Source organism: Suncus etruscus, chromosome 1, assembly GCF_024139225.1.
Source record: "Suncus etruscus isolate mSunEtr1 chromosome 1, mSunEtr1.pri.cur, whole genome shotgun sequence".
NCBI classification, from domain to species: domain Eukaryota; kingdom Metazoa; phylum Chordata; class Mammalia; order Eulipotyphla; family Soricidae; genus Suncus; species Suncus etruscus.
In genome coordinates this window covers 187052385-187162836 of record NC_064848.1, presented here as the reverse complement: position 1 = coordinate 187162836, position 110452 = coordinate 187052385, and the positions used below count along the sequence as shown (strand labels likewise).

The 110452-nt window shown below is 44.8% G+C and overlaps 1 protein-coding gene and 1 non-coding gene across 2 annotated transcripts; both read left to right on the top strand.

The window, feature by feature from the left end:
- Window positions 1-2383: 2383 nt before the first annotated feature.
- Window positions 2384-100963, top strand: IKZF3 (IKAROS family zinc finger 3). The gene is made up of 8 exons (XM_049766910.1): window positions 2384-2390; window positions 31704-31757; window positions 34751-34852; window positions 67106-67366; window positions 69841-70008; window positions 74917-75030; window positions 88890-89006; window positions 100263-100963. The coding sequence occupies exons 1-8, from the start codon at window positions 2384-2386 to the stop codon at window positions 100958-100960; spliced, it is 1521 nt and encodes a 506-aa protein (XP_049622867.1). The 3' UTR covers window positions 100961-100963.
- LOC126026568 (U6 spliceosomal RNA) lies at window positions 20783-20889 on the top strand. The gene has a single exon (XR_007501797.1). It is a non-coding gene; the product is annotated as a U6 spliceosomal RNA (small nuclear RNA).
- Window positions 100964-110452: the final 9489 nt, after the last annotated feature.

The following is a 110452-nucleotide window of genomic DNA, read 5'->3' as shown; positions in this document are numbered from 1 at the left end:
AATTTATTTTTGTAAACTAAAAATTTTATTTACAAGAGTTTGTAGCAATCTTTAATAATCAAATAACTCTTTATCCTTAAACCATCCCTGTTAAATTTTTACGGTTCCTCTTCTACTTTTGCTGGGCTATTTTTGCTTTTAGAAATGAACAAACAACAAATTTCCCCTTTCAATACTAAAATTAGACCTAGTGTGTAGTGTTGATTTGAAATTGATATTATCCTGTCGAACTCCAACCCACGCCTGTTTTAGGGATGTTTCCCTGGTGTATGATCTTAAAACAAAGCCAATGCAAATTGTTTTCTTATTTAAAAATTATGCATGCATAACATACATGACATACAGGTAAAATAGATTTTGTATGTATACACAATGTGCAATATATATAGATACTGTCTATATAAATATATATGTAAGCTCAAAATATATAAAGTTCATTTTCCATACTAAGTCATTATTTAAAATAAATGAAACTTTACAAAATTGCAATTTACACAAATTTGTATACATTCTGTACTTTCTTTTTTTGGAGTTGTGTGTGCGTGTGTTGGGGTCACATCCAGTGTTGCTAAAAGTTTACATTGTCCTTTGTACAAGGATCATTTCTTGTGGGGTTCAGGGAAGTTAGGGATTGAAACCATGTTGATTGTGTGCAAGACCAATGCTTTCCCCTCTGTATTCTCTCTATACCTTCACTATACTTCTGACAAGGTTGCCTTTTGGGCAGATATTCGTCTGTTGTCCAATTAAACAATCTAAGTGTCTTTACAAAGCTTCAGCTGAGCTGGAGAGATAGCATGGAGGTAAGGCTTTTGCCTTTCATGCAGAGGGATGGTGGTTCGAATCCCGGAATCCCATATGGTCCCCTGTGCCTGCCAGGGGCGATTTCTGAGCATAGAGCCAGGAGTAGCCCCTGAGCGCTGCCGGGTGTGACCCAAAAACAAAAACAAAACAAAACAAAAAAACAAGAACAAAATCAAAGCTTCAGCTGAACAGTGACCCCCTTGGATTGCCTCCTCTCAAAGTTGTGCTTTTCAAAATTGGTTCTGTGGTCACCTTTTTTTCCTCTACCCACAGGCATAAAGGCCTCTTTCACCTCCTTAAAACAGGAAAGATGTTGGAAAGATGCTGACGGCTGTGTCTCTGTGGACTAACATCTTGGAGTTAACTTTGCTATATTTACTATATTCTACTGAGCTCTCATTTCCTTTTTTACATTCTTGATACCTTATATATGTAATCCCACTGGATGTTTCAGCTCCGATTTGGAAGAAGGTAGGCTAGTAGGAAAGGAACACACATAAACAAGAGCGTGTCGTGGACGATGGCAAATCAATGGCACAGTTCCCAGAAGGAAATACAAGAGAGACCATAGCTTCCAAAAATTTGCAAAAATTGAGCTGATAGGGGTGAAGGGAGGACAACACTGGTTGTGGGAATGCCCCTCATTCATTGTCACTATGTGCCTTAAATATTTTGTTTTTGTTTTTTGGGCCACACCGGGCTATGCTCAAGGGTTACTCCTGGCTATCTGCTCAGAAATAGCTCCTGGCAGGCACGGGGGACCATGTGGGACGCCAGGATTCGAACCAACCACCTTAGGTCCTGGATCAGCTGCTTGCAAGGCAAACACCGCTGTGCTATCTCTCTGACCCCAATGTGCCTTAAATATTAATGTGAAAGATTTGTAATTCATTTTGGCCACAATAAAAAAAAAAAACCGAACTGATGAAAAAAATGTCCAAAAATGCTCTTTTAAAAGATGTGAGAACTTCCTGAAAACTTAAGGCTTTCTTTTATCAGGCGTGGGAAAAGGAAAAATAAAATAAAGAAAAGCAACCTTACTTCCCCCTAAATCCAGCAAACATAATACTTCGAAATTAAATGAGTTCCCATTGACTGTATTTTGCTCTATCATCCTCCAATCTAGACTAAATGTTCCAGCTCTGGCCCTGTGGAACCCCAGACTTCTTTGAACTTGAGTTTGCCAGAAAGCAATTCAGATCCCCCAGGCCACCCCCTCTTTCCGTGGTGCTAGAACTCTCTCATTCACTCTCCTCTCAAAACCAGAGCTTGGGAAACAGATGACTGATGCGCCATTTCCATCCTCTGGGGTTTTCGGGGTTGACATTCAGCAGGGGGGCCGGAGGCGCGGAACCCCGGGCGCGCTTCAAAGCGGCCGCCAGCCAGTGCCGCTGTAAGCCCGCGCAGCGCCGGGTGGCCCCGCTCCTGGCCCCGTTCGCTCTGCGCCGACGCGTGGCCCGATCCCGGGGAGTCCCCGCGCGGGGGATCTCCCGCCAGCTGCGCGCCGCGCGGGGCCACAGCTGGAGCACGTGGAGCGGCGGGCAGCAGAGCAGTGGCTTCAGCCCAGCCCGGCGGCGACATGGAAGGTAGGTAGGTGGGTGAGGCTCGGGCACGCGTCCTGGTTTTCTTTTGCAAGAAGGGATGCAATCTTTTTGCAAAGCTCTAACGGGGTGCTGCCTGAACCCCAGTTTTGCTTCTTTCTTTTCTTTTCTTTTCTTTTTTTTCTGTCCAAAGTAAGCAGGAGGCATTACTTAGTTAGCTCTCAATTTGCAGCCCCACTCCCCCCAAACTTGTTGGGAAAGTGCTGCCTTCTCTGCAGTTTTATTTCTGGGTGTGTGTGTGGGGGCGATGTCAGATGCAAGGGGTCCACTTGTCAATCTGTTAGAGGAAGAAGAGTTTCCTCCTCCTGGGCGATCTAAACTGGCTGCACCTGGGCTGAACTGGGGCAGAGCATCCTTTGGCATTCTCACTTTATCTGCCCAAGGCCTTAAGTGACTGTTGGAATTAGGCTAAAAACTGAGAAGCTTGTTTAGAATGAAAAGCAGTTTTCCCCCTTTACTTTCTTCTGATGGTAAATGATGCCATTCTGGGAGAGATGTACTTTGGGGAGGTTGGTGCTTTCGGGTTCCTTGGAACTTCATCTTCCTAGGACAGTTCTTTCCCTCTCAAAATCAAAGAGCAGACCCACATGAAGTGTTTCATAGGAATTAATTTTGAAAGTCATGAAGCTAAGCCCTCTCAAAATTTTTTCAGTATGTCTGTCCTTCCTGGCCATAGCAAGAATTTTTCTCTCTGTAATGTTTCTAAAAGTTTGAAAATGGCAGATATGTCTGAAGTCGGGAGAGGTGGTAACAGTGCTTGAGAAAAGTAATTGGTCCATTCATCCATCAATGCACCACTGATGTTTTGATAGATCAAGTGCATTTTCTTCATGGCAATGGAAGGATCTCTTATTGCCAATGAACTCTGGTCTTTGGCAGCTTTGGGACGGGACTAAATGCAGTTATTAAAAGTGAAGTTGTTAAATTGAATGGAATGGAATTTATTAAAATTAACCTCAGGATTCAAGATAGAAAAGGTAAAGTTTTGTTCCAAGTTATAATTTAAGGACAGTGTTGTGATTCAAATCTTCACTTTGAATATAGGTGTGCTTTCAATTATTTATTTATTTATTTATTTTTGGTGGGGTGTGCTGCACTCTGCACCTGGCCACTCAGGACTTTTGACTCGGCTTAGGAGACCAGATAGGTCTGCAGGATCAAACTGAGATCAACCATGGGTGAGGCAAATGCCTTAATTCCTGTACTATGTCTCCTACCCCTGTTTTTTAATTTCTTATTTTCTTGACCCCAATTAATTCTCTTCCTCTCACCCAACATAGAATGCCTAATAAAAAGTCTTGCAAATATGTATTTATTGTGTCTATGGGCAGTGTAAAACATATTACTGAATAATGCTTTTAGTATTTTCTTATGAAAAAGCATGCTTTTAATTTTTTAACTCATTAGGATTTAAAAGTATCACTAAATTTTTTGAATATTTAAAGTTTTTTTTTTTTTTTGCCACACACTGGCAGTGCTTAGGGGTTAGTCCTGACTCTGCACAGGATTTCACTCCTTGCTATGCTCAGGGACCATATGGGATGTTGAGAACTGAACTCGGGTCAACTGCACATGCAAGGCAAGTCTCTTACCTGCTGTACTACCTCCATCCCTAAAATTATTTTTGAAGTTATTTTTTTTGAAGTTATTTTTAAGACAGGAATGGGAAAAATTAAATTCTACAAAATGAACAACTCAATTTTTTGGATCTGTTTTTGGGACACACCAAACATGTTCAGGGTCACTCCTGGTAGGCTTAGGGGACCATAGAGAATGCTGGGAATCAAACCCAAGTTGGCCGTTTGCAAGGCAAACACCCTCCCCACTGTGCCCCAACAATTTAATTTTAATAAACTCTCATGGTTTATTTTTAATGCTTTAAATTTTTAAATTAATTTCTGAATTTGTGAAAGTAAATACACTATCTTTTCCCCAATCTTGACTGTATCACTTCTCAGGAATAACGAACAGAATCTTGTAAATCTGTGGGAATGGTAGTTTTTGCTAGAAATGTTAGCATTAGTGTAATTCTTGTTTTAGTGTGAAACCAAGTAGTTATTAACTTGATAGCATTATTTAGGAGTTTAGTGCTTAGATGAAGACTTTGAATAAGGGACAACATGTACCAATTAGCTCCTGGTGTACTGACGATAATTAAAAAGATGCAACACAGACTAGTTATGAGCTGAAAGTTTGAATGGCTAAATCATATTTATAGGTCCATAGAATTAGATGGTGTATGGTATATGCTAAATGAGAAAACATCAAAAATAAAGTGATATTTAGGGCCGGAGCAATAGAACAGTGGTAGGACATTTGTCTTGCATACTGCTGAGCTGACCTGGGACGGACCCAGGTTCAATTCTCAGTATCCCATCTGGTCCCCCGAGCCTTCCAAGAATGATTTCTTTTTTTTTTTTTTTTTTTTTTTTTTTGGGTTTTCGGGCCACACCCGGCGGTGCTCAGGGGTTACTCCTGGCTGTCTGCTCAGAAATAGCTCCTGGCAGGCACGGGGGGACCATATGGGACACCGGGATTCGAACCAACCACCTTTGGCCCTGGATCGGCTGCTTGTAAGGCAAACGCTGCTGTGCTATCTCTCCGGGCCCTCAAGAATGATTTCTGAGCACAGAGCCAGGAGTAACCCCTGAGCGCTGCTGGGTGTGGCCCACAAACAAACAAACAAACAAACAAAAAACATCCCGGGAAGGAGGGAGTTGGGGAGCATTGGTGGTGAAAATGTACTGGTGAAGGGAAGGGGGTATTCTTTTTTTATAACTAAAACCCAACTACAAACATGTTTGTAATCATGGTGCTTAAATTAAGATATCAAAAAAAAAACCCACCCCCCAAAAAAAATAAAGGGTTAATGATCTGAAATCAACTATATAAACATCAGGTCCTGAAGAAGTACTTGACAGAGTCAAATATCCAGTTCATGATAGCTACAGATTGATCTGTCTTGTGTTTGATATTTAGATGAATTTTAATATCTTTTTAAATATTTTGGTCTAAATTTAGGATAGAGCTTTGATTGAGAGGGTCAATCTCTCCTTTTTTTTTGGGAATGTAAGAAAAGAGGAAGCTTGATGGAATACCTTTATTTTTGATTGATTTGGGCATTATATTTAAATGCTGGTTTATTTTTACCGTGGTTTTCTTGACCTATCATTGACTTAGGATAATGTAGACTTTCGGGGGGCTTAGTTTCACATCTCCAAATGTGTATGATACTTTCCATTCTCATCAGCAAAATTCCAGTCCACCCCAAAACGACCTTTCTCTTTTCTCCCACTCACCCTCACCTTCCCCTCTGGTAACTGCCACTTCTTTTCACCACATCTGGGAATTAGTTTTGCTGTGTGTGTTGGCAGTTTACTTGCTTTAATTGTTCGCATCTACACATGAGTGAAACCAGATAGTAATTATCTTTCACTTCCTTACTTAGCATTATTTCTTTTCAAGTTCCATCCATTTTGTTCTCCCAGGCATGGTTTCCTCTTTTGAATGACAGAGTAATATTTTCCTTTTTTTGGTTTTTGTTTTTGGGCCACACCTGGTGGTACTCAAGGATTACTCCTGGTTCTTATTTTTTTTTGTTTGTTTGTTTTTGGTTTTTGGTCACACCGGGCAGTGCTCAGGGGTTACTCCTGGCTCTATGCTCAGAAATCGCTCCTGGCAGGCTCAGGGGACCATATGGGACACTGGGATTCGAACCACTGACCTGCATGAGAGGCAAATGCCTTACCTCCATGCTATCTCTCCAGCCCTTACTCGTGGTTCTGTATTCAGGAATTACTCTTGGTGGACTCTGGGAACAAAATAGGATACCGTTGCTTGAACCCAGGCTGTCCATGAGCATATCAAGCACCTTTTCAGCTGTGCTTTGGCTCCTGGCCCAGAATAGTATTCTGTTACATCTATGTATCAAGTTTCTTTATTCAGGCATCTGTCAATGATTCTGTGTTTTGTACTAATTCGGCTGTGAACCGGGGTTGCAAATATACTTTCAAAGTAGTATTTTCAGGGCCAGAGTGATAGCACAGTGGGTAGGATGTTTGTTTTGCATGCAGCTGACCTGGGTTCGATCCCCAGCATCCCTTATACTTCCCCGAGCCTACTAGGTGTAATTTCTGAATGCAGAGCCAGCAGTAACCCCTGAGCTCTGCCGGTGTGGCCCCAAAACCTAAAACAAAATAAAGTAGTTTATTGTTTAAGTTTAAGTTTAATGTGAATTGTAGGTCTTTATCTTTTTTTTTAATTTAGTTTGCAAACTTTTTTATTTGTTTGTTTGTTTCTGGGCCACAGCTGGAGGTGCTTAGGGATTATTCCTGGCTCTGCAATCAGAAGTTACTCCTGGCAGGCTTGGGGGACCATATGGGATTCTGGGGATCGAACCAAGGTCTGTTGCATGCAAAGCAAACACCCTACCCACTTTGCTATCACTCTAGCCCCATTGCAAACATTTTTAAATCTACTCATCTTTTCATTCACCAGTAAACATTATTGAAAATCTATGTGCAGAGATGTCAGATGAAATGATCTTTGAAGTAGTAATCTTGCTGTATAAAAAAAACAAGGTTAGAAACGATAACTTAAAAAAAAAAGAAACTATAACTTTTTTCTCTTTAAAATTTTATTTGAGGTTTCATGCATGTAACACTAATACCACACCCTTCACCAGTCTCCTTCCTTCCAGCATTAGCTCAGTTTCTTCCTCTCAGCCTCCTGTCCCCCCTCCACCTCTCCATCCATAATAAGCTTGGTTCTGTCTGTCGTCTGGTTCTCCTGTTCTCTTGCCCTTGACCATTTGTTGCTCCCTTCCTATATTTCTCTATATCCCCAATGTGAGGGAAATTGTTCTGTATCTATCTCTTTCCTAACTTCACTCACTGTGATAGTAATTATTACTTCTTTCTTTTTGCACAAAGTATTTTCTCTTCATATCTCTGGATGTTGCTAAATATTGAACTAATAACATCCCTTCTAACATATTCTCCTAGGTATGGCTGAGTAATGCAGCCGTTTCCAAATATCCATTTTATAGGTGTGCTTTTCTCCCCCCCCACCGCCCAGTGTTTGGGCCATACCCGACAGTGCTCAGGGGTTACTTCTGGTCCTGCCAGTAAATAGCTCCTGGCAGGCTCTGGGGACCATATGGAATGCTGGTAATAGAACCCAGGTTCACCCAGAGTCAGCCAGCTGCATACAAGGCAAATGACCTACTGCTGTGGATCACTCTGGTCCAGGTGTGTTTATCTCTCTCTCTCTCTCTCTTTTTTTTTTTTTTGGTTTTTGGGTCACACCTGGCAGCACTTAGGGGTTATCCTGGCTCCACGCTCAGAAATCGCTCCTGGCAGGCTCGGGGGACCATATGGGATGCTGGGATTCGAACTGCTGACCTTCTGCATAAAAGGCAAACACCTTACCTCCAAATTATCTCTCCGGCCCCTGTGTTTCTCTCTCTCTTTCTCTCTCTCTCTCTTTTTTTTTTTTTTTGGTTTTTCGGGCCACACCCGTTTGATGCTCAGGGGTTACTCCTGGCTAAGCACTCAGAAATTGCCCCTAGTTTGGGGGACCATATGGGACGCCGGGGGATCGAACCGCGGTCACGATCTTTCCTTGACTAGCGCTTGCAAGGCAGACACCTTACCTCTAGTGCCACCTCGCCGGCCCCATGTTTCTCTTTTTAACATAAAAACTTATTTTGAAAATATCAGAGAGATATTTTTCTAAATTGATTTATCACATAGTCTTCTGTTTTATCAGCAGGATACAAAATAGATGACTTTTTTGGGGGGAGTAGACACCTGGCAGTACTTCTTGCTCTCTGTACTCAGAAATCACTCTTAGCAAAGCTTAGGGGACCATATCTGGGCCAGGGATTGAATTGGGGTTGGATGCCTGCAAGCCTGCTGTTTGCTCTCTCTCTCTCTCTCTCTCTCTCTCTCTCTCTCTCTCTCTCTCTCTCTCTCTCTCTCTCTCTCTCTCTTTCCAGCCAAAAATAACTCGCTAACAGTGAGCCTTGGATCAGTGCTCTGACCACCTGCTAATATATTGGTGTATTGTAGGTTCTCATGGGAGATAGAGTCTAAATGGTCTTGCATGAATTATTCCTGTGAATCCTTGAGGTCAGTCTCTGCTTCTCACCTCGTGGTTTTTCGTTTTAATTAAATTATTAAATTTATTGAATCACCACGAAGTACAAAGTTACAAAGTTATTTATGACTGAGTTTCAGTCCTGCATTGTTCTAGCACCCACCTCTTTATCAGTGTCCACTTCCTCTCACCAATGTCCCCAGTTTCTTTTCTGCCCTCCACCAGCCTTCCTCTAAGGCAGACACTTTTTCTTTTCTTCCTGTTAGACGCTGTGTTTTGCACAGTGAAAGGGTATCATGCACTTCACTTTACCTTCTTTCAGCACCCAGTTCATGTCATGGTTTTTGCTGTAGCCATTGTTCATTTCTTGGCCCCTTTCTATGGTTGCATGTTTGTAAATCCCAGATGGTGGAATTTACTGTCCCTCTGTTAGGAATAGGAAGGATAACATGAGAAAAACTTTTTTTGTTTTGTTTTGTTTTGTTTTGTTTTTGGGTCACACCTGGCAGCGCTCAGGGGTTACTCCTGGCTCTATGCTCAGAATTCACTCCTGGCAGGCACAGGGGACCATATGGGATGCAGGGATTCGAACCACCGACCTACTGCATGAAAGGCAAACACCTTATCTCCATGCTATCTCCGGACCCAGGCAAAACTATTTTTTGTTTGTTTGTTTTTGGGCCACGCCTGGTGGTGCTCAGGGGTTACTCCTGGCTCTGTGTCCAGAAATTACTCCTGGTAGTCTCTGGGACCATATAGGAATGCCGGGGATTGAAGCCGGATTTGTCCCAGATGACCGCAAGGCAAATGCCCTACCACTGTGCTATCTCTTCAGACCTCCAGCGAGAGAAAAACTTAAGGGACCAAAGCCACTGGAACCCTAGGGGTCTTGATAGAACCTAGTTTGTGAAAGCCCCTATTTCTACTTTCATTCACCCAGTGTGCTGTGGATGCCTTAGCTCAGAGTTTCCTCTATTCTTCACTTCCTTTTCCCTCATCTTTCAGGGCTGTTCAGGCACCATCACCAGGCAGGCTGATGACTTTCTCCATATCTTGGGGGGATTAGCCTGACTTCTTTATGTCCTTACTTCACCTCTTTATTTCCTCGGCATATTTCTTCCAGGTTTATTGAAATGATGAATTATTCTTCCTTAGATTGTCATGCTTCTAAAGGGCAGGGTGTTTTATTTATATCTATATCTTTAGTGCCAGAAAGTTCCTGGTTTATAAAAGACCCCCAGAGGGACCCGGAGAGATAGCACAGTGGCGTTTGCCTTGCAAGCAGCCGATCCAGGACCTAAGGTGGTTGGTTCGAATCCCGGTGTCCCATATGGTCCCCCGTGCCTGCCAGGAGCTATTTCTGAGCAGACAGCCAGGAGTGACCCCTGAGCACCGCCGGGTGTGGCCCAAAAACCAAAACAAAACAAAACAAAAAAGACCCTCAGAGACTGTTGCTTTCAATTCAACACATAGCAGTGAGAAATAATATCATTCTTTTTAAAAGATTAAATATTTTAAAAAATTAAAGCATTGTGGTTTACAAAGTTATTCACAGTTAAGTTTTAGACAAACAATGTTTCAGTGTCGATCTCACCACCAGTGTCAACCTCCCTCCATCAATGTATCCAGAATCCATCCCAAGTCTCTCCCCACTCCTGCCCCAACCTTTTTAAGTTTGGTTGTTAAAGTTTATCCCATGATTTTATTGTTGACTCTGTGGTGTCGATGTTAGTTCTGCCTCTTCCTTCCTTCCTTCCTTCCTTCCTTCCTTCCTTCCTTCCTTCCTTCCTTCCTTCCTTCCTTCCTTCCTTCCTTCCTTCCTTCCTTCCTTCCTTCCTTCCTTCCTTCCTTCCTTCCTTCCTTCCTTCCTCCCTCCCTCCCTCCCTCCCTCCCTCCCTCCCTCCCTCTCTCTCTCTCTCTCTCTCTCTCTCTCTCTCTCTCTCTCTCTCTCTTTCTTTCTTTTGGTTTGGGCCACACCCTGCAGCACTAAGGGGTTACCCATGGTCCTGCACTCAGAAATCACTCCTGGCAGGCTCAGGGAACCATACGGGAAACTAGGGATTGAACCTAGGTTCGTTCCAGGTCAGCTGCATGCAAGGCAAAAGCCCTGTCGTTGTGCTGTCTCTCTGGCTCTGTTTTGCCCCCCCCCCCTTTTTTGTGTGTTTTGGGTCACACCCTGCCGCCTCAGGGGTTACTTCTGGCTCTATGCACATCTCTGCCAACACAGCAATCTACTTCTGTTTTTATAATTTATTTTTACTTAAACCATTGTGATTTACAAAGTTATTCATAGTTGAGTTTTTTTTTTTTTTGTTTTGTTTTGTTTTTGGGCCACACCCAGCGGTGCTCAGGGGTTACTCCTGGCTGTCTGCTCAGAAATAGCTCCTGGCAGGCACGGGGGACCATATGGAACACCGGGATTCGAACCAACCACCTTTGGTCCTGGATCGGCTGCTTGTAAGGCAAACGCCGCTGTGCTATCTCTCCGGTCCCCATAGTTGAGTTTTACACATATGTTTCAGCACCTATACCATCACCAGTGTTAACCTCCCTCCGCCATAGTTCCCAGAGTCCATTCCATGCCACCACATCATACCAGCCTACCATCATAACAGGAACATTTTTTTTTTTAAATTTGGGCCACACCTGGTGGCACTCAGGGGTTACTCCTGGCTCTTTACTCAGAAATCTCTCCTGGAAGGCTTGGAGGACCATATGAGATGCCGGGGATCCAACCTGGGGCTGTCCTGGATTGGCCACGTGCAAGGCAAAGACCCTACCCCTGTGCTATCACTCTGGATTCCAACAGGCACATTTTTTTTTATTAAAGCTATGATTATAAACATGATTATAGTTGGGTTACAGTCACATACAGAACACCCCCCTTCACCAGTGCAACATTCCCACACCCAATGCCCCCCTCCTTCCCATCCCCTGCCTGTATTCGAGACAGGCATTCTACTACAGTTATTTTTATTTATTTATTTATTTATTTTTGGTTTTTGGGCCACACCCAGCATTGCTCAGGGGTTACTCCTGGCTGTCTGCTCAGAAATAGCTCCTGGCAGGCACAGGGGACCATATGGGACACCGGGATTCGAACCAACCACCTTTGGTCCTGGATTGGCTGCTTGCAAGGCAAACACCGCTGTGCTATCTCTCTGGGCCCTACAGTTATTTTTTTTTTAAGTTCAGTAAGCTTTTTTGTTATTTCTTAAAGGATAAGTATTAAAAAAAATTACAGTAGTAAAAGTGTGATAATGGCAATTGCCGTTGTTTGCATTGGCCCAGCAAAATATGGGGAAAACAGAAAAAAAATCCTTGGCCTGGTGAGGTGGCGCTAGAGGTAAGGTGTCTGCCTTGCAAGTGCTAGCCAAGGAAGAACTGCGGTTCGATTCCCTGGCGTCCCATATGGTCCCCCCAAGCCAGGGGTGATTTCTGAGCGCTTAACCAGGTGTAACCCCTGAGCATCAAATGGGTGTGGCCCCAAAAAACAAAACCAACCAACCAAACAAACAAAAAAATCCTTGGCCCAACAGACACATTTTTAAATTTAGTTGTTAAATTTGGGTCAATGAAAAGTAAATTCTATTATATTTGTTATGATAGTTATAAGAAATTTTGAGCCCTACCTGACAGTGCTCAGAGAACTGTATAGTGCTAGGAATCCATTCTCTTGAGCTATCTCCCTGGCCCTCTTCTCATACTTATGATCTCATTAATAAAAGTTTGTGAGTAGGAGATTCATGCTAGCAATTCTCTGATTGAGTTTTTAAAATGTTTTTTCTCTTGGGCGGACACATCTGTCTCAGTGCTAAGGGATTGCTTCTGGTAGACTTGGTAGATTATATGGGGGTGGTGCTGGGGATTATCCTCTGCACACAGGGCAAATTCTACCTGCTGTCCTATTCCTCTGGTCCTAAAAATATTGAAATTAAAATCTCACATTTTAAGTTTTTATTTTTGAATTTAGAGGTCAGAGCAATAGCACAGTGAATAGGGTGTTTGCCTTGTATGTGGCCTAGATCGGTTTGATCCCAGCATCCTGTATGGTCCCCCTGGCTTGTCAGGAGTAATTTCTGAGTGCAGAGCCAATAGTCACCCCTGAGCATTGGATGTGGCAAAAAAAAAAAAAAAAGCCAAAAACAAAAAACCAAAAACCAACAACAACAACAACAAAAAAAAACAAAGAAACAACAACCCCCCCCAAAAAAAAAACCTCAAACCAACCCACCAAAAAACAACCAAACCAACCAACAACAACAAAAAAATGAGTTTAATTTTGGACTAAGAATTTATTAATTGGGGCTGGCGAGGTGGTGCTAGAGGTAAGGTGTCTGCCTTGCAAGCGCTAGCCAAGGAAGGACTGTGGAATCCCGGCATCTCATATGGTCCCCCCAAGCCAGGGGCAATTTCTGAGTGCTTAGCCAGGAGTAACCCCTGAGCATCAAACTGGTGTGGCCTCAAAAAACAACAACAACAAAAAGAATTAATTAATTATTGTGATGAGGCCCTATAACTTATCATAGGGACAAACAGTGAACAGTGCTGTCTAGTCTCAAAAATACAATTTTACAGGACCCAGAGACTTATACTGTGGTGGCACATGTTTTGCAAATAGCTGACAACTGGGCATGGCTCAAATCCAGGGGAAAAATATTCTCATTAACCGGCACATTGTAATAACTATCAAAAGGATGACCCTAAGGCCTTATGAATAGTTTTAAAATATGAATAGCAAACAATAGTTACATTTTATTTAATGTAGATTATTTGAGAAGTTATTTATCTACTATTATTATTACCAGATAGCCTATCAAACAACTTAATCACTAGAAATTCTGATACCATCTTTTCAGTCTAAATTGAAATATGCTTCTTGCATCCAAAGTTCAACTTTTGTTCCTTTTTTTTTTTTTTGGTCACACGCAATGGCGCTTAGTGCTTACTCCTGGCTCTGTGTTCAGGGATCATTCCTGGTGGTACTCAGGGGACTGTATTGAACCAGGGCTTGACTTCAGGCAAAACTCATGCCTCAATTCCTGTACTATCTCTCTGGCTCCCAAAATAAAACTTTTTAAGAGTTCAAGGTGGTGGGCCCGGAGAGATAGCACAGCGGCGTTTGCCTTGCAAACAGCTGATCCAGAACCAAAGGTGGTTGGGTCGAATCCGGTGTCCCATATGGTCCCCCGTGCCTGCCAGGAGCTATTTCTGAGCAGCCAGCCAGGAGTAACCCCTGAGCAATGCCGGGTGTGGCCCAAAACCCCCCCCCCCAAAAAAAAAAAGAGTTCAAGGTGGTACATATAAATCAAAATAATATGGCGCTGGTAACATCTTACACTAGTTGTGTTCCATCTAAGGAGATATGACAAATAGGTATTTAATTGTGGATATAAAACAGAATAAATGCATTTATAGAACAATACTCCTTGTCAAAAATGCAAAATTAATTTATCTCCTGACTTTTTCTTAACATCAATCAAATTGTCAGCATGACAAAGTGTACTTAATGTGTATTCTTAGAAATGAAGTTTTTGACACATGAGGTTATTTATGGGTTTAAAGGAAATATTTTTTTTTTTTTTTTTTTTAGTTTTTGGGTCACACCCGGCAGTGCTCAGGGATTACTCCTGGCTGTCTGCTCAGAAATAGCTCCTGGCAGGCACGGGGGACCATATGGGACACCGGGATTCGAACCAACCACCTTTGGTCCTGTATCGGCTGCTTGCAAGGCAAACACCGCTGTGCTATCTCTCCGGGCCCAGGAAATATTTTTTAAAAATAAGAAAAATATTTTTTCGATAGAATTACTAATACAATTCAAAGCTATAATTTTGGCACTTAACTCTTGATTATTTAAGTATTATTTACTTGGATTTTTGGAAATAAAATAGTTATATTTATAAAAATGTAAGGAATGTCAGAAAGTATGTACCATACCTTGTGATGTGAACAGCAGAGAATGTGCTCAATTGAGCACCTACTTGTTTAGTTATAAATTCATGATATCCCCTCAACTATTAAGTTTTGAAGTGGAGGTTTTTTTTTTTTATTTTTTTTTTATTACTGTAACAAATAGTACCCAGAAGTTCTGGGTACATTGTAGAACTGCCCTAATTTTGGGGGGGGGGGATGCATTACCCATTAGGGTGAACTGGGGCTAGAGAGATAGTACAGCTGATAGGACATTTGTTTTGCATGTGGCAGACCTGGGTTTGATCCTTGGCATCTCATATGGTCTCCTGAGCACTCCCAGGAGTGATTACTGAGCTCAGAGTCGGGACTAACTGTTGAGCACTACTGGCTATGTTAACCCCTCCCCCCAAGCCCCAACATTAATAAGTGAGCTGCATGTGTAGCTGGTGATTTATTTTTATTTTTATTATTTTTTTGGTTTTTGGGCCACACTAGGCGGTGCTCAGGGGTTACTCCTGGCTGTCTGCTCAGAAATAGCTCCTGGCAGGCACGAGGGACCATATGGGACACCAGGATTCGAACCAACCACCTTTGGTCCTGGATCGGCTGCTTGCAAGGCAAATGCCCTGTGCTATCTCTCTGGGCCCGTAGCTGGTGATTTAAAGTAAAATTTAAAAAAATTTTTTTTGGTCTTGGGCTTTAGTCACGCAAGGCAAGTATCCTACTGCTGAGCTACATTTCCAGTCTTTGGCTTATTTATTTGTTCTGTTTTTAATGGCAAAAGAAAGAGAAACAACCAGTCATATTGAAGCTAGTTAATGTTGCTGATTAATTTGACATAGGTTCTGTTAAAGGTTCAATAGAACAATTTGTGGCTTTAGTTAACTGAATCTAACAAGATTAATGCTTCCCTCTTTTTCTAGTCTGATATTTGTTTAATTGGTGAAAAATAATATTGAATCACCTAACTTTGGATTTCAATGTTTTGTTGCATTCTGAAGTTTATTTAAGCTCTTCAATTTCCATAATAAACTATTGCTTCACCCTACATGTTTTTTTTTTTTAACATTTTTTGGTTTTTGGGCCATACCTGGAGGCACTCAGGGGTTACTCCTGGCTCTCTGCTCAGAAATTGCTCCTGGCAGGCTCAGGGGACTATATGGGATGCTGGGATTCAAAGCACTGTTGGTCTTGGATCGGCCGCTTGCAAGGCAAATGCCCTACCACTGTGCTGTCTCTCTGGCATATTTTTATTCTTAAAGCTGAGAATGCATTTTCAGTGAAAGTTGTCATAATACTACCAGTTCATTTGCAAAGTGATTTTTATTTGAGCTGCCATTAGCTTATCAGAATATTTCCTGAAATTGTAGCCATAGAGACTTTGTGGACATAAAAAAAAAAGATCACACTGAGAAACTTATGAATTTTTTTAGGGTAGGATGTACATTAGAGTTAATGTGAAATAGTAACAGTCTGAAACCTGGATGAAACTAATTTTTATAATATTTAACACCTGATTATATGCTATCATCAGCCTTGATCTCTAGAGTTCAGAAATCACTTGCTGGTATTCATTAAGTGCTATATTACTACTTAAAGTATGAATAATTCTTTTTGTTTGGTTGGTTTTGTTTTGGGGCCACACTTGGCGTTGCCAGGGCTTACTTTTGGTTCTGCAATTAGGAATCATTCCTGACGGTGTTTGGGGGACCAAATGGAATGCCAAGAATCAAACTTAGGTCAGTGTGACCAAGGCAAGCAGCCTACTCAATGTAGCAACTCTTCAGCCCTAAGTTTGAACAGTTTTACAAATGTATGTCAGAAGCTAACTTGATTTTAGAATTCATTTGATGATCTGTATGCAAATCGACGCTCTAACCTCAAAGTATAATTGTTGTGACCAACTTTCTGAAACGATTATTTTATGAATATGATGAGTAATATTGTGGTTCTTTTCTTGTATTTCTTGCATTTTCTTGGTATTTCTTTTCTTGTGAATAATATTTACACATGTAAAAGAACACGTTGAAGCTGATATAAAGCTACTTTTTTGGGGGAGCCATATTTGGCAGTGCTCAGTGCTTATTCCACTCACTGTGCTTAGGGATCACTCCTGGTGGGGTTAGGGGAACCATGTTCAGTACTAGAGATTCATACCCTGGTCGGTTGGCTTGGCAAACGCTCTACACTCTACCCTACTCTAGCCCCTTCAGCTGTATCTGTCACTCACACAACTTTAGATTTCATGATTTTATTAAAAGAACCAAATTGTCTTTGTTGTTGGAAACCATGAGTAGTTGAACTGTTAATTCAACTTTTTGTTTGCTATGTAGTGATTAATGAACAATTTTATTTGAGAAAATGAAATACTTTTTAAAAAGTTTAAAAAGTACTGATATAGAAACAGATGCTTTCCGACTAAGTAGTCTGGAAGCAAGTTCTTCTTTTTTGGGGGGAGTTTTGGGCTGCATCCTGTGGTGCTCAGGGCGTACTTCTGGCTCTGCGGTCAGGCATCACTCCTGGTGGAACTCAGGGGACCATATGAGGTGCCTGAAATGGAACCTGAGTCGGTCACATGCAAAGCAATCACCCTATCTATCTCCTGTACTATGTCTTTGACTCCTAAGATTCAAGTTCTGTAGAAATTTTGACTGTCAGAAATTAGCCAAATGGTTCCTTGGGCTAAACTCCCTTTGCAGAGAAGCTTCCCTAACTTCACTTTGTCCCTGTGAATATAATGCTCTCTACTTTCCACCATGAATAAAAACATCCCATTGGTTTACAAGAAAGAGTGGTCTGCAATCTTTGTGTGCTAAAGGTCCAGGGGAGACAAAGCATTGGAATAATGCTGTACTATCACTCTGGCCTGAGAGCGGCCTTTTTAAATTCCTTTTGAGGAGTGTTGTCTGCATGATTTTCCTAAAATCATTAAAATTCTGCTCAAAAACCATGTAGATCATTCTTGGTGGGCATTTAAAGTTATCTCTATTTTTAAATATACCTGCCTGGTGGTATCCTCTACGTCTCCTGATGCTGCTCTGGACCACTTGTGACCTCATTGCATGATTTGCTTCTCCTGATTCCCCAATTTTCTTTTTTTTTTTTTTGACTCCCCAATTTTCTAATGCTACTTAAACGCACCAAATCTAAACTCGCCACATCTCTCAGACCCTATTCAATTTTTTCTGACTTCTGTTCCTGTTAATTGTCCCATTATTATTCCAGCTAAAATCCCCACTCACAAGTCTATTATGGTTTCTAATTTTCAGGACTATCGTTCATTAAAGAATCAGAATTTCTTACTTTTTTTTTGAAATGTAATTATAGCCTTTTTGAAATGTCAGATTTATTGATAGAAATAAAATTGTAGATTGTAGAGTGGGGGCCCGGAGAGATAGCACAGCGGCGTTTGCTTTGCAAGCAGCCAATCCAGGACCTAAGGTGGTTGGTTCGAATCCCGGTGTCCCTTTTGGTCCCCCGTGCCTGCCAGGAGCTATTTCTGAGCAGACAGCCAGGAGTAACCCCTGAGCAATGCCGGGTGTGTCTCAGAAACCAAAAAAAAAAAAAAAAAAAAAAAAAAAAGATTGTAGAGCGGAGGAATAGCACAGTGGCAGGGCATTTGCCTAGAGCGCGGCTGACCCAGGACAGGCTCGGGTTCGGTACCTGACATCTCACATGGTGCCCTGAGCCTGGCAGGAGTGATTTCTGAGTAAAGATCCAGGAGTAACCCCTGAGCACACTGGGTGTGGCCCCCCCAAATTGTAAGATTTTAAAAGTGATTGAATAGACATATACATTGGGAAAGAATTCCTCCCATTATAGTTGTTCAACACATCCATCACTTCACCTGTTTTAACTTTGTTAGTGTTGAGAACATTTAACATCTGTTTTCTTAGCAAATTTTGATTATATAAACAATGTTATCAACTATAGTCACAGTGTTTTACATTAGGTCTTCTGATTTATTCATGTAGAGCAGAAAATTTGTATCCTTTACTAGCCTGCTAACTTTACCCATTTGCCCCTTAACTGACCCCTACCCTGACCCCATGCAGCCTTTTCTGTACTGTGTGTGTATATATACATGTGTGTTTAAAATTCCACATATATTGGGGCCGGGAAGGTGGCGCTAGAGGTAAGGTGTCTGCCTTGCAAGCGCTAGCCAAGGAAGGACCGCGGTTCGATCCCCCGGGTCCCATATGGTCCCCCCAAGCCAGGGGCGATTTCTGAGCGCATAGCCAGGAGTAACCCCTGAGCGTCAAACGGGTGTGACCCAAAAACCAAAACAAAAAAAAATAAATAAAATTCCACATATAAGGACTAGAGCAATAGTACAATGGGTATACTTGCCTTCAAGTGCCAATCAAGATTTGATCTCCTATCCCACATAATCCCTCAAGCACTGCCAAGAGCGATTCCTGAGTTTAGAGCCAGGAGTAGCCCCTGAGTATTACAGGTATGGTCCAAAACCCCAAAATAAAGTAAAATAGAATTCCACAAACAATACTGTTGTTTTAATATAAATTAATGAGTCCTAGAGTTTGTGTGGGGATGGTGAGGCCTTTCTAGGCTAGACCTGGCTCCCGCAGCCCCTATGGCCTGGCAGGTCTCTGCTCTCATCCTGCAACCTTCAGACCTGCCAGGCCATAGGGGCTGCAGGAGCTGGGTTGAGCCCAGAAAGGCCTCATCATCCCCACACCAACACTAGGACTGTTTATTTATATTAAAGCAACACAAAACAATGCAGTAACTTAGTTTTAATTATGTTTTATGCCTGTCAAAATGTAACTAAAGGACAGTTAGGGAAAAAAAGAACAAATTTCAGTATAGATATGCAGCAATTTTCATGATTTTATTTAAAAACTTTTTAAATTTTTAATAATATCTTTATTTAAGCACCATGATCACAATCATGTTTGTAGTTGAATTTCAGTTATAAAAAAGAACACCCCCCAAATTAAAGAACATCCCCCTTCACCAGAGCAACTTTCCACCACCAGCGCCTCCTATTTCTCTCCACCTCCACCCCCTACCTGTATCCGAGACAGGCATTCTATTTCTCTCACTCACTACCATTGTCACGATAGTTGTTAGTGTAGTTGTTTCTCTAACTGCACTCACCACTCTTTGTGGTTGGTTTCATATGTTGACCGGTCCTTCCAGCTCTCATCTCTGTTGTATCTGGGTATTATTACAATAATGTCTTTTATTTTTCTTAAAACCCATAGATGAGTAAAATTATTCTGCGTCTCTCTCTCTCTCTCTCTCTCTCTCTCTCTCTCTCTCTCTCTCTCTCTCTCTCTCTGACTTATTTCACTCAGCATAATAGTTTCCATGTCCATCCATGTATAGAAAAATTTCATGACTTTATTTTCCTGACAGCTGTATAGTATTCCATTGTGTATATGTATACATATACACAATGTTTCTTTAGTCACTCATTTGTTGTTGGACATCTGTGTTGTTCCAGATTCTGGCTATTGTAGTGCTGCAATGAATATAGTGTGCAGAAGGCTTTTGTACTGTGTTTTTGTGTTCCTAGTGTATATACCTAGGGGGATTTTAATACAAATTGACTTCCTCTCCTCCATAGCTGGAATAGCAGTACAGCAAGTAGGGCATATTTGCTTTACACATCTCTAACCTGGGTTCATTTTCCAGCATCCCTTATAATTGCCTGAGCACTGCCAGGAGTAATTCCTGAGTGCAGAGTCAGGAATAACCCTTGAGCATCATCCGGTGTGGCCCACAAGTAAAAAGACCAAAAATAATAAAATAAAATTGTTTTTTCTCTCTTCTTTCCTTTGTTCACTCAATAGCCAAGAATTACACATGCAGTCGTGGGGCTCATGGGGAACTGCACATTTCAGTCGTTGTGTTGCAGAGTGCACACTCTGTCATGATATTGGGTTCACAGATAGCACATGGTCAGAACCAGGGGTGGAATTCACTGTCTGCCTGCAGTGCAGATCTTCTGCCACAGCCAGGGTCTTGCAATGACTGTTTATCCTTTTTGTTTGTTTGTTTGTTTTTGGGTCACACCTGGCAGCACTCAGGGGTTACTCCTGGCTCTATGCTCAGAAATCTCTCCTGGCAGGCTCGGGGGACCAGATGGGATGCCAGGATTCCAACCACCGTCCTTCTGCATGCAAGGCAAATGCCTTACCGCCATGCTGTCTCTCCGGCCCCAATGGCTGTTTATCTTAATGAGAATTCCTTGTTCAGTTCACAGCCAAGACTTTTGCTATTATCGATCTGTCTTGGCAACCTGTACTTTTAGATTGGCATTCTAGGTGTTTTACTAAATTCATCTAATTGTTTTCTCTAACTATTGTGCTTGTGTGTTTACACATTAAAATGGGGTGCTCACTTCGGCAGCACATATACTAAAATTGAAACATTACAGAGAAGATTAGCATGGCCCCTGCACAAGGATGACATGCAAATTCGTAAAGCGTTCCATAAAGATAAAAACAAAAGGAACAATTTAATGATCACTCTGGAAAAATATTATAGCTAAGGATTTCCCCTTTATGTTACAGTGAAGGTTTTACTCTTAAAACCTTCTCTGTGTTACTTCACAATGGTAAACTACTTTTTTTCCCCCAGAACTGAGGGTAGGGAAGGATTCTTGGTCTTTCTCTTTCTTTTTTCTTTTTCTTTTTCCTTTGAGGGGAAGAAGGAAGGAAGGAAGGAGGGAAGGAGGGAGGGGGGGAAAGAGGGAAGGAGGGAAGGAAGAAGGGAAGGAAGGAAGGAGGGAGGGAAAGAGGGAAAGAGGGAAGGAAGGAGGGAAGGAAGGAGGGAAGGAAGGAAGGAAGGAAGAAAGAAAGGAAGGAAGGAAGGAGGGAGGGAAAGAGGGAAGGAAGGAAGGAAGGAAGGAAGGAAGGAAGGAAGGAAGGAAGGAAGGAAGGAAGGAAGGAAGGAGGAAAGCAGACACAAAGTTTTTTTTGTTTTTTGTTTTTTTGGTTTTTTTTTTTTTTTTTTTTTTTTTGGTTTTTGGGCTACACCCGTTTAACGCTCAGGGGTTACTCCTGGCTATGTGCTCAGAAATCGCCCCTGGCTTGGGGGGACCATATGGGACGCCGGGGGATCGAACCGCGGTCCTTCCTTGGCTAGCGCTTGCAAGGCAGACACCTTACCTCCAGCGCCACCTGCCCGGCCCCTTTTTTTTTTTTTTTTTTTTTTTTTTTTTGGTTTTTGGGTCACACCCGGCAGCGCTCAGGGGTTACTCCTGGCTCTATGCTCAGAAATCATTCCTGGCAGGCTCAGGGGACCATATAGGATGCCGGGATTCGAACCACCGTCCTTCTGCATGCAAGGCGAACGCTCAACCTCCATGCTATCTCTCCGACCCCGGGAAGGATTTTTGGTCTTAATAAAGTTGAAAACCTCTCTAAGATGCTCTATAAGAAAGCAGCCTCAGCCTAAAATAGGAATATGTGCAAAAAAAAAAAAAAATCAGCCTTCATTTTACTAGACACAAAGTAGAGTCCAGTTTAGTTCACAGAATCCTTGAGTTTAGTTCACAGAATCCTTGAGAGTCAGACCTGGGCTAGTCCAAGTTTTTACCCTGCACTAGAAGGGCACTGTTCCAGATGTGACAGCATCTGGAACAGTGATAAAGGAAGGATCTCATATCTGACCTGCTGAATCAGATGCTGTATTTTTAACAAGGAGCCTAAGGGATGCTTGTGCATATTAAAGTTGTATAAACATTCCCACAATTTGGAAAGATGTGGGTGAAACTAATCATTACCCTCCAGGGCACATGTTGCCTCAGTTGTGGATCATCTTTATAGCTAGTTAGGCTGGTTTAAGTGTGGATCTTAAAAGCTAGTTAAATGAAGGGCCAGAGTGATAGTACAGTGGGTAGAGCATTTGCTTTGCACATGGCCAAGCTGGATTTGATTTCTGATCACATGGCCCCGAGTGTACCAGGAGTAAATCCTGAGTGTGCAGTCCATGATAAGCCCTGATCATTGCCGGATGTGGCCACAAAACCAAAGAAACAACAACCCCCCAAAAGATCGTTAAACGAAAGCTTTATGGCCTTTGAATTTGGTTCGCCTATAATGCAATATCTAGAATACCATACAACAGGGCCAGAGAGATAGTACAGCGGGTACCTGCCTTGCCCACAGCTGTGACCCAGATTCAATTTTTGGAATCACATATGATTCTCAGAGAAATGCCAGGAGTGATCCCTGAGCACAAAGTCATGAATAAATTCCGAGCACTGGTGGATATGCCATCCCCACATACAACAAAAAAACTACCATATAGTTCACAGTTAGAAGTCTTTCTTCATTTAAAATATATTGATTGAGTTGAGAGAGAGAGAGAGAAAGAGAGAGAGAGAGAAGAGAGGGAGAGAGAGAAGAGAGAGGGAGAGAGAGAAGAGAGAGAGAGGGAGAGAGAAGAGAGGGAGAGAGGGAGAGAGAGAGAGTAAAGAATTAAGGCACTTGCACACAGCCAACTCAGATTTAATCCCCAGTACTGCATATGGTCCCTTGAACTCTGCCAGGAATGATCCCTGAGCACCTCTAGGAGAGGCACAAATACCCTTCCCCCCCAAAAAATCTTGAAATCTCAATTTTTTTTTTTTTGTTTTTGGGTCACACCCAGCAGCACTCAGGGGTTACTCCTGGCTCTACGCTCAGAAATCGCTCCTGGCAGGCTCAGGGGACCATATGGGATGCTGGGATTCAAACCATCACCTTCTGCATGAAAGGTAAATGCCTTACCTCCATGCTATCTCTCTGGTCCCGAAAGTTTTTTATACTTTTTTTTTTTTTTTTTTTTGGTTTTTGGGTCATACCCGGCAGTGCTCAGGGGTTACTCCTGGCTGTCTGCTCAGAAATAGCTCCTGGCAGGCACGGGGGACCATATGGGACACCAGGATTCGAACCAACCACCTTTGGTCCTGGATCAGCTGCTTGCAAGGCAAACACCGCTGTGCTATCTCTCCGGGCCCTGAAATCTCAATTTTTGGTGACACTTGGAGAGTCAGAATTATCTTCCTCTGAAATATCTTCAAATTTAGTTCACTTATGCTATGCAAATAAGATCCTTACTGTGATAATTTCAAGCTTATGATGCCCACCCACTCGATGATTGATATAAACATAGGCTATATAAATTCTATAATAACTATAAAAAATCCTTGAAATACAACTTTTTTCAAAATTGAGGAGATACATTTCTCAGATTAGCTCAGTGTTTTGGAATGTGTGTCAATAGATTTTTTAATTGAGAAATAACATGCAGAGAAGAAAGAAAAAAAAAAGAGAAAAAAAAAACAAAAAAAAAAGAAAAAAAGAAAAAAGAAAAAAGAGAAATAACATGCAATAATGTTTTAACATGTATTCCTTAATTTTGACCTTCCAGGCTAGGTATGGAACATTTAAATCACCCCCAGAAGATTCCCTTCTCCTCATTTATCATTAGACACCACCACTTCCTTTGCTCCAAGTTAAACAGCTGACACTTTTATCTTAGATTAGTTTTCCTGTTTTTGAGTTCTGTACCAATGGAACCAAGATGTGTGTGACTGGCTCCTTTTGCTCAACTTACTTTTGAGGTCCATCTGTATTGTTACATTTATTAGTAGTTCATTATATTTTATTGGTAAGTAGTATTACTGCATTACTATGTGTTTATTTTCTAATGTTGCTGGCCATCTGTGAGTTTCTGCTTTTTGTCTACATTATAAATATTGTCTTTTAGGGGAACACTTCCAACCAATGCTCAGAAATTCCAGGGGCCACTTCCAGAATTCCTGGCTGGTGTTGGGGACAAAGCAGTGCGGTGCTATTCAGGCCCAGTGGTGCTGGGGGGACCATTTATTTCTGGTCCTGGGGATCAATAGCAGGCCTTGTGCTCTGGCCTCTTGAGCTGTCTTTTCTGGTGTGTCTCTATATTATGAGCATTTTTCTGTCTTTTGGTAGACATATAATGACTTATCTTGCATATATATCTAGGAGTAGAATTTTTTGTTCACTGGATAGAATATTTAGCTTTGGCACGTTAGAATCAGGTAATTTCTGACTAATGTCCTAAGTGTGTCAGTTGTTCAACACTTTGTCAGTGCTTAATAATTTTTTTTTTGTTTGTTTTTGGGTCACACCAGCCAGTGCTCAGGGGTTATTCCTGGGTCCAGGCTCAGAAATTGCTCCTGGCAGGCACGGGGGACCATATGGGACGCCGGGATTCGAACCGATGACCTCCTGCATGAAAGGCAAACGCTTTACCTCCATGCTATCTCTCCGGCCCCTAGTGCTTAATAATTTTAACTGTTCTGGTGCATGTATTTCATTGTGAATTTAATTTGCATTTATATAATGAGTAATGACATTGGAATCCTATTTTTTGTTTTTGTTTTTCTTTCTTACTTTTTTGTTTGTTTTTGTCATACCAGCATCGCTCAAAGATTACTACTGGCTCTCTGTTCAAAAATTACTTTTGGCAGGCTTGGGGGACCATATGGGATGCTGGGATGGCTGTATGCAAGGCAAATGCCCTATCCGCTATGCAATCACTCAGACCCTGTCATTGGGTATCTTTTAATATGTTAATTTCCCATATGCCTATTTTATTTCCTGAAGTTCCCTATAAGTTTCTCTATATATTTTAAAATTGGGTTGCTTACCTTTCTTTCTTTCTTTCTTTCTTTCTTTCTTTCTTTCTTTCTTTCTTTCTTTCTTTCTTTCTTTCTTTCTTTCTTTCTTTCTTTCTTTCTTTCTTTGTTTCTTTCTTTCTTTCTTTCTTTCTTTCTTTCTTTCTTTCTTTCTTTCTCTCTCTCTTCTTTCTTTCTTTCTCTCTCTCTCTCTCTTTCTTCTCTTCTCTTCTCTTCTCTTCTTTCTTTTCTTTCTTTCTTTCTTTCTTTCTTTCTTTCTTTCTTTCTTTCTTTCTTTCTTTCTTTCTTTCTTTCTTTCTTTCTTTCTTTCTTTCTTTCTTTCTTTCTTTCTTTCTTTCTTCTTTTTTCTTTTGTTCTTTCCTTCATCCTTCCTTCCTTCCTTTTTTCATTTCTTTCTTTCTTTTTTTTTGAGGGGTTGGGTTATATCTGATGGTACTCAAGGCTTACTTTGGCTCTGTTCAAGGGTTACTCCTAGCTGTGCTTAGGAGACCATATGTGGTGCCAAGGATTGAACTCAGGCGAGCAGCTTGCAAAGCAAACACGTTAACCTTAATTCTATTTTTCTTACTGAAAAAAAAATTTCTTTTTGGTTTTTGGACCAAACCCGGTGACACTCAGGGGTTATACCCGGCTATGCACTCAAAATCACTACTGGCTTTGGGGATCATGTAGAACACCAATACTCTGGACTCCTTACTGAATTTTTAGACATTAAATTTTTCTTCAGTGCTGGAGTGATAGCACAGTGGGTAAGGCATTTGCCTTGTACATGGCTGACCAGATTCAATCCTCAGCATCCCATATGGTCCCTGGTGCCTGCCAGGAGTAATCCCTGATTGTTGCCGGGTGTTGTCCCAAAATAAAATCAAACCAAAACTGTTTCAGAAATAATGAACTTCGTCAGGTGCATGTTGGAAATGTCTCCTAGTATTTGACTTGCTTATTTATTGTATTAATCACTTCACAAATATAAATCATAAATGTAACAAAGACCAATTGTGATTTTTTTTTTGAGGATTAGTGTACCCAAGTCCTGTTGAAGAGTTCACTCTGAGGCCATAAAATTATTCTGTTATATATATTTTAGAAATTTGATTACATGGAGAGATAGCACAATAGTAGGGCGTTTGCCTTGCTCGCAACTGATCCACGACGAACAGTGGTTCAAATCCCAGCATCCCATGTGGTCCCCCGAGCCTGCCAGGAGTGATTTCTGAGCGCAGAGTTAGGAGTAACCCCTGAGCGCTCCCTGGTGTGATAAAAACAGAAAGAAAGAAAGAAAGAAAGAAAGAAAGAAAGAAAGAAAGAAAGAAAGAAAGAAAGAAAGAAAGAAAGAAAGAAAGAAAGAAAGAAAGAAAGAAAGAAAGAAAGAAAGAAAGAAAGAAAGAAAGAAAGAAAGAAAGAAAGAAAGAAAGAAAGAAAGAAAAGAAAAGAAAAGAAAGGAAGAAGGAAGGAAGGAAGGAAGAAAGGAAGGAAGGAAGGAAGAAAAGAGAAATTTTATTACGTAATTTAGAAGTTTGATTAAAATTTAAGATTAAAAATTCTACTTCTCGGGCCGGAGAGATAGCATGGAGGTAAGGCATTTGCCTTTCAGGCAGAAGGTCCGTGGTTCAAATCCCGGCATCCCATATGGTCCCCCGTGCCTGCCAGGAGCCATTTCTGAGCATAGAGCCAGGAGTAACCCTTGAGCACTGCCAGGTGTGACCCAAAAACCAAAAAAAAAAAACAAAAACAAAAACAAAAATTCTACTTCTCTTCCTAATGCGTTGCTGACATTGTGCCTTTAGACAACACTGTGGTTTTTATTTATGTCTTGAACCTTGTCATAATTGGAAAAATCGTACATGCCCCTACACTCATGTATTTTCCAGAAATAGAGACTATAAAATCCTGTTTGCACTGCTGAGCTGAGTAGCTGATATCACTTTTATGGAGACCACAGACACACAAAACCAGGATCAAAGAGAACTGTCCCCAGATTTAGGGAGTAATAACGTATAAATGTTTTCAGAAAGCTGAACTAGACCTGAAATGGGGGCACTTCAGGAAATTTGACTTCAGAAACCTTTTGTTTTTTTTTAAAGAAACAAGATTTTTACTGGAATTCTCTAAACAGAGACAGTTTGACTTCAATAGGGGACACTGGAAGAAATTGAAGAGTCAGGTGGCATGTAGGTGATTGGTGAGCTGGCCAGGCAGACTTTTTTTAGGGGGGGCCACACCCAGTGATTCTTAGAGGTTATTCCTGGCCATGCACTCAGAAATTGCTCCTGGCTTGGGGGACATTATGGGATGCCGGGGATAGAACCCAAGTTTATTCTGCGTCAGCTATGTGCAAGGCAAATGCCCTACCACAGTGCTATCCCTCCAGCCCAGACGTTTTGGTTCGAAACATCTATTCCACTGGTTAGAGGTTTGATTCTGGTCCTCAGCTCGGTTCATGGATTCATGAGAGGATTTGGGGTGACAAGAGGTGCTGCTGAAGAGAAAAGGCAGCTTACCATCTTCGGAGGTAGGAGCTACCTTTCTAGTCCACATGTTCACATTTTAAAGCTAATACTGATTGCCAGTACATCAGAAAGATCCCTTAAGGGAAGTTTTGTGAGAGTATATATATATATATATATATATATATATATATTTGGTTTTTGGGCCACACCCGGTGACCCTCAAGGGTTACTCCTGGCTATGCGTTCAGAAGTCGCTCCTGGCTTGGGAGACCATACGGGACGCTGGGGATCGAACCGCTGTCCGTTCTAGGCTAGCGCTGGCAAGGCAGACACCTTACCTCTAGCGCCACCGCGCCAGCCCTAAGGGTACTTTTAGGGGCCAAGCAATAGTACAATGGGTAAGTCATTTGCCTTGCCTGTGGCCAAACCTGGGTTCAATCTGGCATCCCATATGGTACCCTGATCACAGCAAGCATAATTCCTGAGTGCAGAATTAGAATTAAGCTCTGAGCAGTGCCAGGTGTGGTCCAAACACAAAACCAAACTAAGCCAAACCAAACATTTTTAATAATACGCTTAGAAATAGTGAAGAACTTTCCAGTCTTCAGTTGGGAATTCCAATACCATCAATCCACTATCTGTGTCTTCCTCTCTGGTTTGGGGGTACCTTCTGAACTCAGTGATCAGTGGAATTTTCTTCCTTCCTTCCTTCCTTCCTTCCTTCCTTCCTTCCTTCCTTCCTTCCTTCCTTCCTTCCTTCCTTCCTTCCTTCCTTCCTTCCTTCCTCTCTTTCTTCCTTTCTCCCTCCCTCTCTTCCTTCCTCTTTTCCTTCCTTCCTTCCTCCCTCTCTCCCTCCCTCCCTCCTTTCCTTCCTCCTTCCTTCCTTCCTTCCATCCTTCCTTCCTCCCTCCCTCTCTTCCTCCCTCTTTTCCTTCCTTCCTCCCTCCCTCCTTTTCTTTCTCCCTCCCTCCCTTCCTCCCTCCCTCCCTCCCTCCCTCCCTTCCTTCCTTCCTCCCTCCCTCCCTCCCTTCCTTCCTTCCTTCCTTCCTTCCTTCCTTCCTTCCTTCCTTCCTTCCTTCCTTCCTTCCTTCCTTCCTTCCTTCCTTCCCTCCTCCTTTCCTTCCCTCCCTCCTCCTTTCCTTCCCTCCCTCCTTTTCTCCCGCTCTCCCTTCCTACCCATGAAGTGCTGGGGATAGAACTCAGGTTCCTATGCATGCAGGACACATGCCCCTGACCCTTGATCTTACTCCCCAGTACCGGATGTTGCATTTTTATAAAGTTTTATTTAACCTCAATTAAACAACAATCTTAAACTCAATCTGAGTTGTCCTGACTTTGAAACATTTTTTTTGTAGCCTGCCTATGTATGGTCTCTGACCCCTTACAATCATGAACACTAAGACAGTTAGAATCTCCATTTTCTCTTAGAAACTTGGTTAGTTCTGGTGTATTATTTACAGCACACAAAGGCCACTTGAAAAAGTCCTGAGAGCTGCTTAAATGTCATTGTCAGGGGACATTAAAAAGCCCAGGGGATGAGGACCTTTTTCTTTCAGGTCACCAAATAAAAAACTTTATTGTAACTAAGAGATATTTCCACATGAAGATTACTCATGTGAAACTATTGAACTAGTTTCTCTTTTTTTTCCTGCTAAAATTCCCTTGAGTGTGCAGTTATAAGTTTCACAGTTAGTTAAAAGGAATTAAAAAAAAATACTATCAGACTTACAGAGAAGTTGCAAGATAGCACAAAACCTTTTTTTTTTTTTTTTTTTTTTTGGAAAATTTGAGACTAGCTGCTGACTTCAAATCCAGCTATTCTTCACTCTTCAGTGCTTATTCCTGCCTCTGTGCATCCACAGAAAGCCTTCCTTGGGCCCGGAGAGATAACACAGTGGTGTTTGCCTTGCAAGCAGCCGATCAGGACCAAAGGTGGTTGGTTCGAATCCCGGTGTCCCAGATGGTCCCCTGTGCCTGCCAGGAGCTATTTCTGAGCAGACAGCCAGGAGTTACCCTGAGCACCGCCAGGTGTGGCCCAAAAACCAAAAAAAAAAAAAAAAAAGCCTTCCTTGGGACTGGGAGATGACTCACAGGGCTTTAATGAGGGATCCCCATGTCTCAACTTCAGTACCACATGGTCCCCTGGAGCACTGCCAGGAGTGGCCCTCACACAAAAATAACAGAATCCATCAGGAAATTAGCACTGATACATTAGTACCATTAAGCCCTGGATCTCAATTGGATTTCTCCAGTAGTTTCTATAATATCCTTCCCTATAGGAGGTTTTTTTTTTTTTTTTTTTTTTTTTTTTGTGGTTTTTGGGTCACACCCGGCAGTGCTCAGGGGTTATTCCTGGCTCCAGGCTCAGAAATTGCTCCTGGCAGGCACGGGAGGACCATATATGGGACGCCGGGATTCGAACCGATGACCTCCTGCATGAGAGGCAAACGCCTTACCTCCATGCTATCTCTCCGGCCCCTTATAGGAGGTTTTGGCCCAGATTCATCTGTACACCAGCTCCTTGGTCCTGTCTATTCCCTCTTGCAGCCTAGAGCAGGATTTCTGCCTGTCCTTACCTTGGTCTTTGCCTTAACACTAAGGAGAATGGCAGTTTCTCTGTCTCTTTTCCTTCCTTAGTGAAAAGCCTCCTGCACCTATGACAGGAATGTCACAGAGTGGTGTGGCACTGCCTGTTGTCAGTTGGCTCTTGCCTTTCATCGGTCCGTTATCAATGAAGACCTATTTACAGTGGGGACCATCATGTTCTTTACTCTGGAGCTGATGCTTTTATTTTATTTTATTATTTTATTTTATTTTATATATTTATTTTTTTATTTTATTTTATTTTATTTTATTTTATTTTATTTTTTGTGCTTGGGGTTTACTGCTAACTCTGTGCTCAGGAATCACTCCTGGTAGGGCTTGGAGAACTGTTATGTAGTTCTAAGGATCAAACAAGGGATAGTTACATCATGCAAGGCAAATGCCTTCCTGGCTGTACTCTTTCTGATCTGGAATGTAGCTAATCACCTTAAGCACACACCCTGTTTTAACACCCAGAGCACACACCCTGCTTTCCCTAATCCCCTTATCTTGTCTTCTCTAAACACAGAATCACACACCCTGTTTTATTTATTTATTTTATTTTTTTATTTTTTACACACCCTGTTTTAATCCACACTCATATTCTACCTGATTGGCTGACAGAAAGTCCACACCCTACTCTCCCCTAATATAAATATTCCATTTCCAACCTACAATAAATTGAGCTACTCTCCCAAAGTGGCTGGTGGGACCTTCTTTGTGTGTATTCTACTTGCCCAGGATCTGAGCTCACCAATGACTTCTACATAAAATACTTTGAACTGCTAGAACAGTCCCATTCACCTTCAGCTTTCCAATGTATTGATATATATATATAAAAAAAAGGGGGGGGTGGGCAGAGTTATAGCACAGCGGTAGGGAGTTTGTCTTGTATGCAGATGACCTGGAATGGATCTGGGTTCAATTCCAGATATCCCATATGGTCTTCCAAGCCTACCAGGAGCTATTTCTGAGCGCAGACCCAGGTGTGGCCAAAAACAAAACAAAACAAACAAACAAACAAAAAAAGCCAGCCACACATCCTTACCTCAGGCTTACTGCATGCAGTATGCTCAGGGATTATTACTGGACTTGGGGGACCATCTAACGTGCTGGGATTGAATCTAGATTGGCCATGTGCAAGACAAGCATTCTGCCCACTGTAGTATTATTTTGGGCCCCTTCTCTTAATTTCTTTAAAATACAATGCTGGGCTGAAGAGATAGCACAACTGGTAGGACATTTGCCTTGTACCTGGATTAGATTCTTGGATTCTTGGCATCCCTTTTGATTTCCCCCCACCTCCCACCCCCCCAAGCACTGCCAGGAGTGATTCTGGAGAGCAGAGCAAGGAGTAACCCCTGAGCACCACTGGGTATGACCCAAAAGCCAAAAATAAAATAAAACCAAAACAAAACAAAAAGAAAAGGATGCTGCCTAGAGAATCCATTTATTATTCCCTCTTAGTCACTTCCAGTGAGGACAGAGCGCCAGCCCACTCTGAAGGAAAGATCTGCTAAGACTTCCAAAATAGGGGCCTTCCTTAATTTGCAGCACACATCTTGAAAGAATTTCCTCTTAAGTAGCTAATATTTCTATTCTTTTCCTTTCCAGATATAAAGTCAAGTGTGGAACTGAAAAGCACTCAGGAGCCATCTGCGCCCCCAGGTAACATCAGAAATAGATTTCGACTAAAATTACCAAAGAATGGACTATTCTCATCAGCATCGAAACATGCTCTGGAAACAAGTTTTTAAAAATGTGCTTGTTGGGCTGGGGAAATAACTCAAAAGGTTGGAGCCTGTAGTTTGCAAGTAGGAGACAGGGTTTAATCCCTGGCACCACATGGTCCCCGGAGCACTGCTGGGGGTGACCCTGAACTCAGAGCTTGGAATAACCCCAGAACACCACCAGGTGTGGCCCAAACCTAAAACAAAAATTAAACATGGTTGTCTCTTCCTGGTACAGACATTACTCATTCGTTTAGGTTATATAAATACTTCGGCATCTTGGGGCCAGGCCAAAACCCACCTAATGTTTATCCCTGTTTGTTTGCTTTTTAAATATTTTTTTTTGAGCCTAGGAGACAGTATAGTGGGTAGAGCACTTGCCTTAGACATGACCAACCTAGGTTTGATCCAAAGCATCCCATATGGTCCCCGGAGTCCTGCCATGAATAAACCCTGAGTGTAGAGCCAGGAGTAAGTCCTGAAGTACTGCTGGGTATAGCCCCCCCTCCAAAAAAGTGTAAAAACAACAACAAAACACAGGAAATCCAGCATGAATGGGGCAGGGAAGTGCTCAGTGATAAAGCATTCCCCTTGTTTGTGTGGGCTCTGGGTTCAATCCCTAGCACCACAAAACAACGGTCATGGCTAGATCTGACTCACACCACAGTCTCCTAACTGATCCAGAATAAGCCATAAACACTGAAACTAATTTATTTCAAATATTAATCACTCTGGTAGTTCACTCACATGACTAATATAGTGATGAATATAAACTGCTTTTGAAACAAACAGAACTTCTCTCTTTGCTTTTCTTTAGGGTGAGGCCTCCCCAGCGGTGCTGGTGAGACTGGGGCTACACCTGATAGTGCTCGGCAGGCCCTACAGTGTCAGGGATAAGACCCAGAGCTCCATGCATGTCCGACATGCACTTCATTCCAGCCCTTTGACCTCCACGCCTGGCTGCCATATTTCCCCTACCAATTTAGTTGATATCAGGTCTTGTGCTGCATTATAAAACTTTATGACATTTTGTGCTCCGGTGAATTGGAACCTCCTATTTTATTTTTTGCTTTGTGGTTTGGGGGCCACACCTGGCAGTACTCAGGGCTTACTCCTGGCTCTGTGCTCAGGGATCATCCCTGATAGTGCTGAGGGGATTATATGTGGTGCTGGGAATTGAACATAGGTCAGCCATATATAATAAGACCAGTGTCTTAGCCCCTGTACTATACCTCTGGCTCTCAACAATTTTATCATTTATTTGTTTATTTGGGGACCACAGCCCGCAAGTTAGTCAGGGGTTATTCCTGGTTCTGCACTCAGGAATCACTGCTGGGGAGCTCAGGGGACCATATGGGATGCCAGGGATTGAACCAGAGTTGCCACATGCACAGCAAGTGCCTATCTCTCTAGCTCCTGGCTCCTGACCTATTTTAACGAGACCTGGGCTTTATAGTCACTGCTCAGACGTGTCAAGCCTTTCAGACTAAGGAAAAATGCACCATTTAGAACAGTGTTAGAGAGTTAGGAGTGTATACACATATATTATGAGATACAGAGGTGAAGAAATGCAACTTGTTTATAAACCAGAATATAAGTGTGTGTTAACCACATTTTCAGGCCCCTTAGTCACACATGTTATGCAATGTACTTCCCTCTAACTCCTGTGTTCCCGTAAGTGTCTTGCTTGGGCTGCAGTGGAAAGAAAGAGCTCTGTAGAGTTTTTAGTAACTTCTGCGTCAGCCCAGCATTAGGGTGTTAGGGTGGGGTCTTTGGCCCCCCCTTGCTGTGGCTGCAGGTGATAGGGGCTCAGTAAGCATGCCATTGACTATTAGGAAAAGGTTGGACAGGAAGTAGGTGAGCCCCTCTCCAGGTCATTTCATTTGTTAACAACTTCTTGTAAAGCTATAGGCTTAGATGTGAAATGACCCCAGATACATTGTTCCTTCTGAGGTACTTCTCAGGTCATTGGTATTTACTGTTCAAAGTTTATCTCCATCAAACTTGATTTCCCCACAGTTGCTGTTTATTTGGGTGAGCTTTCATTAGGCCTTTGCTCTTTCACCGAGGAACTTTGGCCACACTGTATGCATGTGGGCATGTCTTCTCTGTATCTGTGAATAGTGACTTTTCATCTCTGTAGATTAGTCAGCATTTAGTAAATGTTCTAAGAAGTAAAGGCTCTTGGAAGCCATTGTGTTCTTCACAGAATCACGTTTAAATGGATTTTTTTGTTTTTCAGTGCTGGGAATCAAACCCAGGTTTCATGCATGCAAGACAGGCACTTTTCCATTTCCCATTAAGCCATTTTTTTTATTTGAGGTTTTTAGAACTTTTTTTTTTTTATGTTTTGGGGTCACATACAACAAGACTCTAGTGCCTGCTCCCAACCTGTTCTCAGACATACTCTAGGGACCATGCTGAGCCTAGGATTGAACCCATGCCTTCCACATACAAAGCATATGAGCTGTGTCTCTGGTCCAAAAATGGATACAGAATGAGAAATAGGATGGTATACAGAACCTTGCAGACTTTCTCTCAAGAAAGCATCTTTTCCAAGTTGGGTTTTGCCAGGATCTCCAGACTCTATGCTTCTTTTCTGTGACTATTAAAACTTGCTCATAAATAGCAGGAGCAGATTATGAAATGTGATTCACACCAAACGAAAGAGGATTTCTGTCCAGATGGAGCTTGAGTGCATTTTCACTCAGGTGAAAGAAATATTCAGCAAAGCCTTGTTCTAGTAGAAAGTTGCATAAACCCTGGGCTGGGAAGTCAGCCTTAAGAGTTTTCCCATCTGGTGCCTCTGAGGTGGAGGTGCACACATCCTGACACCAAGGGAATGTATGAAGTCAGAACGGTGACGATTTAATACTTGGTATTCAAGTGGAGTATTTGGAGTGCTTACTTAAGATTCTTTTTATCTCCTAGAAGGTCCAGTGGTTTTGAATGACTACGATTTAACTAAACCTCATGAGATAGAAAATGTGGATAGTACGGAAGGCCCAGCTGATGAAGATGAAGCCATGGAAGGTAAGTGTGTCCTCAGAACAGATGGTTGAGACTTAATAATGACAATATAGCAGGAGCTCTCCAAGGAAAACTTGCTTCTGTTGGTTAAGTGGGAATAAGTCTGTTTTGGTTATTTTACAGATATTTACATTTAATGATCTGCTACAAGATCATATCATCAGTTTGAGAAGCCATAGTGCTTGTTCAGTGTCTATTGTACTAACTTCATTTAATTTTTTTTTGGGGGGGGGGATAGATGTGGCATTGCTCAGGGTTGCTGCTGGTTCTATGCTTAGGGTTCACTACTGATGGGCCTCAGGGGACCTTAGGGGATGCCAGGGATGGAACCGAGGGGGACTGTGCACAAAGCAAGAACCCTATCCGCTGTACTATCTGTTTGTGTGTGGATTTTTGACCACACCCACTGTGCTCAGGGACACTCCTGGTTTTGTGCCCAAGGGTTGTTCTCAGCAGTGATTATGAGACCTAGCAGGGCCATTCAAACCTCTAGCATGTAAACGCATGTTCACTAGCTCTTTGAGTTATCTTTTAAGTCCCTAAATATATACATATATAAAATATATAATTTATATATATTCATATAAATATATATTTATAAGTTATCATAATTTGAAAACATCACAGAAATAAAAAGAAAAGAGAGAAAAAAACACCTCTGTCCTGATCTATCCAAAGATAATTTCTGTTAGCACTTCAGAATGCTACCAGACATTCCTGAGAAATTTGAACAGGATGTTTGTATGAATATTGCACACATTTTATGCTGATATTTATGTGGATAAATCAGATCAATATCGCTTAATGTCACTCAGATCTTATTTTAGATGTCATTTCTCTAGAGACACTTTTCCTTAACAGCCAGTCACTATTTTAACACAGTACCCTATTTTAATTCTCTGCATGGCACTTACACAAAATTACCAGGGATAATTTGGGAGTTCATTTGTATATTTGTTTATTGTCTCTCTCCTACACCCTTCATTAGCCAGGCTCTCGAGCTGTCTTTTTCACTGCTTGGTGTTTGCAGCATTTCGAACATTACTTGGCTTGTTGTGGGTCTGCAATAAATACTCCTTGAATAAACAACTTAATTAATTTAGTGTTTTCAGTTAATTATATGTGTGTGGGGTCGGAGCAATAGCCCAGCAGTAGGGTATTTGCTTTGCATGTAGCTGACCTGGGATGGACCTGGGTTCGATTTCAGGCATCACATATGGTCCCCTGAGCCTGCCAGGAGCAATTTCTAAACACAGAGCCAGGAGTAACCCCTGAGTGCTGAGTAACCCCCCAAAAGTGTGTGTGTGTGTGTGTGTGTGTGTGATTGGTTTTGGAGTCACACTTGTCTGTACTCAGGGCTTACTTCTGGCTCTGTGCTCAAGGATCACCCCTGGCAGGGCTCAAGGCACCATATGCAGTTCTGGGATTTGAACCAGGGTCAGCCGTATACAAGGCAAGCACCTTACCTTTAATATTATCCTTTTGGCATCAGACTATCCAATTTCAAATGTTGAGTTAGTCCACAGCAGGAAAACCTTGTTATGTTGTTTTGGGGTCACACCCAGTGGTAATCAAAGGCTACTTCTGACACTATGATCAAGACTTATTCTTCTTCTTCCTTTTTTTAAAAATTTTATTTTATTGAAATACTTGTGATCTACAGAATCCTTCATAATTGAATTTCAGATAAACAATGAGACAGGGTTCTTTCCATCACAGGACTCATTCTTATTAGCAGTGCTTGGAAGTCCATGCCTTGGCAGGAATCAAACCCAGACCTCACACATGCAAAGCATGCACTCAACCCCTTGAGCTGTCTCCCCACAGCCCTGACTTCGATTCTCAATGGACCAAGAAATGGAATTTCTCTGTCTCAGACTTCTGCGATTCAAATCACAGCTTCAAGTGACATTCCAGCTCTGCCTAACTATACCTTTACCTTGTACCAGTTTTTAACCACAGAGTCTGAAAAATACTGCCTGGCACAGGATGTGGTCACTTGTGCTGAGGAAAGACATGTGGTATTCTCTCAGCTTCAGGCAGCTTCTTGAAGGTGATATCCATGGAGACAGGCTCAGAAGTCAGTGCTAACTGGGCACCCATGGTAATGAGCCAGGGCTTCTGTGCTTGATTTGTGCACCGATTTTCCCTCTGCAGTTCTTGGCCTGGGCATTGATCTTTGATGGTGGAATTTGCTCTGGGTTCAGAAGTAGATTCTGAGTTTTATGTTTCCAGGTCCTTGGAGGTGTGGTGGGCGGGAAGAGAAATTCAAACATAAAGAAACCAAATAGTATATCTAGTAAACAGAGGGATTTGAAACAGTCTAAAAACCTCATATTCAATAACTATACTTCAACTGAGACATCTTTAAAGATGAAATTGGAATTATTACATGATTAGTCATGACTTGGTAACTTCCCATCCTAGCAAGTAGACACGTGCTTTCATAAAGGAATATAAAATGAAATCAAAGAAAGGGAAAGACAAAGGAAGGAAGAATGATTTCAGGGAAACCTATCTCTGGGGACTGGAAAAATATCTCATTTAAAGAGATTCAGAACAAAATGAACAGGCTAACTTTAGAATTGAGTGATTAATTCATTATTTCATGATTAAGCTCCAGATAACTGTGGCATTCATATTGGCACTTAATTTGGGTCATATAGCTTTGGCTGAGATTATCAGGCCCCAGATTTTTAAAAAGATACAATCACTGTGTGCAAATTATGCCTGGTGATTATATGATATAATTGCAAAGTAGAAGTATCTGCTAGAAAAGATATACCCATTGCATAATAATGTAATTCTGAAATATGCAAATAAACATTAAGACTTGATCTAGAAAAAGGACGAGTCTTATGTTTTTAAAGGTAATTATGAAAATTTAGCTATCAGAATCCTAAGTAATTACGTCTTTACCTATTTTGGATTGAAATCAGGGCCTCACACGTTTGAGGTGGCATGTGTTCTACCACTGAGGCCCCCCCCCCCCAGCTTGAGGAGGTCTTAGTCTATTTATGTTTAATGGCATAATTTCTCTTTAATGCCCCCTGACACTTTTTCTTTTTTTTTTTTTTTTTTTACAAACTAAGACTTATTTAGTCTTGTAATGTTTAATATTCAGAATGATTGTAATCATGCTTCATTTGGTGGGGAGGGCAGGATTTAGGCCACACCTGATGGTACTTAGGGCCAATTCCCATCCCTGGACTTGTGGGTCATTCCCAGTGGTGCTGAGGACGATGCCAGGTGATGCCAAGAATCAAAATGGCATGTGAGAAACAGTGCTGAGACCATAGTTTCTCCTCTGGTTCTTTAGCTCTTTGGGGCCAGCAATCCCTGCTGGACATTGCTAGCCTGGGAAAAGATAAAAATTTAAAATATGCTTTCAATTGGACCTGATTTTTAGTTTCTTTTGTTTTTGTTCTTCATACTACAACCAGCAGTGTTCAGTGCTAACTCCTGGTTCTGTACTCAGGTATCACTCATGGCAGGGCTCTGGCAGGGTTTGGGGGAGTCTAGGTGGTGACAGGGATCAAACTAGGGTTGGCTGCATGCAAAGTAAGCATCTTACCCTTGTACTAGCTCTCTGGCTAGTTTTAATTTTAGTTTGTTTTTTTGGACCACACCCGGTGGTACTCAGGGGTTACTCCTGACTCTGTACTCAGAAATCATTCCTGGCAGGGTCAGGGGGACTATATAGGATGCCAGGAATCGAACTGGGTCAGCCTCGTGCAAGGCAAATGCCCTGCCCACTGTGCTATTGCTACAGCCCCTGTTTTTTTGTTTATTGATGGCTTTTTAAATTTATTTTGGGGTGTATAAATGCCAGTGGTGCTCAAGGATTACTTCTGGTTCAGGGGACAATATGGGATGCTGAAGATCAAACCTGGGTTGGCTGGGTGCAAGGAAAATGCCTTACCTTACCCTTACCCTTACTATGTGTTCAGACCCTTTATTTTGGGCAACCCAAGTAGTGCTCAGGGTATTCTAGGGCTACTTCTGGGCTTCCCTGGTGCTTCTCAGGGCCTCGAGGATTACCCCTGTGATGCTCTATGCTCAGGATCCTCCAGGGTCACACCCAGTAATGCTTGGGAGATTATGTGGGACTGACCAAGTCAGGCTGCATCATTACCCTGGCACTATCCCCCAGGCTCCCTGATCTCAGATTTTCTCCCACCATCATAAAGTCCAAAATTCCTCAGGTTCACATTTGAAGTCAGGATCAGCTTTTTTAAAAAACTATCTTTGGAACTAATCTTTATTTGTACCACTGTATTATGGGGCAACTTTATATTCAAAAATAGTCAGTGGGAAGGAAGGGGACACAAAGATGACTCAGAAGACTAGAGCTCATGCATGCAGGAGGCTCAGGCATGATCCTCGACATCACATGGTGTTAGGTGTGGTCTAAACACCAGAGAAACAGGCCCAGTCAGATCTGCCAGGCAGCCCATGGTTTGCTGCCTCCTGGTTGAATGTGTACATTCATTGTGTGATGAGTTATAAAGTGTTTTGGTCCTGGAAAGGAATAGTGTTCTGATAAATAATTTTGTAGACTCCCCAAACAGTCCTCAGGGGCCTAGGATTCAATCTCAGTGATACTCAGCAAAAATTCCAGACCATTCAGTATTATACCTCATTATTAGCTACTTAGGTCCAGTGATGCTTTCAGAGCCACTTGTCACAGCCAGCAGTAACTGGGGCCTCGCACATGCACTCCAGCCCTTTGAACACTCTCCCTGGTCCCCATACACTTTCAAAAGACAGTGGGGAAGGATCTCTTAACACATTTATTTGGTTTTATTTTTGTTTGTTTGTTTTGGGGGTCACACAGGTGACGCTCAGGGGTTACTTCTGGCTCTGCACTCAGAAATCGCTCCTTTGCAGGCTTGGGGAACCATATGGGTATGGGATGCCAGGATTCGAACCACCATCTGTCCTGGGTTGACTGCATACAAGGCAAATGCCCTACCACTGTGTTATCTCTCTAGCTCATTTTAACACATTTAAAGCAAAATTGGGGGTGGTGGATTTGGGCCTTATATGGCAATGCTCAGAGATTGGTTACTTCTGGCTCTGCACTCAGGAATCACTCCTGGTAGTCTCAGGACCATATGAGATGTTGGAGATCAAACCTAGGTCAGCCACATTCAAGGCAAGTGCCCTCCCCTCTGTATTACTGCTGCGGCCCCACAATTATTTTTAATCAGAAAAAATACATAGCTCTGTTGTTCACACATGATCCACTGAACATCTCTGAGGAACAACCCTAAGTACCCAACAAAAAGTAGCCTCCGAGCACTGTGGACGCCAAATGTGGCATCCAAACAAAACAAAACAAAATGAAAGTAAAATTTTGTATGGCCATTGAGTCTTTTCCTCCATTCTTCCTGAGAATGAGTATCTAGTAGATTGGAGAGTGAATATAAAGCTAATGCACAGGAGCACTGTCCATCCATGCTTGTTATTTCCTCCCAGGCCCTTGAGGCTCACTCCTTGCTCCTCTCAGTCTTTTGTTTTTATCTTTAGTCGGGGCCATACCAAGTGGTGTGGGCCTGGAAGTGCAGTATTTGGGAACACCACAACCAACCCTGGCAGTGCTGAGGTGGAACTTGGGGCCATGCACATGTCATGGCCATAGGCTTTATTATTTGCACTCTCTGCAGGCCCTTTAGAATTGAAGTTTGGATAGTGCTCATGGAGACCTTAAATAAACACCTAACTATATTTTATATGGAATTGTATATGGCCAACGTTGACCCCCCCTTTACATTAGAATTACGGAAAAGAGCCCTATGAGACCATTTACAACTCAAACAACAACAACAACAACAACAACAAAAAGCCCTGCCTGTGCAACACACTGTAGTATGTGGAGATGTTGAATTTTAATAACAGACACCTATAAACTACATCAAGTTAGAAACCAATGTTACAGCAGGAATAAGTAAATGTCACAATAATAAAATAAGAGAGACGGGGCCGGGCGGTGGCGCTGGAGGTAAGGTGCCTGCCTTGCCTTCGCTAGCCTAGGACGGACCGCGGTTCGATCCCCCGGCGTCCCATATGGTCCCCCAAGAAGCCAGGAGCAACTTCTGAGCGCATAGCCAGGAGTAACCCCTGAGCGTCACAGGGTGTGGCCCAAAAACCAAAAAAAAAAAAAAAAAAAAAAAAAAAAAAAATAAGAGAGACAAGTCACTCTGAATTATCAGATGGGTCTGGAATATTAGGTACACAGAATTGCCCCTTTTCCTCAATATCTTTCTCTTCGTTAGTCTTGGAAATGCTAGGAGCCTCTTGAGTAATTCACTGAATGCAGAGGGCATTAAACCCTCCTACTGGCTTTTGAATGACTAGTATATGTGCTGCCGAAGCGAGCACCCCACAATTATTTTTAATCAGAAAAAAAATTATAGCTCTGTTGTTCACACATGATCCACTGAACATCTCTGAAGAACAACCTGATATACTAATATATCTGATATACCTATATATATAACTATATTATATATCTGATATACTAATCAGGTCACTCATCCTAACGCCAAAACAGAAGTCAGATCAGGGCTTCTAAGCAGGTCATGAGGACTTGCTTTGTTGCTAGGTCTCTGGCCTAGGTCCACTGAGAATCACAAGAAAATACAAATGTCTAGACCTTAGTACTTAATGATCTGTACCCAGGGGCTATGAGTCCAAATGGTAGAAGGTCTTTTCAGAGCCAGAGAGAGAACTCAGTGGGCCAAGTACCAGTGTTTTATGCAGGAGGCCTGGACTCAATTTCCAGAACTATATCGGGCCTCCCAAATACTGCAAAGAGCAACTCTCAAGCACTGGTATGGCCCCCAAACAAACAAAAAAAAAAGATAAATTAAGAATTTAAAAAGAGGGCCCGGAGAGATAGCACAGCGGGTTTGCCTTGCAAGCAGCCGATCCAGGACCAAAGGTGGTTGGTTCAAATCCCGGTGTCCCATGTGGTCCCCCGTGCCTGCCAGGAGCTATTTCTGAGCAGACAGCCAGGAGTAACCCCTGAGCACTGCCGGGTGTGGCCCAAAAGCCAAAAAAAAAGAATTTAAAAAGATACACAGTGAATCACAGAAGGTCTGGGACATACCACTCAGCCAGCTTTTAATTTTGCTCCTTCTTCCTCTTAACTTGGAGCTCCGTATTGGCAATGCCGATGCAGAGTGTGGAAGGAAGAGTCGGTCCCACACAGGTATGTTCTGAGCATCTGACCTTACACATGAATGCTCAGAGAGTGCCTCTTCCTCAGGAAATAATAAGGGAATTATATAGGGCTACTACTATTGTCTTACCTTTAATGCTCTACAGACCACCATCTTAAGCTGTCCCGTGGCAACCACCATGTCTTTTCACATTCTCTAGTTGGCTCTGTAGCTACAGATGGAGGAGGGATATATGAGTATCATTCCAACCTCAACAGCCCAAATTTTGTACTATTACCCTTATGTTCACATCCTGAGGCTTTTAGAACAAACTACCACAAGCAGTGGAGTCTTTAAGAGCTTAGGTATTTTCTTACATCACTAGGGACTGGAAATACCAATGCCCCGGGTCAAACCACGTTGGCCACATTGAAGGAAAGTGTCTGAGCATCACCCGTCCTAACAGCATTTTACAAAGATCTAATTTCTAGAATTAAAGATAATACAGCAGGTAGTACTTGCCTTCTATGTGGCCAATCTTGGCATGAGCCCCCAATACTCCATTTCCCATGAGCACTACTATGTAAGATTCTTGAGCACAGAGTCAGGAGTAAGCCTTGAGTACCATCAGGTGTGGTCAGCATACAAACAAAAGCCCTAAAGGCCTGATTTTTAAATGAAGCCCCTTTTGGGGATCCTGACAGGGCCATGTCTGGGGAACACTCTTTATCTCTTGAATTTTTTTGTGGGACAGGACAGATTTGGGCTACACCCATCACTTCTGAGAGTTTACTCCTGGCTGGCTCTGTACAGGTTCAGGGATCACTCTGGCAAGCATCAGATGGGGTGCTGATGATTGAACCCATGTACCTTGCTCCAGCCCCAATGTCCTAAATCTTTACAGCTGATCGATACCCAATGGTCATCACAAAGTAGATTTCTTGTCATTTCATTGTACAGTCATGACAGTGAGTGGATTTACTTCATGATTATTGTGCTCCCAGTTCCCTGGGGAAATTGGATCCGTTAGTGAAAAAGGACTAAAAGGAATCTTCTAATACTAATGTCTGCACAACTTCAGTGCATTGGGTGATGCTTTCCTCAAAGACAAACCTTTTAATTAGGAAGTTCACTATCAAAAAAACAATCCCAAATCACCCATTCTTGCCTTCTCCCTCAGGCGCTAAAGAGTCACTCTGTCTTGGGTAGCTTTCCGAGTCAGAGTCTTCATTCTTTTGAGGTGCACTCTCTCTGTGCGTGTGCTCATAAGAACTCTGAACTACTTTGATGCTTCTGACAAGGGGAAACAAAAAAAACCATACACACACAAAAAGCCAAGCCACATTTGTGGTTTATGGATGCTAATTACTGCTCCTCCGTTCAGATGTGTGAAGGGAGGCTCGATGACTGGAGGGTTCAGGGGAGACCAAGTCAGCCTGCCTAGGCGTTCACTGAGGTTCCCGTGGTGCTACTTAGCACACGCAAGTGAGTGCTTCAAACGGAAGTGCCGTTTTTTATCAAAATATTACATCTCTCAAGCCTAGATCAAGACCTGTCGCTCGTGGGATGCAGGAGTTATCTTACAACATCAGCAGTGTTCTGTTGCACGAGTTCCCTCGCAGGGGATTTCTGTAGCCCTCACCAGGGGCAGAGAGACCTCGTGGCTTTGAGGGTATCAGAACGGTACACGCTGTCCATGATAGAGCCCCAACACCGCATCTTGCGTCCTTGTAACAAAAGTCACCGCAGGGTCTTGTTCATTTAGCCAAATTGGTTAGCTCAGTAGACCAAGAGAGAACCTACAGGAAGACCCTTGACCCCTGTTGAATCGGAGCGGTTGGGTTTAGTGGTTGACAGGCAGGAGGATGGGCCTCTGTCCTCTGTAGTCCTCAGAGATGCTCCCCTGGTTTCCTTTGGCTTTTCTTGGGCGAAGGAGTATGTGCTCTGTCCCTTGAAATGAAAGCAAGATGAGGGAAGCAAAAGGTACTTTTCTGCCTCATTGGTCAGAATATGTGGAACCTCCTGGATCTCCTCAGACTCTCCAAGCATTTCCCTTTGCCCAGATAGTTTAGTTGCTCAAACCCAAGCTGGCATCAGGTGTGGTGACAGTTGCATATTCTGGTGCCTTGAGGCCAGTGCCCTGCTTAGGCTTGGCGACAAGGGCCAGGCTGAGAGTCAAGTCTGCTCTCATCACTGGTTACATTTTCAGGAATCTGTGAGCCCATGATTGTGCCTGGTCAGTTGTCTATGGGACCTGGGATCTGGTGTCCACAAGCTGTTTCCCTGCCCCAAATTGGTATTTCAGTATTTCCCAGCATATAACTGGACGGAAGACTGAATATCACTTCCTGGCTCACTAGCCCATTGATTTTCATAAATCCAGTGTAGGATATTAACTTGCTTCTGACATAGAATGCAAAAGGAGGGGGAGCGCGGAGAGATAACACAGCAGTAGGGCACTTGCCTTGCATGCTGCCTACCCTGGACAGGCCCAGGTTCGATGCCCAGTATTCCCTAAGTCCCCTGAGCCTGCCAGGAGCGATTTCTGAGTGCAGAGCCAGGAGTAACCCCTGAGTATTGCTAGGTGTGGCCCATCCCTCCCCCCAAAAAAAGAAAAGCAAGAGGGGCAGACAGCAGGGTCTGCCTCCATCCTGTTCTTTCCTCATATTTACCTGCTGCATTGTCACAAACTCTCCATCCATGGTCACCCAAAAGGTGATAGATAATGTGATGGCATGACATAGACACTCTGTTTACATTTATGTCCAATTCTGAGTTTCACAGTAGAGACTCCATTTTTCTTTTCCTCTTTTTTTTTGGGGGGGGGGAGTACACATTTGGCAGTGCTCAGGGGGACCCTGGGTTGGTGTTTGAGGCTAATTCCTGGGAGTACGGAGGACTGTGTGCTGAATTTAGAACCCAGGCCTCCCACTCGCCAAGCACTTGCTCAGTATGTTGAGCAATTTCTCTGGTCCTTCCATTTGTCTTTATGCCTTTGCATCCAAGTGTCCATTTACTGCCTGTTGTTCAGATGTTCGTTGGTCACTACCTCTGCTCTTTTTTGTTTAATTTGTTTTGGCTGTGATCAGGGCTTTACTCCTGGGTCTGAGCTCAGAGGATATTGTTAGTTGTGATTGGGAAACCATATGGGGTACTGGGGATTAAACCCTGGTTGCTGTGTACGGGCAAATGCCCTAGCTGCTGTACTTCTAGGCCCTAATATGCTCTTCTTAGCAGTGTTTTTCAAACGGGTTGGAGAAACTTGCCAAAGACTGCTGGGTAATATTTAGAGGATCTACTCTAGATCTTCTGCTGCTGTGTTCTTCTTCCTAAAATCAGTTTGCTGGGTAAGGCTGCTACAAGTTGTGACTCCTCTTTTCCTCCTCCTCATCACAAAATCCTTCTCTGCTTTATAATTAAAAGGCACATTTCTGCCCTTTCCTAAATTTTACCTGTTTTCATACTTCAGCAAACCAGATCAGTGGTCAATTAGATGATTTCTTCAACCAAGCTTCCATAAAAAGAACTTCCTCCATCTCCTAAAGAGATGCATTCTGCTGTCAGGGAGACAGTACAGCAGGTAAGGCATTTGCCTTGCATGTGACTAATACAGGTTCAATTCCCAGCACTGCATAGAGCTCCAGAGAACTGCCAGGAAGAATCCCTGAGCATAGAGCCAGGAGTAAGCCCTGAGCACCACTAGAGATGACCTCAGAATGTAAAAACTAATAAAAAGAAACTAATAAAAAAAATGGGTTGGAGTATACGCTTTGCATGCAAAAGGTCAAGCCCAGACCCCAGTCTTCAAAGTCCCCTGAGCACCACAGGGAGTAACCTGTGAGCACTGAGCTTGAAGTAGTCCCCGAGCACCACTGGTTGTGACTGGTGATTAGGGAATAGCCCCATCCTCCTTTCTTCTTGGCTAACCTAAACCATGTCCAGGGAAATCTTTTAATTGTATTTCATGCTGATTTGAGCACTCTTCTCTTTTCTTCATTTTGATAGAAAAGGCTGTAGAAAATACAGTGTGGAATTTGAGGGAAGTTGTGTCAAGAAAAAGCATCATCTGCTCTGTATTGTGTTTTCTCTCTGTGATTATTTCTCAGCAGTCTGGTGAGAAGTTGACACAGTGCTCGGGCTTCAAGTTCTGAATGAGGGAGGTTACACTGGGGAATGACTGACAACACAACCCCTTGAATATTTTGTATGGTCTCTTGTCAACACACAAACACACACACACACATACACACACAATACAGCAGATGAATAAGGATGTCAGAGGCAGACCTGCAGGAGGGCCGAGGTAATCCTGCCCTTGGTATCTGACCTTCAAACACCAATAAACAAGATTATCTGGATTTAACATGTGACCTTTCTCCTTCTGACTGCTCAGTCCAGATGTTTTCTCACTCAGCCGCCTGCCTGCCTGAAATCTTCCTTCTCACCGACAGCTATTGGCTCTAGATTTGAAGTTGCAGGCATGACAAGTCTCGAAAACGGAATTCTGCCTGGGGTGAAGCTATCTAAACAGGAACATATGGAGACCCGTGGTTTAATAATTAAAAATAATTCGTGACCTTACCCATAATAGATTCGCTAATTATACCAACTGAACGAAGTAACAATGGGATCGAGGCAGGTAGGCCGCGATGCCAGTCAGTCTGCTGGCATTAAAAATGTGGACCAGGTTTGTTAGAAGCTGCTTTGGCTGCACCTGCGTCTTCAGAAGCAGAAATTCCAGTCCTGCCTTTGCTCTCCTGTGTGACCCCTTAAGGAAGTTCTGTTCAAGGAAATCGGAAAAGCTCTTTATTAGCTTCTATTTAGTCACCCAGTCTTGAGGTCAACTTAACCACCAGAATTTAGCCACAACTTACTTTGTCTTTATTGTCTCTCTTCATTTGATTTGGAATCCAAAACTATTTCTGGCATTTTTTTTTTACTTACTTTTTTGTTTATTTGCTTATTTTCTGACCACACTGTTTTTAGGACTTACTCCTATCTCTGTGCTCAGGACTCACTCCTGGCAGGGCTCTAGGAATTTTACATGTTGCTGAAGATTGAATTCGGTCAGGCTTGTGTGAAACAAATACCCTACCTTCTGTAGTATTGCTCTGGCCCCTCTGGCATTTTTAAAATGAAAGTTCCTTGTCCAGACATCATCCTGATGGCCTGATTCTAGTTCTTTGGTTTGTATCAGACTCTCTGACATTATAAAGAAGGAAATTTCTATTTATTTATTTATTTATTGGTTTTTGGGTCACACCCAGCTGTGCTCAGGGGTTACTCCTGGCTCTATGCTCAGAAATCGATCCTGGCAGGCTTGGGGGACCATATGGGATGCCGGGATTCGAACCACCGTCCTTCTGCATTCAAGGCAAATGTCCTCCCTCCATGCTATCTCTCTGGCCCCATTTCCTTTTCTTTTTTTTTTTTTTTCTTTTGTTTTGGGCCATACCTGGCCATACTCAGGGATTACTCTGAATAATTATTTAAAAATAATTCCTAGAGGTGCTCATATGGGATCTGAACCTGGGTACTATCTCTCTAGCCTTTATTTTACTTTTTCTTCTCTTTTTTTTTTTTTTTGGTTTTTGGGCCACACCCGTTTGACACTCAGGGGTTACTCCTGGCTATGCACTCAGAAATCGCCCCTGGCTTGGGGGGACCATATGGGACGCCGGGGGATCGAACCGAGGTCCGTCCTACGCTAGCGCTTGCAAGGCAGACACCTTACCTCTAGTGCTACCTTCCCGGCCCACTTTTTCTTCTCTTACAAACCAAAGGAATAGATACAAACCAAAGGAATAGAATCAGACCATCAGGATGATGTCTGGACAAGGAAGTTTTCATTTAAAAAATGCCAGAGGGGCCAGAGCAATACTGTAGTCTGAGTGATTGTCAGAGAGCTTCTGTGTGTACTTTGCAGATTGGAGGGCAGGAATAATGCTCATTGGTTACTTAGTAAATTTACAGCCATAGGGTTCAAAGAACAACAGAATAACTATAGATTTTTGTTTTTGTTTTTGGGTCACACCTGGTGGCATTCAGGTGTTACTCCTGACTCTGTGCTCAGAAGTCGCTCCTGGCAGACTTAGGGGCCATATGGGTGCTGGAATTTGAACTGTGGTTCGTCTTGTGTAGGCTGCATGCAAAGCAATCTCCTTATCACTGTGCTATCACTCGCCAACCCCCCCCTTTTTTGTTCTTGGGGAGAGCTATACCCAGTAGTGCTTGGGGCTCACTCCCTATAGTGCTCAGGGGAATGTCCCATGCCAGGGATTGAACCTTGGATCCCACATATGTGGGATATATATGTTCTAGCCCTTTGAGCCATCTTCCCAGTTCACATTGGTAATAGTTAACACTATTGTGTGATAAGTATATATATATGAAGGTTGTTAAGAGTAGATATGAAAAATTCTCATCATAATATAGATGCAGTTTGTAAAATACATATTTTTGGGGGGGTTTCGGGCCATACCTATATGATGCTCAGGGGTTACTCCTGGCTAAGCGCTCAGAAATTGCCCCTGGCTTGGGGGACCATATGGGACTCGGGGGGGATCGAACTGTGGTCCTTCCTTGGCTAGCGCTTGCAAGGCAGACACCTTACCTCTAGCGCCACCTCGCCGGCCCCTAAAATACATATTTTATTTAAAATATGTTTATTTTAGAGAAATGAATATATGTATACTTTTTTTTTTGTATTTGATATGATGTTAGCTAAGCCCATGGTATCATTTCTTTTTTTTTTTTTTTTTCTTTTTTTGGTTTTTGGGCCACACCCGGTAACACTCAGGAGTTACTCCTGGCTATGCGCTCAGAAGTTGCTCCTGGCTTGGGGGACCATATGGGACACCGGGGGATCGAATCGCGGTCCGTCCAAGGCTAGCGCAGGCAAGGCAGGCACCTTACCTTTAGCGCCACCACCCGGCCCCCCATGGTATCATTTCATGATACACTGAAAGACAAGTCAATATGCTGAACAACCTAAATTTCTCTGGTGTTGCATCTCAATTTATACCACAATAAAACTTGGAAGAAAAAAATCGTTACATAGTAAATATGAACAGAAGAGAAAGTGAAGTGTACAGCATGTAACAAGGCATAAAAAGCACAAAATGTTACAACAAAGCAATGTGACTAGAAGCCTAAACTTTATGGATTTTTTAACACCACTAAGAAAGAGCAAAAATCTACATTATTTAGAAATTTTCTGATTGATTAAAAAATGATTATATATGGGAGACATACAGGGAAGCTATCTTTTTGGTTTTTGGTCACACCCGGCAGCGCTCAGGGGTTACTCCTGACTCTACGCTCAGAAATCACTCCTGGCAGGCTTGGGGGACCATATGCGATGCTGGGATTCGAACCACCATCCTTCTGCATGCAAGGCAAACTCCTTAACTCCATGCTATCTCTCCAGCCCCAGCTGTCTTTTTTTTTTAAGAATTAATTGGTTGGGCCTCTTTTTCTGTTACCAGATGTGGGGTAAGAACGTGGCTTAGGGCCCGGAGAGATAGCACAGCGGCGTTTGCCTTGCAAGCAGCCAATCCAAGACCAAAGGTGGTTGGTTCGAATCCCGGTGTCCCCTTGCCTGCCAGGAGCTATTTCTGAGCAGACAGCCAGGAGTAACCCCTGAGCACCGCCGGGTGTGGCCCAAAAACCAAAAAAAAAAAAAAAAAAACCCAACTTGGGAAAAAAAAAAAAAAAAAGAAATAACTTGGGGCCAGAGACATAGCACAGCAGTAGGGCATTTGTCTTGCAAGCAGTCGAACCAGACAGACGGTAGTTTGAATCCTGGCATCCCATATGGTCTTCTGAACCTGCCAGGAGCCATTTCTGAGCATAGAGCAAGGAGTAACCTTTGAGTGCCACCAGGTGTGAACCCCCCCAAACCCCCCCCCCAAAAAACCCCAAAGAAATAAAAGAAACAACTCTGTGGATATAATTTACATATTGTCAAGTACTTAGTGGGATTTTGGAAAGGTAGAGTTGTTCATGGACATGTTTCAGAGCTTTTCCATCACCTCTTTGCATCTTTTTTTGGGGGGGGGGCACCCGGCGGCGCTCTGGGATTACTCCTGGCTATCTGCGCAGAAATAGGTCCTAGCAGGCATGGGGACCATATGGGACCCCGGGATTCAAACCAACCACCTTAGGTCCTGGGTCAGCTGCTAGCAAGGCAAACGCCACTGTGCTATCTCTCTGGCCCCCTCTTTGCAGTCTTGAGCCTTATCCCCAACCCAGGAAACTACCTATTTTATTTATGACCCTGTTGATTTACCCTTTCTGGGCATCTCATATTAAATGAGATCTGTCATCATTCACTTTTGACTTCTTTTACTTTAGCATAATGTCTTTTAGAGCCTATCTTAATTGTTGCATATGTCAGTAATTGTGTGTGTGTGTGTGTGTGTGAGTGTGTGTGTGTGTGTGTGTTGTGTGGTTTTTGGGCTACACCTGGCAGTGTTCAGGGGTTACTCCTGGTTCTGTGCTCAGAAATCTCTTCTGGCAGACTCGGGATCATATGGAATGCTGGAGATTAAACCTGGGTCCATCATAGGTTGGCCGCTTGCAAGGTAAATGCCCTACCACTATGCTATCACTCTGGCCAGTAATTTTTTTGTTTGTTTTGGGGCCACATCTGGTGCTGTTCAGGGTTTACTCCTGGCTCTGAGCTCAAAAATTTCTCTTGGCAGGCTCAGGAGATGCCGGGGATCAAACCTGGATCTGTCCAGAGTAGGCAGCATGCAAGGCAAATGCCCTATCACTGTGCTATCACTCTTACCCCTGACAGTAATGTTTTTTAAATTTCTGAACAGTGATCCATTCAATTGCTATGGTATATTTAACAGTTCAACAAGTGATAGCCATGCTGAATGTTTCTTTTATCGTTGTTTTGTTGTTGTTATTATTTGTTTGTTGGTTGGTTATACCCAGCTGCGCTTAGGGGTTACTCCTGGCTCTGCTCTCAGAAATCGCTCCTGGCAGGCTTGGGGGACTTTTTTTTTTTTTTTTTTTTTTTTGGTTTTTGGGCCACACCTGGCGGTGCTCAGGGGTTACTCCTGACTGTCTGCTCAGAAATAGCACCTGGCAGGCACAGGGGACTGACTATATGGGGCACCGGGATTCGAACCAACCACCTTAGGTCCTGGATCGGCTGCTTGCAAGGCAAACACTGCTGTGCTATATCTCTGGGCCCGGGGGGACATTTTGGAATGCTGGAATTTGAACTCACATCTGTCCTGGGCAGCTGCGTGCAAGGCAAACACCCTGCCATTGTACTATCATTCCAGCCTCTTTTCCATCATTTTTTGCGAGCCAGCCTGTGGTGTTCAGGGACTATGCTTGGCTGAACACTTGGGGGATCGGGGATCATTTCCTGGTGGTGCTGGGGGCTAGGACAGCTACAGGTGCCTGGGACCCCTACAGTACATCTGTGTGTGTGTGTGTGTGTGTGTGTGTGTATGTGTGTGTGTGTAGCATGGCTTCAAACCTTTGGTTGTCTCTCCTGCCCTGCTTCTACTCTGTGAATAGTGCTGTTCTGAATATCCTTGTGCGGACCCCTAATGGACATTCATTTTCCTTTTTCTGGCATAGATTCCTAAAAATCAGGCTATGGTAAATTCACATTTTCCTTACAAGAGATGTTCTATGTGATTTCTGTGCATCAAATAGTCCCAAGCATTAGAAGCTTGAGAAAACAATGGTACTGGGGCCTGAGAGATAGCACAGCAGTAGAGCGTTTGCCTCACACTCAGCCGATCCAGGACAGATAGTGGATCGATCCCCGACATCCCATATGGTCCCCCATGGACCAGGAGCGAGTAACCCCTGAGTGGGTGTGACCCAAAAACAAAAAGACAAAAAAGAAAAAAAAAAGAAACAACAATACAGATGTGGCATCTGGGAATGCACCCCAGGATATCTCCATGTCCTTTCACAAGGTTGCAGTGAAGGGGTGAGCCTGGACTGGGGTTTCCTGTGAAGGACCCACTGGGAGGGTCCGTGCCCACCCCCCCCCCCCATTTCCTCTGCAGATGCTTGAGAGCAGTCACACACAATTCACTGCAGGCCTCCATTCCTCACTGGCTGTTGTAGCAGTAGCCAGAGAGAAGGAAGCCAAGGTGGGGGCAGTATGTTTGATTCAACAAAACGCTTTTCTGCACTTCTCCGTGAACTGTGAATTAGAATCAAGTCACTTTGACACAACTCCCATTGATGGGACAGAAATGACACAAGGCTATGAGCTCCAGCAGTCAGGAACTGCTGAGAATCCATTTGTTTGTTTGTTTGTTTGTTTTGGGGAGGCTTACTCCTGACTCTGTGCTCAGGGATCACTCCTGGCAGGCTTAGGGGACCATGTGGGATGTCAGGAATCGAACCTGGATCTGTACTGGGTTGGCTGCGTGCAAGGCAAATGCCCTACCACTGTGTTATCACTCTGGCCCCCCTGATATGTCTTAATATGATGGTCATTTCATTACACAAATGGGAGAATCCAAGATTCTAGTGACACACTGGGGTGGTACAAGTGGGTGAGTACAATTTGAACTTCCATTTAGCTTTTTTTTTTTTTTTTTCCAAAGCCAAAGTCTTTCATGGGATATTTGAAAAGGAAAAAAAAAATTCAAATCTGTTCCACAGACAAGAGAAGACTGAAATACTCTCTTGTCTTTTTTTCATCACCACCAGTGCCAGTCCTGATGCGGTTTGAATACTTTGTAGGAAAGTTTCTATTGGCTGTTTTTTGCATGTTGCCCTTTGAGATAGAAAGAAAGAGCCCTGTCAGTTGGCCGGATACTGTTCTGGTTTTATTTTGCCAGACAGTATTCCCTCCTCAGTCTTGGGCAGAGCTCGTTTCCTGCAGCCTGAAATATATTCCCAGGCAGCTGCTCGGCAGTTGTTAATCCTTTCTCCCCTGGGGACAGTTGCATTTCAGCGACAAGATAGCTCGTTCCCTCCTGTATATTTCTGACACATGGTCACCTCTGACAAGTCAATGCTGACCTCCTTCCATCTTTCTTCATGCTCCGATTCTATCACCTGAAAACTCAGGGGAGAGGAGCAGGGGAGACAGAGAGCAAGGAAAGTCAGATAAGATGTTACAGATGATAGATGTTAGATTATTTTGTTCATTTTGGGGTTTAATTAATTGAATGATTAAAAATGCATCTTTTATTCTTTCTCCTTATGTATTTATTTCTCTTGACAGAATCCTTTCTATCCTTTGGGTCCAGTTGGTATACTTGAAGTTGGAAGGCAATTAATTTATCGTTTTTCTCTGCTCTGACCTAATCAGGCATCCTTAGGCAAAATTACAATCTGCGTGCATTAGAAAAAAAAAAAAAAAAGCACCTCCAATCTTCATTTTGTACTGGAGGCAAAAAATAGAATGATTGTTCAGTCCTTCTCTCCGACTTGCCTTCTTTCCATTCACTTATTTGGTAACAGCTTGCAGTGCATGGTTTGGACAGGGCCAAGCTTCAGGATCAGGGGGAATAATTGATACTGGCACAAAGCAATTGGTTGAATGGGAAACAAGTATTTAAAAATCCAAGAGGAGGAGGCTGAGAAAATAGTAGTACTGAGATGAAGGTGCTTGCCATGTATACAGTCAAACCTGGTTCAATCTCTGGTATCACATGATCCTTTGAGCACTGCCAGGAATGATCCTTGAGTATAGAGCCAGGAGTAAGTCCTGAGCACAGCACAGGTGAGGCCTCAAAACCAAGGGGGGAAAATGAATTTTAAGAAGGGGTCATAGGGATGGCTCCCAGGGCAGTAGAAGATGCTGATGGCCCTGATTCAATGTTCAGCATTTGAGGATCTCCAGAATACATCTTGGAAGTTGCCCCCAAGCATTGCCTATAACACTGGTGTGGCCTCAAATAATTTGGGCTTTTTTTTTTCTTTTAGTTTTTGGGCCACACTCGGCAGTCTCAGAGGTTACTCCTGGTTCTGTGCTTAGAAATCACTTCTGGCAGGCTCTGGGACCATATGGGATGCCAGGGATTGAACCCAGGTTGGCTGCTTGCAAGGCAAATGTCTTATCTCCTGTGCTATCATTTTGGTCCCTGATTTGGGCTTTTTGTTTTGAATTGTTTTGAGGCATCCCTGACAGTGCTCAGGGCTTACTCCTGGCTTTGTACTCAGGGATTACTTCTGGCAGGCTTGAGGAACCATATGGGATGCCAAGTGGAGATCAAACACAGGTCAGCCATGTGCAAGACAAGCACCCTGCCCACTGTACATATATGGCTCTGCCCACCACCACCCCTTAGTGATATATAAGAAATAAATCCAGGAATAAAATTATAAATCTGCTGTGCTTTCAGGAACATCAAACCAGAAATAGAGATTTGGAAATTGCTAAAAAAAAAAATAAATAAAAATAAGGCCTCTGGTCATAGTCATACCTCTGAGATAGAAAAGAAGAATGAACAGCAAAGAGAGATGAAGTAGGAATGGGACCAGGTGTGAAGGAGGCTCAGGAAAGAGGTTCAAGAAGCTGGGGGGGAAAGGGGTGGAGCGATAGCGTAGTGATAGAGGATTTGCCTTGAACGTAGCTGACCAAGGACGGACCTGGGTTCGATCCCTGGCGTCCCATATGGTTTCCCAGCTGGAGCGATTTCTGAGTGCAGAGCAAGGCGTAAGCCCTAGAGCATCACCGGGTGTGGCCCAAAACCAAAAACCAAACCAAAAAACAAACAAACAAAGCTGGGACTGGTTGGTGGCCCTAAGCCAGAGAGGTAAAAATAGAAAGCCAAGCCTTGGTGGATGGAGTAGAGAAGCAGGCTGGAACTAGGTCTCAGTGGTTCTCTAGCAGGTGCTGAGATCTCTATACAACACTAGATTCAGGATGTTGTAGACTTTGTAGGGAATGAGCAGCAAAGTGACTGCTGTTCTCTGCCTGGCCAGATTGAGGGGTCCCAAGTTGTTCATTCATTCTCATTCAGTGCTATAGTAATAGAATCACCAAAAAACCCAAGGTACCCAAGTATTACTGTAGCCTAGCTCCTGCCAGGGGATATTCTTGGTCTCTGAGCCATAGTACTGCAAAAAAGGTGCTTGTCTTGTATGTAGTTGATCCAGCTAGGTTTATCCCCAGCATCACATATTGTCTCCTGAACACTGCCAGGACTTTTTCTGAGTATAAAGCCCTGGCCACTGCTGGTTATGGACCAAAAGTAAAAATAAGTAAGTAAACTAATAAAATTTTAAAAGTTTGGGGCCAGAGAGATAGCATGAAGGTAGGGTAGCAGAAAGATGGTGGTTCGAATCCCGGCATCCCTAGCCTGCCAGGACTGATTTCTGAGCATAGAGCCAGGAGTAACCCTGAGTGATGCCGGTTGTGACCCAAACCTCACCCCCAAAAAAAAGTTTACATAAGGATGAGGAGGTAACCAACAGGGCTGGAGCACATGCCATGCATACTGGAGCTCCAAGTTTGGTCCCATATACCTCATAGTCCCCTGAGCATCTTTGGGAGCCAGGAGTAGCTTATAAGCACTATTGGGTGTGTTCCCAAAAGCAGCAGCAGCAGCAACAACAACAACAACAACTATTTCCACATCATGTCTTTTAATCTTCACAATAACTTTGGATTAAGAATTGTAAAGCATGGAGTCAGAACAATAGCATAGCAAATAACACATGTGCCTTGCAAGCAGCTGACCCAGGTTTGATCCCTGGCATTTCATATGGTCCCCTAAGCACCACTAGTAGTAATTACTGAGTACAGAGCCAGGAGTAATCCCTGAGCATTGCTGGATGTGCTTCCCCCCTCAAAAAATAAAAGAATTGTGAAGCAAGAGCCAAATGGAGGTGACTTAAAGGGATGGAGCCTGGTGAACACAAGAGCCTGTGGTTCATCCCATGGCACCACACAGTCCTCTGAGTACCACCAGGTGGTTACTCTCCTCCAAAAAACAGAATTATAAAACAAATTTGAAACCTGCACTGGATGGAGCTCAGCCTTGTGTGTTCAGGATCTTCTGCAAAGCCCCCAGGTGTGTCCATGGGCCTAAACACTACTGGAATTGACCCCAGCACTCTTACACCTCTTGGTGTGGCCCTATAATAATTAAATAGGAAAAAAATTATACCCAACCACATAATGTCTGAAGCACTTGGTCCAGTCTGAGCAGGTGGGAACTTACCTGCCGCTAATGTAACTTCTATTGTTAAAAGCAAGAATGACAATATTGTCAGGTAAAATTTTACTAAAGGTCTAGGGATGCTTCCATGGCAAAGCACCCACCCTGCAGTATGAGGCTGCAAGTTTGATCCTGGCACTCTCCCATGTTGAGTGCAAGCCAGTGGCATAGCCATCTGTTATCTCCAACCTGTAAGTGTGACAACTCCTGGCTCACAGGAAGTATGATCAACCCCTGTGAGGGCCACAACCAAGTATGTTCGACCCCTGGTAATAACAATGACAACAACAAAGGAAGGTGCCTTGCACGCACCCAACCTGAGTTTGTTTCCCAGCGTCCCATGTGGTCCTATGAACACCACCAGGAGTGATTTTTTGTTTGTTTGTTTGTTTGTTTTGTTTTTGGGTCACATTGGTGATGCTCAGGGGATACTCCTGGCTATGCGCTCAGAAATTGCTCCTGGCTTGGAGGACCATATGGGATGCTGGGATCTAACCCAGGTATGTTCTGGGTCAGTTGCGTGCAAGGCAAACACCTTACTGCTGTGCTATTGCTCTGGCCCCAACCAGAAGTGAATTTTTGAGTGCAGAGCCAGGAGCAACCAACCCCTGAGCATCGCCAGGTGTGGCCTAAACACACACCTCCCAAAAGAAACTCAAAAGGAACTATATTGTTTTGACAATTAGTGAACTATTTGATCGCCACTAAGAAGACAATGATTGGTGCCACTGGTAAAATTGAGGATAGTTCCTTTGCAGCTGGGTTATGTTTTCTTGGAATTGAAGAGACATGATTCAGTCAGATCACACAAACCAATTTAGACTCCTGAAGGAAAACTTAAGCATCTAATAAGATAGGTTTTCATGGGCACACAAACCAAGCAGTATCCTAATTGCTGTCTCTTCCTTGGTGCCATTGAGACTTCAGTCATTTTTGAGGCCATTAAGCAGTGTGTAGGAGCCAGAAGCCAGTCTGGGAAAGTCTCACCATACCTGTTACTTGAGCCATCTAGGCCGGGGGTGTGCAGGGCCTGGTGCTGGGAGTAATTATGTGGTACTAAACATGAGCTCCAACTTGGAGCTATTTTCTGACTTGAAATATCAATATTCCATCTTTTATTAGCCTTTTTATACTACTATTAACATTTTTGTGTTTACTTTTTTTTTAATTTTAGGCCACACCCAGCAATGCTCAGGGTTTATTCCTGGCTCTGTCTCAGGAATCAATCCTGACAGGGCTCAGGGGACTATGTGGGGTTGCCAGACATCAAAACCAGGGTCTGCCACATGCAAGGCAAATGCCTGACCCGTTGTACTATCCCTCTGGGCCCACTATCATGTTAAACTTTCAAAGAAGAGCAAAGAAAAAAACATAATGAATCTCATCAATGATCAAAAGTTTAGTTTTCCTCGCAGCTTTGTAATTACTGGTGAGCAGGCCTTAAAATATGTCCTTATTTTTTCGTTCCTAAATTATCACTGGGGATTTTTTTCCCCCCTGCTTCCTCACTTTCTATATAAAAATGTAAATCAGAGCATAAAAATGACCCGTCCATAATTTCAGTGTGCTTGTCCCTTGTTCCTTGCTACAAAGAGGATATTGTAGGAAAGGCGCACAAACAGTACAGAAGGAAAACTTGTCCTAGTTAATCTGTTTGTGCTACAACCGGGTGACAGCGTCGAGCTCTGTAGACGAACCATCTACGATACGTATATTTCCCATTTTGCTCTTTAGTGCTCGAAGCTTCTAAATCCTATTAACAGCTGTCAAAACCTGGTAAACTATTTAGATGCTTTCACAATTTGTTTAATTGGATAGTTAGAAAATAGCACGCTAGAAGAACGAGGCCCCCCTTTTCTTGTAGCCTGGCTGAACATCTGTAGCATTAGGGGCTCATTATCTCTGAATTGGCATAGCAAATCAGCGGCAGCGTTAAAATGCCACATTATGATGATTGAGCGTCTTTGTTATCCAGTTGACTTTTGCCTGTGCGGAGGATTTCATGGTTATGACCCCCCAATCCTTGTAAAACACTTAAACAACCTCGCCCTTTTGTGTCTCCCATGACAATCCTCTGTCTCTCTGTGTGTCTCTCTGTCTCTATCTCTTTCTCTCTCCTTTCTCGCCAACTAACGGAAAAAGGCTGACTCCACACTTTACCCTGCTTCCAGCAGGACCCAGAGAGCCCAGCAGAGCACGCAGGGTAGAAATTCAGAAGCCACTCTGAACAACGGGGAAATTCTTCCTCGCCCCGCACTCCAAGACCTCCGAGGGCCCTGTGTGTGTGTGGTGGGCCATCTTCGATTCTTCTCTCCAACTGAGCATTTTATGGGCCTGTAAAAACAAACTGAGGCACAGTTGGCTGAAACCGTGATTGCCCCTGCAGGCTTTAGCTCTTGGATCCCTTCCAAGACCCATTGTTTTTGCAATGTCTCAGGTGAAACCAAAAATGTCTGCTCGGGAGTGTGAGCCTTTCATGTGATAACCATCACCCCAGGAAATGAAACCATGTGCATCAGCCCCAGTGAGCCAGGCCTTTGTTCTCTTCAGCCGACAACATTCTCTCTGGGGGGTGTGTGCGTGTCAGAGTGTGTCGGCTCCCTCCGAGGCCTCTAGAACGTCGACCAAGATGGGAGCAATTGCACCCCAGAGTAGCTCCTTCCGAAAGAAGTTCGGCTTAATCTCATTTGCTATGGCTTAGATTCAATTTAGACATCTTTTCCTTCCCTCTGGGAATGTTTAGCAATTACCTTGATCATCAATTTGTGGTTTGGTCTGTTCTTTTCTCCACGAGTTCAATTAGACAAAAAAATTGCTCAGGAAATCCTTAACACTTTTTATTATGAAGTATGTCATACATAGCTTCCCCTCCCTAAAAAAAAGGCAAATATAATTACATGTCTAGTTGAAAGAATAATAACAAAGCAAGCATCCATGGGCCCACCACCTGGCTGTGAAGAGGAAATATGGTTAGTGCCTGCGAAGATTCCTAGTAGTCTTTTAAGTGGCAATTTAAGTTGTGTGTCTAAGAAATCTGACACATATTATAGGAGATGGGAACTTAGCAAGCTAAAATGGGTAGTTACTGACATTCTAAAAAACTTTATTCACTTTGGTTTGGGGGCCAACTTCTGTAGCGCTCAGAGAGTCTCTCCTGGGGATTGAAACACTGGTTAAGTGCCTTACCCATTTTCACTTCCTAAAACACTTCAGGAGACTAGATGGAAGTACTCTGAGTAGACTGAATATTGCTGGCCATATATTGAAGATTTTTATGCCTTTATTAACAGCTGGGTGTTACCACCCGTTAATAACAAACAATTTAGGGGCTGGAGTGATAGCAGAGTGGTAAGGCATTTGCCTTGCATGCTGCCAACCCCAGGACAGACCCGAGTTAGATCCCGGCATCCCATATGGTTCCACAAACCTGCCAGGAGTGATTTTTGAATGCAGAGTCAAAAATAATCCCTAAACACTGCTGGGTGTGGCCCAAACCACCCCCCCAAAAAAAAAACAAATGAACAAACGGGCCGGTGAGGTGGTGCTAGAGGTAAGGTGTCTGCCTTGCAAGTGCTAGCCAAGGAAAGACCACGGTTCTATTCCCCGGCCTCCCATATGGTCCCCCCAAGGCAATTTCTGAATGCTTAGCCAGGAGTAACCCCTGAGCATCAAACGTGTGTGGCCTGAACCCCCCCCCCCCAAAAAAAAAAAAAAAACCAAACGAACAAACAAAACCTTTAAACAATTTGTGGACATTGAAGATTAGGGCCAAAGAGATAGTACAGGGGTTAAAGTGGTTGCCTTGCATGTGGCCAACCCTGGCTTAATCCCTAGCACCATTTATTGGTCCCCAGAACTCTACCAGGAATAGCCCCCCAAGCTCAGAGCCAGAAGTAAACTCTGAGCACTGCTAGGTATAGTCATCCCTCAAAAAAAAAAAAGAGGAGGGAATGAAGTTGTAGTGTTGGGGAAATAGGACACTAATTCCAACTGAGGTACCACATGGCCCCTTGAGGACCACTGAGTGTGTCTCTGATGATCCCAACACCAACTGTCAACTGTCGGAGTGTCCCTGGTTCCCTTGAGAAACACTTGGAAGGATACACACACACACACACACACACACACACACACACACACACACACACACACACTCCTGAATGTTTGATGTAAATGTGTGGGACAATATTATTTGCCTTTTTACATGTAACATTTTGTGACTACAATAACTGTATAAAGGTGATTCTATAGAGCTTAATGTCATTTTGCTAAAAATAAAAGTGAAGTAAGCTTGTGAAAGAACACAGAAACAGACTTTTTTTTTTCCCTACTGTAACATCAATCAAGGAAGGCTGCATAAAAGAAACGGCATTTAAACCGCATCTGGAAATTTTAAATGAGTGGTGACGTGGGCAAAGGCATTTAAGTGTGGGGAAGATTGGAGAAGGGGTTTGGGAAACTGATGGGTTAGATTACTGCTGTGCTTCTTGAATGTTTGCAGAGGAGTCTCCCCAGTAGTGGGCAGGGAACTTTGGCCACTCCCAGCGATATGCAACTGGCCAGCCCAAATAATTCAATGTTGGGGCCCTCTTAGGTTGATTTCCTTGGATCCCACAGTTCTGGGGGGCCATAAGGTCACACCAAGCAGTAATGAGGGATCAAACTCAGGCCTTGCACATGCAAGGCATGCACCCTTGCTCCTGAGCTCTCTCATAGTCCCTGTACGTCATAGGCTTTGATACGCCCAAGAATCCTTGAAGAGATGCCCACACTGGCAGGTGCCCAAAGTTCCTACCTGCAATCAGAGTGAAACTGCAGGTTTGATCTCTGATGCCACCCATATGCCAGGTTCTAGCATGTTTTGCTATTTGAGCCCCTTGCCCCAGTTTCTGGCCCACTGCAGCCAGGTGTGGGGTAACACCACCCCCACTGTCACCACAAGAACAGCCAAAAGGAGGAAGGAAAGGGGAATTTAAAGAAATCCTTGAGTATCTTGATAAAATTGCAAATTCGTGGGCTAGGGCTAGAGAGATATATAGTACAGGGGGTTAGGCACTTGCCTTGCATGCAGCTATTTCAGGTTCTATCCCTGGTACCCCATATTGTCCTCTGAACCCCATCAACAATGATCCCTGAGCATAGAACCAGGAATAATCCCTGTACACAGTTAGGTGTGGCCCCAAACTGAAAAATAACTAAGAAAAGGGGGCCAGAGAGACAGTATAGACTCAGTAGTGGTCCTCAAACTATGACCCATGGGCCACATATTGTATTTGTTCCCGTTTTGTTTCTTCACTTCAAAATAAAATATATGCGGTGTGCATAGAAATTTGTTCATAGTTTTTGTTTTTACTATAGTCTAACCCTCCAACAGTCTGAGGGACAGTGAAACTGGTCCCCGTTTAAAATGTTTGAGGACCGCTGGTATAGAGGTTAAGGTGTTTGTCTTACTTATGGTTGACCAGGGTTCAGTCCCTCATACCATATATAGTTCCCTGAGCCATGATCTGTGGAATGATCTGTGGTTATAGAGCCAAGAGTAAGCCTTATACTGCTAAGTGTAACTCAACAGGCTCCACAGACTTTGCGTGCCAGAGGCCCAGGTTTGATCCGTGGTACCACATATGGTTCCCCTTAGCATCATCTTCAGAAGCAACCCTCAAGCACTGTGCTAGGAGTGACCTCTGAGCACCATCAGTGTGGCCCAACTCCTTCCACTTCACCCAACCCCACCCCAAAAAAGCGTAGCTTCTGCTTTCAGATAACTTATCTTTCCTTGTAGGAGATGAAATGAGTTTACAAGAAACTCAGTGAAAGGAGCTACGGGTTATTTTGCAGCTAGAGGGATCAGGAGAGGTTTGCCAGGGTGGGTAAGACAGTTTTGATATACTACTTTGTCTCTAAAAAACGTTTGGGGGCCCAGAGGAATAGTACATTGGGAAAGGCAGACCCATGACTGAAACTCAGCCCTCCATATGGTTCTGCTAGCTCCTCCAGGAATGACCCCTGAGTGCAGAGCCAGGAGTAAACCCTGAGTACAACCAGGTATGACCCTGAACAAACCAAAATGTCTGGGATTTTAACTGTGACAGTGTTGGGAAAAGAAATTTTAAATTATAAAAAGGCTAAAATCAAGAATACTTGCAAATAGTTGGTTTTGGTTCAAGATATATGAGCAGTCAAAATTGACATTGCAATGGACAAGAGACAGTCAATGGGGAAGGTACTTGCCTTACACACACCTGACCCTTAGTGCAGACCCAGAGTAAGGCCTGAGCATCATGGGATGTGGCCTAACTCCCTCACTTACCCCATAAAAACCAACATTCCAAAGATAAGTGAGGAGTGGCAGAGTGATAGTACAGCAGATAGGGCACTTGCCTTGTACATGGCTGACCTGGGTTTGATCCCCAGCATCCCAGGAGTGATACCTAAGCACAAAACTAGGAGTAATCTCTGAGCATCATTGCCATGTATAGCCCCAAAACAAGACAAAAAAGAAAACAAAAGATAGACTAAACCAGGCATAAAACCTTTGACTTTTTTAGTTCTGGCTTTGGACTTGAATGTTATTGGCAACTGAGAACATTAAATATGGACAGCGCATGGTATGAACAGAGCTCTGGTTCAGAAGAACCATCTGGTTGTAGTGAGTAGGGAAAGAAGACAGGGGGACAATATGGGAGCCCCACAGGAAATCAGAGAAGGATGATCAGGGTCTGAGAATTGGGCCAATGACTATGGAAAGCAAAGCAGTGGAGAACAGAAACAAATTAGAGAGAAGATGGAAAAATAAAACAAATTGTAGGGTTTAAGCAAGAGACCAGAAAGAGGACAGTAGCCTCCAGTCTGCTGAACTGAGAAGGGACCTTCAAGGCCTTTGGAAACAGAGGTCAGATGAAGGGCAGAGGGGAGACCCGAACACCCTGGTGGTCAATCAGATAAAAGGCGAGTTGAGTTGAAGCATTAGTGGGGATGAACTTACCCTTTGGAATCCATGATCAGGGAAGGAACGGGGAGGGAAGAACAATTTTTAGAAACCGAGAGAGAACCAAGAAGGAGAAAAAAAGACAGTAAGGACAGGAGTTTGAATGTGTTGAAAAACAATGTGAATAGTGTCAGAGCTGCTGATAAGTTTAGAAGGTGCAGAAGGCCCTCGGATGAGGAGTCAAGGGGGTGTTTGAAGATCTTTGGGGAAACAGATTCAGTGACTCATGGAGGCACAAGTCAGATCACAGGGCTTTCGACAGCACTTTTGAGGAGGTACATAACTTAGTAAGCATAGATTACTTTTATAGCAAATCTGTCTCCAAAGAAATGTTGAGAAGAGATGAGGGGAGGAGAAGCTGAACTAATTTGCAAAGGGAAAGCAAGCCAAGAGATGGCCTCCAGAGAGCCTGGGAACCAGGGATCAGTAGATCTCAGAGACTGATTAACCGTGGAGATTAGAAACCAGGAAGATAGCTGAGTTGTGGAAGGAGAATTGCCCTGCCTGTGTGAGGTCCTGGATTCAAACCCCAGCACCATATGAACAGAGAAAAAAGTGGAGACTGGAACAAAATGGATTCTCGTTTCAAGACTTGGAGGTGGGAAGGAAGATGCCCTTCATCAGTGTTAATTGGAAATTAGTCTGTGAGCAGGAGAGACAGTACATGGAGTAAGGCACTTGCCTTGCATGCAGCCACCCCCACTTTGATCTCTAGCATTCCATATAGTCCTCTGAGCACTGCCAAGACTGATCCTTTTGGGGCAAAAGGGATTGTATAGCATGTAGGGCACGTGCCTTGCACACAGCCAATCCTGGTTTGATCCCCAGCATGCCATGTGGTCTCCCGAGCCCACCAGGAGTGATCCCTGAGCACAGAGCCAGCAGTCAGCCATGTGCACCACAGGGAGTGGTTAAAAAGGAAAAGAAAGAAGTTTATATTCAAAGATGACTTGAGCCATTTGAGTATTTTGTCATTCTGTTCTCTGTACCACTAGATGTGCATTCTGAGTGATGGAGTGAACACACTAGTAGTGTCTTGCCTGGACATTTTGGTAGACTGCACTACTGGTATTGAACCCAGTCATCTCAGGCCACCTTAGTCCCTTATGTGTTCTGATAGTCAGCTCTGTTTGCCTTCACAAGGTAAAGTCACTGGGAATTGCTGATATCCAGGGATCATGCAGACAGACCTGCTAGCCCTTTAACTAAATCTGGGAGACTCTACAGGCCAACCTACCACTCTACCAGGAACAATTTTGTAATTCCAGGACACTTCCTGGAGGCTCTGTTCACCTGACTTCTATTTTTTCCCTCAAGGTCTTCTTGGGATGCAAACACTGGCTTCCTGGTTCCATCACTCAGTCCTAAAAAAAACTAAAAAAAAGATTTTATCTGGAGCCAGATCAATGTCCTATTGAGCTCTAGTCCAGACCCATTAATACCAAAACCCAGTGCAGGCAGGAATGACTCCTTCAGCCCCATCTTTTTGGACTTCCCAGCACTCAGCTGTGCATCATGACCGACCACACAATGACCCGGGTCTGTGCCTCTGAACATTCTATAACCCAAAGGTCTCTTGTGTTCATCCTTTCTCTCTGCTGTCTTGGGGTTTCAGCAGCTGGAGTTTTCCGTTGAGGTTCTTTTAAACGCCTACATGCACCACTAAGAGCACTCGGGCGTTGGTGGGATAGCACCCACAGCTGGAGCGGCGAGGAAGGGAGGAGGGCAGCAGCCTCAGGTGCAGCCATCTCCAAAAAAACAAGCAAAAGTTAAGGGCTGGAGCAGTAGTACAGTGGCTAGGGCACTTGCCTTGTACGGGGCTGGCCGTTCAATCCCCGGCACAGGAGTGATCCCTGAGAGTTGCTGGGTGTGAACCCCCCAAATATTTTTATTTCTTAAGCCTTTCTCTGCTTCCATCAGCAGAAAAGGAGGGACCACTTTACTTCACCTGGAGGAAATGGATCCGGGGGTCCTCTGAGAACCTAGACTCAGAGGACTTTAGGCCAACCAGAGTTACTGGCTGTGGCCTCCAACCCTCCATCTCTTCTGGTGGAAGAGCTCAAAGTGGTGACCCATGACCCGCGGTGAGAAGCACCGGACGCTCCCGAACCACAGCCCAGCTCCTCTGTTGGTGGTTAGTCCCTGTCTTGCTCTGTTAAGCCAACACAGTTAACAGAGATGAAAGGTGATCTTGATAGAAGTGAAAATTGAAACTGGAGATGAAGGGGGCCTGCAGACACAGCTGCACTGTATACTTCCTCCTCTGCGGGACCTGCATTTACCATCGCTTTCTGGAAGGGATGACGTTTTTCAAAAGCTCCTTCCATGGATGTGTTTTGATATTTTTTAAACACGGTCTCCCCAACCTTCCCCCAACCCCCCAGAAGGGAGAGTGTGACCTGTGTTAACAAGAAGCTGCTCAAGTTTCTGTGTCTGGAGAATGAGGGATCCTGCAAACGTTTATTTGCTGCTAAGAAGCAGTATGACTTTGTACAAATTCCTGTTTTCCTTCTTGGGAAAACAGAAGCGGGTTGGATTGGCTGTGCTTTTCAACTCTTCAATTCCTTTTCTGGCTCTACAATCCCCCTTGGATGAGCCAGGATGTGTTTTTGGTGGGGAGGCACCCACCTCTCCTGTGTGAAGCTCTGGGTTCGATCCCCCAGCACGGCAGAAAAGAAGTAAATAAAATTTGAGTAATGTGGGTCTGGAGAGATAGCACAGCAGCGTTTGCCTTGCAAGCAGCCGATCCAGGACCAAAGGTGGTTGGTTCGAATCCCAGTGTCCCATATGGTCCCCCTTGCCTGCCAGGAGCTATTTCTGAGCAGACAGCCAGGAGTAACCCCTGAGCACAGCCGGGTGTGGCCCAAAAACCAAAAAAAAAAAAAAAAAAAAAAAAAAAAAATTCAAGTAATGTATGATGGCATCCTCATATAGGAAAGAATTGCTTCCCGTCTTGATGATCCAGTATTGGGAGATGGGAGCATTTATCAGCAAATTCCACATGTTTATCATTGTATCAGAGGAACGTTCAGTATACTGTCTATACATGCACAGGCCCTTCACATATCTTTGGGGCTCAGCTTGAGGGGTGCGGCACCTCTTTTGCAGATGCTACTGGGTCAACCTATACAGACAAGATTTTCCTCTCAGGGGTGTCCTGCAGTGTCTTGGGCACCTTTCCTTTCCCCCTTTGAGCTCCATTTTACCTGTGTCAGTGCAAGCAACTCTTCAGAAGAGCCAGTTTAAAGCATTACTTCTCCTTTTATCTTTCTCAACAACATTTCACTAGTATTGCCAGCTTCCTCCCCATGCAGTTTATCAGTTCCCGAAGAGATAGGGAGATAAGTCTCCTCTCAGCACCATCGCTGCATGGAAGGGGAAGGGACAGAGGATGGGCAAAAATCAGAAAAACCATGTGAATTATTCAACTCTCCACCTTCGCGGTGGAAATTGGACGCATTCAAAGGACTAAGACAGTGTTTTCTCCCTGAAGCCCAAGAGCTCATCACCTTTTCTTTAAACAGCAGCCACAGGAAGAGAAAAATAAAAGGTACTAGAGGTGGGGGAGAGTCTGTCCGGTCTCCAAGTCCCAGAGAAGAAGAGTTCTGTGTTGATTTGCATGAGGTGCTTGGAGCAGTCCTCGCTAGTGAACCCTGACTTATGGATGGCCTATACCACTGGTGTGTGTGTGCGTGCGTGCGTGTGTGTGTGTGTGCGTGCGTGCGTGCGTGCGTGTGTGTGTGTGTGTGTGTGTGTGTGTGTGTTTTCCCTATCTGGGACTCTGACACCACACAGGAATGAGCATCTTCATAGGTTTTATTCTTTTATTTTTCTTTGTTGATGTAGCCTGCTCTGTTTTCTTTCTGCAGCCTTGAATTGTCAATTTGCTCCTGCCTAATGTAATCATTGCTCACTTCTGGCCTTTTCTTGCCTGCAGATAATTCGATGAAAGTGAAAGATGAATACAGTGAAAGGGAAGAAACTGTTCTAAAGCCGGAGTCCATGGGAAATGCGGAAGAGTCTGAAATTCCCTACAACTATGCCAGAGACTATAATGACTATGACAACATTAAGTTGGAGAGGCACATGGTCGCCTATGAGAACAGCAGACCAGCCAGTGGGAAGATGAACTGTGACGTGTGTGGGTTATCCTGCATCAGCTTCAACGTCCTCATGGTGCACAAGCGGAGCCACACGGGTAAATAGAAAGTCCCCTTTCCCCACTCCTCAAACTGCTCTCTGGTCACTCAGGGAGAAGTGAAGCCTTGTGATTTGGAAGCAACTTTGATTTTTCTCCTAGATTTCTGCCATCATCGCTTTCTCCACATTTCCATTTGCCTGGGGACTTTTTATCTTTTTCTTTTTCTAAATTTTTACTTCAACTGGTCTTTGGTGACATCCTGCAAATGGGGTGAATTCATGACAGCAGAACACAGGTCTGGGTTCCTGGTCAGAGTTGAATTATGTAGGTTGCTTCTTAAACATCTTTTCTATATTTGGGCTTATAACTTTTTTTGTGTGTTTGTTTTTTTGGGGCCACACCTGGTGATGCTCAGGAGTTACTCCTGGCTATGCACTCAAATCACTCCTGGCTTGGGGGCCCATATGGGACGCCTGGGATCAAGCCAGGTTGGTCCAGAGTCGGTTGCATGCAAGGCAAATGCCCGATTGCTGTGCTATAGCTCTGGCCGCCAGACTTCTGACTTTTTAAAAAGTGGTTCATAGGGCCAGACAGATAGTGCAGAGGTTAAGGGCACGTGACCCACCCCAGTTCAATCCCTGGTACCCCATGGGGGTCTCTGAGCACCTCTAGAACTGGTCCCTGAGCACAGAGCCAGGAAGAAGTCCAAGCCCCACCCCCAAATCAAATGAAAGCAGATCACCTTAGCATATGGGGTTCAGATGTGGCAGATGAAAAGGATCTCGTTATTTTTAAGCAATATTTTTTAACTGAATCACTGTAAGATACAGTTACACAGTTGCTCACGATTGAATTTTACTCATACATTTTCAATACCATCTCCCCACCAGTGCATTTCCCACCACTGATGTTTTTTTTCAGTTTTCTTCCCACCTTCCCCCCTTGCCTACCGCCTACCTCTATGGAAAACATTTCTCTCTCTCTCTCTCTCTCTCTCTCTCTCTCTCTCTCTCTCTCTCTCTCTCTCTCTCTCTTCTCTCTCTCTCTCTCTCTCACAGTGGTTTGCAATATTGTAACTGAATCATGTGTATTACTTTACCTCCTTTCAGCACCATTTCTCTCTCTCTCTCTCTCTCTCTCTCTCTCTCTCTCTCTCTCTCTCTCTCTCTCTCTCAGTGGTTTGCAATATTGTAACTGAATCATGTGTATTACTTTACCTCCTTTCAGCACCCAGTTCCCAGTTCTTGTCCAGAGTGATCATTTCCAACTGTCATTTTCCTCTAATATTTGTGGCAAGCTTCCTACATTGGCCTGGTCCTTCTGGGTATTATTATAATACTATCTTTAGTATTTTTCTCAGCACAATACTCTCCATATCCATAAAGAATCTCAGTTTTTTTTGTTTGTTTTTGGGCCACTCCTGACTTTTTGCTCAGAAATTACGCTGGCAGGCTTGGGGACCAAATGGATTGCCAGGGATCAAATCCGGGTTGGCTGCATGCAAGGCCTACCTGCTGTGTTATCACTCCGGCCCCAAAGGATCTTATATTTTTGTTTTTTTTTTTTTTGTTTTTGTTTGTGGGTCACACCCAGCAGCGCTCAGGGGTTACTCCTGGCTCTATGCTCAGAAAGCGCTCCTGACAGGCACAGGGAACCATATGGGATGTCAGAATTTGAACCATCGTCCTTCTGTGTGCAAAGCAAATGCTGTGCTATCTCTCCAGCCCAGGATCTCATTTTGTTGTTGTTGTTGTTTTGTTTTTTTTTTTTTGCATCACACCTGGCAGTTCTCAGGGGTTATTCCTGGCTCTGCACTCAGAAATTGCCCCTGGCAGGCACAGGGGACCATATGAGATGCCGGGATTCGAACCACCATCCTTCTGCATGCAAGAAAAACGCCTTACCTCCATGCTATCTCTCTGGCCCAGGATCTCGTTTTTTTAAAGAGCAGTTTTAAAAAACTTATCTTCAGACTGGACAGAAGGTATGGCCAAGTAATAGAGAGGAGGCTGGTATGGAGGAAGCCTATCCCTATCTTGCATGCCCCCCCTCTGGGAGTGACCCCTACAACAAAAAAGTATGCAGACAATAAGCAGGCAGTCTGTGGAAAAGAAGCAGCACCCCCTGAGCCCGGTGAATCATCTGCTGTCACCTAAGAAGACTTTGCAAACGAAGGCTGGGGGAGTCTGGGTCTGAGACGGTCCCTGAAGTTCTGTTCAAAAGCAGGTCAAAGTAATAGGAAAACTCGGCCTCTAGAAAGTACTTCTGAAGAGACGATGGTTTCTTTGCTCTGATCAAAGACAAGAGGTTCCCTAAACAGTTTCCCATGGGGGACTTTTTCTCATAGAAATGGAGGCTGTAGGCAGGAACCAATTTGTGCCAGCTGTATCTACAACTTCCATCTTATCCTTGTACCCCACATGTGTGTCCAGGATGCACGTTTGCTCTGGGCAGGCATCTCATCTGCATTCCCTGGGGGATGAAAAATCTCATTTTTTGGTCTTTTTTTTTTTTTTTTTTTCTCTTTAAAGGTGAACGCCCGTTCCAGTGCAATCAATGTGGGGCATCTTTTACTCAGAAAGGTAACCTCCTCCGCCACATAAAACTGCACACAGGGGAAAAACCTTTCAAGTGTCACCTCTGCAACTACGCCTGCCAGAGAAGAGATGCGCTCACAGGTCACCTGAGGACACACTCTGGTGAGTGGGAGTACTGAGCCCTGCGCCTGTCCCTCCGCTCCCTAGAGCCTTTGCAGAAACTGGAAAGAGTTAAGGAGGAGGTCTCCATCCGTCATTCCTGCTTGGGAGGGTTACAACAGCAGAGACCTCCAGGGCTAATTACCCTTCCATTAAGGCATTAATTGCTCTCCGTCTGGCTCACTGGGGGTGATCATCACCTCCCCATTCTCTCTCCCCTCCAGAGCCCCACAGCCAGAGGAAGGGCCTGTCCCATAGAAATGCTTCTTTGATTTTGGCACACACACACACACACACACACACACACACACACACACACACACACACGCACGCATGCACACGCACACACACACACTGTTTATGCAGAAGTTGCACTGTTTGTCAAGGATCAAAAAAACCAAACTGAAATAATTAAAAAAACAAAAAAAACTGGGGCTGGAGAGATAGCACAGTGGTAGGGCGTTTGCTTTACACAGTTGATCCAGGATGGAGGGTGGTTCGAAGCCTGGCATCCCATATGGTCCCCTCAGACAGAAGTGATTTCTGAGCTCAGAGCCAGGAGTAACTCCTGAGTGCTGCTGGGTGTGACCCCAAAACAAAATGAACTGGCTTAAAAAAAATGACTGTTTTGGGATTGCTTGGAACTTTACTGTGCTACGTTTAAGAAGATGGAGGTGATTCAGATAAGATTCAGATAATCTGGATTAAATTCTTCGAACGAGTTTTCTTCTGGATAGGTTTAAATTATTATTTTTTGTTTGTTTTTTGGGGCCACACCCATTTGATGCTCAGGGATGGGTTACTCCTGGCTAAGCGCTCAGAAATTGCCCCTGGCTTGGGGGGACCATATGGGACGCCTGGGGATCGAACCTTGGTCCTTCCTTGGCTAGAGCTTGCAAGGCAGACACCTTACCTCTAGTGCCAGCTCACCGACACCGGTTTAAATTATTTTTAGCCTCTAAAGAATAAGCAGAAGAGCTAGATAGAAAGATAGGACAGATGTGTGATTAAATAGTACTTGCCTTGCACATGGCCAACCCAGGTTCAATCTCCAGCATCCCAGATGGCCTCCTGAACACTGCTAGGTGTAATTCCTGAGCACAGAGCCAAAAGAAATCCTGAAGGGACCTGAGAGATAGTATAGCGGTAGGACATTTGTCTTGCACACAGCTGACCCAGGATGGACCTGGGTTCAATCCCTGCCATCCCATATGGTCCCCAAGCCAGGAACGATTTTTGAGTGCATAGCCAGGAGTAACTCCTGAGGGTCACAGGGTATGGCCAAAAACAAAAAACAAACAAACAAAAAAACCCACCAAAAACAAAAACCAACAACAACAACCAAAAGAAACCCCTGAGCATTGCAGGGGTTGGCCCCCAGACTAAAACCAAACTCAAACAAAAAACATAAGCAGAAATAAAATGTATAAAAATCTTTGCTTTGGGGGCCGGGCGGTGGCGCTCGAGGTAAGGTGCCTGCCTTACCTGCGCTAGCCTAGGAGACGGACCGCGGTTCGATCCCCCGGTGTCCCATATGGTCCCCCAAGCCAGGAGCGACTTCTGAGCGCATAGCCAGGAGTAACCCCTGAGCGTCACCGGGTGTGGCCCAAAAACAAAAACAAACAAAAAAAAAAAATCTTTGCTTTGATGTTTTCACCTCTTTTATGACCAATAATATAATACATATATTATATATGTAAACTTTTCTGCTAGAAAAAGAAGGCAATTTATTTTCACGTTTGAACCTCTTTTTCTTGAGGCTTTCTGACAAAATCTGGATTAAAAATTAAAAAAAAAAAAAGTTTATCTTGATGTCAAGCCATAGCTATTGTGTTACCTAAGTCTACAGCCCAGAGCCTACAACAGATCAAGTCAGAGCCTAGGGATTATTAGGTCAGTTGTAGCCAAACCCACCAGCAGGGATCAGATGTGTGTGTGGGGGGGTGGGGGGGGAAGGGTTTCTCTTTTCATTTTTTGGAGAGGAGGCATCTTCAGCCATGCCTGGAGGTAGTTCTCAGCTTGGGATCCTGAATCTTTGGCATGCAAAGCCTGAGCTTAGCTACCGAGTCATCTCCCCTGTCTCAAGAAGGATTTCTTTGACAGTTCATTTTTCAAAGTCATGAATTATGACTGAGTTTGAGGTTTTTGCCTTGCAGGCAACTGGCGCAGGTTCAATCCCTGGCACCTCACGTCCCAGCATATATGACCCCCAAAATAAAAAAAAGACTTGAGTTTTGGTCCCTCAAATTAGAATTGTGCTCTTTTGTTGCCTTTTGAGTTACAATAAAACAACAGTCTTTTTTTTGTTTGTTTGTTTGTTTTTGTTTTTGTTTTTTTGGGTCACACTGGCAGTGCTCAAGGGGTTACTTCTGACTCTATGCACAGAAATCGATCCTGGCAGGCTCAGGGGACCATATGGGATGCCGGGATTCAAACAACTGACCTGCATGCAAGGCAAACACGTTACCTCCATGCTATCTCTCCGGCCTCAAACAATCGTCTTTTTAAAGACAGATTCCAAACGCTTAATATCTTATTCTTGTTGTTGGTTTGGGGGCCACACTTGGCAATACTCAGGGGTTAATCCTGGCTCTTCATTCAGGAATTATTCTTGATGGTACTCAGGGGATCATATGTAGTGCCAGGGATCAATCCCAGATAGATTGCATGCAGGGCCAACACTGTACCTGCTACAACCCCCACACTGTTAACTTTTTGTTTGTTTGCTTATTTTGGGGCCACACCTGGCAGTGCTCAGGTGTTACTCCTGGTTTTGTGCTCAGGGATCATTCCTGTGCTGAGGAAATAATATGGGATATAGGGGATTGAACCTTGATCAGTCACGTGCAAGGCAAAAGCCCTACCCACTGTGCTATCACTCCAGCCCTCTAATATTGTTAACTGTAGTGAATCTGTACTCATTTATTTATTCAAATTGGGGGACCACACCCTAGCATGCTTAAGAGCTACTCTGACTCAATACTGTGAGGGGAATCACTCCCAATAGTGCTTAGGGGGCTGTGGGGTTATTGAAGATTAGACCCCAGTCTCCTGCATGTAAAGCCTGAGCTCAGTGCCTCTAGCCCTCTCTCAGGCCCAAGAGGAAGTAGTTTTATTTATTTATTTATTTATTTATTTATTTATTTATTTATTTATTTATTTATTTATTTTGGTTTTTGGGTCACACCCGGCAGTTCACAGGGGTTACTCCTGGCTCTGTGCTCAGAAATTGCTCCTGGCAGGCACGGGGACCATAGGGAATGCCAGGATTCGAAACACAGTCCATCCTGGATTGATTGCTTGCAAGGCAAATGCCCTACAGCTGTGCTATCTCTCTGGCCTGAGGAAGTCATTTTTGCAATGGATCCTCTTCTGCTACTCAGGTTACCTTCCATTTGCTCACTATGGTTTCTCCGTATAGCCCAGACTTTGCAAGGGGAAGCTAAATCTATCCACCCAAGGCACTGCCCACTGTGGGCCACACTGAGCCACACTGAGCGCCCGCCTCCTCTGGGCAGCAGCTTTCTCTCCCTTCAGCCAGATGGAGGGCACCGAACAGGGTATCTTTACCCAGTTGTTTTCCAATCACATGAATCTCCTCAAAGATAAAAAGGGGCTGGTATCTTTTTCTAAAGAAAGCAGCATGGAAGAAAGAAGAAAGAAAGAAAAGAAAGAAAGAAAGAAAAAGAAAGAAAGAAAGAAAGAAAGAAAGAAAGAAAGAAAGAAAGAAAGAAAGAAAGAAAGAAAGAAAGAAAGAAAGAAAGAAAGAAAGAAAGAAAGAAAGAAAGAAAGAAAGAAAGAAAGAAAGAAAGAAAGAAAGCAGCATGGGCCGGAGAGATAGCATGGAGGTAGGGTGTTTGCCTCGCATGCAGAAGGGCAGTGGTTCGAATTCCGGCATCCCATATGGTCCCCTGAACCTGCCAGGAGAGATTTCTGAGTCTAGAACCAGGAGTAACCCCTGAGTGCTGCCAGGTGTGACCAAAAACGAAAAACAAAATAAACAAAAAAAGAAAGCAGCATGAAGAGGCCAGAGTAATAGCACAGTGGTAAGGCATTTGCCTTGCACACAACCAACCCAGGAATAACCTGGGTTCAATTTCCGGCATCCCATATGGTCCCCTGAGCCTGCCAGGAGCGATTTCTGAGTGTAGAGCCAGGAAGAAGCCCTGAACGCCGCCGAATGTGGCCCCCCAAAACAAACAAAAAGAAGGCAGCCTGGGCTCTGGCTCCTAACATACAAAGTAAGTGATCAAGAATCACTAAATCAGAATCCCTTGGGGGTGTGTTGCAAATCAGCCCCTGATAAGGTTGACTGATGGAGGGATGGAGGATGAGGCCTTTCTCCTCCAGCTCAGACCACGAGTCTGTTACCCTGTTCAGCCGGCAGTTCTGAAGTGAATGCGGCGGGAAGAAAGCCAACATGCAGTCAGGCTTCTGAAGAAAACAGCTCTTTATTCCATGAAGAGGCCGAAGCCAAAAGGCCTAAGAATAGGCCCCAGGAAAAAAGCCCCTCAACTTCCACAGAGCCTTGCTTTTATGCCCCAGAATCAGGTACCACCCAATGGTGGGAGCAGAATCAGGAACTACCCTAGGGTGGGGGCAGAATGCCAGGTCACACCTAGGGTAGGGCACAATCACCCATCAGGGTAGGGTCAGTAACATAATAATCTCATAAAAATGTTTACATACACAACAGGGGTGGTTCACTCTCCTTTAAATGCCCCAAAAGATGATCTGTTATGGACTGCACCCTCATTGCAGTGTATTCAACATACAAGTTAACATGGATGCAGAAGTAGCCAGTCTCATGTAGCTTGGGGTTTTCTTGTTCCTCCTTCTGGAGAGAGGCCACAATACCCAAGACCCCCTTTGTGCTGCTCCCCCCTGAGTGTTCTCTATTCATGCTTTCAGTGGAGAAACCCTATAAATGTGAGTTTTGTGGGAGGAGTTACAAGCAGAGAAGTTCCCTTGAGGAGCACAAGGAACGCTGCCGGACATTCCTTCAGAGCGACCTGGCTGAGACGGGTGAGTTCCTCCTCTTCCTACCCCACCATGTGCACACACACATGTACATGTATGCATACATATGGTGCACACCGCTTCTGCCAGCAGAGCTCAATGAGACAGGAAGGCCTGCCCAAGTGGAGCTTCTCTCTCTTTTTATTGTTTTGTCTTTCTTGTTTATTTTTGTTTTGGGGCAATACCTGTCTGCGCTCAGTGGTTACCCTTGTCTTTGGGCTCAGAAATCACTCCTGGCAGGCTCAGGGACTATAGAGGATGCCAGGGATTGAACCCTGGTCAACTGTATGCAAGGAAAACACCCTACCAGTTGTGCTATGGCTCCTGCCCTGAAGCTTCTTTTAATGGGAAAAGACAAACCATACAAAGTAAGTGACTTTCTGAGTCTTTTAGAAGACAGTGCTCTGCTGAGAAAAATCAAGCAGCCAAGGAGCTGGCAAAGGCCTGGAGCATGTCCTTTGCGTGCTGGAACACCAGGTTCAGATCCTGGCACCACATGGTCCTGAGTCTTGCCAGGCATAGTCCCAAAAGGGAAGGAAAAGATAGAGAAGCAAATTGAGGGCTGCAGGTGAGTGCTGCAGGGAAAGCTTCTCCAAGTGGCATTTTAATTGACTTCACAGGAAGAGGAAGCCTGCCCATGACTAGGAATAGGAGGTGCAAAGGCCTGGGGCTTGCATTTGAAGAAACATAAGTAGTTTGTGTCTGGAGCAGTGAGAAATGGGACAGGAGGCCAGTCAGAGTCTGGGAAGTCAGATCTTATCAGACTCTGGAGGGCATTGAAAAAAACTGGCTTTGACTTTGAGTAAAACTGAGAATGTTCAGAGTGTTTTGATCAGAGAAGTGGTGTGATAGGCTGGCTCACTTGAAAACAATCATTCTACTTGCAGTGGAAAATAGAACAGATATTTTTGAGGGAGGTTACACCTGGCAGTGCTCAGGGTGTACTACTGACTCTGTGCACAGGGATCACTTCTGGCAGGGTTTAGGGGAGCTTATGGGATGCCAGAGCTCGAACCTGGGCTGGCTACATGCAAGGCAAGCACACTACCCACTGTACACTCTCTCTGGTCCTGAATAGATAATTTTTGGGGTAAGATTGGGGAATCTGGGTAGAATGCCATGACAAAATAAGTAAGAGAAATGGTTTTTTGGTCACAAGAGAAACAGTGAGAAATGGTCTCATTGGCTCAATTTTTAAAGTAGAGCCAACAGAATCTCCTATTACACTAATACAAATATGATGAAGAAGGAACCAAAGAGGCAGAGCAAGCAGAGGGCGAGGGTGAGGACAGTCATGAGAATTGCAGCAGGGGCCGGTAAACATTTGCCTTGCATGTGGTTGATGCAGGTTCCATCCCCAGAATCCCATATGGTCCCCCAAATCTTCCAGGTCTGATACTTGAGTGCAGAACCAGGAGTAAACCCTGATCACTGCTGTGTGTGACTCCACCCCCACAAGAAAACCTGCAGCAGTCCCCTTCATGACATCAATTCATTCAATGCCCCCTATTTATACAAAGGGAAAAGATCAGTTCCTATAGGAATGGGGTGGAAGGTGTCCTGGGAAGGAAGGTTGTTTTGTCTGAACACCCTGAGCTATCAAGATAGCACACCCCTGGTGGGAATAAGCAGGTAAGAGAATTAAAGGAATGAATGAATTTGTGAGTGAATGAATGAATATTGTGTAGTCAGTTGACAAAAATCTTGAGAATTCACCATACTGGCATCTTCTTTGCCTGTGGCCCCAAATCCTATCATTGTCTATTCAGATGCTTATGGGGGTTCCGCATGCTTGGCTTTGGGAAGTTCCTCTTCTACTCAAGAGTTTTGAAGTGGTGCCTAGTGACAGTTGGTTGACACACGGAATATCTGTCCAGAGATCAGCTGTGGCTTTAGGCCCTTTTCTTCTTTCAGGCGAGGCTGCCTGAAGTGTTTGGTGTCACCTCTGTGCAACTGCCCTCTGTCTCATCCCAGGGACATCCACCTGCTCTGCCATTTGGGTTGTCTGGCATTTGTCCCTGGGGGCTGGAACTGCTGTGGGCTCATGGCCTCGTGGGATGTGATCTGGGTCAGCAGTACTGTTGAATATTCAGGACTTTCCAAAGCAGAACAGTCACAGCCACAGGACAGAGAGCGTGTGACATTCGGGAAGAGGGGAGTGAAAATCTTGTGGAGTTGAACTGAATCCGCTGTGAGTGAGATGTAACTTGGGTTCAGATAAAGCCCATTTCATGATGCTAGGAGCCAGCCAAATGAATTTTGTTGGTTCGCATGGTTGGTTCTCGCTGCTTCTGCTTTCTATCTTGATGGCACCGAGAGTTTTTATCAAGGAGTTGGATTTCCCCCTGATTTCTAAAGAGAAATGTTTTCTCTCTGAACTTGGGGTTGTGACATCGCCAGTGACATGCTGGAGGTTAGCCAGGTTATCTCGGGGCAGCGCGGTAACACTTCCTGGGAGAAATCCCTATGAGGAAGAAGTTATTTGAATACCCTAAAAGTTCAAATAGAGCTTTGGCTCCTCCCTCTACACTTTAGAAGTGAAGACATGAGATGAACCGTATACTCAGAGATTTCTTCTTTAAATATCAGTGGAAACTGGGGCCAGAACAATAGGACAGAGGTTAAGTGTCTTGCCTCACACTCAGCTAGCCCAGGTTTGCTCTTTGGCACCCCATCTGGTCTCCTGAGTCCTGTCAGGTTCGGTTGTTGAGTGTAGAGCCTGGAGGAAGCCCTGAAAATTACGGGGTAGTAACCAAAACTCAATAATAATCATTAATAATTAATAATAATGAGAGTCAGTCTGTTCAGGGCACTAAGTTCTAAGCCTGGCCAGCATTGGAACTCTCATAATTATCTTCTTGCCCCTTCCCTTTGTTTTAGTTTCAGCACCCAATTGGTTGTGGTGCCCCTGAACCACATCCCCACAGAGCAGACCCTGCCATTGAACTGCCCTCCCTCCCCTCTAGTCCCTGGTATACCTTGACCCTAGATATTCTCTGCATTTATGGAAGTAGCCTTTAATCAAAAAAGGCTTCTTTGTTTTTTCATTTGTTTGGGGTTTTTTTTTTTTGGTGTTTTGGGGTTACTCCTGGCTCTAGCTCAGAAATCGCTCCTGGCAGGGCTCAAGGGACCATATGGGGTGCTGAGGATTGAACCTGGATCAGCTGCATGCAAGGCAATCATCCTCCCTTTGTGCCATTGTACTGTCCCATCGTGCTACTCCAACCCCTAGTCTTTTATTTTTTGTTGCATTCTCTGTGTGCCAAGTTGAGTTGGAGCAGCTGGTAAAGATAAGGTTAAGGTTCTTCCTTTCCTGGAAGTACCATATTTTTTGTACCATAAGATGCGCTTTTTTCCCCCAAAAGATGCATCTTACGGAGCGAATGTCACCTGGAGCTGAAGCTTGAGTGCAGAGGAGGAGAGCTTCTAAAAACTATATGCATCTTACGGTCACGTGTGTCTTATGAAAAATATGGTACTCGTGGTCCAACCAATGAGTGAGCACTCGATTTGTTCATGGAACACCCAGTTCTAATAGAGACATTGGTGATGTTGCTATTTCCGTCCAAGTTTCTATACTGGACACATTAGGGAGATCAAGAGATTCCATTTCTGCCAGCTCAGTGGAATGTATATATGAAATCAGAATGAACATAGGCAATCATGAATTTCATTTTCTCATTAGCTTGATCTTTATTCCAGAAAGAGACTAACAGCTGGTATAGACATTCATTTAGCCTCATTTCACACAAATTATGAATACTTGGAGCGGCACATATTTTTGTATGACAGTGAGTTCTAGCAATAACAAGACTTTAAAAGTAATTGAATAATTATATTTATTTATGAATATTGGAGTCAGAAACCTTTTGTCTTCATTTTTATTGTTTCCGTGGAGCTAATACTGACATGCAGGTTTCAGGATAGAGTTCTATTTTTACCAAGAAGCAGATCAAAGAAAAAACAGTGTTTTCATGAGTTTGTTTTCCTAACTTGTTATTCTTGTTTAAAAATCAATACTTGTCAGGGGCCAGAGTGATAGTATAAGAGGGAAGGTACGTGGCTGTCTGCAGGTGGCCAATTTGAGTTTCATTCTCTGGCCACCCATGTGTTTCCCTAAGCACATTACAATTAGTCAGGAGTAATTCCTGGGTGCAGAAAAGAGAAACCCCTGAAAAACTCTGTATGCACCCACCCCCACCCCCCCCACCCCCGAGAAATCTGTACTGTCAGGCCAGGACTGTGATTCCAGGCTCTTACCTTGTGTGAGACCCTGGGTTCCATCCCCAGCACTGAAAAAAAAAAAAGTACTATTTTGAAGATGGGAGATAGCTCAAGTGGTAGAGCACATGCCTAGCATGTATGAGGTTATGGATTCAATGACCCCAAGCTCATGGTCCTCAAGTACTGGATGACCCTTCCATAATGCTTGGACCCCAAAGTCCTGCCAGCCTGAGCTCCAAACCATCAAGCCTGCACTACTTAGCAGGGCCTCTTGGGGAGTGGCTCTAGGCTCTCCAAGATCCTCTGGATGAAACCCCTATTTAAAAAAAAAATCAGGAGTCAGCTTGCTTTGCATACAACTGAACTGGGTTCCATCCCCGGTAATTGCCCATGGTCCCTTAAGGTGATTAGGGTTTCCCCTCAGCATCTCCAAGAGTAATCACTGAGTAGAGAGCCAGATATGGTCCCCTCAAGCCCTAAGTAAATAATTTTGAAGCAATTCTATTCTTCAATTCTATTCTAGTCTATTCTTAGCTAGTATTAATTCTATTGGTCTTAAAATGCAATATTTTTAAATTTTATTATTTTGTTATGCTTTGCTTTCACACCCAGTGGTGCTGAGGCCCTGCTCCTAGCCCATCATATATGATGTGGGGATTGAACACGTGCAAAATTGAACACAAGGTCAGCCACTTGCAAGGCAAGTACCTTAGCCCCCTGTATAATCGCTCCAGCTCCCAAAATGCAACTCTTTTATGTAACATTTTTCTTAGAACCTGCCTCAGTGGTTGAGAGCAATCTTGTGAGAATTCTTATTGCACAGTTAACACCTCTTTTGTTCCACTCTTTATTAGCTTATACCATATACCAAAAGAGACAGGAAGTAATGCCTTTTCATTGGGCTCCTTAATACTTCAAGACCTAATGAAGGATTTTGAACAAAAACCAAAGCACCACAGACCACATGGTTGAATCCGCAAGCACATTGAGATAGAAACTACATCCTGGAGACAGTGAATTCAACACCAGACAAACTTTTCATATTTGGGCAGAGACGAAAGTTTCCTATTCTGTAATCATATTCTCATATTAGCTTTGTCATTTTTTTCTTTTCTTTTTTTTTTTTTTTCTTTTTGAATTCAGATCATATTCAGCTGTGCTCAGGGACTACCCGCACCCCTGCATTCAGGGATTACTCCTAGTAGAGCTCAGGAGACCTTATGTGGAGGTGGGGATTGAGCTTGGGTCAGCCAAGTGTCTTATCTACTCTCCTATCTCCCCAACCCTTATCATTTATTCTTTTCAACATGTCTAACATCATTTGCTAACAAAAGCTAGTATGTCTGCTATGTGGAAAACAAATGATACAAAGGGAGACCTGGTTCAGAACTGTGTCTGCTGCCACACTTTACCTTGTGCCCTGTGTGAAGGACTCTGGCCAGGCCTGGACTCCCCACCCATCCTTGCATCACAAAACTGCCAAACACCACCAGGAACGGATTTCCTATTTTGTCACTGAAGTCCATTATCTTGTTCCCTTCCTATCTTGCCAAATTGGCTTTCCTCCACTTAAATTTCAGAGACATGATGTGGTGAAGATAACATGTCTAGACTGTATAAATAGACAGTTGGGTCCAAATGTGAAGCAGAAGACCATAGTCTTCCTATTTTCTTTTTTTTCCTTTTTAGTGTATAACCTTAGGACACACACACACACACACACACACACACACACACACACACACACACACACATCCCAGCCTTATCATCTCAGAAAGATGATCTAACAGCAGAGATAGTCTTTATGTCTAAAGGATGTTCATGACTTGAAATTGTGCTGTAGAGGGGACCAAAGATGAGGGTTTGGGGACAGTGGTACATTCAATGCCACTAAAATGTAAGCCCCTGCCTACCTCACTGGCTGACAAGAACACAGAGTGACTCACTAAGAATGAACTGGACTTTTGATCTAAGTTGATGTGTGCTACAAAGACTGAGATCTTAGAGCCTGTCATTTATTTGTGAAAATGATCAGGGAGCAGGAGATAGGGAGGGAGAATGGGACTCCCTCTCCCCAGATTTACTTCAGAGAATTTCTTTTGGTTTAACTCCAGTTTTGAAAAACAGGAGAATCTCCACCAATACGTACCTCAAATGATCTGTCTACCCATAAACTTCAGAGTCTGTATCTTGTAAAAGTCACGCATATTTTAAATGCATTCATTTTAGTCACTTGATTTACAGAGAAAAAGCTATCTAGAAATGACTGTCAAGATCAGATTGGGATAAGAGGTGGTAGCAGCAGGGATAAAAAGTGACTTTAGGGACCAGAATGATAGTGCAGTGGGCAGGTCGTTTACCTGACATGTGGCCCACTTAAAATCAAACTCTATATGGTTCCCCAGCTACTGCCAAGAGTGATTCCTGCATGCAGAGCCAGGAGTAAGCTGACCTCCAAACCAAAATACAAAATCATTTTTAAAAAAAATGTGAAAAGTGGGGGCCAGAGAGATAGCATGGAGGTAGAGCATTGGCCTTGCAAGCAGATTGACGGTGGTTCAAATCCCGGCATCCCATATGGTCCCCCGAGCCTGCCAGGAGCGATTTCTGAGCATAAAGCCAGGAGTAACCCCTGAGCACTGCTAGGTGTGACCCCAAAACAAAAAAAAATTGTAAAAAAGTGATGTTATCTCAGAAGGGTGTCATTTAGAGATATGCTCTAAGGATGTTATTTAGTGGACAAATCTCCTGTTAGCTATCTCCCAGATAGGGAGAACATTGAGAATGGTCTCAAAGACCCCTTGCTTGCCATAATTGACTCTGGCTTCAGGGAGATGTGGGCAGTGACAGCTGAGAGACAGGTGGGAAGTTACATGGGCAGCACTGCATCAGGACTGGGTCCTGTGAGGACACAGGTGGGCCTGGAGGTCTCCATTGGATACTACGTGAAGGGTCTTCTGGAGAACCCTAGAATAATGAGAGTTGGGGTTGGAGCAATAGTATAGCAAGCAGGTAGGGAGCTTGCTTTGCACACGACAGACCCATGTTTGATCCTCAACACCACATATGCCCCCCTAAGCCCACCAGGAATGATCTCTAAACACAGAGCCAGGAATAAAACATAAGTAGTGTATCCCCCCACACCAAAAAAAAAAAAAAAAAAAAAGAATAGTGGCACTGTCAGAACGAAGTGAAGGATCTCTGGGTTCTGTGTCACAAATCCCAGGCCCTCTTCTTTCTCTGCACCCGGGGCTCTGGGTCATGCCACATGTGATGGTGGTTTGTGTGAAAGGAAATCATCTCTGTGATAGTTTCCTGTCGGGGCCCTGAGACCTGGCCCACTGGGGAGCTGGACACATTAAGCCGGCAGCAGTGACTTGTCACCAAAGTGCCACCTGTTCTTTATGAGGATTGGGTAGTAGCTGTCATGGTGCTGGAAAACCGACCTCAAAATTGCCCAATCCCTTATGTGACCTCTAAACCCCTCCTGACCCTTAACCCCTCCCATTCTCACAAACACAAGTTCTAAAGCAAACATTTTCCACTAGACTGGGATTGATCTCTTTATAGCGGAGAAGCATTTTTTGACAAGAAGCTCCTCTGAACTCTTGAAATATATTGGTCAGCAGCATTATTCTCTTTTCTATTTGGAAAGTCATATGTCACCTTATTCCTGAATTTTTTTTTAACCCTGTGCAGAGGGGGTAGAACTATAGTATAGACTAGGGTGGGACACTTGTCTTGCATGAGGCTAACCGAGATTTAATCTGTGGCATCCCATATGGTCCCCTGAGCACTGCCAGGTGTAATTCTTGAGTCCAGAGCCTAGAGTAACCCCTGTGCACCTCCAATTATGACCCTCCCCCCAAAAAATTTCTGAAATAATTTATTATCTAAGTACTGGCATAGATTCTTTTTTTTTTTTTTTTTTTTTTTTTTTTTTTTTGGTTTTTGGGCCACACCCGGCGGTGCTCAGGGGTTACTCCTGGCTCTATGCTCAGAAATAGCTCCTGGCAGGCACGGGGGACCATATGGGACACCGGGATTCAAACCAACCACCTTTGGTCCTGGATCGGCTGCTTGCAAGGCAAACGCCACTGTGCTATCTCTCCAGGCCCCTGGCATGGATTCTTAACACACTTGCCAATAATCAAGTAAAAAGTGTTTCAAACTCTTTTTTTTTTTTTTTTTTGGTTTTTAGATCACACCTGGCAGCGCTCAGGGGTTACTCCTGGCAGACACAAGGTACCATAAGGAATGCCAGGATTCGAACCACCATTTGTTCGAATCAGCTGCATGCAAGGCACACACCCTACCGCTGTGCTATCTCTCTGGCCCCAAAAGTGTTTCAAACTCTTACCCCTCTTGTTCTGAGGTGACTTTTGGGGTTTCTGCCAGGAACCCCACCCCTACCTCAGCCAGAAGGCTCCATCCTCTCCTTCATCTTCTGATATGTCTGGAGACCAGGAGACTGGGACACTGTTTCTGTGTATTAGAATCTATTCACAGAACAGACACTTCAGTTACTCAAAATGTGTGTATCAGGAATCCAGCCTGCAGACATCCTTAGTTTTTGCTTTCATCCTTGGAACAAATTTTAGTTTCTACTTCTTTTTTTTTGGGGGGGGGTTCACACCCAGAGGTGCTCAAGGGTTACTCCTAGCTCTACACTCAGAAATCACTCCTGGCAGGCTTTGAAGACCATATGGGGAGCCGGGTATCAAACCCTGGTCAGTCACAGGTCAACTGCATGCAAGGCAAATGCCCTATCGCTGTGCTATCACTCTGGCCCCAGTTTCTACTTTTTTAGAGACATTAGAAGTGTGTGTGCTTGGGACTGGTGAGGTAGCGCTAGAGCAGGGGTCTCAAACTCGCAGGTTTGTGGCCCTCCGTACATTTTGTGGCCCACAGCCGGCCTTCAAATATTGCAGTATTCGCGATTATTCAGTTACCGAATAATCGCAATAAAAATCACATTAGTAAGAAAAAAATCACATTAAACATTCACATCCCCCAAGCAGTTCTGTTCGGGGTATGCAAATGTTTAATGCGATGTTTTTTCTTACTAATGCGATTTTTTTTTTTTTTTTTTTTGGTTTTTGGGCCACACCCGGTAACGCTCAGGGGTTACTCCTGGCTATGTGCTCAGAAGTTGCACCTGGCTTGGGGGACCATATGGGACACCGGGGGATCGAACCGCGGTCCGTCCAAGGCTAGTGCAGGCAAGGAAGGCACCTTACCTCTAGCGCCACCGCCCGGCCCCTAATGTGATTTTTTTTTATTGCAAATATTTGGTAAGCGAAATCCCTTATGTGACTCTGCCTCACCCTGACTTTGCCTCCTGCGGCCCCCAGGTAAATTGAGTTTGAGACCCCTGTGCTAGAGGTAAGGTGCCTGCCTTGCAAGCACTAGCCAAGGAAGGACCGTGGTTCGATCCCATATGGTTCCATATGGTCCCCCCAAGCCAGGGGCAATTTCTGAGCACTTAGCCAGGAGTGACCCCTGAGCATCAAATGGTGTGGCCGAAAAGCCAAAAAAAAAAAAAAAAAAAGTGTGTGTGGGGTCCGGAGAGATAGTACAGCGGCGTTTGCCTTGCAAGCAGCCGATCCAGGACCTAAGGTGGTTGGTTCGAATCCCGGTGTCCCATATGGTCACCCGTGCCTGCCAGGAGCTATTTCTGAGCAGACAGCCAGGAGTAACCCCTGAGCACCACCGGGTATGGCCCAAAAACCAAAAAAAAAAAAAAAAAAGTGTGTGAAGAAAAAAAGAAAGAAGAAGAAAAAGAAGTGTACGTGATCAATGCCCACATTCTCCACAAAACAAAACAAAACAAACAAAGAAGAAGTGTATGTGTCTTTCACTTTAGTTTATTCCTCCAGAAATGCTGATGATTAAAAAAAAAAATGGAGGCTGGAGCAATGCTTAGTGGGTGGGACAGTTGCCTTGCACTCACGCAGCTGACCTGGGTTTGATCTCCGACATCCCTATGGTCCCCTGAATCCACTAGGAGTGATTTCTGAGGCAGAGCCAGGAGTAACCCCTGAGCAAAGCTGAGTGTGACCCCAAAACCAACCCCCCCCCCCCAAAAAAAGAAAGAAAATATTTATTGTATCATTCCATGTTTGCTTAGGAGGTTAGTGGGAAGCCAACAGTGATGGCGGGGGATGGGGGGTTGGGGGAAAGCTGCTAAATAGAGACAATAACTTATTTAGGAACAGGGGGCTACCTTGCTTTGTTTTAGTGCTCCACCCAGCAGTGCTCAGGGAGAATTTCTGGCTCTGTGTTCTGGGATCATTCCTGGCAGAGTTCAGGGTACCAGAGATGGAATTCAGGGAAACTACCTGCCAAGAAAGTGTCTTCACTGCTGTACTATCTCTGTGGTCTCTGGTTTACATTTTTCTTTTTCTTTTGGTTGGTTTACATTTTTGAAGGGGTGAAGGGGTGACTGCAGCAGAAATTCTATGTCCCACTGCAAAGGTTTCAAGTCTTTGCAACTGGCCCTTTCACAGGGAAAATTTGCTGATTCTCACTGTAGGAGCAGTGTGTGCTCAAATCTGTTCTTAAAGCCGAAGTTAATTCCTGTCACCTCTGAACTCTGGCCTGAACTCTTATTGGGTGTTGCCTGCTGGTCTAAGGCAATTTATACTATATTTAGTCCAGCTGAATATTTTAGCTGATTAACTGTTGGCATTATTTCTGTATTCTTCTAGTGATTCTCATGTTGATCCAGTTTTTTGTTTTGGTTTGTTTGGGGGCCACACCCAACTGTACTCAGGGATTATTCCTAGTAGGCTTGGGGGACCATATGGGATACTAGGGATAGAATTTGGGTTGGCTGTATGCAAAGCAAACACCCTACTCACTGTGCTATCACTCTGCCCCTGCTTTTAATGTCAGCAACACCTAGAAGTCCTTGGGAACATAGCATGAAGGCAATACTGGGCAGGGGGAACTATTGAGGCACTGGTGGAAGGGAGCTCTATAGTTTTAATGATCAAACTCATGGCCCAGAGCAATAGTAGGGCACTTACATTGCACACAGGTGAGCTAGGTTCAATCCTACATCTATATTCTGGTATATCTGGAGACCAGGGGACTGGGACACTGTTTCTGTGTATTAGAATCTATTCACAGAACAGACACTTCAGTTACTCAAAATGTGTGTATCAGGAATCCAGCCTGCAGACATCCTTAGTTTTTGCTTTCATCCTTGGAACAAATTTTAGTTTCTACTTCTTTTTTTTTTGGAGGGGTTCACACCCAGAGGTGCTCAAGGGTTACTCCTAGCTCTACAGTATATGGTCCCCCGAGCCCACAAGAAGTGATCCCTGAGTGCAGAGACAGGACTAAGTCCTGAGAACCACTGGGTCATAGCCCCCCAAAACCCAAGAATCAAACCCAAGATCACACATATGCTTTCTCCCCAGCTCCCAGATTGCATTTGATTTGATCTTGGTGTTCAGGGGATTTCTGGAGCTTGGTGCTCTAGGGTTGTTCTGATGCTGGGGATCAAACCCCAGCCTTCAGCATGTAAACTGTTATCTCCAGCCACTTCCCATTACCCCCAACCTGCATTTTATTTATTTATTTATTTTTGTTTTTTTTGGGTCACACACAGCAGCTCTCAGGGGTTACACCTGGCTCTGCACTCAGAAATCGCTCCTGGCAGGCACGGGGGACCATATAGGATGCTGGGATTCGAACCACCATTCTTCCTGGATCAGCTGCATGCAAGGCAAATGCCCTACTGCTGTGCTATTTCTTCAGCTCCCCTCCACCAGCCTGCATTTTAAAATCAAGAGAGCTTAAAAATATTATTGTGGGACTGAAGAGATTGCACAGCAAGTAGGGTGTTTGCTTTACACATAGCCAACCCAGGTTTAATCCCCAGCATTCCATATGGTCCTCTGAGCACTGCCAAGAGCGATTCTTGAATGCAGAACCAGGAATAATCCCTGAGCATCACTGGGTGTGGCCCCAAAACTAAAAAACAAAAATACCGGGCCCGGAGAGATAGCACAGCGGCGTTTGCCTTGCAAGCAGCCGATCCAGGACCAAAGGTGGTTGGTTCAAATCCCGGTGTCCCATATGGTCCCCCGTGCCTGCCAGGAGCTATTTCTGAGCAGACAGCCAGGAGTAACCCCTGAGCACCGCTGGGTGTGGCCCAAAAACAACAACAACAACAAAAAAAAACCAACAAAAATACCACTGAGGGGGCCAAAGAGATAGTATGGAGGTAGGGCATTTGCCTTGCATTCAGAAGGACAGTGGTCCAAATCCGGACATCCCATATGGTTCTCCGAGCCTGCTAGGAGCGATTTCTGAGCATAGAGCCAGGAGTAACCCCTGAGCGCTGCTGGGTGTGACCCCCCCCCAAAAAAAAATACCACTGCAGTGCCAAAGCACTAGTCTTAGGGCAACCTATATGGTTTCTCAATCCCCTCCAGAACTGTTTTGAATACAAAACCAGGATTAGACTCTGAGCACTGTTGGATGTGGCCCCTCCAAAAATACTGTTGCTCTTGGACTTGTCTGTCACTTCACCATATATGTCCCCAACATCACTAGATATTGCCTTGGTAACTGAGGCCAAACAAGTCAGGAGTGACCCCTAAAAAAAAATAAAGCTGTGGCCCAGACCCATCTTCCAGAGTTTCTCAGTTAATTTGTCTGAACCAAGGGCAGGAGTGGCAGCAGGAGTTGGGCTTGGCTCAAACAAGGGGGTGGGGGCTCCTTTGCATGCTTTTCAAGTGACTCTGAGGAACCCCCTCCCCTTCCCATCCATACCATTTGAAAGTCTACTCCTGGAGTGACAAGTAGACCATATTCTCAGGCAGCTTTTTATTCACATTTTTCATTAGTAGAGGCATTACACAAATTGCTCTTTAATTTCAAGACAGAAGTGTCGCTCAGGGAAATTTTAACCGAGAGAATTTTGAAATGTGAACAGCATATGAAACAGATCATGCAGAGAGCCCAGAGAAATAGCAGATAGAAGACAGAAACTGAAAGAAGCTTGTTGGGGAAAAAAAAAGGGGGGGGGGATATTTTTTTAAAAAAAGGAAAGAAAGAAAGAAAGGAAAAAAAAAACCCTCCATTTTCAATACACAAATCACTGAGTTGATTTCTTACCATCCGGGTAAATGTTTCTATTTTCAAAAGAGCTATTAACATAAACACAGCAGTAAATCTGGGGCACCATCCTTTTTTTTTTTTTTTTCTCTCAAAGTTGTTAAGAGTTATATTAGGCTGCAGGTGTCACACGCAAGTTACTCAGAATCAGAATGAAGCCTGATGGGGTTAGGAGATCTCCATCTATCTATCTATCTATCTCTTTGCAACCAACCACGTCCAGGCTGTTTGTTTTATACTTCCTCTTGCTAATGAAGGTACTGGTTGGGGATGGGTCGGGCTTTCCCATCTGCGCCCAAGACGGCAAGATTTGAATGTGCCCTGGTGCTGGCTCCACTGACCACAGCAGGCACCCAGGGCAAGAACCATTCCCTGAAGCACTCATGGGTAATGGCCGCCTAACAGCATCTGACCTCTTTCAGCACTGCTTCCAAACCAATTTGCTTTTTCTCCCATTGACCAACATGTTCTTTTTCTCTCTTCTCTTCTTCCACAATTTTCCAAACCAGCAAGTGCGGAGGCAAGACATATCAAAGCAGAGATGGGAAGTGAAAGAGCTCTCGTCCTGGACAGATTAGCAAGCAATGTGGCCAAAAGAAAAAGCTCAATGCCTCAAAAATTTATTGGTAAGAATGCAATCCTTTTCCACCACCCCAGCTCCCCCACCTCCCGCTGTTGTTAGCAGATTGTTTGAATGAGATAACCTAGGATGTTTTACTGCACAGACCCTGCCTTGCTTAAACTCTGTTTAAAATAAGGATTTTCCACTGTGCACTTGTGTTCTTTGTGATTCACTTTGGTAACACAGCAGAGCAAATGGAATACACTCTTGTAACTGAAGCATCTTCAACGGTGGGAGAAGGGAATATTTGGTTTTCATTTTCTTAAGTGGAGCTGGTGTTAAAAATGCTGTTTCTTCCTCTTTATTCTGAATGACATATGTTGCATGGCAGAACTTATGCAATTTGCACCACTGAGATGTTCCAGATAGCATTTTTTTTTTTGTGATCTTTGGTAATTATATTTTACAAGTTGGTTCCGTTTGCAGGCTCAGACTTTTTTTCATGATAACAAATGTGTTGCCATTTTTTTTTTTTTTTTTTTGTGAAATTGATTGATCATCTGACTTCAAGAGCAAGTGCTGGGGAAATCGGACTCAAATAACAACGGTTTGATTGAATCATCTGTCTTGGAGAGGAATTGATTTTTATGCCTTTGGTTTTCACATTGTCAAAAAATACAGCGGAACTGGTTGAGAAATAGTGATGTCCACTGCAGTGTTTAGACTGCTGAGTGGCAAAGGGATTTTGCTGGGCTCTTCCAGATGCTTATAGGAATGTGACCGGGTATTTAAAATAGATTTGTATTTATGAAGTAGGCAACTGAATTGTCTCTATCAGTTTTGCTCTAAATTGAAAGTTGGCGATATTAAACAAAAATAGTTTCCACATGAAAATAGACCTCTTTACCACGAGTTATATTTTAGAAAACTGTCATTCTTCTTCCTCCAAGCTTCTTGCTGCTATTGATTTCTTTCTTCTCTCCTTTTGTGTTTATTCTTTCACAGAGCTGCCTGCCCTGGTTTTTTTTTTTTTAATGTTTTCTTATCTCTGACTGAATTTTATTCTGGTCTAAGTTTCTTACAGGCAAACATTTTATATGAATTATAGAGATATAGTTTAAAAGGATGCCTTTACCTCAAAATCACCTAACTTGGTATTTATGCTTATAATGTTTTGATTAACTGGAATTTTTGGTTTGTTTTTGGGTCACACCCAGTAGTGCTCAGGGTTACTCCTGGCTCTGCACTCAGAAATCGCCCTTGGCACACTAGAGGGATCATATGGGATGCCGGGATTCAAACCACTGTCCATCCTCGATCGGCTACGTGCAAGGCATATGCCCTACCTCTGTGCTATCTCTTTGGCCCGAATATTTTTGTGGAACTCTTTAATCATTTGGCAAATAAGTTGTTTAAGGGTTTGGATCAATAGCACAAAGGCTAAGGCACTTGCCTTACACATGGTTGACCCAGGTTCGATCCCTAGCACCTCATATTGTTCCCTGAGCTTCACCTGGAGTGACCCCTGGGCACAGAGCCAGTAATAAATACGGAAACTGTCAGATGTGACCTAAAAATCAAAAAATAAAATAAAATAAATACATTTGTTTCAGACCAGGGAGATCGCTCAAGAACCTTCATATGTGGGAGCCCTAGGTTCTTTCTTTCAAAAGAAAAAAAGAAAAGGGAAAGAAAAAGAAATTGCTTCAGCTAAAACTGATGCCTTTCCATTTGAAGGGACTTTCTTCCTCACCCTCTTCCCTCTCTCCGGCAGAGACTCTCACATCTCATGATTTCTATTTGGAGTTTAGACCAGTTTAGACCAGTTGTTATCTCGAGATATATTATCTTTAAAAATTGCATATATATCTTCTGAGTTTTGCTTGTGTGAAGAGATTCTGCCTGCTCCACACAAGAAAGCTCGGCTTGTAGTTCTGTGCCATGAGTGTAGTTTAATGGAAAGTGTGTATGTGTGTGTGTTTTATTTTGTGGTCATAAAACATTGTGGCCATTGGTGGTGCTCAAGGGCTACTCTCAACTCTGTGCTCTGGAGGTCCTGGTGAAGCTCAAGGAACTTGCAGTGTGGGAGTATCGAATCCAGGTGTCCAGCATGCAAAGCATGTGCTTTGACCCTTGTTTCATGTTGAATTCTCTTTCTAGCCCTGAGAGTGGGGGAGAGTTTTGACTCCAGAAATGGCTGATATGGGGAGAACATCAGCAAGGAAATAGTATTGCAGGTAGGATGTTTGTACTACATGCAGCTAACCCAGGTTCTACGCCAGCATCCCTTATCTGAGTACCACCACCAGGATTAGTGCCTGAGTGCAGAGCCAGGAGTAACCCCTGAGCACTGTCAAGTGTGGCCCCAAAACAAAACAAAACAAAGTGATTTATTTTTGCTTAATAAATTTTGGTCTGAGAGAACTCAACTATGAGAGAAAGCACCAGCTTTTAAATTGGTCAAAGAGACACAGGTTAGAATGTCACAAACACACATGATCCCTGAGCCTTGGTAGGCTTGGTGCCTTAGCACCACTAAACCTGGCCAAAAACAAATCCAAACTGCCTTATGATTCTAGTGTAGGCCTCTTGCTGCAGTCAGGGTGTGGACGTGGACTGGGCGGCAATGGCTGATAATGCCACCTGTTGTAAGCTCAGCAGGTGCTACCGCCTCATCTCCTGAAGCAGCCCCTTCTCTCTGTGCTGGCCTCAGGAAATCCAGGAGGCCTGCTTAGCTCTTCCTTTCAGCAGAGGGAGCCACATCAGGACTGGAGGGGCCCCGAAACACGAGGGGAAATTTTTCTGAGCATGTTGTGGTTTCAGACAGTAGGAAGAACCCTGGATTCGAAGACAAAAGAAGACCTGGGTTCCGATTCAAGTACAGTCATTTCCTAACTGCGAGTGTTCAGACAAATCACGTATCCTTTGTAGCCTTTCTTTGTGAGGAGTCTGAAGAGGTGGTGAGGTGACGGGGAAGGCCCCTCACTGTGGAGAAGTGAACCAGGGGAACGTGGCTGTCTGTCCAGAGCCCAACTGTGTCACTTCAGAACACATTATGCTCAGCTGAACAGAAATAGGGATGGTGCTGTGAGATATTTGTTTCAGGACGATGCCTTGGACCTCAGACCTGAGACACTGCACGCGTCCCACACTCGCATGTCTTGCTCAGATCTCCATCACTGGGCCATAAGTTCATTCCACTCATTAGTCAGGTCAGCAGCTCTTCAGCTCCTCCATGACCCTTAGGGCCAGAACATTCCCCACTGCTTGTACTGAGCATGGAGTCCTCTCTTCAAGCATTAGTTCCTAGCCTGAACCTTCATGTTAGAGCCCTTGGTTTTTGGTTTATGAAATAAGGGACCCCTCTAGAGCCATTTGACAAAATCATCCTCTGTGGCAGAACACGGGAACATCAGGTACAATGAAGGATAGTGTGTGTGTGTGTGTGGGGGGGGGGATTTGACATTGTGTCAAATCTAGGACAGAATCTAGGACAGAATGTGTCTTTATAAACCTGGAGGCTAATGTTTTTTCCTCCTAACCATCTATTGTTTTTCTCTTTTCTGTGTTTCCTCACCAACACACTTGCTTTCTGGAATGTTTTTTTGCTTCCAGGGAAATAGTAGTATGTCAGGTATGAAAAAGATGTGAGTCAACCCCTCTAACCCTTGTTGACAGTTGGCAGCCCTCAGACCAGCTTAGGCTTCCCTGACCTCTTGACCTCGAGGATGAAGGGGAGACAGCTCAGGCCAGCTCCTCCTTTCCTGGCAGGCTCCAGACCATTCTTGGAAGGCAGCTCGGGTCCCTCCTAAGGGATGAACTGAGAAGAGGGAGGGCTTGGAGGAAACCTGAAGGTTTTGACAGACACAACACATGCCATTAGTAAAGAGTCAGAGTAAAAACTCAATGGCCCAAGTAGGAGAAAAGTCAAACCCTCCTCTTCTTTAAGAAATTTGATAGCACTTGCTACAAAATGGAAAATAAATTAGAAATCAGCATCATTACATTATCAAACTGTTTTGGGGGGCTACACCTGTTAGTGCTCAGAGCTTACTCCTGGTTCTGTGCTCAGGGGTCACTCCTGGTAGGACTCAGGAGACCATATGGGCTAACAGAAATTAAATCCTACTCAAGGGATTGGGGCTGGAGCAATAGTACAGTGGTAGGGCTTTTGCCTTGCACACAGCCAAGCCGGGATGGACCCAGCATCCCGTATGGTCTTCCAACCTGCCAGGAATGATTTCTGAGCAAGAGCCAGGATTAACCCCCACCCAAAAAAGAAAGAAATCCTACTGGATGCAAGAGAAACAACTTAATCTGTTCTTATCATTCTGCTCCTTCCAGAATAATCCTCATATCTTCCCAGCAGAGAAGACCTCACTCTGAGCTTCCAACTCTTTTCAGGCTCTTTTCAGGGTTGCCCTTTCTCTGCATCTTCAGCTATTATAATCTTGTTTGACTCTGCTTCTAACTAGGCCGTCTCCAAACACTTGGCTCAAAATAGAGGCCAGATTTTGCTCCTGGAGGGAGGAAGAACATGACTACATTCTGCATATTTCTTTTTCTGATTCCCATTCTTTCTCCAAAAACAGATGTGTTATTCAGACCAAACTGGTTACCATAGCATCTCCTTATTTAAAAGGAAAAATTCCTTTTTCAATGTACCTTATGAAAGGAAGTTTTCATGTTGAAAAGAACATGAAAAAAAAAAAAAAAGATCATGTTCCCGCCCGAGGTAAACATGTCAGTGAGGTTTTAACACTTGAGCAAACACCCTTTGCTTCTTCCAGTGTGGAAACTCATAAGAAATTGCTTTGTGAACAGCTCACAGGAAGCACTAAGTCAATCCCTGATCCTAAAAGTAAAAAGACTTTTTTTTTTTAACTCTCCCTCTGCCTCTCCCCAGGTGATTAAAAACGCTGAGCTTTACCAAGCCCTTGAGTTCACTAAGCGGGGTGGTCAGGAAGCATCTTCATCAGATGTTGGGGAGGCCCTGAGGTTTGGTAGGGAGCAGAGCTAAGGCCCACCCTGGGGCCTCTCACCCAGATGAACATCCGGGGGCTTTGGGTTGGGTGGAGTCTAATGATTGGTTGACAACGGGAGACAGGAGCCGCCCAGAAGCTCCAGGCTGGGCCCTGGCCTGTTTCCTAGACCATCAGAGACAGTTGCATCTTCAGGGAGGTACAGGAGCCAAGAGCAGGATTGGGGCTCCAGAGGGATTTGGTTCGCCTTCCTGCCCCTGGGAGAAATGCAGGTCCCCTCCTGTGCTGGGGTGGGTGAAGGTCCCTGCAAAGCCATCGTCGACCTACTTACTGGTCACTGCAGTTATTTGTAACTGGATATTGTAGGAAGAAGCAGATTCTTTGTAGTGCCCAGAACAAACTTTTATTTATTTATTTATTTATTTATTTATTTATTTATTTATTTATTTATTTATTTATTTATTTATTTTGGATTTTGGGCGACATCCGTTGGCTCTCAGGGGTTACTCCTGACTCTGCACTCAGAAATTGCTCCTGGCATGCTCAGGGGACCATATGGGATGTTGGGAATCGAACCACTGTCTGTCCCCGTTAGGCCGCATGCAAGGCAAACGCCCTACCGCTGTGCTATCTCTCTGACACTCACCCCCAGGAGAAACTTGATTCAGCAAGGCCGAACACTTATGTAACCCCCTCAGGATGACCCCCCCATATTTGAATGGTGTTTTCCTCCCAGAAAGCGAACATCATAAAATCTACCTTCTTTTCCTCCAGCCAGCTCTGACTTACCACTTCCAAATGGATCATTTCATGCAGTCACAAAGCGTGTCCCCTTCCCTTTTAGTGTCTGTTCCTTTTATGCTGCCAGGGTCTCCTCCCCTTCTGGCTCTTGCTGCTCAGTGAGAGAAATGTGAGCCTCTGATTTTCTGTGGCATCTCTAAGGCTCTTCCCTACCGCTGCCACCTCCACCTTATTCCAAGGAGACTCGAGAAAAAAGAACAGATGCCGAGTGGGCTCTCTGGGAGAGGCAATCACAGTTTGTTCGCTCCCCTCTCTTGGCTTCTCTGTACTTGGTAGCAGCACCTGGTGTTAAGGATGCCAGTTCATAATGAAATTGTGTCAGTGCGAAGTCTCTTGTTGGATTACAAATCTGTCACAGGGCATAGTGAAGCATGGTCAGGCCTGCTGTTTGCTGAAGCTCCCCTGTGTATTAAGCACACTGTCTAGACATCAGAAGAATTCTACTGCATGATGGGCCAGTACAGTGGATTAAGGTGTTTTGCCTTGCACATGGCCAGCCTCAATTCCATCCACAACATTGCCTATGGTCCCCCGAGGACAACCTGAGCACAGAGCCAGGAGTAAGCCCTGAGCACTGCCAAGTGTAGCCCCCCCCCAAAAAAAAACCTTCATACCCCTTAAAATAAAACCCTTTAATGTATGGCTTTTTCTTGAAAGCATACGCTAGAACAAAGCACAGTTGCTTTTCCTCTCCCTCTGAGATCCAGCCATTGTAGACTGCAAAGTCCCTCAGAGTTAGGATTGTGTAGCCACGGGCACAGTGACAGCCAAGGAGCTGTAACTCTAGTCAAACCTGTGCTGAGCTAGGGAGTCCCTGGGGTTGCACCTTGGTCCTCTAGCCACCAACCGAGCATCCTGCAAAACTTCATCCACGTTTGCTTTCCTTGCAAGTGTTCATCTCACCAAGACATGACAGTTCGCTTTAGTTGATGTAAGGCCATTTGCAGAGTTCCTGGAATAGCACCAGGCAGATCATGGGGACTCAGTAGCTATTCTTGGGGCAGGAGAGTATTGATACAACAACCATAGTTTGATCCTTGGTCTTTGGAACACTGTCAGGAATAATCCCTGAGCACAGAGCCAGGATTAAATTCTGAGCATTTCCGGGTGTGACCCCCAATTTTTTTTTTCTTTTTTCCAAGTGTAACTATTCTTAGTAATCTGTGACAGCCTGGTACACTGAGATGTAGAAAGACCAGAAATACCAGACTAGGTGGCAGATATTTTTCCTGGGCCCTGACTCAGAGGGTTGGTTCCCAGAGTCAGGCCTGACCCCTCTGAACTCTCGGCTGTGATTATGTTCTGCCCAGTGGGCACAGACCCAGACACGTGCCCCACGGAGGCAGCAGCTCTGGCCCTGTAGTGGCTGCGTTTTCCAGTGACCTCAGAGCTTTCGCTCAGCCTCATTTCTTAGGAATCTACACCTCTAAAGAGAATCCAGACAGGGAATGGCCCCGCCAGGCCCCTTGGGTTTCTAAACTTAGCACTTGCTCTCGCCACTTGTATTTTCGTTGGAAGACAAATCTCCGAGCGGCCTGGAGCTGCTATCATTCATCATGCAGCCATGAGGTATGGTTCTGACTCGGAGTCGAACCTGGCCCGTGCAGAGCTGGGAGCAGTTACATGCTTGTGGTTTGCCGAACCTCTCTTTTGAGTGGGTTACTGAAGAAACGTGAGTTGTCGGCTTTTCAATTACTGTAGCTGAGCTCTTCTGAGTTTCAGACCCATTGAGTCATCGTGTCACCAGGTGACAGATAATCATCTGCACGACTCCTGTTACCGTAACTGGGGCTCAAGGGGGGGGTCTGCCCATGGCTGGGTGTGCACATGAAGATGGGTAGCAGCTCTGCCCCCTTCTCAACAATGAATCTGCCAACAGCAGGGCTCAGCCTGATGTCTCCTCCCATCCATCCAGGGCCTCCTCTGTTCTCCGTGTTTCTTTCCTTCTTCAAAACCTAGATGACCCCACTGCAGAGGTGTCCCCTGACGAGCTTGTAGACCCTTGCTGGGAAAGGAAATCAGGGGTGGAAGGAAAGGAAGATGAAAGCAGAGTTTTGGGGCCCGGAGAGATAGCACAGCGGCATTTGCCTTGCAAGCAGCCGATCCAGGACCAAAGGTGGTTGGTTCGAATCCCGGTGTCCGATATGGTCCCCCGTGCCTGCCAGGAGCTATTTCTGAGCAGACAGCCAGGAGTAACCCCTGAGCACCGCTGGGTATGGCTCAAAAACAAAAACAAAAAAAAAGGCAGAGTTTTGGGGGTGGATGAAAAGAGAGAATGAATTAGGGACCAGAGTGATAGCACCACTGGTAGGTAGCAATAATACTGCTTGTCTTGAATGTGAGGTCCATCACCAACATGTGGTTTGATCCCCGGCATCCCATGTGGACCCCCCAAACCCACCAGGAGTGATTTCTGAGTGCAGAGCCAGGACTATTAAGTCCTGAGCACTGCCAGGTTGTGACTCAAACACACACACACACACACACACACACACACACACACAATCCTGAGAGGTTCTGTGATTTGAGGGATTGAAAGAGCTGCTCACCCTGGAAAATCATCCGTAACTCTGGAAAGACCAGCATTGACAATGTGTCTGTCCCTGTCAGGAAAGTGATTGTTGGTGATGGGCCTTCATGCTGTCCCCCTTCCAGACAGAAGCTCAGAAACTTATTGTGTCTGAATGTTGAACTTAAGAAGCCATCAGTGGCTGGTTGCATCCTGTTGCTTTTGACTGGGTTATCTAGGCCAGGAATGGGGAGGGGTGTTTTTGTCAGGTGTGGAGCTGCCTGTAGTTCCCCTCAAGTATTTGGGAGTATAGCTGAAGGGCCAATCTATAGAGCAGTATGGCTTAAGGGCCAATCTATAGAGCAGGTCTTCACACTAATCTTTCTGGCTCTGATTTTTCCCCCATCTTATCCATCTTTACTGTCACATTTATGTTCTGAAAATAATATTTTGAGGGCCTTGGGGGGGAGGACTCAAAGGGCTAGAGCACATGCGTTGCAGACAAGAGGCCCAGGTTCAACTCTTCATACCCAGGTCTCTTGAGCACTACTAGCAGGAACCAACCTCAGGCAATGTGCACCCCAACACTACCCCATAAAACAACAACAAAGAAAATGGTTTTTTCACCACAATCCTTCCTTGCTCAAGGATGTCCACTGATTCTTCAGATCGCAGCTCTGACTGGTCCTTCCCAGCCTTGCCTCATTCAATTCCATCAGATCTTCCTTTCTTTTTATCTCTAAATGTGGGGTGCAGAGTGCCAAGAGGCCCAGAAAACTTGAATCCACATTATGAGAAAATACATTTATTTTCTGTTTCTTAGAAACCAAGGAGAAAGACTTAGAATTTAATACCAGTCGTCTTTCATGCTGCTCTCACACTAAATTTTTTTGTACTGTACTCAGTTAGTACCTAATGAATAGGGACTGAGCACCAACAGTGCTCAGGAGTTACCAGAGTCACACCAGGCAGTAATCCAGGGATCATGGGGTGCTAGGGATTGAAGTTGAGGTCTCATGCGCAGAAGGATACATTCTAGCCCTTTGAGCTACCTCCCTGGCTCTGACAATTTTTGTTTGTTTGTTTTGTTTAGTTTTGGGATCATACCAGGCATCGATCAGGATTTAATCCTGGCTCTGAACTCAGGAATCATTCTTGGCAATGCTCGGGGGACCATATGGGATGCTGGAGAATCTAACTCAGGTGGATTGTGTGCAAGGCAAGCACCTTACCCACTGTGCTATCACCCCTGACAATCTATTGGTTTTTTTTTTTTTAACAGAAAATGGGATCTTTGTCTTCCATATACTCACAGTACTATCTGACCAAAACGTCATGTATTGCTTTGTTTCACCATCTTCTCATAGTACCATCTCTGGGTGGCAAGTGATTCTGAATTTCCATCTGTGTCAGTGATAAAAAGTTTCCTTTAAAAACACATCTGTTGGGGCCCAAAGAGATAGCACCGCGGCGTTTGCCTTGCAAGCAGCCGATCCAGGACCAAAGGTGGTTGATTCAAATCCCAGTGTCCCATATAGTCCCCTGTGCCTGCCAGGAGCTATTTCTGAGCAGACAGCCAGGAGTAACCCTTGAGCAACGCCGGGTGTGGCCCAAAAACAAAAAATAAATAAATAAACAAATAAATAAATAAATAAAATAAAAACACATCTGTTGGGGGGCTGGAGTGATAGCACAGTAGTAGGGTATTTGCTTTGCACGTGACCAACCCAGAATAGACCCACATTCAATTCCCAGCATCCCATATGGTCCCCCGATCCTGCCGGGAGCGATCTGTGCACCGTCAGGTATTATCCCAAAACAAAACAAAACAATAAAACCCACATATATTGGATTAAAGCCAGCAATAATACAGCAATAATACAGTTGCTAGGACATTTATCTTGTACACCACTGACCTAGGTGCCCAGCACCTTATTTGATCCTCTAAACTACACCAAGACTGTTGATCCCTGAGCACAGAGCCAGGAGTAAATACTGAGAACCAAAAGTGTGGCCCAAAAACTAAAAATAAGGGACAAGAGCAATAGCTCAGCATAGGGCATTTACCTTACATGCAAGTAGGACCCGGGTTTGATCCCTGGCATCCCATATGGTCCCCTGAGTCTGCCAGGAGTAACCTCTGTGCACTGCCTGGTATGGCCTAAAAACCAAAAAGAAAGAAAAAGAAAGAAAATATTGCATTGGGGGGTATGTGGCAGGTCAGTTCTACTGGGGCTGTCAGAGTACCCTAGGCCAAAGCAAACTCTGGTCCCAAACCATCACCATCCTATATGAAAAAAAAAAATTAAATAAAAGAGGGACTAGAGATATTACAGTGGGTAAGGCACTTGCCTTGCATGTGGCTGACCCAGTTTCAATTCCTAGCATCCTATATGGTCCCCTAAACTCTGCCAAGAGTGATCTCTGAGTATAGAGCTAGGAGTAAGTCTTGGGCACCACTGAGTTTGGGGGGTGGGGTGGGAAGAAGGCAAAGTTCTTGATCTTTTCTCAAGAAATCTTTCTAGAACATTCTACATCTGACTCTTTGAGACTTAAATCTCAGTTGGTCTGATGACTGGTAGGTATGGCTCAGGCATGGTGACTGGGGTAGGGAGGTGAAGTCTGTTTTATCTATAAGAAAGATTTAGAAAGCAGCTGTGGCCAGAGGCTGTGCTCCACCATGTGCAGCCTTGCCACCAGCTCTGTAGTATTCTGAGCAGATGATAACAAGAAAGAGTTTGGTGACCGATCGTGGCACTGGAGCTAACTGCAAAGCAAACATACAGCAGCCTCCTGCTCCTCCTCCTGTACAGTGTATCTGCCCCTCATCATCTCCATCCCATCCTCTTCTTCCATCTCTCCACAGTTCCCACATGAGCTGTGTAACAGCTCCCATTGAGTCTGTGTTGGCTCCACCCCACCTGCTGGCTTGTCTTTGCTCTGCCTGCACAGTGTAATTAATGGGGATTACAGGGGGTGACCTGTCTTTGTGCTGTTCCTTCTGTGACTATCTCTCCCGCCACTGCAGGTGAGAAGCGTCCCTGCTTTGACTACAACCCCAGCTACACCTATGAGAAAGAGAGCGAACTCATCCAGACACGGATGATGGACCAGGCCATCAACAGCGCTATCAGTTACCTGGGGGCCGAAGCCCTGCGCCCCCTGGTCCAGACCCCTCCCGCCCCCACCTCTGAGATGGTACCCGTGATCAGCAGCGTGTACCCACTCGCACTCACCCATGCCGAGATGCCCAACGGCGCCCCCCAAGATCCAGAGAAGAAACACATCCTCTTGCCGGAGAAGAGCCTGACTTCAGAACGTGGCCTGTCCCCCAATAACAGTGGCCAGGACTCCACAGACACCGATAGCAACCATGAAGAACGCCAGCACCCCATGTTCCAGCACAACCCCATGGTCCCTGCCCGGGCCCGCAATGGCATGGCCCTGCTGAAGGAGGTTCCCCGCTCCTATGAACTCCTCAAGCCCCCACCCATCTGCCCCAGAGACCCCATTCGAGTGATCAACAAAGAGGGAGAGGCGCTCGACGTGTACCGGTGCGACCACTGCCGTGTGCTCTTTCTGGATTGCGTCATGTTTACCATCCACATGGGCTGCCATGGCTTCCGTGACCCCTTCGAGTGTAACATTTGTGGTTACCGGAGCCATGACCGCTACGAGTTCTCTTCCCACATCACCCGAGGGGAGCACCGAGTGGCACTGAAGTGAAGAGACCTCAGCTCCCCTCCACAGAGGCCTTAGGTACTGTCCTTGTGAACACCCCAAGAGGTCCAGCTAACAGAGATCTGTCAAGCAAATCTCAGTCCAAATCCCTTTCCATACCATCTACAGCATTCCCAGGATCAGGCTCCTGCCGTCTTCTTTTGCCATTTGCCAACACATCATGCCCAGACCTTTGGTGACATCTTCGTTTCTCCCTCAGGGACTTCGTTTTCTGAATTATAGAAGCCAATGACCATGTCTTGGGTCAGTGTGTTATGTCGCAGCAGAATACCTAGGCATTCCTGCGAGTTTGTAGCTCAGCTCTGTGTGAGACTTTCTCTGAGGTACATTAACCTGGCATGGCATGGCAAAGTTTCTGGCCCAGGTCAGATTTCCTTTCCTGCACTTAACACAGACTTGGGTTAGGAAAGAACCTCCCCTCCATCCATTGTTAAAAATGAAGGAAAGAACAGTGAGAAAAACAGACAGAACAGTCAGAAAAACAGCCATTGCTTTCGGATAACTGCTGAGAAGACCACCCCTTCTCGGAGTGTCAGATCCATTTCTTGCCACACAAGCAAAAGGGAACAAAGCCAAGCCATGGGATGCTCCTTAGGCCTCCACACTTTACCCTCCTATCCAACAGAACTGCTGTCCTGGGGCAGAGGGTGATGGGGATCAATTCCAAGCCCTGATAGCTCTGACTCAGGAATACAAGAAACTGCTCTGTGTCCAACCATTGCTCTATAGGAGAAAGCCAATACCAGAAGATGGTTGTATAGACCATGACTGAAACTCTGGGGAATTGGCTGCTATGGACAGTGGCATCATCTCCTGACCTGATGATGATCATCCATCATCAGGATGGGCAAAGCCAGACTCTGACCCAGGCAGAAGAATTAGCAGCACTCTGGGGCTTCTCAGTTTTCTTCCAGGACTCTTCCTGCACACACCCCACACAAACTCTCCAGTGATATGTTGGCCTTCCAGATACCAAAGAAATCAAAAAGTCTCACTGAGGGGCCAGAGAACTAGGGCAGTGGAGAGGGCTTGGCTTGATCCCCAGTATCCCATTTGGTCCTCTAAGCCCAACCAGAAGTGATCCCTGAGTCTACAGCCAAGAATAAGCCCTGAGCACCACCCAGTGTGCCTTCTGCCACAAGAGGAATGAGGTTTGGACATTGAGTGTTTTTTGAGTCTCCTGATGGGTAAGGAGGGGACCATCTCCACCCAGCAGGTGTCTTGGATCTCTCCCCCTTTTAAATAGATCTGCCTTATTCCTCCAGGATTCCTGCAAGTCTTCCTGGCTGATTCATTTGGTCGCTCTAGCTGTCTCCTTTGAGGGACACACCATGAGTGAAAGTTTTTTTTTTTTTTTTTTTTGGTTTTTGGGCCACACCCGTTTGACGCTCAGGGGTTACTCCTGGCTATGTGCTCAGAAATCGCCCCTGGCTTGGGGGGACCATATGGGACGCCGGGGGATCGAACCGCGGTCCTTCCTTGGCTAGCGCTTGCAAGGCAGACACCTTACCTCCAGCGCCACCTACCCAGCCCCCATGAGTGAAAGTTTTGTGATCGCTGCCCTCCATGCAGAGAACCTGCCTGCGATTTCTTCCCTGCTGCCGATTGATTAGCTGTATGACTTGGAGAAAACCACTTCATGCTTCAGACTTATCTCAGCCATCACCTGAGCAGCGCATGAAAATCTTTTGTCAGGTTCCTTCAGCTTTCCACTCAGGCCGTTACCACAGTTCTACTGTGGATGCCTGAGCCTTTGGGGACGGCCCCTAGCAGGAAAGGGTGTAAATGAATGTTTCACCTTTCTTTGGTGCGAAAAGGGTGGTGTGGCTAAGTTTTTCCTTTAACCACTGAGTTGTGAATGTGAAGAGGATGGGGAGGAGGAACAAAAAACAGGAAGGTATTTTGATCTCACCCCAAAGTGTACACAAAACTGGCACCTACACCCACTTGCCAAAGCCATTTTTTTTTCTTTTTAAGAGCTTGTGTTAGGGAATATAAATTCTGCTCCCAGGGACCACTTCACAGAGCCTCTCTGCAAATGAAGAGTCAGCTTTATGAACATTTCTCCTGGAGCCAAGAACCTCAAATTCCCAGTGGAGGAGTGGCGTGTGGTGTGCTGTGTATCTGCCTCGATGCTTCCAAAGGGCTTGTGCATTCGGCTTAAATTCAACTCATTCCTGGGACTGCCAGTAATGAAAATGTTCTGCCTCAGACTGCACAAATGGCCTCTCCTCCCTGGTGGCACTGTGTCTGTCTCAGGAAACAAGAATTTGTGAAATTCCATGGCAACTGTCCCAACATGTTGAGGTTTCAGCTGAAAGGCCAATGATAGGTCAATGTGTAGTTTGCTACACATCACTATTTCCGGAATCCTAGAGTCATTCCCTCCTGGCTGGGCCCCACTCTGCTCTCCAGCAATCCATTCTATTCTTTTATATTCTTGGGAGGGAGGACCAGGGAAGGGACATACCCAGCAGTGCTCAGGGCTTATGCTTACTCCTGGCTCTATGTTTAGGGATCACCCCTGGCAGGACTCAGGGAACCATATGTGGCATCTAAGATCAAACCCAGGTTGACCTATGTACCAGGAATTCTGGACTCTCTCCATCTCCCATTCTGTTATTGCTGCTCATTTCTGCTAGACTCTTCAGAAGACAGAAGGGAGAGTTTGGAAGCAAGGATTAGTCGGAGAGAAAGCAATGGGGAGCAAGCTTTTCCAGCCAAGTAGTGGGGGTGTCTTTGCCCAAGAGATCAACTTTTACCCCTTGTAAGAGTGAACCCATCCCAGCATCCTTGGTCTCCCAGAAACTTGTCCCTTCTGTGTCCCAGGCTCAGTGGAATTGCCAGGTGATGCCAGGTCTTCTGATACTTGAATTTCAGAACATCAGAGGTCTCTTTTCTAAGTGTGAGGACAGCTTGGAGCCGCTCTTACCTTGTAGCCTTCTGAACCTGGATTGAAGCAAATGCATATGTGACTGACTGACACATTCTTCAGTGTTTAAGCTGAACCAGGTGGTCTGCAGTTCTTACCTCTTGGAAGAATAAATACCCCTGGCCACCACCATGCTCCATGCTGGGGAAGGGAGGAAAAAGTGAAGGAGAAACTGCAGGGGCGGCCTTGAGAGAAGGAAGGGGAGACACTGTCAGAACAGCTGCTCCACCCAAAGCCCCTCTTATAACTCCCACAGGTCATTGACCAGGGCCATGCAAATGCCTAGAACATTCCCTGCCAGCCTCCTTGCAGAATTGGGATGAGGCTAGCTCTGGAAACATTTCTCTGGCTGTTGAGGTGCATAGCTTTCTGCTGGAAGAAAATTAGAAGTGTGTATATCCTACCTTTCCCCCCCCATAGTGGAGGTGGAGGTAGGTGAGGGGGTGAGGGAGAGGTATAAATAACAGGGCGGGTGAATGAAGAATGGAGGTAGAGGGGGCTGGGGTGAGTGGGAAATGAATAACCCACCAATCTTTAGATGCCTTAACTTTCTCTCCCAAAAAGATAGTTGCCTTGACACGGATACGCCAGCTAATTTTATGCTTCGTTATTCATTATTCTGAGCTGTTCCTGACTCAGCTTCTGACTTTGTCAGTGACAAGATTTCTCACCTTTTTTATGCAACACTGAACATTCTGCTAGGCCCAGACTCAGGGGCCCAGATGAGAAATGACCTCAGATTTCTCTTGCAAAGAGAAATGTTTGAAGCACGATATTGGAGCTGGGGAGTTGGCTCCAAGGGCTGGTCTGCTTTGCAAGTGGGAACCCCTGTTTTGATCCCCAGCACTGCATAGTCCCCTGGACACTTCCAGGAGACACCCCCACCATTAAATTTAAAAAATTGGGAGTCAGAGAAATAGTACAGCAGGTGGGGGGTTTGCTTTGCATGCAGCCAACCTGGGTTCAATCCCCGACACATCATTTGGTCCCCTGAGCAGACCCCTGAACGCAGAGCCAGGAGTAAATCTTGAGCACCATCAGGTGTGGCACCCCAAAATACTTTTTGTGATAACAAAACTTTGCTCAGTTGAAACCCTATTAACAATATTACCGCAGCATAAAATATTTCCAGTGACCTCTGTGTCACTATTTGAAGAGCTCCAAGCAGTACCCAGGAGGTCTGGGGGGTCTCACAGCTAACTGGGCCATTGGTTCAGTTCAATCCCTGCAGTTCTGGGGTTACCCAAGCTGTACTGGGGCCTCTGGGGTATACCCAGTGATGCTCAGGGAACTATGCATTAGGAATCAAACCCTGCCTTGTCTCATAGCTTCTGATTCTCTGGCTCCTCTTTTCCTCCCCTGCTCCCCAATCCTTTACAAATGAGCCATTTTGAATGTTCTCAGGGAAAAAAAAAAAGAGAGACTCTGACCTCCCAGGGCAGGAGTGGGACCATGGTGGAAAGATTAAGTGGGTGTGGTCCTATCTTGAAAGAGGGCACATGGTTTGCTCATGGAGATTTGGGGTGACTCTCAAGAGACATGTTATTTCAGAGACTCTTGGAGTTACAGTCCGGTAACTCAAGAGGAGAAAAAAAATTGGAAGATGGGGTCGAGAATGGGGGACATTTGTCCCAGAAAAATGGAGCAGGCAGCAGAAAAGCAATCTGTGACCTCACTTCTCTTAGAGAGAATAAGGAACTCAGTTTTGAGCTCTGGCAAAAAGTGTCCCTCAGAGGCTGTCCAGGCTGAGCTCAAAAGCATTCACTTAGGATGAAAGTGCCTGAACTTAGGGCTGTGTAGGCCCCAAACCAAAGACTGGACCCAGACACTCCAGGGAAAAGGACCCTATTTTCTGAGGCTGAAGACAGACCAGTTAGTTTTGCATGGGTGGAGCTCTGAGCTGCAGCTCTCCTGACCCCTCGCCACACACACACCCGGATTCCTGCCCTCAGAGAACCTCAAAGGCCTGTGCACTATGAGGAAGCTGGAAGCAAGTTTTCTTGAAGATGGTGGCACTCATACATGACTAATGGATTCAGTCAGGATTGGAAACTGGAATACTGATGTCTGGTTTTCTGAAAATTTTAAGGATGGACCAATGTATACATTCCAAGGATGTCATGAGGTTTTTGTCTTCTTTTGTTTTTAATTTTGGGTCATTCCTGGTGATGCTCAGGGGTTACTCCAGGCTATGCGCTCAGGAATCACTCCAGGCTTGGGGAACCATATGGGATGCTGGGAATCAAACCCAGGTTCGTCCTGGCTCAGCCATGTGCAAGGCAAACGCCCTACTGCTACGCTATCACTCAGGCCCCGATGTCACAAGGTTTTATGTAATTTTGACTAGAAGTTAATATTTCTTTAAAATTCAGGGTGTGGAGACTATAATTTTCACTCAATGTATTATGTCTGAGTATAAAGACTTGGGAAATAGTCACAAAGCCTCCTCCATGGCCCTTCCAAGTGTTTCCCTGCCAGAATGGCTGGTGGTGGTCTCAAATACCAAGTGTCCTTCCTGCTGTTTTGCTATAGCAGCAGAAACAGCTAATCTGGAGCCACGGGGTGTTCCCCTTTGCTCTGCATCCCCCAGGCCCCACAGCCAGGCAGAATTGGAAAGCTTCCCCCTCCTCGATCTTCAGAGCCTTTGACCCTTAATTCCTCAAGCCACTGAATTCTCCTTAGCTGCCTTCCCCATCCATCTTACCACTGACCCCACTCCATGATACCCCCTTGTCCCAATTCAAGACATATGAGGGGGACCTGGGGCTACTTATTCTTCTGAAGGTAAGAGCAGTTTTGTAGAGGCTGGAGTGTTAGCACAGTATTAGGACATTTCCCTGGCATGTGGCAGACCTGGGATGGACCTGGGATGGACCCGCCTGCCAGGAGCAATTTTTTTTTGGGGGGGGAGGGGGCCACACTCGATGACGCTCAGGGGTTACTCCTGGCTATGCTCTCAGAAGTTGTTCCTGGCTTGGGGAACCATATGGGACTCCAGGGGATCGAACCACAGTCCGTCTTAGACTAGTGCCTGCCAGGAGCAATTTCTGAGCACAAAGCCAGGAATAACTCCTGAGTGCAGCCGGATGTACCCCCCCCCACCCAAAAAAAAAAGAGCAGTTTTGTATCTGTGCCTGGAAAGCTGGGACCCTGCCTGTCCCCACGATGGGAAGACAGGGCAGCCGTTAATACCACTTGCCAGTGACTCATTTCGACAAGGACTTGTCCAGGTTCAGCAGGCCCTTTGGGGTGGGTTCACAGAAACCCACTGAATGTGGGCTCTAGAGAATTAGCAGGTTATTGGAGAAACAGACAGCCCTGCAACCAGACTGTGGTTTCTCGCAGGTCTGGGTTCTCAGTTGTTGAACTTTGTGAGGGATCATTTTGGCTACTGGAAAAACCAGTGCTTATTTTTAATTTCTGGCTGCCAAAGCCACTACACGTGTGGTCTGTGGATGACCCGTCTGCACGGTGCTAGAGGTGGAGAAAGAGATGAGGTTTGGGGTGCAGGGTGGCTTTCCCACCAGGAGTGTGGCTTTGACCCGCCCAGAGCTTCCCACCCTCTCCCTCACACCCTGATTTCTCAGAAGAGCCTGCCCTGCCCCACACTGACCAGCCCTAGCCCTCTCAGGCCTCTGACACCGTAACACCAACCACTGGAAAGCTTCTCGATTCCCCTCTAAAGGAGAGTGGGCTTCTTATGGGACCCTGCTCCCCAGAAATTGGGGCCTGTCCGCTCACTTCCCAAACTGCCATGCCCCCCCACCCCCGCTGATCATTTGCAAGGTTTCTTTGTCATGTTTGATGTTTACACTGAACAATTAAAAAGGAGAGAGAAAAGGACCCTGGTGTGTTTAAAATTAGCCACTGTGCGTGCCCATCACTTGTTCTTGCGGCTGTCAGGAAATGGAAGGCGTGACTTCTGCCTCTAGGAATATTCTCTTAATTTAGTTTCTCTGGCTAGATCTTAAAGTCCAGTTGCCAAGGGAAATGGGAGGACATCCGAGAGGAAGCATCTCCCTAGGGGGCCTTGCTAGGCCAGCCCTGGGCATGATACTGCCTGACCTACAGCCTTTTCCCCGCATATACACATTGCATGCCTGCCCCAAGTCTCCCTAGTAGGGGGTACAGGAGCAACTCATGGAGCACAGCGGGGGTGGGGGGACCTCTGAGACACGTTCCTTTCAAATAAGCAAGTCTGATTTCTTCCATTCTTCAATAAGCACCCACATTGGGAAAACGCAAGAGACTGTGACCCCTGACCTGCATTTCCCAGTGTGTGGCAGGGGAAAAGACCAGGAAAGTGACTTAAGGACACTGTCATAGCTCCCCACCACCACATATACACACTGTGCTTTTCTGTCTCAGGAAATAAGGAAAGACTCTGAGAGGGGGGTCTGGCATGGGCTCAGCCTCCTCTTCTCCCTCTCCCGTGGGATGGGAAGAGATCTTCAAAATCAGGAGGCCAGAGATAGCACAGTGGTAGGGTATTTGCATTGCATGTGGCCGACCCTGGACAGATCCTGGTTGGAATCCCAGCATCCCATATGGTCCCCAGAGCCTGCCAGGAGCAATCAATCCCTGAGTGCTGCTGGATGTGGCCCAAAAACCAAACCCCCTCCAAAAAAGAGAGATCTTTAAGATCCTCCCACAAACAAACAAACAAACAGGAGGCTTCAGACAGTGCAGCAAAGGCAGAAAGCAAGGAAGAATCTGATCTGGGCCTCTTCCTTCTAACCTTGCCTAGGACCTATAGGAGCCAGGTTCAGCCTTTGCCAGCAGGGCTGGGGGTGGGAGAATTTCCATGGAAGGTTTCTTTCTTGGGCCCGCACCACCCCACACCTGCACCCTTTTCCCCTCAATGCCCACTCCTCGGTCACAAATTGCAGGGGAGGTGAGAAGGGCATTCTCCACCTGCAGGAAACAGCCACCCAGGGGCCACCCAAGGGCCAGCAGGAAAATAGGGACACTCCTTTCCTCACCTCCCAGCCCCCCACCCCATCCCTAAACTCAGGCAGAGCAAGAGGGAGGCAGGCCTGGCAGCTAGGGCCTGAGCATCCCGGCTGCTGTTTGCATGAAAGCCAGAAGGTCTGCACCTGGTGGGGGGCCCTTTGGGGAGGTGCTCCCTGGCTGGGGGGGGGGGGCAGGAAGGTGTCATGGAAAGTCCCTGAAGGACACGGGGTGTTGAATTTGCTGCGGTTTTGTTAACTCTGTCTTGACCTGTGAAGTAGGCAGCTGCTTCCCTGCCCCCTCACCCCCCAGAGAACAGACACCCCCCCCCCCCCAGAATAACACCAGCAAAGCCAAGGAAAGTGCTTGCAGTGGAAAGAAGCCGGTGACAGGGCCTGGAACCCGTGAGCAGCCCTTCCCCCAAGGTTGTGGGTGAAGGCGCCCCAGAACTCTTTTCCCATCACCTTGCCTCGCCCCCCCCAACCACAGGGCCCCCCTCAGTAGAGTAGACTAGTCAAATTAGCCACAGACTTGGGGGCGGCTGGTGCTGGGAACCATGGGAACTGGGGGTGCTGCTGGCTTCCTCCTGCAGGTTTGTCTATCCACCCCTTCTGCAATCCCTTCCCACCCCCTCTCTCCCAACTTCCTGCCTTAGATTTTTTGTTTGTTTGTTTGTTTTTGGATCACTGGTTCTGCACTCGACCATATAGATTCGAACCACCATCCTTCTGCATGCAAGGCAAACACCCTACCTCCATGCTATCTCTCCAGCCCCTCTGCCTTAGACTTTAAGTAAGGGGTGTGGGGGAGCTGAATCCAGCCCAGTTCTGTAAATCCCAAAAATAAAGAAAAAAAAAAAAGTAAATCCCAAAGTTTGGCTCCTTGGTGTCAATTCTAGCCTGCCAGGCCAGGAGCCTCCCAACAGTACTCCAAGTTTTCCAACTCTGGACCTGCCCCTCCACCTTTAGTGCCATCTTTAGAGCTTGCCGGGGACTTTCTACCCTCTCACCTTGGCCAATTCTGCTATAGAATCCCAACAAGAAAAGAAAGGTTTTGGACCCTCCTCTCTTGCACCCATCTCAGGCCCTGATCTGGCATCCTCCCACTCTGCATCTTTCTCTGCAGTTCTGATCCCAGCCCAGAGGTGTAAGGATTCTAGGAAGGCTTATATGGAATTTGGGGGGTGTGGTGGTAACTGCCCTGACCCTTCTCCAGAAGCTCCTTCATTCCATGCAAACTCAGACACGTTTTCCGGTTTGGGGGTGCCCGGAAAAGAGGCGTGCATGCAACTGGAGCTAGGGGTTTGGAGGAAAGGGGTGCAGTGTGGCGTGAGGTGGGAGTTTTTTGGGGGGGTGAGGGGTGGGGCAGCTGCACTTCTGAGAAATAGCTCAGGCGTCCCAGCAGCCTCACTCCCTGCCTGCGGCTTCACAGCTCACGCCTCCCGCCGCCCACGCCCGCTCGAGGCCTGTCCCCGGGGGTCGCAGCCTCTGGAGTCTGGAGGGAGGGAGACACAGAGACAGAGAGAGAGAGATGGTGCAGTGGGGGGTGCAAAGTGGAGGGAAGGCGTGGTCACTGTCGGGGTGACCATCATGCAT

Bases quoted from the DNA above. Each gene is read 5' to 3' on its own strand.
- IKZF3 (XM_049766910.1), top strand. The intron at 70,009-74,916 runs GTGAGTGGGAGT...TCATGCTTTCAG, and splicing joins TCACCTGAGGACACACTCTG to TGGAGAAACCCTATAAATGT. The intron at 75,031-88,889 runs GTGAGTTCCTCC...TTTCCAAACCAG, and splicing joins GAGCGACCTGGCTGAGACGG to CAAGTGCGGAGGCAAGACAT.